Source organism: Phodopus roborovskii, unplaced genomic scaffold (genome assembly GCF_943737965.1).
Source record: "Phodopus roborovskii unplaced genomic scaffold, PHOROB, whole genome shotgun sequence".
Lineage (NCBI taxonomy): Eukaryota > Metazoa > Chordata > Mammalia > Rodentia > Cricetidae > Phodopus > Phodopus roborovskii.
The window spans coordinates 11,784,075-11,928,253 of record NW_026126546.1 but is presented as its reverse complement, the minus strand read 5'-3'; the positions used below and the strand labels follow the sequence as shown (position 1 = coordinate 11,928,253).

Genomic DNA, 144,179 nt, shown 5'->3' with positions numbered 1-144,179 from the left:
GGTCACAGAGGCTCAGAAGGACTTAAGGAAGCTAGGGGACTTAGCAGGCAGCTCCTGGGGGGAGGCAAGAAAACTAGCATATTGTACAGGCCTAGAAAGACACAGAGAGATCAGGTAGCAGGAGAAAAGGAAGATGTCCACATAGATATAGCAGACCAGAGGTATAGCAGGCTGCCTGAGCCAGAGGAACAGGTTGGTACCCATGTGGAGGGCATAGCATGCCAGAGCTCAGAGACAGGAGAGGCAACTGTTTAAAAAGCAAGTAGAAGGAAGCAGCAGCTGAAGAGTCTACTCTAGAATTTATAATCAAATTTCGTGAGTGGCAGAAGCCAGCAAAAACAAATGATCAGTGCCTACCTTAGAGGATGCTGCAGGGTGCAGAGAGACACACCATCCCTTGTGGGGTGTGTGCAAGCTGTCGCTGGTCTATCCCCCCTCCCACTTCCCACTTTGCAAAAAACTTAGAGATCCATCAGTGGTAATTTAAAGACCAGACATTTACACTGTATGTGGGGAGACTAGACAAAAACAAACAGGGGTTGGAGCGGAGAAAAGACAAATGGGGAGTGGGGAACCTCTTTCTGTTCATTCCATCACTCTAAGTATTTGTAAAGGTCCCAGATAATATTGGGATCTAGGGTGTCATTAGTCACATTTTGATTAAGGGATACTGAAGCCAAATTTGATTACAAAAGTGAATAAATTTGGAACACGTCAGGTTGGGTGCCTGGTGAAGAGGCTGGAGGTTTTCTAAGAGGCATCCCAAGTGGGGTCATAAGGTATAGACAGCACCATTCCCATGGGTGTGGAAGAGAAGACCGTCCAGAAACTGTATAGTCTAGGGTATCCCTAGGACTCAGGGAGGAACAGACAAGGAAGACACAAGGTGTTTAGTGGGTCATCACTACTCAACGAGGATTAGGACTAACAACCTGAGGAGACTCGGTGCCTGGTACCAGAGCTTTCAAGTGAAGCCAAAAGGTGAAAACCAAACTCAAAAATGAAAGGGAAAAGATCAGAAGTAAAGTGGCTACCTCCACCTCCAAGAGTACCAGAGACTTAGAGAAGTGTTTACACCAACCAAAGGGGAAACTTACCAATTGCCACTGGTGAATGGGACACCTGAGTGATCAGTGAGCCATAAAACGAGTCTGTTTTGGGTGGACTGAAGGTAAGGGATAAGGTCCCAGTATAGAAAAGACTCAAGACCCTAAAAGGGTCCGCAGACACCAGGAGATCCTATCAGACTTATAACATCCATGTAAGAGTTTTGTGGCCAAGGAATGCCACAAAAATCAGACCTCATAAAGGAGATGGGGGGGGGGCAGCAAAAGGCTACCTCTGAGAGAGATGAGAGAAGGCTATGATAGTGAGGGCTTTATGGGGGAGGGGAGTATGGAGCATACATATAGGGAAAATATGCGACAATGGTAACATGGAAACGTCATGTTAGCCTTTGGGAATAATGGTAATAACAATTGAAGGTGGGATAGGGGAGCGTAGGTTACTAATTAGTCAACTATTACAATTGAACTTGTAATCACATTACAAGGTCAAACAAGAGATATATTTTAAATAGGTCATCTTCAAACACTCCAGAGATCTACAGAATATGATGACATTTAAAATATTTTAATAACAGATTTTTTTTTTTTTTTATGACAATGAGACATGTTTGCTCCTGGCAGCACCAGTCTACTTGAGAGAAGTATGATGGACACTGAAGAAACTCCACATGGAGTTTACTTTCTTTGTGGCAAAAGTAAGCCACTGGGTAAGAAAGTGTCCTTGCCTCAACTGTTGACAGTGTGCTGTCCAAACTGAACAAGCAGGACACAAAAGAGAGAGACTGCAAACTTTGCCGAGACAAAGTAGGACAGTCCTTTAAAATCCTGCTTCCCAAGAAGTCTATCGGAGATGCTAGGCCTATTGGCCAAAGATGGATGTCCCAACACTTTAGAGGAACCTGGGGTGACTGTCCAGACAGCCAGCTGTTTTTGTCATTTCTCACTAATTTTTTTTTGGGGGGGTTGATTGCTTGAACTTCCTGCTTACCTATTTCCTTCTTGGATCTCTGGGGATGTTGAAGACTAATTAGTATAGTTATAGTTTTCATTGTTTACCAGACTAGAAAAGAAACTCACTAAAGATGTGTAAAGTATAAAAGATTGAGAGACATTAAAAGATAATTTGATAATCAAATTAGAATAGAAAGTAAATTAGGTACAAGAATGTGGACTCACCAAGATAAAATAGATAATGAATATTTTCTCTGAATTTGTACAATGCAACTGCACTAGACATTGTATGTATTGTATATACTTATTGTATATAGTTTTTTAATGTTAATTGTAACAATTTGTATTAGACAAAAACAGGGATTTGTGATGATATATTATTATTTATAAAACTTGCCTGAGGATTCAGAAAGCAAAGTCAGCTACAAACCATAGAAGCCAAGCAAACCTTTAATCCCAGCAGCCAGAAGCTAGGAGGTGGTGATACACACCTTTACTCCTAAGACTCAGGATTGAGAGGAAGATGGAACTCTGAGTTCAAGGCCACCCAGGGATAGGTGAAATTGAATCAATCTAAGAGAGTAACAGATCACATGCCTTTAATCCCAGCACTAGAGGGGTGTAAAAATAGATGCAGGGTCTTCAGAATTCAGTAGGAGGCATTCATTCTCCAGCCACACTGAAGATAAGAGTATTCAGTTTCCAGCCATGCTGAAGAGAGGCAGCATTTTGAGACTTGGTGATCAGCCCTTTCAGCCTGAGCTAGAGGTAAGAGCTAATGGTCAGCTGCTTTGCTTATTCTGATCATCAACATGAAGTTTGAACCTCAGTATCAATCTCTGGGTCCATTTATTCTTTTGTGCTACAGGGAGCACCTAGTTCTGGAATGTGAGCAGTTCTAACAGTTTGAATTAACCAGGGATTAGATACCATTGCCCCAGGTAGTTGACTTCTGAGGATATAATAAAGGAGGTCATCAGAAGCCCATCTTTCAGCTTCTGTTTACCCAGTAAGAATCCTGGCCAAAGTCCTTCTGTTTAGGACACTGTCATTCTGGGGGATCACTTTGAACCTAACATTTTCCTCCTGGGCTCTTACTTGTTTTTTAAGCATAGATTTTAATGTAGGCTTTTAAAAACAGAAGTCTATAGGTACTCATTTGCTATGTTGCTATTTGCAGTGATGAGGATGGACCCTAGAACTTCCCACATCAGACAGGTTCTCAAATGCTCAGCCATACCTCCTGCCCAGGATGTTTTTTAATTGGCCCTTTTAGTCCTCTTTTGTTTGTTGGATGTACATAATTTTGAAATTTCTGTATAGCTATTATTCTGTTGCTTCTAATCTCAATATATTCTATCTTTAAATCACTTAAAACTTGTCTTAATACATATGTAATATCAATGGGTATAAAATCTGCTTTAAGACATTTCCATCTTTCTACATACTCCAATCTTTAATAAAATAAAATAGCATATAGGGCCACTGAGATAGCTTAGCAGCCTAGGACTCTTGCCACCAAGAATGATGACCCAAGTTCAATCCCCAGGACCGATGTGGTAAAAGAGAACTGTCTCTGAAGTTGTCCTTTGACCTCAACATCAGCATCCCTGGCACATATGCACCCACCACATATATTCAATAAATAAATAATAAAAATAATAGCATGTTATAATATGTAATATCTATTAAAATTAATACCTTAGTTAGGGTCTCTATTGCTGTGAAGAGACACCATGACCATGGCAACTCTTACAAAGGAAAATATTTAATTGAGATGGCACCTTACAGTTTCAGAGGTTTAGTCCACTCCCTGGCTTCCATAAGCAGTATTATAATGCAAAATGCATTTAGTCCAACATCAAAAGTCCCCATAGTCTATATATCAGTCCCAAATTCATGTGAAAGTCCAAAGTCTATTTGAAGGCTCAATCCCCTATAACTGCAATCCCCTGTAAAATCAAAATTTAAAAAGCAGATCACATACTTCCAACATATAATGGCACAGGATATACATTACCATTCCAAGATACTGGAACAAAGCAAAACTGATAATCAGTTGGGCCAACTCCAAACTCTGCATCTCCATGTCTGATGCAAAAATGCTCCAACAGATCTCCAACTCTGTTCAGCTTTGTTGACTGCAATACTTTCTCTGGGGCTGGTTTCATTCCTTGTTAGCAGCTTTCCTCGCAGGTATCTATCTCACGACTCTGGCATCTCTAACATCTTGGGTTCTCCAAGGCAATCTAGGCATCAACTTCACAGCTCCATGGAATGGTCTCTCCACTAGACCTCCATTCAGGCCTCAGCCTAGCCTCAGTTTTGGGGGCAAATTATCCCCTTTATTCTATCCTTAACTCAAGACCACTAGGCCAAAGCTACCAAGTTCTGCTGCTTACTGAGGCTGGAACATGGTCCCCTTGTTCAAGTACATCTTCACCAGCTTTCTGTCCTTCAGTGCCTAAGTTTGTCTGTCCTGAAACTGGATCTTTAGACCAGGCTGGCCTCAAACCAGCCTGCGCCTTCCCATGGCTGGATTTAAAGGTATATACCAGCACACCTGGCTCTAAAATTTTCTTTAGTTCCTTTTCATAGATTGGAAACTTAGCTAGGTAGGATCTTATCCTGAGGTTACCACTCCCCTTATTCCATTTCTTAATCTGTTTATCTCCTTGAACACAGGATTTAGCTCTGTTCCACTTCCTGGTGCCATTTTTCTCAGTCTATACATTTTGTTTACTCCTTTTCATTATAAATTTTAATCAGAGTTAACACTAATAACCCCACAACAGAGTATATACTAGGCTGTTTTGAGATTTCCTTTGCCAGTGGAAATAATCTAAAACTCTACTTTAGCCTCAGGCAGACTCTTCAGACAAGACAAAAAGCAGCCACATTCTTCACCAAAATATACAAGAATGATCTCTAGACAACATGCTAAAATTCTTCTCCTCTGAAACCTCTTGTGAGCCCTCCACAATCCAAATAACTCTAAACACCACTGTCTTGCGTGTTCCTACTAGTGTGGCCCATTCAGCAGTGCTTAAAGTATTACACTGCTTTCCTAAACCAAAGTACCAAAGCCCAGATTTCTCCAAAAGAAACATGGTCAGGCCTATCATAGTAATACCCAGTCCCTGGTACCAACTTCTTACTTAGGGGTCTCTATTGCTGTGATCACAGCAACTCTTTTTTGGTTTTTCAAGACAGGGTTTCTCTTTGTACTGTACCTTTGCTTGTCTTGGAACTCTGTAGACCAGGCTGGCCTCTGCCTCCTGAGTGCTGGAATTAAAGGCATGTGCTCCACTACAGCAGCTCTTCTAAAGGAAAACATAATTGAGGTGGTAGCTTACAGAGGATTAGTCCATTATCATCATTGTGGAGAGCATGTGGCTGAGAATAGTGTTGACACACTCCCTCCAACAAGGCTATACCCCCTCCAACAAAGCCACACCTAATAGTGCCATTCCTATGAGCTTATGGGGGGGGGGGGTTAGGCAATTACATTCAGGCTACCACAATGTACACTCAAATAGAATATAGAGCTTAGGATCATATCATTCATTACTTCAGATATCAAATCTGAATATCTTTTGGGCACAGTGTCATGCTATTGTAATGTTTGTTCTTTTAAAGTATTCATTGGATGGGGTTTAGAAGGTTAGTTCAACTGTTAAGAGCATGTATTGCTCTTACCAAGGACAGGAATTCCTCATCTAGACTCTGTGGACCCCTGCATTCACACATGCACAAACCCATGCACAGGCTTATATATAAACAATAATTTAAAAGTTGGGAAACTTTTAGAAAATTGCCTCCCCCAAGAAAGCATTCGTTTCCAGAGCTAAGTGAACTATGCTTGTGTCACATGTGTGATATGCTTGTAAATACATTTAAAATAATAAAGTAGATGCTTGGTTTTTTTTTTTTTTTTTTTTTTTCTTGTTTGTTTGTTTTGTTTTTTTGTTTTTTTTTTTTTCCTAGAACAAGGGATCTTCATTAATCCCCATCTACCACCTAATGAATCACAGCACCAGAGTCAGTGTGGGCAGTTGCTTTCAGAATCTCTGCTCATTTCTATATTTAAAGGATTTGATTTGGGGTGGGGATGGGGGGCTTAAAATATAGGATGTCACATAGGCCAGGCTGGCTTCAAACTCATGTAATTTAATTGAGGCTGATCTTGGATTTCTCATCTTCCTGTCTCCGCCTCCCAAATGCTGGTTTTACTGGCTCACAATCACTATATCTACTTTTATACAGCAGGGAAAGAATTAAGGCCTTCTATATGTTGGGCCGGTACTCAGCCATCTAAGTTAGATCTCTGGCTACCTTCAAGTTTTATTCCACCCCAGCATGTAAAATATGTTTTTGTTTTGATTTTGGAAAAGCATATTGGGATTAAAACCAACCCCAAAACTTATTTCTGCTTACATTGCTCAATATTGTTTCATCACCAAAACTTTTCTACATGTTTCTGTTGGAAACATTTTAGATGGTTGTATGTTATGTAGAAATAAAAGACTTAAAGTCTTGAGCAGATTGTTCCTATATATGAGAAAATATGCAAAAGCTTATTTTTCAAACATTTACCATGGTTTTTAGTGTATCTACAAAATTGTTCAACCATTACTACAAATGGTTTTAGAATATTTTCTTGTTTTTTTTTTTTTGTTTGTTTGTTTTGTTTTTTAATAGCTTGGATGCAAGTTCTTTATCAGGTACACAAACAATTTCATTATTTCAAAAACAAATCTCTTACCTTTTATCCCAGCAGATTCTCCACTAGCACTAAACAACCACTGATTAATTTACTTTCTGTGTATTTACCTATTGTAGCCATACAATTGCATTATACAATATGTGATATTCTGTGTAGTTTCTTTCAGTTAGCAAAGTATTTCCACTTCATCCATGTACCAGTACTTTTTTTCCCCAATGTTAAAAAAATTTTTTTTTATGTGTTTGTATGTTTTGTATGTATACTTGTAAATGTACCCCTGATGTGCCTGGTACTCATGTAGGGCAAAATATGGTACAAGATCCCCAGGAACTGGAGTTATATGTGGATGGCTATATGCCATCATGTGGGTGATGGGAACCAAACCTGGGTCCTTTGTAAGTACATCAAGTGCTCTTAACCATTGAGCCATCCACCCAGCTCTCCCTCTTGTTATTCTTGAATAATATCCCATTGTTTGGGAATTATCAGTTGCTTCCATTTTTGTTACGACCATTGCTACTGTGAACATTTGTGTACAAGTTTTATATTTTTTAAAAAGCCCACAATTTTGTTTTTCATATCTTTTAGGAACTACCAAAGGCTCTGAGTTGTCTGTATCTTCATTGACTTATCTGGTTTTGATTATTGCCATCCTGCTGTGGGGTATTAATTTGCTTTTTCTTACTGGTTTGCTAGGTTGGGCATCTTTTCCTGTGCTTACTGGTAGTTTGCTTACCTTTTTCTCCCCCATGAGACAGAGTCTCACAGTATAACTTTGCCTGGCCTTGAACTCAAGAGATCTGCCTGCTTCTGCCTCTGGAGTACCAGGAATTAAAGGTGTGTGCCTCTGTTTTAGACTCATTAACAAATACTTCTTCCCACTCTATGGGTTGTTTTATCAAACATCACTTTCTTGATGAAGTCCTTCACAATGCAAAAAATTTTCATGTTGATACACCACTCTTTTGGTTGTGTTTTGGTGTTCTGCCTTAGCTGGAGCTCTTCTGAGATCTACTAGTTGTCCTTTCTGTGGTGTTTTATTATGGACATTTATGTGAGGGCCTTCTGGAATTTCTACTGAAGAGCTCCTTTCCTCTTTGCAAAAGCTTTTAAATTAGTAGAGAGCCAGCAAGCATTGACCTGTGTTTATCATTGGTTCCTGTCCTAAACTGCCATCTAGGATCCCTTGATTACATTTGGGCCATTGGACCACATACCCAGCACTGGGAGGATGGCAGGTTCCCAGATGTGCAATGGTCAAGCCCCTTCATGTTCCATATTAGTAGCAGAATGAATGCCTGGATTACAAATATGGTAAAATGAGAGAAACACTACCCAGGAGCTGCCTTTTTAAGCTAATGATAGTTCTGGAAGAAAGAGACTTCCTACTTCATAGAATCCCAAAAGTACTTATGAATATGGATGCCCCTATGGAGGCCAACCTCCAGACCTTATTTTTTATGGACTTAAAATTACATTTTGTCATGTCTAAGTAAGGGAAGACAAAACTGTCTACCTAAGTAAAGGTAATGGAGGTGCTGCTACAGAAAAGATGTAGGCTAGTGAAAGCTGTCCAACAAGCCTCCCACCACTCCTGTGCCTTTTAGTGTCTTTCAAAAGAGAATAGTTTAGAAAAACTTCATTTTAGTATGTTTAAGATCAGAATGTTTTCAAAGTAGGTTTTTCCTCAGAGGTTTGCTCATGAGCACCAGATTGGAAATAATTTCCCTAACTAATGACTAGGCCCTTATTCTCAGAAATGGTTGGGGGTAAGGGCTAGGTGTCTAAAAGGGTAAGTAGGATCATTAGCTGGGATTCTGGAGAGCCTAAGATAAGGACCAACAGACAATGCAGAGACCTTTTCATTGAGATCTACCTATCTTGATGAAATGGTTTATTGAGAACCAGCCTACACAGAATCCTGACTATAGGCTACCCAGCCTTGGAAAATGGGCTGCTAGGCAGGCACACATGGCAGAGACAGATGGGTATACATGGCTTCTCATCTACTAGACCTGTTTTTCCAAAGTTCTTTTAGAAAACTTAAGGAAAACACATGCCGCCACCTAAGTTTTATTTTAGTTTTCGGCCGATTTGGGGCCTTTTCTATCATCTGAAAATCATATAAAGCATATTTAGTCTTTATGGTTACAACACCCCATTCTCCCTGGTCCATGGTCTTCACTCTGTTGTTACAAGGCAGTTAGCTTTTACCAAATGGGTATAATAATGATGATGATGTTACAAGGCAGTTAGATTTTACCAAATGGGGATGATGATGATGATGATGATGATTACAGTTGACTGCCACACAGACTTCTACTTGGCATAGAAACTGACTCTCTCTTAAAAGTGAAAATAAAATCCATTGGATTTGCAAAAAAACTCACCTGTAAAATCCATTGATTATATATGTAGCCCTGGCAACAAGAGACACAGTTTACCCACCTCTTAAGAAGTGACTGAATTATGCAAAATGGCATCTCTTACCAGCCTGCCTTTCTTTCTGATTCCATGATAACTGTTATCTTTGCTTAGACTGGACTCTCTTACATGAGTTAGAAAAAAATAGGAAAATTGCCTGTTTTCTGCAATCCAGGTGTGTTTCAGAGATTTAGAGTTAAGAAGTCAAGTAAATATTTTGGCAGCCCAACAAAGGTTAAGAAAGGGAGAATGTACCTAACAGGCTTCTCAAATTGCAGGCCTGTCCAAACACTGCCTTCCTCAAGAGAAGTTTTCCCTGATCACCCAGCAGCCAGGCCAGTGGCTAAAATGGGCTTGTGCCTTTCTGTGGCGCCTGCCCTGGTGTGGCACTGAGCCACATTTGATTTTGATTCCCTCTAGTACAAGACGGAGAGATGTTCATCTATAAACAGGAATCTTTCCTTCTTAACACTCTAATCACATTGTTTCCTCATCTTGCTGAACCAAAAAGAAAAGCCAGCTTTTTTGTTTTTCTTTTTATCTCTTTTAAGTTAGAACACTGATGAAGTGAAGCTCAAAGTGTCACAAAGACTTTCAGATAACATGGAGACTTTTTCCTGTAACTTCATCCCAGGAGGAGGCATATGGCTGTGAAAGGGGACCCGGAAACACCATGCATGGGGCTGTTGGTCTTTAGGACCTCAGGGTCTGGACATCAGAACACACCCCAGATACCAGGCTAGGTGGCCTCCCCAGGCCTTTACTGTAAGAACAGCCATCTGTCCCAGAAGTAGAGAGCCCTGACCTGCTAGTCCTGTCATGCTGTGCTTTGTGTCTCTTCTAACAGACAGGCTGACATTAAAGCTGTCTCTTTCTCACCCTCCCCCCAGTGGTTTTCACCGGATCACCTTGGCGGGCCTCATCCCAAGGGAGTAGGGGGGTGGGGTGTGGCTGCAGTGACAGCTCCTTTGATCACCTCCTGCTGGTTCCAGGCCTGGCTGCTAGCAGCCCAGCTAAAGGTTCAACTATACTGACCTGATGAGTTCTGAATAGGACCCAAGGGGTGGTGACTAGTGAGAAGAAAGCCTTAAGAATGAAAAGGATCTCTCTCCCCTTTTCCCATCAATCTGCTCAGGCTTCATAGGCTGGATTTTCCTAATAGGGAGCCGCTCAGTTCTTGCCAGCCAGGCTGCCCACCCTTTGCCTTGTCCTCCTGCTTTTTAGATCTTGTGTGCCCTGTGTACATTTTGTGTTTGAATCCAGGCTGGCTCTCCCTGGTTCTCAGACTGGGAACCCACTGTGCCTGTTTCCATGGTCACTGGGAAGCTCTTAGCACCATGTGCTTCAAAGGGATCCTTTCTCCTCCCAGACTCAGCTGCTGCCTGCCCTAGGGAGTGTACAATGAGAGGCTCCTCTGCCAGGCCTCTGACCCGCCTGCCAGGAAGAAGACCTAGCCTTTGCCGAGCATGTGAAGTGTGCCCAGTCCTTAGCAGGCCCCCTTATAGATGTTTATAGTATGTAGATTGGTATTACCCTACATCTCTTTGTTTTTGGCAGTTGTAGAAATTGAAGGAGAGTAAAAGGTAGCCGTCTTCTGGATGGATGGGGGAGAAAAATAATGGGTTGGGAAGATGTGAAGCAGGAGACTAATGGGACATCCTCAGCTATTCTCCTGTCTTTTGGGGGCCAGCAGAAATGGACTTGAAAGATGGTTCTTACTGTGTCTGGAGACTGGCTGGGGAAGTGTTGTCTGCTCACTCTCCCAAGGCCAGGAATTCAGTCCTTGGGAGAGTTGCTTTTGCTCCTGTGTTTCAGAATTCAGAGAATAGGCTCTCCCACCTAAATGAAGATAGAAATTTTCAGCTTAGAGATACGGAAGGTGCTCCAGGATAAGGCTGGAGTAAAAGTGGAGCTCCTGGTTTTAGATGCCAAGCCTGGCCCCTAGCTTAGAGCTGGGGGTGTCTGCCTGGGCTTACTGTGTAGCAGAGGGCATGTGGGGCAACTGCTTTCCTGGGTTAGGGAGGTTGAGATCCTTTTTTTTGGGGGGGGGGGTCTTCCTGCTAGTGTTGCTTTCCTGATTCTTGTCATCTTTCAGACTGCCTCTTTCCTGCCCTGCAGGTTTCCCTGTAGTGATAAGAATTCCGTTAACAGGGTCACAGGTACCCTTAATATTACTAGAAGAGAATTCACCTTGATGGGGTTCACTGAAGTTTCTAATTTGTAACATCTTGGGGAAGTTTCCAGAAGTAGGATTGTGAGGGTAATTTAGATTTGCTTCACCAAAAATCTGTGATCACTGGCATATGGAACATTTAGAGGGTGGATTTTAAGAGCATCTCATTATGTTGGAACCCTAAAGTTGGTGACTTTGGCATGCCTGTGAAACGTAAAATGGAGAATATAACCCCTATTATAGGCAGCATGATTCATACTATAAGGCAAAGGTACTAGATTGTTCTGTGAATACATAGATGACAGGATTGAAAAAAAAAACAAAAAACCTCTTTAGTAGCTAACTGTGGTGGTACATGCCTTTAATCAACAGAATTTGGGAGACAGAGACTGGTGGGTTTCTGTGAGTTTGAGGCCAGTCTGGTCTCCATAGCGAGATCCAGGATAGCCAAGGATAGCCAGGATAGCCAAGGCTATGTGTAGAGAAACCCTGTCTCAACTCCCCACCAAAAGAAATAAAAATTAAAAAAACAAGTGCTTCATTAGTGCTTAAATATTTCAGACCCTAATAAGAGAATGAAAATTTTCAAATAAATCTTTCTTTTAAAATTCATAGTTTCTTTCATGTAGATTGTAATTTGCTAACAATCTATCCCTTTTTCTTTTCTTACCTGCCCATACCAAATCCAGTAAGGAAGGAGATAAGAGAACTGAGCGTTAAAAAAAAATGTCATCCTACCATATCTCATTTTGTGGGCAGAGTGTGCTCCAAACTGTGTTCTTGATCATGGGAATTGAAGATGCTGACAGTTCAAAGTCTATCTGACCACAACTTCAAACTTTGCAGCACTGCCCTAGTGATGATTTTGTACATTACATATTCTGAATCACTTCTCCCACGTTGTCTTTGTCTAACCTTAGGCTTTCTTAAGTATCAGGTCTATATCCTGAAGAGAATGGGGCATTCTGGAAATTCATATCTCTTTTTTCTTCTTCCCAGCCTAAGTGAGCCTTTCTGAGGTTTGGTTTTTGGTTTTGTTTTGTTTATTTGTTTGTCTTGATTTTTGTTTGGTTGGTTGGGTTTTTTGGTTTTGGTTTTTTTTTTTTGTTTGTTTGTTTGTTTGTTTGTTTGTTTTTTGAGACAGGGTTTCTCTGTGTAGCTCTAGCTGTCCTGGAACTCATTCTGTAGTCCAGACAGGCTTCTAACTCAGAGCCATTTGCTTCTTCCTCCCATGTTCTGAGATTAAAGGTATATACCACCATGCCCATCAAGCCCTTTTAACTTTAATGAGTGACTTTGTATTCTCTATGGTAAGAGGCATGGGCAGCTGCTGTCTTTAGTCTGTCCCTGCTAGAAGAGAGTGTACTTTGGATGGTTTTTACCTTAAATTTTGATGCTTCTTGTGGTAATCTATTGGGTTTGTTTCTTTCTTGTTTTTTTTTCTCTCCATTTCACTAATGACCATGCCTTAGTTGGTAGTTTAACTGGTTACAAAAGTAGGAAATCAGCTGTGCACTGGTGGCCCATGCCTTTAATGTGTCTGAGGCAGACCTCTCTGAGTCAAGGCCAGACTGCTCTACAGAGTGAGTTCCAGGATAGCCGGGGCTACACAGAGAAACCTTGTTTCAAAAAACCAAAAATAAAGTAGGACATCACCACTTGACATCAGTTTTGTTCTGATGTCTATCCAAACTGTGTGGCTGTGATTTAGGTAATAGGTAACTCCTGATCCTTTCTGTTACCCAGGACTGCCCTACAGCTTAGGGGCTGAGTTTGTGATTTAAGGTATGGATGTGTTCACATTCCCAGATTCACAGAATTGTCATGAGAGAGGGGCTCCATGAGTTCCTTCAGGTCTTAGCTTAAGTGGCATTTTTTCCTGGAAGTTTCTGGACCAGTGGTGTGTCAACAGGGATGGCTTCATAGAGGGAATTGATTTCAAGAAGGAATGGGTTTAGAGTAAGGAAAAGAGGGAATTAATTGCAACAGCATAAATAACATATGGTGTGTTCTAGAAGTACCCAACTGGGCCTGAGGATCTCAGAGGCTGGAGAACATCCTCTGGCTTTTTTAAAAAAAAAAAAAAAAAAAAAAAAAAAGCTTGCCTCATGAGTGCAGAAGAGGGAGGCAGCCCTGGGAATTCAAGACTATCCTGGTCTATAAAGCAGGTTCCAGGACAGCCAGGGCTACACAGAGAAACCCTGTCTCAGAAACACTTGTTGGATTAGCTTGCCTATTTCGAGACAATTCTAAAGTATTGCTTATAAATGTAGTTCTATGGCTGCTTAGGTAAAGAGGAATAAAACTAATGGGCTGGGGAGAAGTTAGCAGCAGCAGATAGTGCACACGCATGTGCGCGCGCACACACACACACACACACACACACACACACAGCTTAGCAACTGCCTGTAACTCCAGTTACAAGAAAACTGACTCTTCTTCTGACCTGTGTGGGCTCCTACACACAGGTGGTACACATACATATATGCTCATGCATACATACTAAATACATATTTTTTAAACTTTTATATTAAACTATATACATTAAAACTCAAAAGTTTTTTTTATTTTGCAGGAACCAAAGTAGTTCTTGGTAGGACTTGCCAGTCAACGTTAAAAAAAAAAAATAAGAACATGCCACCACAGTAATATTAATTCTTTTAGCCTACTTTTTGTCTTTCTTCCCCCTTCTCCTCCATCTCTGTTTGTTTGTTTGTTTGTTTGTTTGTAACAAGGTCTTTCTATATAATGCTAGATGTCCTGGTCTTTATGTTGGCCAAGCTGTCTTTCAAATTCATAGAGATCCACCTGACTACGGATTACAGGCATGCACCACTATACCATATTCCCTCCATCTCTTTAAAAAATTGGGATTAAGGAGTTGTGTTGTAATTTATTAAAAAGCATTTGTGTGATATATACAAGACAATGGTTTTGGTTCCCAGAATTATGACCCCTAACGAAAACAAAAATATGTGTGGATGGACATATGTACAGACAGGCAGACGGACAGACGTGTGTGTGTGTGTGTGTGTGTGTGTGTGTGTGTGTGTGTGTGTGTGTGTGTGTGTGTGTGTAGATGGTTAGGTAGATAAATAGATGATAATTAACTATAGTATGAGATTTACCATTTTGAGTGTATAGTCTTGAAGCATGATGTACATTCACGTTGTTTGGAACTCAGTGGCAGCAGAGTTCCAGAACTTCTTACCTACCTCAGTAAAACTCCATACTCATTAAACACCAACTCTCCATATCTGTCAGATTTGCCTTGATAATCACTAACCTAGTTTTTGTCTCTCTGGATTTGCCTGTGCTTGGAATTTCATATAAATAGACTAATACAGTATTTGTTCTCTCATAATGGGTTCTTTCACCAGCATCATGTATTCAAGGTCATCCATATTACAACATATATCAGAATGGTTTTTTCCTTTTTATGATTGACTTGTATGTGTTCTGTTGTTTGTCCATTCATCTGTTAATTAATTTTTGGGTTACTTTTTAACCTTAGGGTAATTGTAAATAATAAAACCATGAATAGGAGTGTGTAAACATCTCTTTGAGAGGCTCTGTTTCCATTTCTCCAGGCGTATACTATACTGTACCTTGAAGTGAAATTGCTAGACCACATGGTCACCCTATAAGGAATCGCCATACTGTTTTCTATAGTAGCTGAATGTACCAGAAATGTACGAAAGTTTTTTTTTTTTTAATCTACATCTTGTTACCATGTGCATACCATGTACATAGGTAAATAGTGGCCATCTTAATTGGTATTTCATAGTTGTTTTGATTTGCATTTTCCTATTGATCAATGATGCTGAGAAGCCTTTGCATACTTATTGTCCACTTGTCCGTTGTCCATTCTTTTTGGAGAAGAACAATTAAAATCTTTTATCTCTTTTGAAATCAGATTGGTTGGATCTTGTTATTGAGTTTTAGGGATTCTTTACATGTTCTTGATATTAATCGCTTGCCTAGTACACAATGTGCAAATATTGTCTCCTGTTCTTTGGGCTGAATTTTCACTCTGTTGATAGTATCCTTTGATGCACAAATGTCTGTAATCTTGAAGAAGTCCAGTTTGTTTTGTTTTCTTTTTGTTGCCTGTGCTTTGGTCTCTTCTTTCTCTCTTTCTCTTTCTCTCTCTCTCTCTCTCTCTCTCTCTCTCTCTCTCTCTCTCTCTCTTACATTTGTGCAGTTTTGTTTTAGTACATAGAAGGTTAAACAAATATATTTGTCTAGTTTATAATTTAATGTTATCCTGAGAATTACAGAAAGGGGCCAGGCTCCCAGCATCAATATGTGTTAGAAGATGTATACTTTTAAACATGAAGAAGTGTCCTAGGCTGGCCGCAGGGGTCCAGCAAGCTGGCTATACTGTTCTGTGGCCAGCCTCTTGCAAATGGGAATTACTGTCCTGTCTCCATGGCCAGCTGCCACCAGCCCCATGGTGTGAATGGCAAGGAAATGGGGACTGGTGGCTGGCAGAAGTCCAGGATGCAGCCTTTTCTGGCTGAGAACCAAGGTGGAAGGAAAAACACTCCATGTACAAGAGAAATAATGCCAGTTCCAAAACCTGTAATTCCCAAGTTTTAAAAAAAAAAAAAAATTAAAGAGATTTTTTTTTTCAACCAAACTGTGCTTTTATCTTTAGGTTCTGAATGGGAGATTGTTCACACAGCTACGGAAGCCAGGCCAGTTTAAACACTATGCAGGCAGCACTCCTCTAAGTAACCAGAAACTGTTGGCTCAGAGGAGCCTGAACCAAGGAACTAACCTGCTGGGAGACAGTTTTCCAAGTAACTCCAAGCAGTGGCCTGAATGTAAACCCTCCTGCTGGGGAATGGCACTTTGGCAAATGAAGACCCTAATTAGAAATGGAAGGGTTTCTATTTTGTTTTTCTTTAATCCTTACCCTGGGGCCTTTGCAGGGCCTGCCATGTCTCTGCTTGTGTGCAAAGAAATTTCCAGCTTCTCTTTGTAACAGGATCCTCTTTTGGGAAACATTGTAGGCCCACCACAGCCAGAGGACCCTGCAGCCAGCCTAATCCAAAACAAAGAGCTTGGGCTGGGTCACCTGGTTTGGCTGGTCATTGAAGTTATTGCCCAAGTTGGAGCTCATGCTGCCTCTGCCCTTGAGACACTCAAACCCATACTTAGGCTGCAAGTGAATTTCCCTCCATTCCAGAGAACAGGTATGAGCAGAATCCGGAGCAGAAAGGTAGAGTTGCGGCTCTGAGATGCCAGGGCCAAGAGAACTGAAAGCACTGGCAAGGTCCACTTTCTTTCCTGTAGTTCCTTAGCTGTAACATCTAGGTGGTGGATCGATTACCTTTTGATTTTTAAGATCAAATAAATACATGGAGACTGTGCCCAGACCCATCATTGCTACCTGTTCCGTTGTTGCTGCATCCTTGCCTTGTAAGGCCCCTGTGGGGGCTTACTCCATTTTGGGGGAGGGAGCCTCTGGAAAGACGGGCAGAGCCTCTCTCAACCTAAAGTGTGTATTAGTGGTAAGTCATAGCCCTGGTTTTAGATAATTTGAAGTAAATTCTAGTGATGTGCCTTTGTAGCCTCAAAGGACAGTTCTCTTTTCAGGCATCATTCTTCTTATCAATGAGTGTGGTGGCAAGGGAGCTGGGGGATTTCATGTGTCCTTCACATTTTAGTCACTAACTAATGGCTACTAGCTTTATTATTATTGTTATTGTCAAATCCATGTCTTAGGACAAATGCTTGTGCCTCGGGGTCTTTAAAAAACTTGCAGGGGGAAATTACACATTTTTGAGACAAATACAGGAAGGATGCATCTCCCAAGCAGCTGCTCCCTGCAAAGCTCCAGGCTGGACTCTTGTGTTGACAGAATCTTTAAAACTCAAAACCCTGGAAGCTGGTTCAGAGATTAATGATCCTAGACTTGGGAAGAGGAGGCTGGCTGCAGACACCAGCTAAGGCTTGTCCAGGCCCCAGGTTTGCATCAGCCTCCCAGGCTCATTCTAAACTACTGCAGCTCTTCTTGGCACATCTTGTTCTCATGTTTGTGGAGCCCATGGAGAACTCTCTCTAGTTCTGCATGTGTAACAGGATGGATTCCTGGACAGTCTACACCCTCTCATTGTCAACGCACCTATCCCTAGCTGTTCTATGCTAGAATAATACAAATCTGAAGCATTTATTTTCCCAAAGTTCACTCTACCTCCACCCCACACAGACTGATTGCTCACCCTGCTAAAGGTTGGCTTCAGGGAATCCCTGGGCAGTTCTTTTCTGCTTGGCTATGGTCCACTCCAGCTTGGAAGAACGTTGTCCCAGTCAGCTTCCTAGGAAAATGACAGTCATACAGAATATCCCTTCGTGCTGTTTCTAGTGAACCCCCATCCCAGCTTCTCTTTCTTGCTTTAATTTTCAGGGGCTTTGAAAAACAAGTAAGTCCAGAACTTTAAAAGAAAACTGAGCTTTTACAGGGTCCATTGCTTTTTCTCAAAAGATATGCAAAGCAGTGTTATAGTTACTTCCTTCCTTGGTTTACTCTCTAGCTCTTTGTGGTGTGCAGTATTTAATGGCAATGTAGTAGCAACTTTTATCCCTTGTTAACTGGAATCTTTGTCAAGCTATAGCTTTACACTCACAGCTAACTCAAAGCTGTACCAAACCAAAAGGGGAGGGGGAGCCTGATAATTTGCATCTCATCTTATACTTGAACCTAAGGAAAGGCTTGTTGAACATGAGTTGACATTGGTTTGTTTATTTGTTTAAATCTGTGCTAGAGAGGTGTTCAGCAGTAAGAAACACAGAGGGCTCTTCCAGAGAATCCACAGGCTGCTCACAGCCTTCTGTAACTCCAATTTCAAGGGGTCAGGTGCCCTCCTCTGGTCTTCATGGGCACTAGGCATGCATGTGGTATACAGGTATACATTCAAACAACCCCCACAAATATCCAATAATAACTTTTTAAACATTCTGGCGCTGATGGGATGACTCTGGGTAGAAGCCCTTGCAGCTTAGGCCATTGTGGGAAGAGAGCGCTGTCCTCTCGCCTCACCCACAGGCCCATGTGCACACACACTAAAAAGAAAAGAAAAGAAAACTTCTGCCACAGATAGTTGGATCACCTATGTAAGACATAAAAGCACCAGTATGTGGAGTAAAATGAATAATCCTGAATTTATGAAGGCTTTGTTGCAGTGTCAGGAGGAACTAGCTGGGGCCTGATATCACCTAACATGGGCACCATGGAATAATGGAAATAGCTTTTACTGCTAAGAATATCTTTACTTGGAAAAAACAGTGCAGGGGGCTTAATAGTCTTTTTATCATTCCCTACACATCTTTTTTCATACTTTTCCTTTTAGCCATTTCTGTGTTTTTGTGAAGTCTACCATCCTGAATGCTGTTGTAACATCAATAAGAATCCTCTTAAAAATCTTGCTGCCCAAAAGAGCTAAAAAATGGTGTTCTATACATCTTGGTTTTGAGTTAACTGTCCCCTCATCCTCTTGAGCAGTGGTATATTTGATGTCACTTAGTTATCTGAATATCGGTGGTCCTCTGGCCTGCTAGAACAGGCTTGGATTTGGTGTTCTTTGTGACTATGAGATGTGTGAACCAAGAGCATTTCAGCAGCTACTAACTACACAGTAATTAGACTCACAGCCCATCGTGCAATATCTTGTACAGGATGCAGAGATACACCAGCTCCCCTACTAAAGTAGCTCAGGCACTAATATGCCTAAATTATTCATTTTGTTCAGTATAGAACAGATCCTGTCTTTGGGATTTAGTTGTGAATTTATTAAGGCCTTTCTACAGCCCAGGCAGACACTCCTAACACAGTAGTAGCTAGAATAGACAAGTTTCCCTGCCGTTGTGAGACCCTTGGTCAGTAGAAGGGTTGCAGAGACAACCAACACATGAACATACACACACAACAGGGTCAGCTGCAGGTGATGATGTAGTTGCAAGATCACCAAGGTAAAGGACAAATTAGGGCATCTCTACCTGAGCTGCATTGAACCATTGGGAGGGAGAGAGGGAGATTGCACACACCTCTCCCTACACAGAGCTTGCCTGCCTCTGCTTTGTCATCTGTTCTTCACCATGTCTGCTGCCTGAGGTATGCACTATTGCTCCCTGTCTGTCATTTTCAAAACTCTTTGCTACCATATAAGTATTAGAAAGTGCTGCTAATGACAGTAAAGCACTTAGTCATACAGAAAGTTAGCTGCTCTATTTTAGGAACTTTGTTAAATATCGTTATCTACTTGTCTATTTTATGATAATACTTTTTAATTCTGAAAGTTACATAATATGCTGTGATACAAAGGGGTGTGTGTGTGTGTGTGTGTGTGTGTGTGTGTGTGTGTGTGTGTGTCCTAAAACTTAACCTTTGGTATTGTCTTAAGGATTAATGTAACCTACAAAGCCCATTGCAGTGTTTTTTTGGGGGTTCCTATTCTTCCTTGAAAATGTCTTCTCCTCTTCTGGTGACTGTAAATAGGGAGGGAGAAGAATCTATTGAAAATAAAAACTGACTGGCTGTGTCTTATACCCTCGAGTAAATATTGTGAGGACTTAAGTGATCATTAGCAAATGGTGTCTCTGGTGCTGGTGAAGATTATTGTCATAAAAAGCTGCCAGGTGCATCAGCTTTGTGTTCACATGAAAAACCAAAGACTAGCAAAGTGTCCTCTTGGCTGTCACTCAAGAAACTGGGAAGGTGATAGAAGCATTTGACCATCTTGAGAAAAGACGAAAACATGGGAATGGATTGGGATAGACTAGAGAACTTTCTCCTTTGAAAAAAGGGAATGAAGAAGCAAAGCTTTGCAGGGAGTTGGGGGATCTCTAGCTAATATAAGATTGTACTAGATCTCACCTCCTATGTTCTGTTAAAGTCCAATAATGCTGAATAATTATAGTAGAGAGTGCCTGACGTAGGCTTTCACTTGTTCGATGAAGATTGATTTTGGACCCAGAGAACTTAACAGCTTGAATTTAGGGGCTTTTCTAAATTGTTAGAGGCCATAGAAACTAGTGTATTTGTTCCCTAGTATGTGGATGGCCTCTTAGTATTGTATTTAAGAGTACTTACTAATTAAACAGGAAGCTTCAAATGAGACATCTCCATTATTTGGATTTAAAGAAGCTATCCCTATTTGGGCATGGTGACACATGCCTGTAGCTCAGTATTTGGAAGGCTGAAACAAAAGAATAATGAGATCTAGGCAATAAGAGCCTGCCCCCCCCCCAAAAAAAAAAAAGTTGTTCAGTGAGAGTTCAGATGAGCTGCAGGCAGAGAGGAGCAATGCTACCTTAGGGTACTATGACGTCCCTAGGAGGTGCCCTCTATTATCCTAATGGGCATGCCAAGTGGCATACAATATACTTTCATCCAAAAGGCCTGAAGTGGTAGGGGAAAGTAACATTTTCCTAGAAATAAAAGTCATGTGCTCCTGATAGTCTAGGTGAGGCTGGTGCAACAACCTGCCCACAGCCTGTAGCAGAGCTAATGAATGACAGAGACACTTGGGCCCTACTATGGAGACCATTCATGTAGGTCTGTTCCTCAAGGCAAATGCTGGTGGATTTTATGAAGGCCAAAGATGTAAGATATTATTAGGGCACAACTGCAGTATGCAAGTGTGGTTTAGTTGCCAATTCTTCAGTTAGAAGGTTTAATATAAACAAACATGTTTGTATCTTCTCTTGAAAACTCAGATTTCTCAGTTTTGGTGTCCCAGCTCTTCTGGCAAAGGAAGCTTGTGTTGACTAGAAGTTGCCCATCAGACAAGTACACACTGTCATCTCCACCACTGTCAACTACCCTCCTCATACTACAGCAGCCTGCCAATTGCTATCAGTCATATGCTTGTATCCCTGTTTGATTTTTAACTGCTAGAAGAATACTGTTAAAGTGATATATGGAAGATTGAATGAATCAGTTACAACACACACCAATATTTTCTGACTATCAAACAATAAAAATGAATTGGGGTCTAAGACAACTTGGCCTCTAGTTTTGTCCGTCACAAGTTGAGTATACCATTTGTTATCCAAGCTGAGACACTTTTGAGAATGGATGGGTTGCTCTTTTTAACTGATTGGAAGACAAATGTAAACTGTGCATGCAAGGACAGGACACTTAGCACTCTGGACCCTGGCACATGAGAACAGAAGGAGTTCATTTTGTCATCTGGGACAGTTGTAGTAAAAACTCTCATAAGAGGCATGCTCAAGGCTGCAAGTGGCATGAAGGTAGTTCTAGAAATTGGGCAAGGCATTGCAGAGGGGGGAAAAAAGAGTTATTGAACATGAGAAGGGCTTTGATAAGTAGGCCAGGGTCCTAGAAAGCAATTGAGGTGAAAAAGAATAATTTATACAAAGCTTCAAGGTGTTTGTGTTTCTTCAAAAGAAGAGTTCTATGACTGGGGTGTACAGTGCTTGAAGGTATATTTCAGGTAGGAGGGAGGCCAGGCAGACTGACTTCAAACTCAGAGGACTCTTGAACATTACATTTGGAGTCAGCACTTCTGTCTACAAGGGAGAGACTGGAAAGTGTGGGTGAACTGAAAAGCAATGGGAGAAGGGGATTCAGGGGGAATTCAGTGCATGGTAGCAATGGGATGGAGTGTGCTTGCAAGGACTCCTTATGTACATAGGAGTGGACAGACTGGATGTAGAAAAGAGGAGGGGCTATAAGAGAAGGAGGAGGATGTGTTTCTCATTTAACATGGTAGTTCTATAAATATGAATTTAGGAGAAATTTGATGGCTTTGATTTTGGTCATGTTAAATTGTCATGGAGCTGGTGTGCAAAAGGTTAGATATTCAAACCCAGAGTCCAAAATGAGTTTGTCCTAGAAGAGAATTTAGAGAAAAGGGACCTAGTCTAGGACTTAATGGGGAAGAAATGAGTGGAACTGTGAAGGCATCAGTGAAGGAACTTAAAGATATGAACGAGAAGTAGCTAGCACAGCACAGAATATATGTAAGCAGTTCCTTGTGCATTCATTTAGCACAGGAATGTCCATTTTGCTGCATAACAGCTGTCCCTAAAACATAGTACCAAAACCAAACAAACAACAAACTACTTCTACTCCTGTTTCTGTGGCTTGGCTAAGCACTTCTAGTCTGGACCACCCTAACTGATCTCTGGTCACCTAGTGGCTCAGAAAAGACTAGATAGTCTAGGAAGTTGCCAGTCCCCCCATTAGGCTTCTGCCTGAGGCAGGAGAAAAGCTACAAAATATTGTGGGCATTTTCTTCAATCCACTCAAGAGTTTTAAGTGTCTTGTAACATATGGTAGTGTGAGATACTTGATTATTTGGATCAGCCATGTAACTTCCAGTTGAGCTAGAAAGCATTAAAAATCACAAGAGAGAAAGTGAAAATTTGAAGACCTCATTGTGGAAGTTATTTCTGCTTGGCCTCAGATGAAGGCAGTGAGGTGAAGATAATGCAAAAAAAAAAAATCAATTCCAGAGCCAAGGTGGAAGGACTGCTGCAAGTTCAAGGCCAGCATAGGCTACATAATAAATCTGAGCCAGCCTAGGCTGTATTAGATCCTGTCTCCCCCCTAAAAGGTGCAGGGGAAGGGTGTAGAGATGGCTCAGTTTGCTGCCAGGCCTGATACCCTGAGTTCAATCCAAGGAATTCACATGGTACAAGGGGAGAATTTTTGGAAGTTGTCTTCTGAATTCTCAAAACACACACACACACACACACACACACACACACACACACACACACACACACACACACACAATAAATGAGATGAGTATAAGAAATACTCCTACTCAGGTCAGCTCTGTCTGATCTACAGGACTCGGAACCTTACTGCTAATACTTATGTAAAACTAGGCCAATGAATAGCGATGGGAGCTGCTATTAGTTTGCATTTACTGTGTCTCCAAACTGTGCCAAACACCTTACACCCATGAATTATTTGATATTCTCAACAACCCTATAACATATAACGATCCTATAGCTACCACCATCCCAGCTCTAAAGGTAGAAAAATTGAGTGACTTGACCAAGGGCATCTATTTAGTGAGTGGTAGAACCAGAAATGGAAATCTTGCAGGACCCTGGATTCCCCTGTGGACAGCAGCAACAAGTGTACATTCCACCTCATGCTCATTAGTCCTCCATTCCTCCCAAGATATGCTCTTAATATGTAGCCTAGGTTGGACTTGCATTCACGGTGTACCCAGGCTGACCCCAGACTCAATGCAGTCCTTTCTAAGTCCTGGGATTATAAATATGTACCACCATGCCTGGCTGTGGATCCACTTCTCCCTGCTTGGCTCCTCTTGCCCTCCCTTTCTCTTTTCATAATTTTATACATACATATATTATGTACTTAGATGATTCCTCTCCCCATTATCCTCTTCTTGTCCCTTTTCTCCTGTTGAACCCCCCTCCCAATTAAGTTCTTCCACTTCCCCATACGTGCCTGCGTGTGTGCATGAATGTGTGATTTCAAACTTTAAAATAAGAGCATGTGAGCATGCTGCTTTTTTCATTCTGAACCTGGGCCAGGACCAGTAAAGTTACCTATGAATTGTACATTAACCAACTAATGGCAATGATGAGTTAATCTATAACTCCATCTGTTAGCTGTTAATATGATCTCCAAACCTAACCTCCTCTTGGCTATCAAACCCTGGTCCTAGACATATCTTCTCTTGAAGTAGTAACTGAAGGCAGCCTGGAGGAGTGGGTAGTTCTGTATACCCGAATATGCATGGCTTTGTGACCTGCAGACTGGCATGGGTGGGTGTGCACCAAAAACTTCAGCTACTCTCTGACTGGTTCAAGTTATGCAAATGCCCCAGCCTTGCCTTGGGGCAGAATTGTTATATGGGGGAGGGGTGCTACAAAAGAATTCGCTTTATGATTTAATAATGGCCAGGTGTGGTGGCACATGCCTTTAATCCCAATGTAGGGAGATATTCGCTTTGTCCGCACCTGTGGCATAAACCACACCCATTGGGGGTGGAGACAGGGCCAGATATGACCTGGGGGAACTAAGGCTGAGGAGGGGGCTTGGAGAGCTCTCTTGCTTGCAGCACGGGGACAGGAGGACATCCAGAGTCTTCCTTGGGACCAGGAACCTGCTGGTGTTCTTATGTCTATGTTGTGAGTTATTTCTCCCAGAATAAACATCTATTCGGCCTGTTTCTCCTGATCCTTATTAAACATCAATATCCCAGCACTCAGGAGGTAAGACAGATGGATGGATATATTTGAGTTTGAGGACAGAGAGAGAGAGAGAATAGACAGACAGTTCCATTTCAGCCAGGGCTACATAGAGACCCTGTCTCAAACAAAACACACACACACACACACACACACACACACACACACACACACACACACACCTCCCCCCCCACACACACACCTCCCTGCCTGGCTGGGGTGGGCAGATTTAATAATGGGGGTTGGAACAATGGGTTGGTGGTTAAGAATACTGGCTACTGTTTCAGAGGATTGGGGTTAAATTACTAGCACCCACATCGTAGCTCACCCCATGAACTCCAGTTCCATAGAATCCAATCCTCTTTTGACTTCTATGGGCACCAAGCACACATGTGGTGTACAGCCATACATGCATGCAAAACACCTATACACATAAAATTGAAAAATTTTTTAGAGATTTAATAATGGTAAGGTCTGAGAGAAGAATGAGATGTATGTGAATGGAGTTCCAGCTCTTCAAAGACATCAGGATATTTCTGGTGCTTCTGCAGTTTAGCTAATCAAGAGTGTGTGGTATTTTCGTAATAAAGCTGCTCTTTAACCTTTAAAAAGACACTAACAGTGTCCCACACAGAGACTCCTGACTATAATTCCAGCACTTGGGAAGAGAAACGGGAGGCCCTGCACAAGGTCAAGGCTAGCCTGGTCTTATGTAGGTTCCAAAAACAGCAAAAGCTATGAGATGAGAACAAACTTCAAAAAGATTTATTGAGTGACCTGAGTTGGCACATTTGAAATTAATTTATTTTACATGTCAAAATTCTATTTCTCTCCAGGACAGCCAGGGCTACACAGAGAAACCCTTTCTGTGTGAGTGGGTGGGGGCTGTTTCCCTTCTGAGATAACATATAATACACCTGCCTGCTAGCAAAATCCTTAGGAGTCCAACTTTCTTTAACAAATTAACTTTAAAATGCTTTCTTAAATGCTGTCTAAGTTACTGTTCCATTGCTGTGAAGAGACACCATGAAAGCAGTTTATTGGGGACTTCCTCACAGTTTCTGAGGGTTATAGTCCATTGTCATGGTAGGAAGCAGATAGGAATGGTACTGGAACACTCTGGCCTCAGTAAAGCATGGCCTTCTTTGCAAATCAAAGTGGGACGCTGACTCCCAAATAGGAGAGTCGGGCTCCTGTCTCAGGTGTGCTATGCAAGTCTCAGGACAGAAGCAAGCTCAGTACCCTCAGGTGTGCTATATTGGCTCTGAGACCAAGACAAGTGAACTCAGTCTGTGCAGGAGCATCTACCCAAAACTCTTACTTCAAAGAAAGTGGTTTGTGGCCTTCTAGATTTGGTTCACTGATCTTTCCATCTGTTCCAGACACCCAAAGGTTGTGCATCTTGACCTCTTCAGCCTCAGGCTAGCAAGAGGGTATATAAGCTGGATGATCCAGCAACCTGAATTCAATCCCACATGAAGATGGAAAGAGAAAACAGACTCCACAAAGTTGTCCTCTTCCTCCACATATGCAATGTGGCATGTGCACCCATACATTGTCACAATGATGGATGGATGGATGGATGGATGGATGGATGGATGGATGGATATGTTTTCATTAAAAGGGGGGCTGTGCTGTAGTGGCACATACCTTTAATTCTAGTAATCAGAGGCAAAGGCAGGCTGTATCTCTGTGAGTTGGGGCCAGCTTTGTCTACATAGAGCAGTGATTTTCAATCTTCTTAATGCTGTAACCGTTTAATACAGTTTCTCATGTTGCAGCCCCAATCATAAAATTATTTTCATTGCTACTTCATAACTAATTTTGCTACTGTTATGAATCATACTATAAATATCCTTTTTCCAATGGTCTTAGGGTGACCCTTGTAAAAGGGTCATTTGATACTACCCCCAAAGGGGTTGTATCTCACAGGTTGAAAGCTGTTGAGATAGGGAGTTCCAGGCTAGCCAAGGTATATGGTAAGACCCTTTCTCAATAAACAGTTACAAAAGGTGCCAATAATATGGCTCAGTGGGTAAAAGCTTTTGGTACAAACCTGATGACCTGAGAAGAACAGACTCTACAAAAATGTTCTCTGGCTTTGCACGAAAGCGTACACGTGTTCACATACACACAGAAAGTAGCTTCCAGCAGCCACTTTTTCAGGCATGCCTGATAGCTGGCTACCTCTTGAGCCAGTGTTGGTATATCCTACAGTTACCAACTTGTGTTTGGGTTTCTACAGATTGCATGGTGCTAATTCTACTCATCCACAAACTCACTGTCAAACTCTTGTATCATAAAACAGAGTATACATATCATGATCCACTCTTTTCCTGTCCATTTGAAATTTCCCCAACAAGAAGGGTTCTGGGTAGCTAATACTGATTACCCTGATACCCTTAGTGTAGCCTTTTTACCCTTTTTTTGGAATTAAGCTGTCCCTGTTCAAGAAGTTCTTTTTTTATGGTAGTTATTCACCTGTTTTTAACCAGTTTCTCCGTAAGTTCACTGTAATGATTTTTAAAGGTCTGTCTTGTCTTTTATTCAATTTTCTTTGCTGTTGAAGGCTACCACATTGTACTTTAAGATGAATCTGCCTTCTCACAACAGTTGTCTGTTGATTTGTTGATAGGTATGAGTGTTGGGATCAAGCAGATGTATTTGTATAAGCTGAGCAAGGAAGGAGACTGCTAGGGTTACTACTTAAGTGAGTCAGCCTGCTGAGGTTTGGCACAAGTAGAAGCACAGGTGCTTCTTGAACTTTCTTTCCTCCCTTTCTTCTTTCTATTCTATGGAGTCCAGGTCCTTCAGAACACTTACTTCTGGTTGTGCTTACAGCATCCCTAGAAGAACTGCTGAAGCACATGAGAACAGGGACTGAAGCTTTCAGAACAAAGACTTAGAGGCATGCAGTTGTAGTCTCATGGTAAATGCTCAGTAAATATAGATTAAATTTGTGAATCTTGATTGTCTGGAAACACAGCTACAGAACTGAGCCACAAATAAGAGTTAGGGAACATCTTCCAGAAAACAAAATTTCCAGTAGTGATCAAAGCGTACAGACCAGAGCCTAGAGCACACCAGCTGCTACTGAGAGTAAGGCAAGATGGCAGTAGGTAGTAAGTTTTTGTATTGAGCTTGAGGAAACTATAATGTGAAACTACCATATACCCCAGGATATCTTTTGCAGAACCATTCCTCTACTTATTGATGTGAGCACTAGTGTTATTCTTGGGACTATGATGTCCTTGTTTTATCCTTCCCCATCCATCAGTACCACATCAGTACCTGGCTCTTTTTTGAGGGCCAGGACTAGAATGAACTCAGACAAACATAAAGAGTATGAATAAAAAGGCAGCCTTCACCAATTGGCCTACAGGCGTATGATTATAGTATTTGCTATTTAAATTAGATCCTGAATTACATCATATCCAGTTTAACTCACGCTCTGTTTTATAACCTATCCCATGACCCAGCTGCAAGAGCCAGCAGTTCTCTCTGTACCTACTATCCCTACCACTAGGACAGCCCTTAGTGACAGAGCTTAGGAGGTTGTCATGTAAGTGCTATGAGTTGGTAAGCACATCTCATGAGTGTGTTTGAGTACTTAATTCAAGAAAATGGAGCAGAGCAGAAAGCTTTCTTTACAGTCATGGAGTAATAAGATGGGTCAGGATTTCAGTTCCAATTCAACTTCCTTCCCTTCCTCCATGGCAAACCTAAAATAAAAGAGTATGTGTTGCCAGCTTGAACTCATGTCACCTGACCTTCAGCCTGTGCTAGTCCTGAAGGTCACCTTAGTGTGATGTTATCAAACCAGTTGTACACACAGGAGACTAGCAGGATAGGGTAGGGAGGTAGGAAGGAGGGTTGTGGCTGCTCTTCCCTGGAGAAAGAGATTTAATTCTGATGTTTCTGTAAATTATCTTGGTGAGAGGGACGTAAGATAATGGAACTATCATTTTAAAGCTCTATTAACAATAGTGTTCAGAGTTGGAATAATACTGAAACAACATAGGTGGGTACATCCTCAAGAAGTAGAAAGGGAGCCCGTCATGGTGACACAGGTCTTTAACTTTAGCAGAGAAAGTAGAAGTAGGTGGATCACTCTGGATTCTAGGTCAGCTTTATCTACATAGCAAGTTATAGGACAGCCAGGGCTATATGGAGAGACTCCATCTCAAAAATAAAACGTAAAAAATAAGTAGGAAAGGTGAGAACTGTCTTGTTTATGAACTTACATCGGACCAAGTGCCATTGGGTATTAACACCATTCAATGAAGTAGCTTGATCTGATCAAGCAGACCTTCCAAGCTGCTAGCCTGCTATGAAAGTAGGAAAAGTTTCTACCTTGACACCTCCTCAAGATGGCCACTTATGAAGGCAACTAGAGAGGATTAGACACCTCTTTATGTTGAATATTTGATTAGCATGACATTTTAAACAGGAAGTTGTTGTTTGTTTGTTTGTTGTTTTGGGGTTTTCAAGTCAGAATTTCTCATTGTAGCCCTGCCTGTCCTGGAACTCATTCTGTAGATGAGGCTGGCCTCGAACTCACAGATACCCACCTGCCTATGCCTACCAAGTGCTGGTATTAAAAGCATGCACCCATGCTTTTAAAGCATGTAACTGGAAACTTCAAAAAGGACCACTGCTTTTTTGTACATGTGGCAATTAGTTAATATAAACAAGTGTTAATTAGGTGGCAGAATCAGGCTTAACAACCTTGCCTGCAAAGTCTGAACACCTAAGCTGCCCTGTGGAGAATGAGGGCAGGCTATTGCAGCAAGGAGCTTGGTTCTTAAGGTTGGCCCAGTTTTAAAGAGGAAGAAGACCGAATAAGTTAGAATAAAAGCTAAGTGGGGCCTGGAAAGGACACTGGAGGGATGGCTCAGGGGTTAAGAGTACTAGCTTCTCTTATAGAGGACCCAGGTTTGGTTCTAGAACTTCCTTGTGGAGGAGTGTAAGACTCATCTGACTTCCCTAGAACAATGGACTGAATCTAGGGATCTCATACATGCTAGGCAAGAGTTGTAGTACTAAGCCCAGCCCTCTTGTTTTTATATTGAGGCAGGATCCATGCTAATTTTTAACTGCCAAGTAGGTGGGATTATAGGTCTACTCTTCTAAACCTGGCCAGTATAACACTTGTATAAGCTATCAATGAAGTATTTGAAGGTTGGCATGCATTAGTATTCATGCTTCCAAGTGGGACAAGATGAGAACTATTCTGGGATGGGATGAGAGAAAAGGTTTGGGTCAAGTGTCAGCCCTCTACTTCATGATCATCAGCAAGATATGTAACACATGAGCTCCCAGTGAGGGCCAGCTGCCCCTGCCTTGCAGTTGTGCAGATTCCCAATACCATTTGGAAGCACTGATGCTTTATTGAGTACTTTACTTTCCCTCCTGAAGTTTCATGCTTTAAGTCAGTATTGCTGAAGGCAAGGCATGGGGTGTTGGCAGCTTATCAAGCTGGTAACCCAGCTTATTATGACCCTAATCCAACCCCAAGATAGCCCTGTGCTAGACCCCAGTCCTTACAGTCCTTTCTAGAGTTATCCTCCTAGGGACAGAATACAGTGGTAACACATCTCTAAGCAAGGTGAAGGGAACTTGGCTGGGAAGGCTGAAGAGTCTACCTGCATGTATGTAATGCCCTTCCAAGTGGCAAGTGAACTGTGGACACACTCTAATGAGGAAGTGAAGAATAAGGTATATGTGTCAAGGATATTTATGCTTAGTGGTAAATTGTTTAATCTGAATGGTCCTGTTTTGGAACACCTGATCAAATATATTGTAATATCTTCTTTTACCTCATTCCAAGTATTGCTGGGGTTCTGCTTAATTAGATTCAGACTCCATTAGCCCAACAGCATCAGTATACAGATTCCTAGGATAAAACTCAGATCTCAGATTTGGGGGCAGGTCCCCTTATCCATTGAGCCACCTCACCAATATGCGATTTCTATTTTTTAGTTCCCCAATTTTCCCTTTGCTGGGCCAACCTTAAGAACCAAGCTCCTTGCTGCAATAGCCTGCCCTCATTCTCCACAGGGCAGCTTAGGTGTTCAGACTTTGCAGGCAAGGTTGTTAAGCCTGATTCTGCCACCTAATTAACACTTGTTTATATTAATTAATTGCCACATGTACAAAAAAGCAGTGGTCCTTTTTGAAGTTTCCAGTTACAGACCTAATAAGATCTGGCCTGAAATGGGACTTTCAGAATCTCCCAAGGCAAAGTAACAGCTTCCAAGTTCCTCTACAAGTTTCTCTTTCAGGTATAGACAGCTCCGCACCCATTTTTCCATAATATCCTTTATCCAGAAGGATGGATGGAACAGGAGGGTGTACACAGGCTCTCCTAAGGTTTTGGTACTCCTCGTCAGGTGTTAAAACAAAGAGGACCATTGTGTTTCTTGGAAGTGATCTAAAAGTCTGTGTTTGAGATTAAGATCTAAGGAAATGCATTTCCGTTTAACACCCAGTAGTTTCTGATTGTGAACAGGCTCCCAACCTGTGCACCGGCGCCGTGTATGACTACAGACTCAGCCTCTTCTGCTGGTTCCTTTAATTAGTAGGAATTAAGTGGAGGCTGCTGCATATTTTGAGAATAAATAACACTGTTTAAACTTAGGCAGTCTTAACCATTAACTTAACCACTGGATTCTCGCTGCTACATGTCTCCTGAATAGATCAGCATAATCTTAACTAGGACTTTAAAACGCTTCATCCTCTCTCGGGAACTTAGAACTTGAAGCCCATGGGAGCCTTTGGAGGCTTAATGACTTTAATTATGGCAAGAAATATCTTTTGGTGGGTAGAAGTGCAGCTGGTGGGAGAGCCCTTTCTCAGAGAAGCCGGATGAGAGCTGGCAGAAAGGGGGTGGGGGGTGTTGGCCGCAGGGCCTGTGAGTTCTGAACTGTGTTTGTGGCTTCAGAGCTTTGATCACTTGCCAGGGAAACCTGGAAGGTCAGGCCAGGCTGCAGCCAAGCCCTGGAATGAGGAGCCAAGTCAATGGAGTGGGTAGCACTGTGTCACCGCCCTCACCTCCCACCCTTGAGAAGGAACCCTGACTGGCCACCCAGTCCTCCAGCTTTTCTTTACCTTTGGTCCTCTCTCTGTGTTGGTCTCCTTTTGGATTAGGGGCTGCAAGGTCTGAAATAAGCTACCAAGATGCCCTCTAAATGTGACTTGGTAAAATCAGATATGCTGTATGTACTTTAGAAGAAATCTGGGCTGTTTTTGTTTGTTTTTGTTTTTAGCTCTGTGTGTCCAGTACAAATTATCCCCAGAGTACAGGTGACCTCTCCTGGTGGCTGATGTCAGGTTTCTCCATTTTTTTTCTAACATTACCACCAACCCTGCTTCTTGGCACCAGGTTTTTCTCACTGGTTCCCCGTGTGCCCTGGTGTGTGACCTCATTTCCTATGGAATAAAAAGATTCTGTCGGAAAACAGGGCCCTTGGTGAGTTGGCTTTGTGAGCCCCTTTGCCGAGTATGACTCATACTTCAGGGCACAGGGCCTGTCCAGAGTATGCAAGACCCTGGTGCCTGGGTGGTCACTGCCTAGAGAAGAGGGAAGAAGGAAAAAGTGAGGAGCAAAGGTTTAAAATCCGTTTAGTAATCTCCAGAGAGAGGGTGTGTACAAGGACCCAATGAGTGACTGTTTGGACTAGGAAGACCCACCAAGAGAAAGCTGTGAGTGGTAGCTACGGTCAGCACCTAAGTCCACTGGCTGATTTTCATTGGTGTGAACAGCGTGCCTCCACTACCACTTTCTCCTCCGTGGCCTCCCTGCAGCAGGAACAGGGTTCTATACAACACCAGACGCTGTTACTGTCTTCAAGTCTGTAGGCTACAGAATCCTCTCATGTTGGTGTTTAAGTGTCTGAATACTCTTAAGGCAGGCTGCCTTTAAGCAGCCTGTGAAGCTGTGGAATCTTCAGCCAGTACTCCTAGACAGCCATGTTCCATTCTCAGCAAGCCCAGTGCCCTGTTCTCTTTTACAAGTGTCAGGGTAGATTCGTTCAGTCCTCTAGGCCAGAGGAGGGCCACAAATCCAGAGGTAGTAAACGGTCTGACTTTTTCCTCATTGGAGTTCTGAGGAAAGTTTGCTTTCCTACAGAGAGAAAAGGGGTAGAACCTGCACTGTAAGTGTACAGGATGTTTTTTGAGAACTTTGAAATCCAGAGGTGAATGTGTACAAAGCCCAGGGCCTAAGAGCTACAGGAAAGCCACTTTTGACTTCACTGCTGGCCAGAGACAAGATGTTTGCCTTAGAAGTCAACTACCTCCTTGGCAATACAACAGCAATTGATATGGTGGACAGGCAGGCAGGCAGGCCCTCAAATTTGAAATGTGAAGACTGTAGACTGTAGACTTCCAAGAAGACATAGGTGACCAGGAGTGGGCTGCAGGCAGTGCTGGCAGCAGCAAGGCTCAGGAATGGTGCTCACCACTGAATGAAACTGATGCTGTATGAGCACAACACAGTTGGCCAGTTTCCTGGTGCTCAGAATCAACTGTGAAGAAGTCTGACACACAGGCTGCCCTCTAGTGAAGAAAGCTTTCAAAGATCGGAGCTGCAATGTTGAACTGGGAGCTAAGCTTAGGGAATCTATGGAAGGCGAGTTAAATGAGGTAAAGCTGATCCCTAGGAGTGCTGCATGCTGGCTGTATCCTGCAGGGGAAGAACACTCAGAGAACCAATAGGAGAACTGTCTGGTAAGGCTAGGAATAAAAGAGTGATGAGTCTGGAAGCTTGGGCAAGGGAGGTCAAACCTTATCCTAAGAGCAACACAGATCCCTTACTGAGAAAGATTTGTTCTGTGCTGTGAGTAAGGCTGGCTGAGTAGGGAGAACCCCAGGAAGAAAATAGTTGTGACTCACAAGATGATAGGGTGGCAGCAGTGGGGATGGAAAAATAGTGGGTAGATTTTGAAATTGGAATCAGTATAGCATGGTAATCAGTTAAATGTAGGGGTGACATACAATTTCCATGTACCACCTTGAGGAGGGAGCCCAAGTTGTAATAAAGTAAGAATTGAGTTTATTTGTTTGGATTTTTCAAGACAGTGTTTCACCATGTGTCCCAGGCTGGTCTTAAACTCTATATACCTCTGCCTGGCCTCAAATTTGCAGTTATCCACCTGCCTCAGCCTCCTGAATGCTGGAATGACTCGGGATATACAATATCACAAGCATCTTAAAAGACAGAATTAAATGACTCATAAGCCCATGGCACCCACATTGTCCTGCTCAAGAGATGTCCCACAGGTGTCTGAAATAATGTGCTCTGCCTTGATCCAGAAATAGCTGCAAAAGTTTGGAGGAATCCAGTCTCAAGGAAAGAGCTGTTGCCAAGTCGTGGAAAGCAATTCTTGGGCCTCCAGTACCATGAATTCTCCACTGTCCTAATTTCATCCCTCTTGGGTTAAGCTAATTGAAAACATATCTGAGAACCTCATGAGCATGTTCACATGGATGAAGGGTGGAGTCCTCAGCATCCTCACCTTGCTTAAAAAGGGGTGCTTCACTCAGAAATTATCAGGTGTATTATTATGGTACATGCCTCCAAAGGGTCCTTGTTTTTGTCTTCTTTGGAGTTCCAGTCACACAGATCGTTGGTTATCTTAAATTGTTTGTAGATGAAACTATATAATTGGATGTTTTTATACCAATAATCATTTATGTTAAGTTGTGGATGTGTGCATTATTTAGTAATTGGCTACCAGAGCAAAATGTCATCCTTCCACCTTTAAGAGGAAGGCATGAGAGAGGGGTTGATAAGCCTTTCACCCCAGTGCTGCCTACCCTGGAGCATTGATCTAAAGCCTGCTACACAGCAAGGAAGCATTGCTGAGGAAGGCTTTCTAATGATGGATAGTCAGGAGCAACCCAAACATAAATATGCTTTTCACATTTGTCACAGATAGCTTTAAAACATGCAGTGTTTCCAGAGGATACCAGCCAGAAAAATAGGTCATTTTCATACATGTACTTTGGGAAAAGCCACTCTAGAGACAGAATAAGCAACTTTGTGTTCTTCACCTCTTGCCCATATGCCCCTGAACTAAACACCAACCCTTCCTGGTGATGCTCCACCATCATCACATGCAGAAGATGTGCTCCATAAGGACAAAGTCCTCTCACTCACTATGTCTACTGTGTTCGCAAGGCCTAACACACATAGTAACTAGCTAATAACTACTGTTGAACATCTAAGCTAATAAATGGTAATGCAAATGGTATTACATCATTTCTCACAACTGTGTTAATTAGTTGAGAATATACTGTGCCCAGGGTCATCTGTTTTGTTAGGTATGGAGTTTACAAATGCTGCCTATAACATCCACCTTTTGACCCCTAGGAGTCTCTACTAGACATAGTAGAGTACCTAGTACCAGAGTGAGGTGTTTGCATATAGAACTACTCGGAGTTATTTTAAAGACAGGGACTGTGGAAAATGTAACTAGCCCCTGCCTGCCTGTGTTTTGTTCATTCATCCTACTTTGTCTTAATACAAACTTGAATCTAAGAAGCACATTTTGTAAAGAATCTTAATCTTCATGTTCTTTGGCACTATTTCTCTACCCTAAGGAAATTGGAAATGAAAGTCAAGATCCATTTAATGTAATAGTAAAAAAACAGAAATACTACAGATACCAAAAGTACATTAAGGATCCAGGCCTGATGGCAAAGGTCTATAATCTCAGATGCTTAGAGAATCAAGGCAGAGGACTACAAAGTCAAAACCTGCCTGGACAACTTAGTGATTCTCTGTGTCAAAATGAAAACATGAGAAAATGAAGTGGAAATAGATTGCTTGCCTAGCTTGTGTGAGGCCCTAATATTGACCTCTGAAAGGAGTAGAGATTATGTAGGGACATAACACCATGGGTGTTGTGACATACACCTTTAATCCCAACATGCAGAGGCAGGGGGATCCCTATGAGTTTGAGGCCAGTCTGGTCTATTTAGTGAGTTCCAGGCCAAACAAGACTCATGGTAAGACTTGTCTCAAAATGAGCAAACAAATTTTCAAGAATCCAGGCATTTGGTACATACCTGTAATCTTAGCACTTGGGTTGCTGAGGTGGCAGGGTCGTGAGTTCAAGACCAGCTTAGGTTACAGAATAAGGCTACATAACAAGACCCTCTTTAAATAATAACCATGTTAACGATGATGATGATAATGGGACTGAAGAGGTTTTTTTCCATGGGGACCTGGGTCAATTCTCAGCACAAACATGAAAATTCACAACTGTTTGTAACTCCAGTTCCAGAGGATCCAACACCCTCACAGACATGAATGCAGGTAAAACACTAATGTACATAAATGTTTAAATTAAATAATTTTTAAAGGTATATTTTAGAGGGTAGGGAAATAGCTCAGTGCTTGCCTAGCCATATACAGTGCCTTAGGTTTGATCCCAGGACTGCCAAAGGCAGAAAGGGTTTTTAAGAACTTGTTGGTAGTTTATGTGAAGAATTTAAAAAAGAAAGAGAATAAAATTATATTCAGTAGAGCCACTGGAATCTCTATATATCAGAACTTCCCATAAGAAACCATAGGCACATCTTCCAATTATCTGTTGACAGTCCAACTCCTTGGTTACTTCCTCATCAAGAATCCAGAGCAGTGCTGGAGAGATGGCTCAGAGCGGAACACTGTATACAAAAATAAATAAATAAATAAATAAATCTTTTTCAAATTTTTTTAAAGACCTAAATATTAAAAAAAAGAATCCAGAGCAAAGATTTTTCTGACATTTTTTGTTATTTCCTACTGAGATTATAATTTTTGTACAATAAAGCTTAGACACTAGGGTCTAAGTGCTTAACCAAGGAATAAGTAAACTAATAAAACCTAATATATCTTAGAGACTCCAAAGGGCAGCTATTGATTGGTAGGTCTAAGCCCCAAACCAATTCTGGATATAACCACACACATGAGAAACACACACACACACACACACACACACACACACACACACACACACACACACACACCTACCTCCCTATAAACCATTGTAACAAAACCATTCTCATCAGAATGCTGCTGTCTGCATTGGGAGTTTATAGACTTGGTCTTATGAATGAACCCCCTTGGTCAGGGAGCACTTTCTCTATTTGCCATAACCTGAGTATGGTTTGAGACAGGCTCCTTTCAATTTACTGAACATTGATTAATTGTCGTAAAAGTATAACTAATTAGTAGGGTCCTGCCTTCTTAGGTTGCAAATTTTGTGCTGTGTAAATTAGAAGTATACAGATTTTGCCCTTTTGTTACTTGCATCACCTACAAACATCTTGCTGACATGTTCTGTTTACCTCCCTTTGGTTCCACCTGTGCTGGCCTACATAAGGATAAAAGCAACAAGAAGATACCTCTGATAGGAAGGATTAGCAAGGCAAGGCCTTTGGCTGCTACTCAGTTTTGCCAGGATGTCACACATCTTCTGAGGAAGCCATAGCCTTTTCTTGGTCTTTCATTCCCATGAACCCAATTTGCCAGTGACCCTCACCTGCCAAGCTGTCTTTCCATCCTTTCAAGCATCTTTAAGGATATAAGGTCATAAAAATAAAGTTTACACTAGTCACAAAACTGGTAATGTTCTAGCTAGGATTTAGATTTGTTTGAAATACAATAGTCTGGCAGGCAGTTGACTAGATAAAATTGGAAAATTTGTTCAAAGAACATTGCTCCTCAAGTTTTTAAAATTACATTAGGGAAGGAAGAGAAGTGTAACCAAGCAATATTTTATGTTTTTAAAATATAATGAAAGGGCTAGAGAGATGGCTCAGTGGTCAAGAACACTGACTGTTGTTCCAGAGGACCTGAATTGAATTCCTAGCACCCATGTGGCAGTTAAACTGACTGTAACTCCAAGGTCAGACACCTTACACAGACATACATGCAGGCAAAACACCAATGCCAACAAAATAAAAATAAATTATGTATGTATAATTTATTTAGAAAAAATAAAATACTATGAAAGTTCTCATTTTGTAAATGAAGATTACTGGTGGCCTTTTCTTGAGGATTAAACAAACTCGGGATAAATGCATGCTATTACACTTTACCACTAAGTAATATACCCAGCCATCTTTTCTAAAGCACTCACCTTCCAGTGGGCATGATCTCAGTAGGATCTCCTTCCATCCAGTCCTGATATGTGCTGGAAATACAAAGTATTCAGTAAATGCTTATACATATAATCTAAAAAAATCCAGTCTCATGTGATCTAAATTGCTCTCAAACTCTGTGTTGCAGGAATGACCTTGAATTTTATGATTCTTCTGCCTCTACTTCTCAAATACTGGAATTACAGATCCCACACTAAGTTTTATACCATGCTAAGGATCCCTGTATAAAGTGCTAGGGCTTCATGTATGGTTGACCTACATTCTACCAATTATGCTACATCTTCAGCCTCAATAAATAAAAGTTTTAATGTAATTCACTGAAAATCAAGCAATCTCAGCCACAGCTTTAGATTCCATGCAATAGTGATTTGTCTGAGGTTGGCTTGTAGATGAGATCTAAGCACTTTATTCTCTACCTGCCTACCTCAACAAAGAAACAAGGTATTTTTGCTTGTTTGTTTTTGACTTGGTTTTGTTTTTTGAGTCAAGATTTCTCTGTGTAGCCCCAGCTGTCCTGGAACTCACACTGTAGATCAGACTGACCTAAAACTCAGATTGCCCTGCTTCTGCCTTCTGAGTGCTGGGGTTAAAGATGTGCGCCACCATGACTGACAAAACCATGTATGTTTTAAAGTAGCTTTTGTATGGCTGAGAGTGTAGCCCTATGGTAAAGTATATATATATATACCTGAGGCCCATGGATGAGGCCCAGGGTTCACCCCCAGCTCTGTGATGTCTGTCCTGGATGGGTCATGCCTCGGAAACAAATGAATGTTCATGTTCTTTTAAATCAAGAAATCCTGGGAAGCCAAGGAGGCCCTCTCTCTGGCTGTGTGGTTTCCCTGAGGCACATTCCAGGAAGGCATTCCCTACTCAGGCACTGCAGCCTCTGCCAGCCTGTCCAGGTGCACCAATGTCAAAGCTGGAGGGAGGGACAAGTACTCCAGTCAGGGCATACCTGAACTCACACTTCCTACAGGTACTGTTTGATATGCTGGATCCTTGAATGGAAGCAGAATAAAAGAATGAGAGACCCTCTTATTTCTTCCTCTGGGAATGGAATTTGTGAAGAAGCCTAGGGTACTACTGGGCCAGAAATAAAAGCACCTACTCAGGAGTCTAGGAGCTGTCCTCAGGTAGAGATCTGATGTCCTAAGGAGCTTAATGGAAGAGAACGTCATGCCACCTCACCTTGGCCTCGTATAGGGCCATCCATGGCTGTTCTGAGGCTGGGACTGAAAGATTCAGTGACTTAAGATGCAGTGGTAGAACACTTGCTTACCACGAATAAAGCCCAGGTTTGACCCCAACTCTACCTAGCAGAAAAAGAAAAAGGCTTGATAGGAACAACCCTCTGGTCACTTGTGATCATTGAGTGATAAAACAGTGACTCTCTAATTGTTCAGTCTCAATTTGTTTTTAAGGAAGCTACCTGTAGGGCAAGGACATATCCTACAGCATTGCTCTCAGGATTCCTGGATTTCTTAAGCTTCCAAGGAACATGCTTTATCCCCAGTATCACTAATTTTTGCTTCTCAAGTGCAGGAGATTGGCTTAAAAACAACAAGGTGACACTGCCCTCTAGTGGTCCAGTAAAGTCATGGGTCTTTCTTGTTGATGCCCTTTGGGTTTGTGCACCTCAGTACAGATTATTCTTGTGGAAGGAATTTGGATTTATTCTTTGTTTATTTATTGGATTTATTCACTGTGTGACATAACCTCTGAGCACTAGTTATATTTTCCCATCTTTGAGCATGCTAGTCTTGAAATTTTTTTTGTTTTGTTTTCCTCCATATATATGAGAAGCTGTCTCTGTTACAGTAGTTCAAATCCTAAAAGCAAGGGTCTGTCTCATTTATTCTTCTGCAGACTCAACTCTTGTTCAGTTTGCTGATGATAAAATTAAAAGGAAGGTTCACTGAGGTGGAGAGGAATCTTTTCTCCCATCTTTTCCTCTACCCCAACAACAATAAAAAATCTATCACTTCTCATTTGTTTCTAAGTGTTCTTGTCTTGTCCCTCTGACTTCTAGTTTTCCAACTGGTAGGATCACCTGAGTCCCGAGCACTTATAGAACTCAGCTTCCTGAACCTGTCTCCAGCCCCACTAAACCTGTCTCTGTGGTCAGAGCCAGGAAATCTGCTTTACAAACTTCCCAAGTGGTTTTTGATGTGCAGCTAGGCTTGGCAGCCAACTGTTCTAAATCCCTACTTGTAACCACCCTGTCCGCCCCCCCTCCCCAAAAGTGACCATTTTGAGATTCATTCAGAAATAGTCAACATGCTGTTCTAACTGGATGGGCATGGGAAGGAAGAAAGTGCCACAAGAAATAAAGTGGTTGCCAAGGGCAGTGTGTTCTAGCAGAAAGTACCAAGACTAGTACCTCTGTACCAGTTGGGCAAGCTGCCTGTCCATAGACTTGATTTTAATGTTCCAGCTAGATAGGGGAGACAGGCTTCTGCAGTATCAGGTACTCATCTTCACCCATTCTAAGTAACCAGGCTCTTGGGATGATAGGACAAAGTAGGTGTTGGTGTCTCTGTTTTTCAGATGAGAATGTCAAGATGTGGGAAAGCAGAACAACTTGTTCAGGGACAAAGATACTGCTTGGTATCTAATTCTACATGTAAAGCCATGCCTGATTTGTAAGGCTGGCCAGGGTTAGCAGGGTCAGAAGGCAGAGTTGCCAACCTGTTCTTTTTCATTCCACCAGGCCAAGAGAGCAGTTCAGCGGGGAGCCACTGCAGTAATCTTTGATGTATCTGAAAACCCAGAAGCCATTGACCAGGTAATTGCCCACTAAAACCAGTCCTACTGTCTGCCCGAGAGGCATTTGCTTTGGTTATCTTGAGTGGACATTGTTGTAACACCCTTGCCTCAGATTCTTTGTACCTGTCTGCTGAGGTAATATGCCCGTGTTTGAGTATCATACCCAGGGGGAGGCGTATAGAAAGTGGTTATGAGTTTGGGTTAGGGATGAGGGACATTTTCAATTAGTCTTCTGGGCATCAGCCAGCTCAACCCATCTTAAGACACGTATAGCATACTATCCTCACTTTTCTGGGAATCTCAAGGCTATAATGCTTGAAAACTTTAAGAATTTCCAAGTGGAGATTTAGTGATTTTTTTTTTGTATATGCATGCATGAGAGAGAGAGAGAGAGAGAGAGAGAGAGAGAGAGAGAGAGAGAGTGTGTGTGTGTGTGTGTGTATGCACGGGCACATGTCTGATAAAAGGTAGACCTTGCATGTGCCAGACAAATGCTCTACCACTGAGCCACATTCAACATTCAAAACCCTTTTTTGCTTCATAAAGTAAGCAAGTCTTTTAATTGGTACCCTCTCTTCTTTGTCAGCTAAACCAAGGCTCAGAAGACCCTCTTAAGAGGCCAGTGGTGTATGTGAAGGGTGCAGACGCCATCAAGCTGATGAACATTGTCAACAAGCAGAAAGTAGCACGAGCAAGGATCCAGCACCTCCCTCCTCGAGTGAGTGGCAACTTGTCTCTTTTCCTATCAGTGCCTTCATTTCCTTTGAGCTTCGGCTTTCAGCCCTCTTGTCCCTACATCTAAAATGCTGGCATAGTGTAGGTTCATATGGGTTGAGCTCAACTATGGGACAGGGGAACAGAGAACTTTTCACCTAAATTTCTTTATTTGTAAAAATGTGTAAAAAGCTTACAAAAATAGCTATGAAGTCTCACCTGGTGTTGCCCCTTTTCAGCCCATCCTTCTTAGAGATAAGCCGAGAAAGATGAAGAGATGACATATTTAGCACTTGGTTTCCTTTGTCTCATTCCTTCCATTTGACCTAGAGATGAAAAAAGACCTATTCTCTCTCTCTCTCTCTCTCTCTCTCTCTCTCTCTCTCTCTCTCTCTCTCTACCTCTCTGCCTCTCTGTCTCTCTGCCTCTCTGTCTCTGTGTTTGTTTTTGTTTTTTGAGACAGGGTTTCTCTGTGTAGCCCTGGCTATCCTGGCACTCACCCTGTAGACCAGGCTGACCTCAAACTCACAGAGATCCGCCTGCCTCTGCCTCTCAAGTGCTGGGACTAAAGACATGCACTGCCACCACCCAGTTATACTTCCTTCTTTGGAACTGACACTTGTTGGTGACCAGAAGCATTTAGGCATCTCTTCACTGTGCTGAAGCAATATTACTGCCTGCTGATATTTGACTGACATCTCCTTAACATTGGAATCTGGGGCAGGTGTCCATGTGTGTGTTTTCTTTTCTTCTCACAATTACTGAACTGTTCCCGTGTAGAATGATTCTTTAACCTGCACCAAGTATCTAGGTAGCACAGCATCTCACGAGGGTCCTATTCTTATTGGCTAAGTGAATGTCCTAGGTGCAGCAGCTTCAGATAGTAGAAGGCAGTGTTCTGTGCAGAAAAGATAAGTACCAAGTGCAGTTCAGTTGGGAGAGGACCTGCCTAGCATCCACAAAGCCCAGAGTTCATTCCCCAGCACTGCATAAAGCTGCTATAAAGGCACAACTGTGATCCCAGTACTTAGAAGGTAGTGGTAGGAGGATTAGAAATTCAGTGTCATCTTCGGGTACACAGCAAGGTCAAGAGCAGTTTAGGATAAATGCTGCCTCACACACCCTACCCCACCCCAAGGAAAGAAACAAGGGGCGTTTGCAGAACTGATTTACTGGCTTCATTTTTAAAGGAAAAAGGAACTCTTTGGTAAACGTGACTCATTGTAGTGGAAGGTGATATTTGTGGAAGCACCATACAATTTTCTAAGTTGTTGTAAACCTTTAATTACATGCTTAGTAATCACTGTTTCCTCAAAACATAACACTCATTCCTTTATCTATAACTGTGATTATTTGTGTTTATTCAGAGGGGCCTTTCTCACTGGGTATACCAAACTTTTCTCTGTTTTAATAGGAGACCAAACTTTAAAACTGGCTCTCTCAGCTACTGGGAGTCCTGAGGCCACTGCAGCTCCCCCACCCTTATTCTAGACACACTAAGGCACCATCACTGTTCATCTGAGCAAAACCCTGAGAGCATCCTACACACTGAGAGATCCTGTGCTCATTCACCCACCCCATTTCCTGACCAGGACTGACAGCCGACATGCTCATGTCACTTGTATTCTATTCTAGCAACCCACTGAGTACTTTGACATGGGGATTTTCCTGGCTTTCTTCGTCGTGGTATCCCTGGTCTGCCTCATTCTCCTTGTCAAAATCAAGCTGAAGCAGCGTCGTAGTCAGGTAACTCCTAAGAACAACCTGTGAACCCTGTTGCCTTGTTGCTGATGAAAGTTAGGGGTCTAGTCAGCCTGCTGTCTGTGGCACTCATCTTTTCTCAGTGGCATGGCAAATACCAGACTTGAGGTACTGAACCCTCGTGTTGAAAAGAAAGGCTTATATTGCGGTAAATAAGGATCAGGATAAACAAATAGGCCGAATAGATGTTTATTCAGGGAGAAATAACTTACAACCTAGACAGATGAACACCAGGAAATTCAACCCGATCCTCTCCTGTCTGAGTCACGCCAGAAAGAGAGAGTGCCTTCCTGGCCCCCTCCGACCTCCTTCCTCAGGTCACCTCCGCCCATCGCTCCACCCCCCAATGGGCGTGGTCAGTGCTACAGAAGGACTACCTCACTACAGGCTTACATTGGGGGGTATTCCGAGCTAAAATCTTGAGGGAGATGTTCAAATAAATGTTGTTTTGGAGCATGAGACCTTTGCTCCTCCAGTACATAGATCTAGGGTTGATAGAAATACAGACTATCAGGTTCCCAGGTCTTGTGATGAAATTTACCTCTGCTGGGCCCTTCCAATGACTACTGTTAAATAAATAGCTATAGTAGTACTCTAGCCAACCCATCACTGCAGTTTACAAGAAATAAAGACCTCCAGGCAGCGGGTGATGAGAGGAAGGTAAGCACAAATCTATGCTTTGAGATGTGTGGCAGTATGACACCTTGGGAAAGTGATAGTCAAAGGAAGGTGATTTCAGTTGTCAGGAAGGCTGGGACCATTACCAGTAAGAACAGGGATAATGGGCTTGTATTATATATCAAATGCTGAGCACTCATGTGAACTCTCATTTCCCTACCTTCCTTCAACAAGGAGGGCCTTCCTAAAACCAAGTTCCACAGAATCAGGAAGTACCAGAGAGGGAATTGTGTTTTACCTTGAAGGCAAGACTTTGGAGTAGGGTCACTTGGGAAGAACCTGAACCAGTGTCATGGGCACTTTGAAGGACCTAGAATATACAGTTGCAGGATGATGGGTTCTGAGCAGTTTCTCAAGATTCTGTTTGACCTGAGGTAGACTATGTTGCCTATCCCAGTGTCATGAGTGCCATGGCCTGGGATGTGACTGCCACTGTTAATATCTACTAACACTGACCATGTTCTACCATGCAGAATTCCATGAACAGGCTGGCTGTACAGGCTCTGGAGAAGATGGAAACCAGAAAGTTCAACTCCAAGAGCAAGGGGCGCCGGGAAGGAAGCTGCGGGGCACTGGACACACTTAGCAGCGGCTCCACATCTGACTGTGCCATCTGTCTGGAGAAGTATATTGATGGAGAGGTAGTAACAGAGACAAGGCTTGTCTTGGGTGGGAAGGGGATGTACAGGCTCCCAGAGTACTGGGGACCACTGTGGCCAGAGTTCCCCACAATCAGAATGTTCAGGCTTTTAAAGGTATTTCTCCTAGGGGCTGGGAAGACACAATATTCTGTAGATGATCTGGCTAAGTGGGTGACTTTAGAAGTTGATCAAAAGAACATGGGTGTCAGGCATGACTGCACATGGCTGTCATTCTAGCACTTGAGAGGCTAATCAGGAGAATTGTGAATTTAGAGTCCTAGCTCCAAAAACAAAACAAACAAACAAAGTACATGGTTAGACAGAAAATACATAGATTTAAGAACAAGTTGTTTGCTTTGCTTTGAAGAAGTGGTGTGTTTACTTGGAAAAAGTCAAACTATTTGATGCCTTTGTTTTCTCTCCATTAAAAGTTACAAGAGGGAGGGGGAACTGTGGCTGGTATGTAAAATAAATAAATAATTTAAAATTTGAAAAAAAGTTGCAAGAAAGGATCAGCTTAGACCATTCACCTAGAACCACCTGTCATTAGCATTTTGCTTTTTTTTTTTTTTTTTTTTTTTTTTTTGCCTGTCTCTAGTTGGATTGATACAAACAAAGCAGGAAGCAAACTGCTTGAGAGTCTAGACCTTGGACAGGCCTGAATGAGAGCACCCACTGATGTTTAGATTGCTGGTCCCATGTGTTTGCACACAAGCCTTGGAATGATACTCTTGCTTGGACTGTGGGTACAGGCTCCTGGATTCCAACCTAGCCTTGCAGGTTCTTGGTTTGTGTCTGTAGTTTTGATGCCAATCAGCATACTAAGTGCTCACAAAGGCTACTTAGGTGAGAAGATACAGGTATTCTAAAGCAGCATATTGGTTACTAGTGTGAATATCACTGTGTCAGATTGGTGAGAAAATAAAAGCAAAACAAAAACAGTCCAGAGGATGCTTGAAAAGCTCACATTCTATCATAGGCTACTTTCCTTAGACGCCAGGTGGGCCCCAGTAAGTGTTCCTTTCTACTTGACCTCTCCTTCGAGGGTACCTAGAAGCAACCATCTGCTATAACCCTTTAATAGAGTTCTTCATGTGTGGTGACCCACAACCATGAAATTATTTTCATTGCTACTTCATAACTATAATTTTGTTACTGTTATGTATCGTAAATATCTGTGTTTTCAGGTGGTTGGGGAATCGCAACCCATAGGCTAAGAACCACTGCTATAAACCAACATAGATTACCTAGCGTGTTTATAACTGTTCCTGCAAACCGTATGCTCCCTAGCCTGAAGCTTTGGACTTAGTTATGCCCTCCAGTTCCTGGAAAGGAATCTGTTTCCTTGTGTTGCTTGTCCTTCAGCCCTGAGGACTATAATTGGGCCAAGCAGATTGAACAGTTTCCTTTTCCCTATTGGCCCTATTTCAAGGAATGAAACTGGCCTTTAGTTGGAGTTTGGGGAGAGAGTAGGAAATATTTTAACTTTTCCTATAACAAATGTCTGCAGTAATAAACATATAGAAAGCAAAGTTGCTTCAGCACACAATTTTGGACATTTTAGCCCTTGATCATTTGCCTGCAATCCTTTAGGGAAGCAGTATAGCATGACAAGAACATGTAATGGATAGGACTGGGGAAATGCCTCAGCAGTTAGGCATCTCTTGGAGAGAATGAGTTCAGTTCCTAAAACCCATATTGGGTTGTTCACAACTACCTACAACTCCTGCTCCAGGGGACCAGCACCTTCTTCTACCCTCCTCAGGCAACTACACTCACATGCACACCTCAGTACAGACTGCACACATATAATTAAAAGTAAAAATAAAGGCAGTCTCTTGCAAAATGCAGCTGTGCTGTTTTGTAAGTCTGTCTGTGTTTCTGAATTATTCACAAAAATGTTTCTTCTCCTTTTCTCATCCTTTGCTCTTTGTTTCTCCATGTATCTGACCCTATGCCAGCTTAGCTTAAGTGGCATGGCTTCCTTCTCACCTCCATTCTCCTCTGAGCAACTACTGAGATACACTGTTTTCCTGCCCTGAAAATTTTCTCTTTATCTCTAATAACATGTATCATCAAGCTTAAAAATAAATAAATAGGGCTGGAGAGATGGCTCAGAGGTTAAGAGCACTAGCTGCTCTTCCAGAGGTCCAGAGTTCAATTCCCAGCAACCACATGGTGGCTCACATCCATCTGTAATGATATCTGGTGTTCTCTTCTGATCTGCAGGCAAACATGCAGATGGAACTCTGTATACATTATAAAATCTTTCAATAAATAAATAAATAAATAAATAAGCCAGGTGGTGGTGGTGCACACCTTTAATCCCAGTACTTGGGAGGCAGAGGCAAAAAAAAAAAAAAAACTAAAATAAATAAATGTTCAGAGTTGCTTAGCAGATCCCACTAGGACTTCCTTCCTGGTACTGCCAAGCTAGGAACACTTAAGATCCATATTACAACAGGAGAGCACCAAAACAGTGCACAGAGCTATTCAGACTCCCTCCCATAGGGTCCATCGGAGGAGGCACATGTGTAAGGGTGAAAGCAGAAGTGCTTTCCCTTCAGTCCATCCTTCACGCTGTTTCCCTCTCTCCCTTTGCAGGAGCTCCGGGTCATCCCCTGTACCCATCGGTTCCACAGGAAATGTGTAGACCCATGGCTGCTGCAGCACCACACCTGCCCCCACTGTCGGCACAACATCATAGGTAATTATTACAGACCTTGGAGGACATGGTCCCTACCAAGTATGATAAGTGCTTGATACATTCTATAGCGTTATGCGCAAACTGAACCAACACAGCATGGTCTTGTAGACCTGTAGATGTGTAGGCCTTGGGTTTTAAAACTTGGCTGTATAATTCTAAGCAGAGCCTGGCATTAAGGATCACTTTTAGGGGTAGATGATGTGACTCAGAAGCTAACTGTTGCCTAGATTGTGCAAGGTCCCAAGTTTGGCCCCCGGTACTCCCCCTTGGGGTCAAGTTTGGGTTTCCAATTAAGTAGACTCCAAGCTGGTGTAGTGGTATACCCAGCACTTGGGAAGTAGAGGCAGGAGTTCAGTGTCATCTTTAGTTATAGCAAGTTGGGAGGCCTGGGCAAGGTACATGTCTGAGGAAAGTAAAAACAACAAACCCCAGCATCCTGACCTGTCCTTTCTAGGCCGAAAGCCCCCTGTCTATTTTAACAGAGACAGTAATGTTGACTGCCCAGGTCTAGACTACAGGGTTGTTTCCAGGGACACAAGGGAGGATGAATATGCAATAGCAATGTTTATTGCTGCACCCGTGTCATCATTACAGGGCAGGGTGGGAGGCATTTTCATGTTTGTGTTTGATTTACTCTCTATAGACCCTGTGTGGGAAGATGAGGGAAAAGACAGGTCAGCCTCTGCCTGCTCAGAGCTGGACTTGGAGACAGTTTACAGTGTGACAGGGTCAAGCATAGACTCCCTAGTACATAGCTTCACTTGATGCTTCAGTCTCCGCCCATTACCTTATCTCCTCCATCTCTTCCAGAACAAAAGGGAAATCCAGGTGCTGTTTGTGTGGAGACCAGCAATCTTACACGTGGTCGGCAGCCAAGAGTGACCCTGCCAGTACATTACCCAGGCCGTGTGCATAGGACCAATGCCATCCCAGCCTACCCTACTAGGACAAGTATGGACTCCCATGGCAATCCTGTCACACTGCTGACCATGGACCGGCATGGGGAGCAGAACCTCTATTCTCCACAGACTCCCACCTACATCCGTGGCTACCCACCCTTGCACCTGGACCACACTCTGGCCCCTCACCGCTGCAGCCTGGAACACCGGGCCTACTCACCAGCCCATCCCTTCCGCAGGCCCAAGTTCAGTGGCCGAAGCTTCTCCAAGGCAGCTTGCTTCTCCCAGTATGAGACCATGTACCAACACTACTACTTCCAGGGTCTCAGCTACCCAGAGCAGGAGGGGCAGCCAATACCCAGCCTCACACCCAGGGGCCCATCCCGTGCCTTCCCACCAAGCAGTGGCAGCACCCTGCTCTTCCCTACTGTGGTGCACATGGCCCCTCCTACCCATGTGGAGAGTGGCAGCACTTCCAGCTTCAGCTGCTACCATGGGCACCGTTCTGTGTGCAGTGGCTACCTGGCAGACTGTCCCGGCAGTGACAGTAGCAGCAGCAGCTCTGGCCAGTGCCGCTGCTCTTCCAGTGACTCCGTGCTGGACTGCACAGAAGTCAGCAACCAAGGTGTGTATGGGAGCTGCTCCACCTTCCGCAGCTCCCTCAGCAGTGACTATGACCCCTTCATCTACCGCAGCAGGGGGCCTGCTCTACACCTTGAAGGCTCCCCACCACCAGAGGAGCTCCCAGCAGCACACAGTCAAGGTGCTGGGCGGGGTGAGCCGTGGCTAGGCCCTGCCTCTCCCTCAGGGGACCAGCTGTCCACCTGCAGCCTGGAGATGAACTACAGCAGCAACTCCTCACTGGAACCCAGAGGGCCCAACAGCTCTACCTCAGAAGTGGGGCTCGAGGTTTCTCCTGGGGCCGCCCTGGACCTCAGGAGGACCTGGAAAGGGGGCTCAGAGGGACCATCATGTAGTTGCTGCTTCGAGCCCCAGCCCTCTTCCCTGGGCCATGGGACCGGAGCAGCTGCTGGTGGCAGCACCTTATTCCTGGGTCCCCGGCTCCTTGAGGACTGCAATCCTACAAGTGGGGAGCCACAAGCAGGGAGCTCCCAGGGCCTATATGGCCTTCACTCAGACCATTTTCCCAGGACAGATGCGGTAAAATATGAGGGCCTGCCCTGCTGCTTCTATGAAGAGAAGCAGGTGGCCCACAGTGCTGGCAGGGGCAATGGCTGCTACACTGAAGACTATTCGGTGAGTGTTCAGTACACGCTCACTGAGGAACCCCCACCCAGCTGCTATGCAGGGGCCCGGGACCTGAGCCAGCGCATCCCCATTATTCCAGAGGATGCAGACTGTGACTTGGGCTTGCCTCAAGATTGCCAAGGGATGCACAGCCACAGTCCCTGGGGTGGGATGCTGGGCTTGGACGTCCCCCGACTCCACTGGAGTCTGGGGACAACCCGGGAAGAGGAACAGGCTCCATGCTACCAAGCTGAGGTGCCACTACAGCCTGGCTGCTCTCCAGAAGAGGCGGATGCTTCCAGGGCTAGCCTCTCCAGTGCCCCCCAGGACACTCAGGAGTCCCATGCCCTGGCTGCTGAGGCTTCAGGTGAGAGCAGATGATAGTAGGTATTTGTATAGGGGGTCTTCTCAGGCCTTTCTGTTTGGCTTATTCTGCGACTTGGCTTCTGTACCTGCTGGCTTTCAAACATTGCTTCTCAGCCCCACCCATCCTCAGACCCTCTATCTGTGATGTTGGCATCTCTTCCCTTCAGATGCTTCACATCCCAAAAGTAATCTCAATTCTATCAGCTCTTCTGCATCTCCTATCCCCTTAGTCCATCTATGCCTCTTAGCAAAGCCCTCCTGACAGACCTCGCTGCACTTACCTACTGTCCCACTTGAGAGACCTAAGTCACAGACCTTACACTAGAAGACAGGGTTTCTCTGTGTAACCCTGGGTGTCCTGGAACTCTCTCTGTTGTCCAGGCTGCCCTTGAACTCAGATCTCCCTGCCTCTGTCTTTTAAGTGCTACGATTAAAGGTGTGCACATAAGATGTTTTCTAAAGCGCCTGCTCTCTGATCCAGCCCTTGTCCCATCCCTGCAGCATGTCAGGTTCATTTCTCCAGACCTAAGTGGCCTTCCTTCCCGCATCAGTACCACTCTCGTTCCCTCTGCTAATGCCTGCCACCTCAGCCAGGCACCGCATGGGAAGGCCAGTGTGGCCTGTGAGGGGTCTCCCTGCTCTTTTAGTGCCGCTAGGAATTACTTTTCTTCATTATGCTTCCAAGGCATCTTAGGGCTTCCAGAAGACCCTGTATAGCCAAACAAGGGAGACCTGCCCCCCAGAGACTTGAGCCCCTCAGGAAATAAAAGCCATTGCTGCCCCTCCCCCTTATCACTTAGCATTGTGAACTGTCACTTCCAAGAGCCTCATACACAGAATAGGGATGCTCAAGGCCCTTACCTGGTACATACTGCCCAAAGCCTGCTGTGCCAGCTCTCTCCACAACCTTGATGACTGTTCTCCCTCTCTCTCCCAGGACCAGGATCTGGCCCAGGCATCGGTACGGGAGCTTGAGCTCAGAAGGAACTCTTTTGTAAAAATCGGGAACTGTATGGAGACTTCAAAGTCTGGCTTCCTTCAAAACTAATATATATTAGTTTTATATATTAGTTTTGACAAACACAAAAGTGGTAATAAAGACAGCCCTCCTCAACCCAAAATGTGAGCCACCTGTGGCATCCCCTCCCCATTAACAAACCAACAGACAAAATCTTGAGTCCTTTGCCTCTTTTAATAATGTGTTACTCTATTGTGTAATGTGTGCTTGGGGTTCTGAGGTGTGTGGGATTGAGTTCTCTGCTTTTTTTCCCCCCCTAAGATGTTATATGTAAATGTAAAAAGTTATTTAAATATATATTTTAAAGAACCCTAACCACCAACTTTTGTTGAAAAAGAAAAAAATCACTGCTGCATTGAATGAACCACATCGTGTCGATACTGTCCTCTCCTTGGAGGGACCTCAGGCCTTTGAAAAGCTCAGGGTTACACCTGCCTTATTGAAAATGAACCAGAAACTTGAAGTAAAAAGTTAATTGATAGGGGTAAAAAACTCCAAGGAACAATGCAAAGCTGCCTATCCTTTTTCCCTCTTTTGAGGCAAATCTGAACTTCAGGGCTTCTGGAAAGACACACCTCTCCTACCCACACCTGTAGGCAGCCATGGGAACTGCTAGGAACAGGAAGAGGGAAAGGGGAGGTGTCAAACCATTGTTGCCTAGGCCCCAGGTTGTTGGGGACAGTTGTGCCCTTTCTCTTCTGTTCCTTGTTCCTTTGGGTCATCGTCCTCCTTTGGGTCATCGTTCTTGTCCCAGCACAATCTGGGACCTTCACTAGGCTCTCCTGCACTCTGACCATTGTGGCAGGTAAGAGATGCCCTCACTCTTACTGTCCAGCCCTCCAGTGTTCTGTAAAATTGTTTTGGGCTTTGTGCTATTAATTGCAGTGATTTGAATGGGTGTGCAGGGCAGGCACCCAGGAGGAATGTTGCTTTGTGGCCTTGGTGTCCTGTGGAGGAATGAGCTCTCCTCTTCCCCCCCCCCCCCCCCAGCATTTGAACCAATTTCCCATCCCCAGAAAACGGCTGTGGGCCTCCTCAGGCCTCCGCCTAGTGGCTGCAATAGCTCACCCCACCAGCAGAGTTCTGCTAGCCCGTCTGCCTGATGCACTATATATACTGATTCTCCACAGGACAGACTATCAGATAGCTCAGACCCAAAGGGGAGGCTTGTGTATATTTTTTCCAGCCTCTTCTTTTTTAAGGGGAAGGGAGAGGTTTTTCGTTTTGTTTTGTTTTTAACCCAAACCATTTGTTTGTGTTCTTGTTGTTTTTAAGATGTTTGTTTTTAAAAGGGAGAGATAATCTATTTAAAACTACTTCAGGGATTGTAATCCTTTTTGTTCAATATAGTCCTTGTTCTTAAAATTGTTTTCTTTTCCTTAGAGGAAACTGTGTTGGCCCTGTGTTGATAACTCTTCTGGTCATTTTTATTCATTGATTTAGCAGACATTTTTGCCATCTGAAAGAGTTTGGCCTAGTAGGTCTGAAAGCTCGGTTACAGAATGGGAACCTTGGAACCTGGGGAAAAGGTGACCACCCTGGGTTGCCAGAGACAGAAATGACCCCTCTCCCAGTCAGGCTCCCAGGAAGTTGGCCCAGGAGACAGACTATACATTTTGAGACTATCAGAATGCTTTCTTCTTTAAAACCCCATCCTAAGATGAGGATGTTGATCATTTCTAACCAGGATCTGACAGAAGTCCCCACATCAGATGATCCAGCCATTTAGCATTTAGGAAGAGGCCATGGTGAAATTTGTCCTTCTGCCCAACTCTGGGTGTCTGTCCCTTGAGGGCTCCTGCAGGCTATACCCAGTGCACCTGTCTGGGAATGGTGTGAGAAGGGCCTAAGCTGTTGACATGTGATCGGGGTTGCCTTTATTTCTGGGAGCAGGAGTTGCAGCTGCTAAGAACAACAGCTTGCCTTACTGTGCACTGGGGAATGGGGGGCACAGTGTTTACCATGAACTGCAAAGCAAAGCTTTTCACTGTTAGGTTGTTTGTTTTTAGTGACTGCATGTGCATATCTCTCCCTTGGCTGAAACAAACCCCAGAAAGACTTGTCTTTGTCCTGGCTAGAACACCACTTCTCAGTCATCTTAAACAGTACATAAATGAGTGGAGAATCTGAATGCCACTGGAAGAAGTCAAATGAACAAGCCCAGCCTCCTCTGCAAGAGTGGTGATGGCGGGGGCTGGGGAAAGGGGACAAACACTTGTCATTGTTATAGTTTGGGAGTAGTAGGAACAAAAGAAAAATTTAGAAACAATCATCATCTTTGTTGCCTCATCAGACCAGAACAAAATCACCTGTCAACTATCTCGTGTCCCCTTTAAATAAAAAGAAACAGTGTCTTCGAAGTTCTAAGGCTCTAATATTGGTAACAAGTACCCTCTTTTGGGGAGTGGGAGGAAAAATAGAGCATCACTAGTGTATAATTGCCTAATCATGGACAAGGAGCACCACACTTTCCCCTGGGAACCTCTGTATTTTCTAAGTGTGTGATAGCAAGTTTGAGCTTGATATCAGCCCTGGGTGTAAAACAGCCATGAAAACTATAGAATTCTAACATCAGATGAAATTGGAAGTTTGGGCATTTAGCTCCTGGAGCTGACGGTCCCGTGCCCCGTCCCCTTTCAGGCCCAGGCCTTATTACTGGGTTCCACCTTCAGCCCTATGGTTCAGGCCCTCCCCTCTGTCTTCTGGTCTCAAAGTTCACACAGGACTAATGCTTTTAAAATGTGCTCTATAAAAGAATTAGTTGGAAGTATCATCTTTTAAACTGATCTACCTTTTTCTATTCCTTACATAAACTTTTGTATTGTTGGTCTAACAAGACTTTTTTCCTCCCATAGCACTTAAGATTTTTGTAAAGACTTTGCTGTAAAGGCTTTGTGATAAAATGGTCTAAGGGCTCTTTTCAACATTACCATTTGAAAAACTGTTTTTAAAGCTAGAAAACAACTTATGTATATTCTGTATATGTATAGCAACACATTTCATTTATGGAAATATGTTCTCAGAATATTTATTTACTAATATATTTATCTTAAGCCATGTCTTATGTTGAGAGTGTGACATTGTTGAAATAATCATTGAAAATGACTAACAAGGCCTTGTAAATACATGATAATTGCACACAGATTTTACACATTTGCAGACCAAAAATGATTTAAAGCAAGTTGTAGTCTTCTATGGTTTTGTAACAAATTGTACAAATGACTGTAAAAAAAAAAATACAGTTTTATCAAGTATGTGTTACATGTGGTCATTGTTGTGGTTGGCTAAGTCTAGACCCTGCTGCCTTTCGCAAGCCAGTGCTCTGAGCACCATCTTATTCAGAGACTTCCTGGGAACTTACGCTTCTGTTAACGAGTCCAAGTTGTGGGACATTTCCAGGCATCAGAGTATTCTAGGGCCTGGGTTTTTATCATTGCATAGCAGTGTGTGACAGGAGCATAAAGCAAGATGGCCACAACTTCCAGGCCAGCCTGGACTACAGAGTGCACACAAAGCCAGCCTGTGTGGTTTAATGAAACCCTGTGTCAAAAAAAACTAAAAACTGCTAGATATGCAGCTTGATGGCAGAGCACCTGCCAGCAATCAAGGCTCTAGGTTTAATCCCCCATAGCTGCCTTGCCCCATATCCCCACCCTCCCAGCATGGCGCTTACAAGTTTAATTCTTGTGCGGCAGAGACAGATGGATCTCTGAGTTTCAGGGCCAGCCTGGTCTACATAGTTCCAGGACAGCCAGGTCTATGTAGAGAGATCCTGTCTCCAAATAATAAAGCCTGGGGACCTTGTCTGTTTTCTCTGGGAGGGTAGTTACTAGTTCATAAAGCACTCTGAGACTAGATGAAGAGCAGTTTGTTTTTCAGACACACTGGCAGAGGACACTCCAATCCTATGAGTTCCCATTATTATTTTTTTTTTTTCCTTAGCTTGGGCCATTTCTCAGGGACAGCAGCTATACTCCCTGCCCAGCTCCAGGTTCCTCTGTGCACTCCTGGTGGCAGCTGACTCCAAAAAGCTTCCCAGAACCTTTGTTTAATGGCTCTGCCTAGCTCCAATCTCTACCTCTTGGGCGTTTCAGAAGACTCTCACAACATGGGTTACACCACAGCATGGTACAGAGCCTGGTAACCCTGGATAGGGATGCCATGGATGGTTGGCATGTCCTCCAGCTGCTGTCCCTCTTGGGTTCCAGGAAGCAATGCCCGGTGCTTCCAGGCTATCGTCCCACTGTCCCTGGACAACACTTGAGATAGCGGCTGCATGTTTGGCGTGTCTATCCTCATGATCTTGGCTGTTACTTTTTTCCTTTGAACTTTTTTTACTCAATGCCAGGAAGAAAGCAGAGGCGTCAGAGTTCAAACTTGGGAGCTTAGAATAATTATCAGGGGGGATTTGTGTCTCAGAGTGTTCACTACAGCAACAACCAACATGTGCCTAGCACAGTTTAGTTACTGAAAAACCTTTGCATATAGCACTATGTGTGTTCCCTAGAACCCTGTGAAGTCACAGAGGCAGATTTAAAGGCAGGGAAATTAGATCTGGTTTGCCCAAGGCCACAAAGCTTAAGAAGCTCCTGATGGAGTTGACATCTATTGGATACTAAGCAAGCTCCTAATTACTTATTCTTTACCAAACTGTTCAAAGGGCCTTTGCATGTATTAATTCATTTCATCTTTATGGAACCCTGTGAGAGAAAGGCCAGTATCAGTTTATATTACAAAATCAAGACACAGATTGGTCAGAGTTGGGATTTGAACATACTCTGAGCTCTGCCGGCCACCAAGAAGCAACAGAACTAGATTCTCTGAGTGCAGTGTCACAGGCTATAGGTGTTTCAGGTGTGTATACATAAATACATACTACCCACCTCTCATCTGTTGTCCCTTCCTTGTCAACTTCCGAGTATGACGTTTTCCTGCAGAGCTAAGTACAGGGTGAACCTCAAACCCCTAATTGTGGAACTGTAGATGGAGGGTGTTCCACCCCTATCCCGGGAAGCTTTCCACCGCAATTCTGACTTCAGCTTTAGGATTTTCATCACCTGGACACATGAATCCATACAGTAAAATCTGGCTTTAGTTTTTCCCTCCTGTCTCATCACTGCTGGCCATTGGTCACTTCTCTGTGCCTGTGCCGCCTGCAGGCCCTCTGCTCCAGGGTGCCTAGCAGCTGGCCTACCGGCCACTTGCTCTTGGCCTTTCTTGTTCTGTGTCTCTCTCTACCTGTAACAAGTCTCCCCCCACCCCTGCCAGCCAATTCCCAAATAATGACATGGAGACTTTTTAAAATTATGAAAGCTTGTTCCTAACTAGCTCTTATAACTTAATCCATTTATATTAACCTACGGTCTATCGTGTGGCATTTTCTCTCTTCCATCTTGCACCACCTGTTTCCTCTGTGTCTCATGTCTCTGACTTTCTCCTTCCCCTAGTCTTCTCTGTTCCAGGAAGTCCTGCCTAACCTCTTCCTGCCTAGCTATTCAGCTCTTTATTAAACCAATCAGAAGGTGCCTTGGCAAAGACACATCTCCACAATGTCGAATATTCTGCAACATGTTTCCTTTTGTCTGAATAAAAAGGAAAGGGTTTAACTCTAACCCAGTAAAACTATATGTAATAAAAACAATCATCAGGTAAGACTTATATTTGCAATGTCCAGCCTATCTGTATTTGGCAAATTTAGAGAAAATATTTTATTACCTATCCTATCTTGGTGAGTCAAAAGTTTTCTACCTAGTTTACTTTCTATTCTAGCTTGTATTACCAACTCAAAGCTATCTTTTTAGATAAATGACTTAAGCTTTTATGTCTCTCAACCTTATATACTTTGTATCTTTTTCATGAGTTTCTTTTTTGAATTTGCTAACAAGGAAAACTAACTATATCTAGTCTTTAACCCCATCAAAGACCCAAGAAGGATATAGTATTACCTGATTAAACAGGAAGTGCAGAGCAAGCAACTTCCAAGACTAGAAATGACAGAGTCAGTTGCCCAAGGTTCCTTTGCAATGCCAGGGGCATCCATCTTTGGCCTGCAGGCCTAGAATATCTGACAGAATTTTGTGAAGCAGGAATTTTCAAGGACTGTCCTACTTTGTCTTGACAAAGTTTGGCACTTTCTTTTGTGTCCTGATTGTCCAGTTTGAACAGCACACTGTCAGCAGTCGAGGCAAGGGGAGTTTTTTGCCCAGTGGCTAACCTTGCCAAAAGTGAAGGCAAAGGTTCTTCCATACCTATCATCCTTTTCTTTAGTCGATTGGTGCTGCCAGGAACAGACATGTCTCACTGTCATGAAAAGCCTTCTTTTATTAAAACATTTAAATGCCATATTCTGTAGGTCTTTGAAATGTTCGGAGGACTATCTTGTAAACATATCTAACATGACTATAAGATTGATTGTTATAGGTGACTACTAACCTGTATTTCTTAATTATCCTAAATAGTTTTTAATAATAGCTTTCAAGGACTAGAAATTTATATTATTAAATGAGCTGTATAGGTACAATACCACATATATACAATATAACAAAAATAACCTTAAATTTGTATCAATATATAAAAATCCATACCAATGTAAAATATTTGAGACTAATGTTTTTTTGTTTGAAATCAGATTTAATAATCTACCCTTTTATCCCACCATTTTTATATCACCCCTTTTTCCCTCCAGAAAGAAATTCTTGAATCTAATTTTTGTCTAGCTTTTTTCCTGACCTTTACCAATAACAATTTGTAACCATCAACCACCCTAAATGATGACAAACATCCGTAACCCACCAAATTACCAAAAACCCCACTGCTTGGGATTGTGGGTGTTGTGTTCTCTAGACTGCTTCCTGTTATAGGGAAACAGCATCTTTAGGGGACCCTGATAAAAATGGGATAGGAGAACTAGCTGTGTTATTTTTTGTTTAGTCTCTGTAATGGGAAAGTGTAGAGCTTATCCGAAGTCCTGGCTGGAGTAGTCTGTGAGGCTGGACCACCTCAGCTAGTGTCTTTGAAGTTGTTCTGGATGCAGACTTTTGAGGAAACTGCAACAGAAGCACTCTGGGAGGCCAGATCACTTGAGCTACTTCTCTTTATTGGTATCTGGTCCTTTTTTCTGAAAACACATAAACTTTTATAGGTAACATGTGCCTTTCAATATTATACTATGTCTAGGCTTCTGTCCCTCTGAGGATTTTGCTTCTCTGATCTTGGAAGGCACGCTGTGGCATTTACCTTTCAGTTGCCATCTGAACACAACTTTGACCAGAGAGAACAAATGGCACTATGTAGTACCTGGTGCTGGGGCCTTGCTGGTCTGCTTTGCACCCATTCTGACTGCATTGATATCAGAGACCATGTAGCAGTCCTGAAGATTGGTATTCAATGAGATGGACTGTCGAAGTCCATGGTTAAGGATGCTGGAATTTTGTCTCACATTGTGTGCTAGAAATATAAAGAGGAAGTGATTTTTGTTGTTATTGCTGTTGCTGTTGTTGTTAAAGAGCAGTTCCCACACAGAAACTAGAAAGTATGTTAGAAACTAACTGTAACATCATTTCACATGCTATTCCTTTACCCCAGGTCTTAGAAATCTTGCTGGAGTTTATGCCTCCTGCTCATCTAGAACTTTTTCATACCAAGTAAGGGAAGGATGTGAATTTTAAAAGGTCACAATGATATTTTGGTTCTTAAAGAAGCATGCTGGGGCAGGAAGCTGGAGTCAGGAAGAGCTCAGTAAGAACATTAGACAGTTTGCCTACTGGAAAGGTAATGAATCCATAGCAAAGGAATGGGAGAATCTTTTTGTTTGTTTGTTTTTGTTTTTTTGAATGGGAGAATCTTGCAAGATTTCTGTGTAAGCTCTGGTCACAATTCATGCACATTCAAACACAAATGACAGCAGGTAAGTCCTGCTGGACCATGAATACACCTAACCTGATAACAAGAGCTTGGTAAAGCCACACAGTAGGGAAGGAAATACATTCTGGGGTCCATAAAGACCAAGACATACTCCCTGGGACTAAGAACAGGGGAACAATTGGTATAGATTTAATCAAACAAAGAGACCTGGCTTTTTAAGAAATATCACCTATTCAGGGAGTAGAGAGCTCATCAGTCCAAAGCTGGCTGCTCTTGGAGAGGACCGTTTCCCAGCACCCACAAAGAGGATCACAGCCACCTGCATCTCTTGGTCCAGGGGCTCCGATGCCTGTTTCTGGCCTCCTGGGGCTCCTCCACATATGTGGTGTACATATTAGGCTCACACATAATAAATCTTTTTAAAATAAAATTACATTGTCATATTTTGATTGCCTTAAATTTCATTTTAGCTACCTTAGTAGGGGAAAGAGGTTTGCATTCTTCCTCTCCCCCCCCCATGTGTGTGTGTGGGGTGGTTGTTCTCTTTCATATTTTTATCTAGTCACCTGTCTTTTCTCTGGGGCAGGTAGGCAGTTTACAGCCATCACTCCAGTATTTGTGATGTCTGTCACTTTGGTTTGTGAGGTGGGTGTGGGCAAGTACTACATCATCAGATCTTATGATCAAATGATAGAAGAAGCTCCAAAACTTCTTGAGTCTTCATTCTCCCTAGAAGGCTTGCAAGAAAATCCTGATGTTTTTAGGAAGCATGGGTCACATAAAGTAGCACCAGGCATGCAGACCATATTATGTGTGTACAGATGTTGAGATCCATCCTTACGTGCGTAAAAGTGCACTTTTCCACTTTTCCATGCACATAAAAAATGATGCTTAAATTATCAAAATATCTGCCAAGGTTAGGACCAGAAATTAAAGAGCATGCACCTGCGGCCCTGAGCACCTCTGTGTCTCTGTCTCTCGCCCAAGGAGATGACGTGGTTTCTGGAATGGGGTTTTATTTTACATCCCATGGCAAATGTAGTAATTAGAGCTGTTAGCACTGTAAAGGCCTGGAAATGAGAACAAAGACCGCCTCTTCCTGGGAACTCTTGGGCAATGCCTCTCTCCTCCTCAGGTGCTGGTCCTGTTGGTGGTTTTGATTTTTTTTTCATACACAAAATGCCAAAGGAGGCTCCTTCCAGAGTGGGAGGAGAGTGAAATGATGGAAAAACAAAGTATGAATCTGGCAAGAACTCCTGGAATTGCCATGTGTTGCCTGTTTGAAATTTCAACTGTTGTCCCTGGAGAGAATCAAAGCTGGCAGGCCGACCGCAATACAGGCTGCCCTGTGGCAGAGCCACCCCCAGGCCCATGGCATCTGGACCCACAGACACTTGGGAAGACAATGAGGCCTATTCAGCAGCAAACTCTGGCTTCACCTCCCAAGAGGTGGGTCAGTCTTAGAGCAGGGCATTGGAAAAGGTTTGTCTTTGGGAAGGGTTTGTAAATATCTAAAACCAGACAACCAAACATTCTTCCAAACCAGTGAATCCTGGAGAGATTACACCATGCTTGCAGGTCTCCGGTTACCATCTGCATTCAGCTCTTCTCGGTAGAGACTAGGCAGGCACAGGAAGCTATTATGAGGATCCTCTGTCTTCCTTCCCTTCCCCAGCTCCCCTCCGGTGCGGTGCCCCAAGTCTCCTTATATAATGCCACCTACGCAGTGATCTGGAACTCATGATCCTCCTGCCTCAGCTTTCTGACAGCATCCTTCCCCATCACAAGTTTGGTTTTCTAACTTCCTCCTTTCTTCCAGACATTTGTCGACCATATTTTTTACTATATTAGTTTTGTCATTCAATGATGAACACAGCTTGGCTTCTGAGAAGCACTGTGAGGCTTCTGGCACACAGCCATTCACATGGATGTCTCTTGAAGCAAACTCCTCCCTTCCCCACCCCACCCCATTTGAACATTGGGCCTCAAACTTGCTAGAGAATCGCTCTTATCCCTGACCTGTATTCCCAGCCCCACTCTTCATTTTTTTAATAGTATTTTTTAAACTTTATTTTATGTGCATTGGTGTGAAGGTGTCAGATCCCCTGGAACTGGAGTTACAGACAGTTGTGAGCTGCCACCCAGGTCCTCTGGAAGAGCAGCCAGTGCTCTTTACTGCTGGGCCATCTCTTCATCCCCCTTTTAGTAGTATTTTAAAGATTTATTTTACTATTTGTGTGTATGTGTATGTGATGTGTGTGCAAGTTCCTTCTCTTTGTTCAGCATGGCTCATTTTCAGTTGACTGGACCCTAGGGTACAGCTCATTCTTAATCCAACCCTTAGTACCTTCACTCATGCAATTTCTCCTGCACCAATAAAATTAGTATTTATTGAATACTTAATGAAGACCAGCTGCTGTTCAAGCTCATATCATGAAATGCTACCCACAGTGACATGGGTGTGAATGTTTGCTACCACCCCTAGCTTACAAATGAGGAAACTGAGGCACAAGTTGCTCAAAACAATGCCCTATGCCCTATTGCTAGAAGACCTAGCCAAAGTTTACATAGTCCTTGCTCTGGGCCACTCACACATGTCACTGTGACTCTGCCTTTTCTCTGGCTGATCCATCTACCCACAGTCCCTGGGCTCATATCTAGTCCTGTCTTGTCACAAGATTTCTCTAGGCTCAGAAATTGTTCTAACCTAAGTTGGTATCCCAGATCCATCACTCAGCAGGCAAGTGAATGCACAGCTCTGAACTGTAATGTTCTCCTCCATGAGACGGGGATAGCAATAGCATCTCCAAAAGGGTTACCATAGGAAAAAGGAAAACAACGCAGAGGGAGACCCTTGCGTGGCTGGCCACAAAATGGGTGCAAAATATGTAATTAACTCGCGCTAGGGTTCTGAAGGAAGAAGTATGGCACTTTTTGTGTTCAGGTGATACATATTGAATTGAGGGATATACCTATAGAGAATAGCTAGCAAGAGGTCTCAACAATAGCTCAGTAGTTAAGAGTACTTCCTGCTCTTCCAGGTTCCCAGCAGCTCACAAGCACCATAACTCTCTGTGGAATGCAGTGCTTTCCTCTGGCCTCATGGTCACCACACACACAGCATATATTCACACAAACACATGTATGCACGAATACAAATATAAATAAACCCATCTATTTATTTATTTTATTTTATTGGAGACAAGGTCTTACCATGTAGTCCTGCTGTTCTGGAACTCACTATACAGACCAGGCTGGCCTCAAACTCACAGAAATCTCCCTGCCTCTGCCCCCCCACCCCCGAATGCTGGGATTAAAGTCATGCGACACTATACCCAGCGTCAGATAAATCCTTTTTAAAAGAAAGTTGGTAATGAGGGTCAGCCAGATGGTGCAGTGGATAAAGATGCTCGCTGTGTACCTGGCTGTGCAACCCTGCTGACCTGAGTCCAATTGCCAGAACCCACATAAAGGTAGAAGGGGAGAACGCTACACGTGTGCCATTACACAACACACTCAGACCCTATACTGTTCATACACACACACACACACACACACACACACGTCCATACACACACGACGACGATGACAACAACAACACAGTGAATTTTAAAGTAGATAGGGCTATTGAGATGGCTCAGCAGGTAAGAATGCTTGCCACACACCTAGGGACCTGAGCTTGACCCCCAGGTCAAACATAGTAGGAAGAGAAAACCGACATCTGCAAGTTGTCCTCTGACCTCCATACACATGCTGACACACATACATACACATTCACAATAAATGAATGGCTTTTAAACATTTAAAAAGAAAGTAGATAATGTTTTTATTAATATTACATTGTGACCTACTTGCTTATCAACCCCTCTCTAGGCCCTGATGCCCATAGTCTTAAATGGCATGATGCAACGTTTGGTATGATCTTCATCTCTGGTTTTCATATGGATCAGTTTGGCTTATAAAGGTAAACAATGGGCCTCTTTAAGAAAAAAAAACCCTGTCTGACACAACTTGGGTATCAAAGCATCCCTTCTCTCTCTCTCTCTCTCCCCCCCCTCTCCCTCTCCCCCAGCCCCTGGCCTACTACATGCTAGGTAAGTGTTTGACCACGGAGCTATGTCCCTGGTGCCATAGCATCTCCTTTCTTGATAGATAGATCTTGACTCACCTGATTGTGGAATTTTCTGGAATACTGTTTCTGGAAAATTCTTTACCAGATGACAGGGGAAAGGGCAACTATGGATACAGAAAGAAAAGCAGTTAGGTTTTCAGAGATTTTTTTTTTTTTTTTTTTTTTTTTTTGGTTTTTCGAGACAGGGTTTCTCAGTGGCTTTGGAGCCTGTCCTGGAATTAGCTCTTGTAGACCAGGCTGGCCTCAAACTCACAGAGATCCGCCTGCCTCTGCCTCCTGTGTGTTGGGACTAAAGGTGTGTGCCACCAATACCCAGCTTCTTCAGAGATTCTTGCCTCAAAGGTTGTTTAGAATAGTTAAGTCAGGCTCCAAATACTATTTGGCCCAGGTTCCTGAAACTGAAGTGGAGGTTTTGGCCTTTGGTATTATCATTTGGTCTGGGCAAGGAGATCAGTTTCATAGCAATATCACCCTGAATGTTCCTGGTTTGACCTAATGGAATGTAAGTAGAATTAGGCCTGGTTGGTGCTTGGGTAGGAGAGTTGGGGGTTGAGGGAGGAGGATGTCCACATTGCCCTGTTCCTGTGTGTCATGCTCTATGGGCCTTTTACATGGTATTCTGCTGAGTTCAGTCTAAATACCCCTTGCTTCCCACATGTTTGGAGCTGAGCTCCTTGACATATGCAAGCTCATGCTTCTATTTGGGAACACATCTGTCCTACTCTGATGCTCAGCCAAGCTTTCTTCCTAGTATTTTTAGCTCCTGTAATCTTTCTTCTCTTTAGTTTTTCTCAGCTCTTATTTTCTTTCTGGAAGACCAGCTAATCAAGAGGAGAGTGAGCCTGCTTATATGAATTCTGTTTTCTCCTTCATGGCTCTACTCTTCAAGCTACAGTGGCATTTCCCCATCTCCTCCGTTGTTTTTACCCTGGCACACAAGCAGCAAACTCCCACACCCGCATGGGGACACATCTGAGGTTCATGGGACAAAAGGACAGGAAAACTCAGGAGAGGGAATGTGGAGAGTCCTGACCTGTGACGCTATGGCTTAGAGCATGTGTGCTGAATAGTCACCAGTCACAGGCCATGGACCTGAGATGGTAACTGACATTCTGGTTACCCTGGGGCCACATTCAGGATGCCTCCATTTCGTTATTTCCACCCAAATGTACCCACAGGTCAGGCTTTGTACCAGGCTCAGAGTCTTTCTCTCCCTTACTCCATCAGAAGAGTTAATTCCCGATTCTCTTGAGTTTCCTATCACTAGATTCCCGAGCTAGGAACCTGGGGAAGCAGGATCAGTAAACAACACAGTGCTGGACCCAGCCTAAGTCCAGAGAACAATTGAGAGAATGATCTGATGTTTGTTTGAAATGTTGAAAATGGGTTCGTGTAGTTCAGTGGTGGAAAGGTCATGTGCTTGATCCAGACAGATAGGCAGGCAGGCACTGAATTATTTTATTCATCATGGTGACACAAGACTTTGTATCCCAGACTGGCCTTACACTGCCTAGCTTGCTCTCCTTGCTTGCTGGGATTACAGGTGTGTGTGCACCACACCCAGTTTAGTCGGTGCTGGGTATGGAACCCATAACTTTGTGCATGCAACACAAGCACCCCACTAATTGACCTATATCTTCCTCCCCCCCCCCACGTGTGTTTAAAATTACATTATTTATTTTGTGTGTCTATGTTTGTGTGCCCATGTGTTTGAAGGCTTGAGTGTGGAGGTCAGAGGACAATTACTTTTGGGGAGTCACTTCTCTATTTCTGCCACTGTGATCAAATTCAGGTCGCTAGGTTTGGTGGCATGTGCCTTTCTCCGCTGAGGCATCTCATTGGTCCTCAGGGTTGTCCTTCACAACACTTGGGGGAAGGATTCTGTGGAATATGATCACTTGATCTTAAGTACTGCAAAGCACTTGGGAATCTCTTTTAAAGGCGACATCTCACTATGTAGGCCTTGATGGCATGGAACTTCCTATGTTTGGCCAGGCTGCCTTTGCCTCAAGAGTCCTGAGCTGTAAGGTGCACCACTATGCCTGGCAAGTAAAACCTCTAGATGTTTGGGACCACACCCCCTCGTGTTGTGCCTATCTGCAACATGACAGTCTGAGCAAAATCATTCCAACTGGGATTTTAAACACCAGACTGACCCAAACTCAACCAACTTAGTAGGCCTCCCAGGAGGAGGTAAAGGGCCTGATGAAAAGTATAAACAGGCAAACAGACTCAGACATCAGCATCTTCCGGAAGGCAAGGGGTACTGTGAATGTCCTCATTCTTTCCATGAAATAAGGCTCCGAAACGCCCCAGGCACGCAAAGCATGGAAGTGAGCATCTGGGGCAGCTAGCTCCCTGCTGGAGGCCAGCACCACATAACTGAGCAAAAGACCTTGAGCCCTTGAGCGCCGTGACCTAGACAGGCTGAGCTGTATTTTTAGCCTCCCCTACGATGTTTCGATGTTTCCGTCACCTGTGCTGGGCTTTTAGCTTCAGAGAGGAGGTGGGGGTGGAGAAGGCCAGAGGGACTGAGGTGGGGGCGGAGAAGGCCAGAGGGACTGGTCTTTCTCACAGCAGCCCTGTGGCAGGAGTGCACAGGCTGAATTACACACATGTCACTTTCATGAGTGTTCCCCTATGTAGTGACAAAAATCCAGAGTGCTTAGAAAAGCCACAACCTTTTTTGGAGGGTGGGGATTTCGAAACAGGGTTTCTCTATGTAGCTCTGGCTGTCCTGGAACTTGTTCTGTAGTCCATGCTGGCCTTGAACTCAGAGATCCACCTGCCTCTGCCTCCTGAGTGCTGGCGTGCACCACCACCACCATGGGGCTTTGAAACCATTTTTTTAATGTTCTGCTATGATCATCTTAAAATTCTTCTGTTTTGTTTGAGACAGGCTCTCAGTCTTTGCCACTGAACACCCAACAATCCCTCTACCTCAGTAAGTCTGAACATAGACCCTCATATTTAGGGTTTCTCTTTGTAGCCCTGGCTGTCCTGGAACTCAATCTGTAGACCAGGCTGGCCTCTGAGTGCTGGGATTAAAGGCGGGCAAGCGCCACCATGCCTAGCTAGGACCCTGTATTTTCATTTCCTACTCAGCCATACAAACTGTAGAGCTCATTCTAATTGTACCAAAACCTAATGAAAAGTCCCGAAAGGGCAACTTTCTATACAGGGGAGGGGCACAATAGTCCAAAGCCATTGTCACACAGCCCGAACACCCTGAGTTGGTCAAAATAACCTTGTTTAGAATCTCCTGTGTGCTGGCCCCCTTCCTATTTTCTCCTCTTGAACCCAAGGAGATAGAGAGTTTAGTAAACTGCAGGAAACATGAATTGCAGAGAACTCCATCCTGCTTGATGTCTCTCCAGCATCCCAGCTGATGAATGCAGTGTTTTTTGTGGAACCCAAGGACTCACTCATCTTAGGCAAGAGCTCTTTCTCCCAGTGTACCACTTCCCAGCCCCAAGTGTGACAGATGAGAGCCTGCCTTCTTTCAACAGATATTTAGGGTTGGGGTTGGAGATGTGACTCAGTCAATAGAATGCTGGCCTACCAAGCACAGAGCATCTTTTTGTTAGTTTCACTATAGTACTCTGGGTGTCTGAAATACCCACAGACCCACACACACCCTAAACTTGAGCTGTCCTATTATTGGCTATGTCCTCAGCACTTCCCATATTCCTAACTGTGCATCTTTGTTTTGAGACAGAGTGTCATGTAGCCCAGGCTGGCCTTATGCTTATATAGCTGAGGATGACTTTGAACTCTGTGATTCTCCTGCCTCTACCTCCCCAAAGCTGAGATGACAGTCATGCGTGTGCCACCCACCTTGTTTATTTGGTGCTGGAGGTTGAACTCAGGTCTTTTTGTGCATGCTAGATGAGCTCTCCACTGAGCTATATGAGCTATATTCTCACCCCTTTACTGATTATTTGTTGAAGGGGGGACATGCTCACGTCTACCTAGAGTCTTCACCAGTGTTACCTGTTCACTTTTTTTGTCCTTTGTGATAATTCTGCTCTTGAGGCAAAAGTCAAGAGTGCAGAGGCCTCAGGGTTTTTTTGTTTGTTTGTTTGTTTGTTTTCCAAGACAGGGTTTCTCCATGTAGCTTTGTAGACCATGTAGCTTTGAGTCTGGCCTCAAACTCACAGAGATTCCCCTGCCTCTGCCTCCAAGTGCTGGGATTAAAGGCGTGAGCCACCATCACTGGGCAGGTCTTGCAGGAGGATTGTTGCTTTCCTGAGGAGGCACAAACAGACACTGTGCCCTAAACTTAGCACCAACAGTAGACAACAGAGACTCCCCCCAAGCCCAGTTTTGTGAACCAATGAATTAATTTACTGGGCTTTACTACATGAGCTTGGGGAACAGGCATCTCACCAAAAAAAAAAAAAAAAAAAAAAAAAAAGTCCTTTCCTACCTTGAGTGACAACTTCTGAGAAGTAGCCCTGGGGAAAGTTGTCTTCAGCTGACCTTCCACCCACTGTATGCTCCAGCTACATCTCTCGAGATCATAAGCACCTGGGGCTGGAGAGTGGTTGGAATCCCAGGTTAGGATCCCTCTAGGTGACACTCCCTCTAGAGCGGGTGTTAGCAGCAGGTCATGGTTCCCATAGACTAAGCAATAATCTTATTGTTCTTTCCTTGTTGCAACTACAGGCAAAAACCCTCTCTGCTCGGTAATGACCAGTACTCATGGTTCATGTTAAGCCCTGCCTAAAAAAGCTTACACAACAGACCCATGTGTGGAACATGGAGGCTGTGTTCTCACTAGCAGGTGGAGGGTGTGTCTACTGGGTGGGGGTAGGGGCGTCCACTCAGGAGCGCCGAGGGTTCTTGAATTCAGGAACGACAGGGAAAGCAAACAATTGAACAAGATTCTTCTTGCCACAGCTCTGGGTCGTGTGGGTGGAGAGGGACAGAAAGACAGGCGCCTCGTGGGAGGGAGGTAGCTACACCCTTGGGGCACCAGCTATGGGAGCTACCTCGTGTGAGTGTGGAAGGCAGGGGGAGCGCAGGCCCTGCAAGAGGGCGAGGGGCACAGGGATGGTTGTATCTCATGCAGGTCAGGGAATCCCGCGGGGCCAGGACCGCCCAGCCCTGCTTCAGGGCACAGCGAGTCGGCACACGAGGGCAGATGTTCCCGCCGCCTAGCAGGGCGCAGGCCCGCACTTGCCAGTCCCGGACCAAGGACTTGAAAGCTCCCAGCGCACAGCCCGGACCTGTCCCGCCAGGCGTCACCGTGGCGTTTCAGGAGAGAGCAATAGGAAAATCCCCACTGCCTCGGGGTGTGAAGAGGAGGGAGATTCGAGATACTGGGGCAGGCCGAGAGTTTAAGCCACCAGCTCTCTGGAGCCCCAGTATCCCTTCTGCAAGAGACACAGCAGCGCCTGCCCCGTCGAGTTGAGCTCTTCAGTTGCTCCTATGTCTTTGAACCTTGAGGTCTTTTATTGTTACTATTTTGCTGATGGTTGAGCAAAATACAATAAATATATAGTGCCACCCATTTTATGCTAATTAAAAATAATTTAACTGGAATTGGGGCGCACAACTTTAATCCAGCACTTTGGAGGCATAGGCAGAAAGATCTCTGAGTTCGAGGCCAGCCTGATCTACATAGTTCCAAGCCAACCAGGAGTGAGTGCATAGTGAGACCCCGACTCAATCAAAATAATGATAAAATAAGAACAACAACAATAATAATATGAAATTGGCACAATGGCTCAGCAGGTAAAGGCAATTTGCTACCAAGCTTATGACCTGAGTTGGATTCCCAGAACCAACATGATACAAAGAGAACCGACTCCCCCGTGTGGTCCTCTGACCTCATGCGTGCACCCCCACACATACACATACATAAACACAATAACACATGTGTGTATGTATATTTTACCCCTCTGTGTAGCCCTGGGTGTCCTGGAACTTGCTTTGTAGACCAGGCTGGCCTCTAACTCCCAGAGATACACCTGCCTCTGCCTCCTGAGAGCTGAAATTAAAGTCAGGTTCCACCACCAACCAGCTATAATGAAAACATTTTAAAAGAACATTAAGTTGCCCTACTTGACACAGCATGTGAAGGGGCTGTACGCAGTCCCTTTGCTAGATGCAGCACTTCACAAGGAGAAAAAACTCCCAAATTTACTGAGCTCCTGCTGTGCGTGAGTGGTTTCCATGAATCATCTCATTTTGTACAGCCGCTTTGTGGAGCAGATGGTGTCGACATTCCACTTAGCAGAAGGGGGCCCCGTTTCCTTCAACTTGAACAAAATCTTACGAGTGACCAAGCGGGATACGGATCTGGTCAGGAAGACTCCAAAACAAACAAGCCTTGACTAACCACGACCGTGCTCTGGTTACTACCGCAGTGGCGGAGCCCACGCGTGGGTCACGACGCAGGTGAGGGTGGAGCTGGGGTCACTGGGCGCCCCGCTCGTGTCAACCCCGCTAACCCCCAGCGTGGGGACTCGGAGGCAGGGCCGGTCCCGCCCTCACCTGTAGACGCCACACCTCCAGTAGCCACGCCTGGCGGCGGTGGGGGCGGGGCCATGAGGGGCGGGGGCGGGCCGGGGGTGAGAATGGCAGGCGGCGGCGCGGGGTGCGCACGCGCAGTCTGACCCGTTCCGGAGCCTTGCAGGAGGCTGGCGGCCGGGGCGGTGCTGAGGAGGGCGGGCCGGGGCGGGGCGCCCGGCCGGGGCGGGGCGACGCTGAGCTCCGTCCCGCTCCCATGGCCGCCCCCGGCTCCCGGTGCTGCCCCCTCTGCCCCGGGCCGCGCCCGGGGGTCCCGCACTGACGGCCCATGGCGCCGCCCGCTGCCCGCCTCGCGCTGCTCTCCGCCGCTGCGCTCACTCTGGCGGCCCGGCCCGCGCCCGGCCCCCGCCCCGGCCCCGGTGAGTGAGACCCCGGCTCCCCCCCCCCCACACGCCCCGCTCTCCTCCCTCGTGCGTGGACCCCGGAGAACGCGATGCCTGGGCTTCTGACCCGGCACGCGGCGTGGACGCTCCTGCCCCGTTACCAGGACTCTGTCCCACAAGCCGGTTTCGAACTTCCCGGGGACTCTGCTGCTTATGGGAGCGAAGGGGTGCGTGACGGCTGAGGTCGCCCCTACCGAGTGCAGACTACGCCCGAGTCCGGTGTCCTGCTTCCCAGGCCGAGTGCGCCGCGCGGTCCCTCCACCCGAGGCGGTGCCCTCAGCCGGGACAGAAGCTGGGACTCTGCTTAGTTTCCACACGCCCTTCCTTGCCGCAGAATCCCTTCCCAAATGGAAGAACAGGCATGAGGATGTTGTCTGGCCCAGTTCAGTTTCTGTGCGGGTTGTTGGGTGCTGAGCATACACTAGTGAACCTGCCGCTGGGGTCTCCACTCTGAGTTGCAGATTGTGGTGTTGCAGAGACAAGCTTTTGCTGGTGAAAGAAAACTCCGAGTTGCTTTGTTATCTTGCCAGCTTGGATTAGAGAAAAGGCTGAGACTTCTTTTCTGTGTGATTTTTAAAACTAACTTTGAGTCTTTGAGTTCTGCGAACCTCTGTTACTAGATCTGTAAAAGGAGTATGATGGTAACTCACTCCGGGACAGAGAGTTGGTGAACATTGAATGATACAGTGTAGGCAACAGGCATAGAGTGTATCCGCATATATAGAAGGCTATCAGTAAGCATTTAAAGGATCATTTTTATAGTGTTTCCCAGTTCGCTAAATACTAGACACCTGGTTTACCCTGGGAATAATTTGAGTTTCTTATATGATGAATCATGACAAAAGGGCTGAATGAAGGGTTCCCAACACTCCAAACCTGAGGCTCAGTAGAAGTGGTTTCTAGGTGATTGTTGCCTTCTGTGGGACTTCTATACTTTGACCACTTCTCCTGTTTGTAGTGTGTGAACAAGGAAGGAGGGACGTTCCTAGAGCCAGGATGTGTCAACATAACTGTAACCTAGTAACCCCTTAGCTCCACTTTGTCATCTCTGTGTTCAGAATTTAATGTACTCTATGGAGAGAGAGGTGCGGGTGGAAATAAGCTAGTTTTCCTTCTGGAAAAGTCACAGTAATATAGCTCGGAAAAGATTGTGAACCAGTTCTGCCTGTGCTTGCTGGGAAGTGGCATCTGCTAGGCATCTTTGCCTTGCTAAGGCTGATGCAGCTGCTCTTGAGTAAAATCGGTATACTTTTATTTAGGAGTCTTGGGTATGGATTGTTGTGAAACAGTCTGTGCTAAGTAATTCAAACTCTCATCAGCCCGGTTTCTTAGCATTCTGCTACATCAGTGTTTTTGTGACATTTCCCCTCTGTTTCCAGAAGCAGTTTCAGAGACATACCACATGGTTTTTCAGCATCACATCCTGTCAAGAGCCTAGCCACTAGTTTGTTAAATCCTTTCCAATTAAAAAAAAAAAAATGCTGTACACTGAGAATATGACAAACTTACCATTTCATATTTTGTGATATTGTAATTTTCTCTAAAATTTTGTGGATGGAAAAAATTATTCCAATACTTATATTCTGTACCACTTTGTAATATTTAAATTACTGGTGGTTCGCATTTTTGAATGCTGACCTTATGAAAACAGTTAGCTCATTCCCCTTCAGTGTTATTCTAATTATAGTGTGTAGTCAACCCCAAATGATCTCCTGTCTCTCCATTCTTCTTTTGACATGCTTTCTCTTCTTTCACTACTGATAAGAAGGGAGACAGAGAGGTCTTTTCTAGCCTCTCACCATCCTCCCCTACCTTCTCATCTGGAATGTGTCCTATCAGCAAATAGTATGTGATGCTATAAAATCTGAGTTTGGTTACCTGTGGGGTCTTCATGCTCTATGTATTCTCTTGGCTCATAGATGAATAACTTAAATGTTTAAGATAACAGTGAGTCCTTTTGTAAATCTTTTTTCTTTTCTTTCTTTTTTGTTTGTTTGTTTGTTTTGTTTGTTTGAGACAGGGTTTCTCTGTGTAGCCTTGGCTGTCCTGGAACTCACTCTGTAGACCAGGTTGGCCTCAAACTCTGAGATCCCCCTGCCTCTGCCTCCTGCATGCTGCGATTAAAGGTGTGCACCTAATGCCCAGCCCTTTTATAAATCTTAAAGCAAGAAAGTATTGCCTTTAGGTTCACTGCTAACCAATACAAGTTGGTGCGTTCAATATGGTTATTAATATGCTCAGAATTTAGCATAGGTGGACCAAAAGCAAAATTATTAAGACAAACTTATAGCATCATAATATACAAATTGGGAATTTTGATAGTAGGCAATATACCATCTTTAGTTTAGAATCTAAAAATTTTAAGTGTTAAATTTTTTTGGACAGTTATGGACATGGGGCATATGTTTTGAATGTGAAGGTCAGAGCACTTTTGAGAGCCATTCTCTCTGTCTACCCTGTGGGTTCCAGAGATTGAATTCAGATTGCCAGGTTTAATTCAAACACCTTTACCTTCTGACCTTCTGAGCCTTCCCCCCCCCCCTTTGGTTTTTTTCAAGACAGGATTTCTCTGTTGCTTCTGAGGCTGTTCTGGAACTAGCTCTTGTAGACCAGGCTGGTCTCGAACTCACAGAGATCTGCCTGCCTCTGCCCCCTGGAGTGCTGGGATCAAAGGCTTATACCACCAAGGCCCAGCCTGAGCCATCTTGATAGTCCCTAGTCTAGAATTTTTGAGCCTGGAACTCTACCTGAGGCTCTAGACAGGCATTGCTAATTTTTGTTTTGTTTTGTTTTGTTTTGTTTTTTTTCCCCAAGACAGGGTCTCGCTATGCAATTCTGGCTGTTGGTATTCACTATGTAGACCAGGCTGGCCCTCAACTCACAAATATCTGCCTGCCTCTGCCTCCCAAAGGCTGAGAGCAAAGATGTGCACCATCACACCTGAATGCATTGTTGTGTTTTAATAAAACTCTTTGAACATTGAAATTTAATCTTTACATATCAGTTTTGCATGTCATAATATATTCTAATTAAAAACTTACATAACTAATGTCAGTTTATAGGTCATGATTTGGCTCACAGGCTATATTTGTATTAAAGTCTTGCTCTAAGTTTATGTGAACTGACTTTAGGTGTTTACTGATTTGGAAAAAGCAACAAAGAGGTTGGTTTTGGTAAATGGATGGACCTCTTCCCATTTACTGTGAATTAACTTTTACAAATGTATGAGTTGGGCATAGTATTTGGGAAGCTGAGGTAAGAGTATTTTGAGGCTAGCAGCCTGCCTGTGCATTGTAATAAGCAATGGAGGGAATGCTAGCTAAAATGGTAAATTTTATATTTTACCATGATTTTTAAAAAAGATACAACTGGGAAAAAGCTTACATACATACATTTCAATCATCAATAAATGGATATTTAGTGTGATTCAGTTCGCTGCTTAAAGAAATAATTCCTACCTCAGAGCTGACCCCTAGTTTGTTCACCAGCCCTGTGGGCAGATGTTGCTTGAGACAAACTGTTGAGAGATTTTCTGTTTTGCAGAGGAAAGCCAGGCAGCAGGTGGCACCAGCCGGGAGACCTAGAGAAACAACCAAGGAGTGGGGGAGAGGGCGGAGACCAAATTCCTGTCACTTCCTAAGCTATTGGTTTTTATTTCCACTCTTCTGTTGTCGCCTAAAACAGCAGTGTACTTTAAAGGCTGCTTCTTTTTTAATTAAAGAATTTTGAAAAAAGCAAAGTGAAACATTGAAACATAGCAAACTGGTTGTGTTTGTACTGATGGGCAGTTAATAGGAAGTGCTTGAGAGAGACCAGAAGCTGGTGCCTATAGCTTTTGTCTGAGGTTTTACCTCCTGAATTAGGACAAATGCCAGGAATTGAGCATCTCACAGCACCTCCTGCACAGGTTTAGAGGTGAGAGCCCTTCCTCCAGCCTCCATCTCCCTTTGGCAGATGCATATCTGACTGGCTCAGGGTGTAGCCTCTGCCTGGGTCAGAGGGATGACTGACACACCTTCCATGTTCAGTTTGACCTTGACACTTGCCCTAGAACCCAGAAGTATTCTTTTAGGTAGACTGGGCACTGAGGTCCAACAGTTTTCCCCCCTTTCTTGTTGTCTTCCTCCCAACATTCTCTGTCTTTTCCCTAGACCTCAGCCTCTTAAGATAGCCAGAACAGGGACAGGCGAGGGGCCATGGTAGAGATGTCATTCTACAGAAATTTGCCTTATCCTCCAAGGAAACCTCTTGCTCCTGTTCTGGCCTCCTTCTAAGTAAGTACCTCCTTAGGTTGTCCTTGTACCAGCTTGAAGAGGAAAGAAGTTGAGAGCACTTTGTAAGATGGCCATCTTATAGGCAGAGTTGACCATGTCCCTTTTACTTCTGCAGTAGGGCCCTCTGGGGGCTTCTCCCCTGCTAGGGCCAGCTTCCAGTTTCTCCTGCCATGGTTTAATCCCTGGCATATAGCCAAAGCATTAAACTTTTATTGTTCAATTTACCACAAGGGCGAGGCCCTATTCCTAGTGGGCTGAGGAGGCTGTGGCTGCTTCCAAAACCCGAGTGTCACACCACATTAGCGACTGCAGACTTTGAGGGCTGGATTTCTTTTAGTTGGTTAGATTCTTGGTCAGAACCAGAACAGTATACTCACACTCAGAGTTTTAAAGCCAGGAAAGAGTAAAGACAGCACAGGCCACTTTTAAAGATGATTCATAATGGTGGTTGCCATCAGCCTGCATGAGGACTCAGTGTGGTTTCTTTTTATCCTGAGTAGATACATTATGGTGTTTGTAGCTTTCTTAGTATCCCAAAATCAAATAACAACATGGCAGCCAAGCAGCTCTCTTCTAGAATAGTAGGGATTGCTAGCCAATCCCATCATAGTATGTAAATTACTTGCTGCTGTTCAATCTATAAAAATGCATCTTCAAAGAAAATTACTGGGCTGGTAAAAATATTTTTAATAATGACCACAGAAGTCATATTTATTTTTCTTTGATGTTCTTCCGAAGAATCTTCTGGTTCTAATCAGTTTGTTCCCACATAAAATACAGTGGAAATCTACAATAATAAAATCCCCATTTCTCTGTCTATGGGGAAATAAACAGGGCGAGGACTGTCTTTTTCGGGGGCTTTCCCCTCGCTTTGCCCCAGACTCAAAGCCTCTATTACTAGTGGGTGTTTTGGCATCAGTTAAGGGCCTTCAATCCTTCCCTCCCTCCATGTTTTGCTCTTTCATTAAAGTGTTTCTGTTGTCTAATTATATCCTTTCAATCAAATTAGAGAGTGCAGCATCTGCTGAGGGCCCTAACTGCTGCCATCTGCACCTCGAGTATACAGGCCTTTTCAGCTGAGAATCACTCAACTTCCAAATGGCAGGAAGAGATTTGGAAAAAGTTCAGTTGGAGGGGAGGTTAACATAAAAAAGAGGCTCTTCAAAGGCTGGGTGCACTGTCCTGCCTGCTGGGATGTGTGCTTGGTTATACAGGGCATCATTGGCTTGGCTCACCCAAGACTCTTCCTAAGCGCTTCTGGCAGCTGAAGGGCTCTTAATTGTCCTAGCTGTTATGGTTTTGGAGGCCCCAGTAGAGCTGAGAATGTCTCCCTTGAGAACAGTCTTTTGTTATAAGACCACTGGTTAATGGATATGACACTTTCTCTTCATTTGGCCATTTCTTCTAACTCAGTGACTTCAGCAGAAGGAGATTTTGCTTCCTAGGAATAGTTTGTCATACTTAGAGACATTGTTTTTAATTGTTCTGTGGGGGATGCTGTTACTATCCAGCAGTTTGAAGCCTGGGTGCTGCTAGACATTGTAACAGTGCCCCACACCAGAGAATTACCTGTCTGTAAAGATAGTGCTGAGAGGAAAACCCCTGTCCTAGCAGTGTCATTATGTTGTCTCACTGTGACCTAAGTAAGAGCAGGCCACTCATGTCAATATCATTTCTACCTGTCCTGAAACTGGCTATGTAGACCAGGATGGCCTTCAACAGGAATTCTAAGAAATTATTCAGTAGTTGTATTAGGGGTAGGGAGAAAAATTGCATTGATTTGTTTGTTTGTTTGTTTTCAGTTCTAGAGGTAGAATTCAGGACCTTGCATAGGATAGACATGCACTCTATCACTGAGTGACACCCCCAGTTTTTTTGAAATTCGGGTGTAGCTGAGCACCTTGTGCTTCCATTTGCTGAGCCTTGGACCCAACTCTAAGATCCATGAAACCCTGCAAGAGACTTTCAGCCTTGGACAGTCAGGGCTGGCCACACTCTGTCCTTGGCCATGCTGCTCCGATGTCCAGGGATGACAACATTGCCAATCCTCCAATCCTCCTTCCTGGCATAGATCACAACTGTGCTGAGTCCTTCCTTTAGCTCTAACCCTTCTCCCTGTCCAGCGCTTTTGAAGTATGACTCTTGAGTTGCATTTTTATGTTGGGATGGATTACTATGTGCTTATCAAATGTCTACTGTGTGCTGGTATGTCCCCCTAGGACTTGTTTGTCCCCACGCCAGATCACAGAAGCCAGTGACTGTGGCTGTAGGGATTGCTTTGGCGATGCACTCCAGAGATAGCTGTCCACCTGGCAATTAGCCCTCTCCTCAGGAACTCAGCTAAAGGGAGCTGAAAAGCCCAGAGCCAGGCTTCTTCAGAACAAGGACCACACCCTCCAGGACTCCATTATTGGAGTACTTTCTGATCATCTGACATTAAAAAAAATAGGTCACAGTCGAGGGCTGATAAAACTTGTCTTGGGGCTGGGTTTTGTTAGTATATTTAATCTATTTTTAGTTCAATTGAGAGCTTTAGACAGTGCAGAATAGGATTGCTAGGGGCTTGGAATGTAACTCAATGACCCAGATCACTTGCCTAAAATGAGCGAAGTCCTTTTTCTTTTTCTTTTTCTTTTTTTTCTCGAGACAGGGCTTCTCTGTAGCTTTGGAGCCTGCCCTGGAACTTGTTTTGTAGACCAGGCTGGCCTCAAACTCAACAAATACCCACCTGCCTCTGCCTCCCAAGTGCTGGGATTAAAGGCTTGTGCCACCACCACCCAGCTTGAATGAAGTCCCAATTAAAGCCTGCAGAGAAAAGAGAAATAGGAATTGCTCGTGATCATGAGGCAAGGTATAGATGTGAACCAGGTGTTTCCTGCTTAAAATAAACTCAGAATATAAAAATGGCTCAGTTGGCAAAATGCTGGCCTAGCCCACAAAAAGTTTTGAGTTTATTCCCAGCACTAAGTAAAACATACTTCATTGGCACTTGCCTGGAATCCCATCACTTCTGAGGTAGAAGCAGGGAGATCAGATGTTCAAGGCCATCCTCAGTGACTTAAGTTCAAGATCAGCCCAGGCTGCATGAGACTGTCTTAAAGGGCACAGGAGTGACTCTATCATCACTATTGTTTGTTCATAGACAGGATCTCGGGTAATCTAAGCTGGTCTTGAATGGTAATTTCTGAATGCTGTGATAATAGGTATTTGTCACCATGCCTGTTTTATTAATTGATGGAGAGAGACCCCAGAGCTTCATTTATGCTGGACAAGTGCCTTACCAACTGTGCTACATTCTCAGCTTTGTTTTTTTTAATATAATGTGTCCCTGGCAGAGGCTAGCTTTATGTTTACAATCCTCCTGCCTTGGTCTCCTGAGTGCTGGGATGACAATCCTGGGACACCAAGGTCTGCCAGCATTTTTGTTTGTTTGTTTTGTTTTTGTTTTTGTTTTAATTAGCAAGTTGACTTGATTTACACAGAACTTCCTGGAACTTCTCAGAGGTGATTGCTAGACAGTCAGAAGGCTAATAATCCCCAGACAAAGAAATCGCCAGGCAGTGGTGGTGCACGCCTTTAGGGAGGCAAAGGCAGGTGGATCTCTGTGAGTTCAAAGCCAGCCTGGTCTACAAAACAAGTTCCAGGACAGCCTGTTACAGAGAAACTCTGCCTCTAAAAGCCAAAAAGGGAGTGAGGGAGGGAGGGAGGGAGGGAGAGAAGGAACAAAAGAAGCAGGCAAGCTGGGCACTTGATTATATAACAGATAACCCGCAACTATGCATTTATTGCCTTCCCTCATTTCACAAACATAAACAAAAATAACTCTTTCTATAAGGATTTTTTTTTCTTCTTCTTTTACCCAATACAGGGTTTCTCTGTGTAGTTCTGGCCATCCTGGAACTCACTCTGTAGACCAGGCTGCCCTTGAACTCACAGAGATTTCACCTGCCTCTGTCTCCCGGGTGCTGGGACTAAAGGCGTTCCCACAACCACCTGGTCGGTTGTGGAAGATTCAGAGTTAGGCTGTTTGGGACTGTTTAGTGGTAGAATGTGTGCTGTGTGCTTTGCAGTTCAGGGCTTGGGTTCAGTTTCTAGCAGAAAATATAAAGCATGGAAGTATCGAGAGCTGGGGGGGGGGGTGATGCTCGGTGATGACGTGGGGCTTTGAAGATGGTTGTTTGATTTTAGTTTTGATGGGGATGATGATGAGATAGGGGTTCATGTATGGGAAATTTCCAGCTCACTACGTAGCTGAGGGTGATCTTGAGCTCCTGATCCTCCTGCTTCTGTCTCAGTGACAGATGTACACTACTTCACCAGGTTACTTTTGAATCACTTTGTAGCATACTATAGCCTTAAATTCCTGCCTCATCTTCCCAAGTGCTGGAATCTCACCTGTGAGCCGCAGTGGTAGACTGCTTGCCTAGCATTGGAGTGTTGCTTTAGTTTCCCTTGGGAAACATGAACAAGTGTCTATTTTTCCCAGTAGGGTACTAGAACAGTTTCTTCAAGCCCAGCTTGGAGATCCAGTGAACTGTACTGTAGAACAGTCCCATTGCAGCCAAGGTTTGCCACCGCTCATAGGTGCATGGATGAAGCCCCCTCTTCATGCACTCCCACTTTCCCCCAAACCAAGTGCAGCTGGGCTACAATTGCACGCAGCTATTCTGTGAAGGAATGTCAGCAGGTCCAGTCTTGTGAGGGTCTCCTGCAGGTGATCACAGCTGCTCCGATTAAGATCATAGCAGTCGTGTCACACTTGGAGGACAGTGTATCACAACAGTGGGTACCCTGAGCTGCTCCCCCAAACAGAACAAAAAGGTAAAACGCTTAAGAAGCTCACCGGCAGGACTGGGCATTTTGAAGTACCTCCTGTGGGTCAGTGTGATCTGTCAGGAACCCTGTGATCTGTTTAGTGCCCCTCCTAGAGGGGTGTAGCACCCCCTCTTCTGGCCACAGACCTGCATCCACTCACCTTCTGTCTTTTTGAGGGTTTGGTTTTGTTTTTTTAAGAGTAAACTGAGACGCTGTCTATCAGAAAATTGAATATATCATGTTTTCTGTTCCCTTATGTGAAAAACATTCAAGATTAGACAGGGTAACTATAGATAAATACCCCCAGTAGTAGTACATCCTGGTACTCACATGTTACATGGATAAATAAATGGTTGATGGCATCAGTCAAGTAGGCCCATGTTGTACATTGTGGTACTTAGATGTTGCATGGGTAAACAAATGGATCCTGTCATCAGCACATGGTAGAATATGTCCTTTTGGCCCTGACATAAAGCCCCTCAAGGAATTTTGTGGTTAGTGAAACGTTTTAGGACTGATGAGTGGGTAACTTCTTACTACCCTTCCTAAACTAAGGCTTGTATAGTCTGTGTGTATGTTTGGAACTTCTATGTTGCTAAGTTAGTGCAGAAACTATCTGGGCTAAGGTTGTAATGGACAGCGAGTATGCTTAGTTTGTATTAGACTCAAGGCTTCCATCCTCAGAAAAGAAAAGCATTATACAAGACCCCAACTATCTTTTGTGCATCAAAGAGATGGTATTCACAATGCCCTAAAACAATGGTTCTCACCCTAGGAGTCATGATCCCCTTTGGGGGGTCGCATATCAGCTCTGTGCATTATGATTCATAATATTAGCAATATTACAATTATGAAGTAGCAATGAAATAATTTTTTGACTGGGAGGGGGGGTCACCATAACATGAAGAACAGTATTAAAGGGTCACAGCATGAAGAAGGTTGAGAACCATGGCTCTACATGCTAAGTAGAAATTCCTCAAGCACTACTGCATATTCATGGTGGCTGTTCCCAGCAAAAACATATGTTCACAGCAACACTCAGAGCGTGTTTCCCAGTGGGCGTGGGTGTGGGTGTGGGCGCTGCCTGGGTCGGAGGGACGCATACTCCAGATGAGGGCCAGATGGAACAGAATGTCACCCAAACCACCTTCTCTCTACTTTGAGAATTAGTTCTTTAAAAATATTTTTTGTTTGTCCATTCGTTTATTTTTGGCTATGTAGCCCTGACTATCCTAGAATTTATGTGGTCCCTCCTGCCTCTGCCTCCTTAGTGCTTGGGATTATAGGTGTGTATTGTCATTCCAACTTCGTTTTAGAAAAAAATTTAAATCGTATTTGTGTGTGTGTGTAAGAGAGTGACAGACAGGGATAGAGAGATGAAACAGAGAGAGACTGAGCCTCTCCAGTGCTTGAGTAGGAGGTAAAATAACAACTTGTTAGAATTAAGTCTGTCTTCAACCATGTGGGATCTGAGTGTCAAACTCATGTTGTTAGTCTTAGATTCAATCACCTTTACCAACTGGGCTAGTTCACCAGCCCTCAGCTTCATTTTTAAATTTTTGCTTAACAAGTAATAAGACCCTCTCTATGACATCTGAATTTAACCCTCTGGACCTGTGTTACTATAGGCTGTTTTTCTTGGGAGGGCATTTTACATAATTCAGTATTTCATCTCTTATAGAGAAGACTAAATTAGAGACTCAAATAAAAGAATTCAAGTTTCCTTCCAGAAGTCTACATTCTTAGGCTAGTATTGGCAGGAGTTTGATATCCTAGGCTACATAGTGAGTTTCAGGTGAGCCATGACTGACTACATAATGGAACATTATGTAGGGACGTGTGTGTGTGTGTGTGTGTGTGTGTGTGTGTGTGTGTGTGTGTGTGTGTTAGCTAAAATTACATTGGGAAGCATGGTCTTTTCTTTATGCTACCTTGATGATATATGTGTAAGCATGTGTGCTGGAGATTGAACCAGGGCTTCATACATGCCCAGAAGGTGCTCTACCACTGAGCCACACCCCCAGTATCTGTTACTGTTATGAACATTGTCTCCTTAAATGAAAAGGAAGCCCTGAAAGATTTTAATAGACAACTACTGATGCCTGAAAAATTATAGTGATTATTTATGTGCTTAATCTACTTTGGGCAGAAGTACAGCTTGTGCTATGTTCACTTTGCAAAGTTAATGTGTAATCCAAGAAATAATATGTGAATGGTCGTCTGGAGTTTAGCTGGCTGCAAACTTGGCTGGTTGGGTTTATGGTTCTTGACAAGCAGCTAAGGCATATTTATTACAAAACAGTATGGTATTAATGATTTTTAGGGTGGCTTCCATTTTTTTATTATGGGAAAGTGACTGATGCACAAAAATTATCTAGGAGGGTCACAAATACCTGGGTATTGTCTAGGGCCATAATTCCCAACTATGGCTATTATTTCATTCTCCACCTTCCCTTCAGCACTTACAGTATATTGCAACAAATCTCAGATATCCTGTCTCATCTGTAAATGTTTCAGTCCTTATCTCTAAATGATAAAGATTCTTTAAAAAAAAAAAATAAAAATAAATAAATATATATATTTATATATATATTACAGTGTACAGTGCCATTATGGAAACTAAAATGTGGCAATTCCCTGATGTCATCAAATATCCAGTGTCAATGCACTGATGTCTCCCCAGAATTTTTTTTTTCATTTATTTTTTGAAGAAAAGTTGTTTACAAAAAAAAAAAGTTAGAGGTGTTAGCTAGGTCAGAGGCTCATGCCCACCCCAGTATTCAGGAGACTGGGGCAGGAGGATTGACACAAGTTCAAAACCAGCCTAGGCTGTAGAGCAAGACCCTGTCTCAAAAACAAATTTTAGATATAGATTGAGTACAGGTATTAGAAGGAAAACATTTAAAAAGGTAACAATGTATTCCAAGGTAGACAGGCTTCTCCCAAGTGACCTCTATGAATGACCTAGTTCTGGTCCAAATCTAAACAGATACATTGAGCCTTAAGCCTCTGTAAACCTTTCCCTTCCCTTTCTCTTCCTTTCCTTTGTTTTTGTTTGAGACAGAATCTTGCTATATGGCCATGCTGGTCCTGGAACTCAGTATATAGCCTAGACTTGCTCCAAATTCACAGCAATCTTCCTGTCTCTGTTTCAGAGTGCTGGAATTTCAAGCATGTCTAACTTCTTATTTTTGTTTTGTTTTGTTTGTTTGTTTTACCCCTTTGGATAATTTATATGTTAAAGATGTCATTTCCTTTAAGTAAAAGGAGAACCTAAGAGCCACATGGAAAGGCCCCATAGGAGGCCAGTGCTAAGCTTGTCTGTGTGACCAAAGAATTCTTACCGTCATTAGAGGCATAAAGAATTGCAGAATTTTAAGCCTGGGGGAGAATTTAAGCCATGAGTCTTTCCCATTCAAATCACCCCAGAATTTTTAATCTTAGTTCTTTTTGGTTTTTCGAGACAGGGTTCCTCTATATTGCTTTGGAGCCTGTCCTGCAACTCACTCTGTAGACCAGACTGGCCTTGAACTTGCGCCACCACTGCCCAGCTTGAATCTTAGTTCTTAAATCTTGGGAATTTTAGCTGTTTAGAGTTAGAAGTAAGGGGGTATCAGAACCCTCTGAGTCAAAACCCCTCATTTCACAGGAGGAAAACACACACACACACACACACACACACACACACACACACACACACACACACACACACAAAGAAGTAAAGGCCAGTCTCTGGGGTGGCTTGAACCATGCAGTGCCAGCCATTTATCCTGGTGTCATTTTCTTTTCATTCTAGTGGCTCTCAATGTGCTGCATGTGTCGAGGGCTTTCTGTCCCCTTAAAGTCCTCTCTCCTGTAAATCTGATACCCTCCTTCCACAAGAGTGCAGATAGATGTCTGTGCCCTGGGGAGCAGCTGGTGGACTCTGAGAGGTGTCCTGCTGTAGCCTCAGTGGCATTTTACGGAAAAAAGTTGGGACCCACTGATTCACAAGTTCACATGCTCCTTTCCCGCAGTTACTCTTAACTGCCCATGGTGCTGTGGTGTATCTGAAGGCAAAGGGCAGTTTGCCTGGCAGCACGGGCTTGGAAGATGTTCCCTCAAGTACCACTTTAGCCTGAGATGGAGTATTGTAGGTGCATTTCGTTATACTGACATGCTTTCCTCTCAATCGTAAGAGTTTTGTAGTTGTGTAAATTATCCATCCTCCAAATTTCATGGGTATTTTTAGAATAGAAAGGCTGGTAACATGGTTCTGTGGGTACTTGCCGCTAAACCTGATGACCTGGTTTTAATCCCTGGACCAACATGGAGAAAATAGAGAACCAAGTGTGACAGGTTATCTTTCAACCATCACACGTACACCACACATGCATGTACACAACACAGACTGCAGTGCAGTGTTTGTATTAATTTGTATTTTCTTCCTAAGTATAATTACTAAATTATGTAAGCTAAGTGGCATATATAAATGAAGGTGTGTTTTATATTGACAGCTAGATTTTGATCAGAGAGCAATTTGCTTTATTTCTCCCTTTCCTCCTCCTCTCTTTTGCTTTCTCTCTCTTTCTCTGTGTGTGTGCCCTCAAGCATGGGCCTGTCTTGTGTAACCCTCGAGCCCCTGCCGTCCCGTGCACTCATCCCACCCACCAGGGAGGAGCAGCAGCTTTCTGGGCACTGTATTGCTGGCCACGGTCTGCCCACCGTGTTCTCCCCACTCTCCCCCGGTTCCTCATATTTCTGCTCACATACCGACTCTTCTCTGACTATTGTCTGATACTGACGTGGGTTTATGAACCTATGGTCCCTGTTAACATGGGAATGCCAAGAATCCGTGGTCTGTCTATTCACCACCACACTGGGCAATCGTAAGGACTGAGAGATTGTTGAATGCGTTCATGAATGGTGGTGTAGACATTAGGTCTCTTGCCTTCATTCATCCCCTTTTACTGAAAATGTGAATATACAAGGCACCAAGTGATTTTCTTTGTTGTTTTAGCCTCTCCTTGCTTATCTAGACAAAGCCATGTCAGTTTCATAGCAGTAGAGAAGGCTGACAGGGTCCTCATCTTGTCCACACCCTGATGAAGTCAAGGTGCACAGATAACTTTCAGTCCGTAACAAATAGTGTACTAGCAAATCTGTTTTGTTTTTTTTTTTTTAATTAAAATCTAGTATGCTTAGAGTGGGCTGCCACACCTGTGACCTTATTGCTGTCAGTCTCAGCTACATAGTTAGTGCTTAGTTAGTGCTAGGCTAGCCTGAACTACAAGAGGCTGTCTCCAAAAACCTTTAAAACGTGTAGATCTGAGGAAAACAAACTTCCAGAACCAGAAAAGGTGTCGCTGTCACATTCCTGCCGTTAATGACATCTCAACACCATTCGTGGCACGTTCTTTTGTGGTACAAATAAAACCATCTGAGTCCTTGGGAACATGCCACACAGGTTGCTGTGGCTGTTGCTGTTAAGGTCTGTTTTGATGGCTTGTGAATCATTGGCCTTTTTTGGTTCCTTGCTTGCTTGTTTGAGACAGGGTCTCATGTAGCCCAGGCCAGACTTTAACTGGCTTTGTAGCCAAGGATGACTTAGAACTCCTGAACCTCCTGCCTCCATCTCCCAAGTGCTGGTATTACAGTGTATTCCACTATGCCCAGCATCCTCATCACTCTTTTATTTTTTGATTTGGTTTTCTTTTTATTTGTGTATATGTATTTGTGTATAAGTATATGTAATGTGTGGCCGAGGCCAGAAAGGGCATTGGATCTTCTGGAGCTGGAATTACAGGCAGGATGTGAACCACCTAGTTAGGGAACTGTAAGCAGACCTCAGGTCTTCTAGAAGAATGAAGCAAGTGTTCTTAACAGCTGAGCTATTTCACTAGCCTCCCACTTTTTAAAAACGTATTTTTGTTGTCTATATTTAAGGTAGGCAACATAATATGTTTTGTTTTGGTTTTGAGACAGAATCTCACTACATAGCTCCAGCTGGCCCAGAATGCTCTATGCAGACCAGGCTAGCCTCAAACTCTCAGAAACCCCTCTGCCTCTAGATACTGGACACTCTGGATACTACACCCAGCCCTGCTCATTATGCTCTGATGTATAAGATTATACAGGGCAGAAAGCAGTTCACAGAGGTTGGCCTGATATTCATAGAATTATCTAGTACTTAAAAAAGAAAGCCAGTTGTGGTGGCTCACATCTTTAATCCTAGCACTTGGGAGACAGAGTTTGAGGCCAGCCTGGTCTACAAAGCTAGTTCTAGGACATCCATGGCTATACAGAGGAACCCTGTTTCAAAAAACAAAAACAACAAAAAAGCAAAATAAAAATAAATAAATAAATACCAGTCTGATTAAAGAAAAATAAATAAATACCAGTCTGATTAAAATTAATTAATTGAAAGAATCATCTAGTCTTGTGACTCCAGAACTGATTAGTCAGCAGAATTACCTAGGTTGGAATAGAGCTCTGATGTGAAACACACCACACACATTATTCTCTCTTCCCATCCCTTCAAATATAGTTGCTCCTGGTATCTGTGCACTGTTGTTCCAGGTCTCTGAGAACTCCAAAATGCAGATACTCACATTCTTGTTTTGCACGTTGTCTGTACACCCCTTCATGTGCTTTAAGTCACCTTTAGATTATTTATAATGCCAATATGATTAAAATTCAGTTTGAGTAGTTGTGAGACCATATTGCTCAGGGAGTATTGAAGGGAAGATATGGGTGCATGTGGGACCTGGGTTTAGGACTGATGTATGTGTGTCCCTAGTGGTAGTGAGTACTGTGGGACAAAGGAAGGAGGCAAAGAGAGGCAGAGATGAGAAGGGGCTTCTGAGGAGGCAATGTTTATCTTGCAACTGGAAATATTAGAGGAAGAACATTTGGGCAGGAAATGGGAAAGTGTGTTCCCAGGATTAAAAGCAGGCTAGTGTGGTTTGACCACAGTGAGTGACTAAGGGATGAGCTGGGCTTACAGCAGGGAGGCCTTGCAAATACCCGCAAGATAAACCTTCATTCTCCTGGGACCTTTGAGTTCCGTGTGGAAAGTGGGTTGTAGAGCTGAGGAGGCAGCATTGAGATCTAAACTGTTCCCTTATGACCAGTGGAGCCAAAGCAGAGGTGCTGAAGACAGGGGGAAAGGGAGCCACAGGAAGTCAGCAGGGAAGTGGGGTGAAGGAGAAGCCAGGAGGAAGGACACACTGTAGCACTTCCACTGGAGTCCCGGCAGACCTATCCAGCTCTAGCCGCCTCCTGTGTGAAGAGCAGTGTGATCAAACAGCGTGGTACACACTTAAACACAACATGAGTACTAGAACTGGTGTGGATGGTGGCCATTTATCCACATCAGCAACAAGCCAAGACAGTGAGTCAAAGCCGAGCCTTTGGTTCTGTGTATGTCACTCTGTGCCAAGCTGCCATCCTCTAGTGCCTTTGAGCTTTGTGTTGATGCCCTCGTGGTACTTGGGGGCTCACACTTACCATATTAATGTTGCACCAGGCATGATAAGTTGCTATGGTTTTATGGGTCTCCGAGAATACCCCATTATTTGAGCTGCCCATAAATAGTGCCATTCCAGATAAAATACTGAGCCTAGCTGGTGGTAGGAAGGTGTGACTGGAAGAAAGACGTTTGGTCTCTAAGTAGTCAGAGAAATGTCTTTCAGAACGGAGCAGTATCCTGTTGTCCACATGCCTACTAGTCTAAAGCAGGCATGCTCACTGCCCAGTGGGAGACAGCATCACATCCTTATTACCAGAAGCGACAGGTCACTATGTGCCAGGAAAAAGGACGGAGGAAAGCTAAGAATGCCGGGGTAACTCCCCCAGACTGTCAGGGTTCTAGTGATACATCTTCAAGAAGTGTTTGAAGTGCTTCTATCTGTCAGTTTCAACTACGCTAATTTTAAAAATTGCTCTTTGTACTCTGCCTTTCTCATGAACCTCTGTGAGTGTAATGCATACAATATGTGGGAGGAAGCCTGTCAGCCTCAGTTCCCATCCCCCAGCGTCTGAGAAGTAGATTTTAGAAGTGCATGATTACACCTGCAAGGATCTGTCATTTCATGAAATGGGACCTGAGACCATTCAACACATTTTCTAGGAAAGCATTTCAGGAGGAGGTGAGAGAAAGTGCCTTCCCTGCCCTCCATTCCCCCAGTTTTGTTTCACCTCAGACAAGGCAGGGAGGACTGGTCCTCATTACCAGAGAATGTGAGTCATTCCCAGATTTGTGTGATTGGGATTCCAAAGCATTGCTGTATCCGATGGCCTTATTAAATCCAAGTGTCAGAGCAGCCTTTCAGACTGTAGGGGAGCTCTCAGTTACAGCTGGTGACCTGGTTCTAGTTACCACACAGAGATGCTGGCTAGAGTAGTGGCCCCCTTCGAGTGCCCAGAATTCCATGTGCATGGCTGTTAGCAACTATTCTAGATTTGGGGTTTTCTTGGCTCACTTCATGAGCTCCAGTGTATTTCAGTGTCAAGTTTATATCTTCACTGGGACCTGTAGACTTCAAGGGGAAGTCCCCCAGTGGCCCAACTGGCTGGTGCCAGCATTGCCCAGCATGGTAGGGAATCTCTTTGCAGATTCACTCAGCCCAGTGGGCCGCCCAGGATCTTGCAAAATACAATCCATTTCTAGTTTGGTCCAAACAAAACAAATAAAATATTCACCAGAGAGGGAGGAAACTGTAAATGTTGCCAGAAAATTAGCATGCTGTTTTTTCCTTCTTGTAGAGTGTTTCACAGCCAATGGTGCAGATTATAGGGGAACACAGAGCTGGACAGCACTGCAGGGCGGGAAGCCATGTCTGTTCTGGAACGAGACTTTCCAGCATCCATACAACACGCTGAAATACCCAAATGGGGAAGGTGGTCTGGGCGAACACAACCATTGCAGGTAAGATGGAGCCACCTCCAGCCCTTCTCATAACTAGCAATACTTCCTTATCTCCCGTTAGTCAACTCAGAGAACCATATCATTCTTTTAAAAATGAATTAACAGAGCTTGGGAAATGGGTCAGTAGTTAAGAACACACGCTTCTCTTCTAGAGGACCCAGGTTCGATTCCCAGGACCCATAATACAGTGCAGAATAGTCTGTAACTCCAGTTCTGGGGGATCTGACCTCTGCAGGCACTGCAGATGGTACACAGACAAACATGTAGGGAAATACGCCCAAGAAATAAAAATCACATAAAAGTGAATCAGCCTCCTCCTTTGTCTTCTTCTCTCTCTCTTTTTTCTCCAGCTGAGTTTGCTTCCATACTGACTTTCAGAGCAGTGTCCTATCTGGCCCCTCTCTTGTCTCTTTGGGAGGATTTTCTCAGGCGGTTCTCCCACCAGTGAGCATTTTATGGGTATCAAAGAAGCTGAAGATGCTCAGCTATCTGGAACCCAAACCTCTGTCTACCATGTTGTCTAGGCTGTACTTGAACTCCTGGATTAAAGTAACTCTACTCTTCAGCATCCCAAGCAGTTGAGCAGCAGGTGTATACTACTATGGGCTCCAGCAAGGAGTTCTGATCTCACCCCATGGTCTTTGGGTGTGTATTTATGTTTCTCTGGGAGGTGAGCTCTAGCTTTGATCAGGTTCTCAGTCTAAGATTGAAGACAAGTTGAGAACTACTAGGTGGCCCAATGGTTAAGTTGCCTCCTGTGCAAAAGTGAGGTTCAGAGTTGGGATCCTGAGAACCCAAGTAAATGCTAGGTTATTGTGAACGCCCACCTGCCATTCTAGTGCTCAGAAGGCAGAAATGAAATTCCAGGACTGTGGTAGCTACCTAGACTAGCCATAGTGACTAGATTGAGGTCAGTGAGAGACACTGTCTCAATGAATAATGTGAAGGTCAATGGAAATAGCCTTCAAAGCCAACCTCACACCACCACATACACACACATTCAAACACACATACATGTATGTATACAACACACACAGAGAGAGAGAGAAAGAGAGAGAGAGATTAAAACAGAATCACAAGTTTTTAGAAACCAGAGAAGACATTCCAAACGCCTTGTTTATTATAACTTTCAGATCCTTATACCAAGGTTGTGATAATGACTCATGGTTCAGCAATGTACTGAATTTAACCATTCTTGAGACAGGTGCACAGGCGGCCTCTTACACCATTAGGACAAGAAAGAATGATTGCAGAGTCCTACTCTGACCTCCACACTGTGACTCTGGTTTGTTGGTACATGAACATCTTAACCATAGGGCACTGTTGACCCAGCTGAACCAACACATATATTTCTGCATTGTGTGGGCCACTCTGTTTGCTTTCCATCCTCCACATGCCCAAACTAACACTCCAGGCCTTTGTAGCTGTCTTGATGTTACGGGCTTGTATTCCATGTCTTTTTTGCCTTTCCCTTCAGCTCTTTACATCACCTCAAACATAACTTGCATCAATCAACTTGTTTGCTGTTGCTATAGCTTTTCATTTGTCACTATAAAAGCATTAAAAGTTTGTTACAAGCTAGGCATGGTTGTGTGCATACCTATAATCTCAGCACTTGAGAGGTTATAGAAAGAGTCCAAGGTCATCCTTGACTACATCATGAGTTTGAGGACAGCTTGGGCTATGTAAGATCATGTCACAAAAACCTAAACCAATATAAAGTAAAAGCTTTATTTAGTGTTTAGATAGTCCTACTGATGTTCTTCTCTCCCTGAACCCTGCCTGGCAAAGCCTCAAAGTATTATGTGTGCCATCTTTCCACTTGGCTGTTGTTTGTATTGTTTAAAGATATATTTTATTATTTTAAATTGTGTGTATATGTGTTTGTGTAGGTCTATACATGAGTGCAGGTGCCATAGAAGGCAAGAATTGTCAAAACCCCTGTAGTTGTAGTTATAGAGGACTGTGAGCTACCCAAGATAGATTCTGGGAACTAGACTCCAGACCCACCAGAAAAGTAGTGTGTGCTTTTAACCATGAAGCCATCTATTTATTTCCTGTCCTTTGTATTTTGTTAGGGTTACTTATGCTCATTAATCAATTCTTCACTTATTTCCAAAGATTGTATATAAATTAAATTTTATAAATTAAAAACTTGTAGTCTGCTAAGATGAGTTTGTGGGGAAAGGTGCTTGCTGCCATGCCTGATGACCTACATTCAATACTCTGAACCCAGTAGCAAAAAGAGAGAACCAACTCCCACAAGCGCTGTATGTGTACCATGCAGAAGCTCCTTATACAAGTGTGCAAACACTTACATTCAGATAAGTAAATGAATGTCTAAAAACAACACTTGGGAGATAGTTTGGAAAAGTGCTCATCCAGAGAGCTGGGTTTGAGTCCCCAGAACCCACATTTTAAGAAGCTCTGCTCCTGGAGGTGGTGGCACACACCTTTGATCCCAACACTCTGTGAGTTCAAGGCCAGCCTGGTCTACAAAGAGAGTTCCAGGACAGCCAGGACAGGGAAACTCTGTCTTAAAAAACAAACAAACAAACAAACAAATACCCACCCCCCAAAAACCAAAAGAGGTCTGCATGGTTATTCTCTTATAATCCCAACAGTAGGAAGCAAAGGCAGGCAGATCCCTGGGGCTTCTGGCTTGCCACCAGGCAAGTTTCAGGCCAGTGAGAAAAACCCTGTCTTAAAATTTAAAAAAGATGATCTGTACCTAAAGAACAGCACTCAAGGTTGACCTCTGGTCTCCACATGTACACTCATGTACAAACATACACATGAACACACACACACACACACACACTCACTCGTGAACATGGACCCAAACTTGTGTGTGCACACATATGAATATGCACACATGCATGAGCACACATATTCATGAGTATGCACAGACAGATGAACATGCGTGTACATACTTATCCCCACTCCTTTACTCCATTTCTGTTATGTTCCCTTCCGCTAATTTTTCTGTTCACACGAATAGTTGGGTTAGGAAGGGTACTCAGGTGGAGAAATGAGTAGGGTTTTTTTGTTGTTGTCTGCTTGTTTTTGTCTGTTTTCTTATATGGCCACCTGTCTCCTAAGGAGTTTTCCTTTGCTTTGCTTTCTTTGCAATGCTGGGGAAATGTTCTGCCACTGTGCTGTCCCTGAAGTGTCTCCTGATAGTTTACCCTGTTACTCTCTAAACATTCTCAAATCTCAGACAAACTATTTTAAATTTGACCCTAAGGTAAATTTTAAATTTCCAATGAGAGAAAAAAATTTCTACTAGATGAGTGCCCATGTCTACTCACAGGCTTTTGGGAGTGCATATGAGAGGGCTGTCCCTAGGGCTTCGAGCACCTTCCCCCAGTATCTTACCCCCTTACCTCCTTGGGCTACAGCCCTCTGGTTTGATGGAATGTACCAGACCTGAATTACCGGTTTATACTTCAAAAGGAGAGAGGCTGAACCTCTCCTGTTGATGATATCACACCATGCCTGGCCTTTTGCTTTAGTGCTGCAGAGAAGTAAGGATGGGTCTGCCTGCTCTTTATTAAGCTATCCCAGTGCTTTTCAGAATGGCTTTGACATTGATAATAAACACTTGTTGTCTAGAGGTTTTATCCAATACTACATCAAAGCTGACTCGGAACAGAGGGAGGAAGATGCCAGGGAAGTACTGTTTAAAGAAGGGCTTTGTACAAGCTCTTTCTCAGTTGACATCTGACACCATGTTTGTCTTGTGCGACTTTTCAGATCCACCTCATCTGATATGTCTACACACTATTGAGTGATGGGAACAGGCTTCTCCTGGCTGGGCCTGAAGTATCTAGATTAGAGGCAGAACCAGGGAAGAGCACTCACACCTGCCTTTGGGCACAAAAAGAAAAGAATCCTTTGTGCCTGGGAAGCTTATCTTCTAGGCCACACAATGGGCTTGTCCGCTCAGGCCCCTAAGTCTGCTGCAGAGCTCCACCAGGGTGGGGTGTGGGGGCCGTCCTTATGCCCATTTCCTGCCTAACTGGAGTGTCGGGTTTCCAGTGTTCTGAGTCTAAATAAAAGGGGCCTGAGAAGGGGTGAAGAGAGGCGGGCTTGTCTCTCTGGAGCTTCCCCTGTCATTTGTGAAACTGCTTCACTAACCAACCTGCTTTATTGTCATGATGTCCCTGCACCAAAATGACCTTGAAGGCCGTTTACTTCAAGCTGCTCTCACTTGGGAATGTGGAAATAAATCTTTAAAAAAACATGATTGTCACATTAGAAGTCACTGTCCTGACTGAGAAGCCAGTAGACTTCTGTCACGTTAGCCAGCCTCGACTGAGTAGGCTTGCCAACTGACTTTGTGTTATGTGAATTTATTTGGCTGTTTAGAAACTATACACTTGGTTTTATCGTTACTGAAGAAATTAAAGTCAGAAGAAAAAAAGAACTAAAATTGCCAATAATCTTATCACCAAGGAATAAATATTTTTAAGATCTGAGATTAAACCCTTCCTTAAATATACCTTTTCCAGGCTTGGAGGATTGTGTTACCTGTGGTTTTATTGTTTTGTTTGTTTGCTTGAGACAGGGTCCTGCTGTATAGTCCAGGCTGAGTAAGAACTTGTAGTAATCCTCCTGCCTCAGCTTCTTGGGTGTTGGAGTTACAGGCCTGAGCCACTGTGGCCAGTTTGTTTTCCTTCTTGATGAGAGATGGCTTTAAAATGCACAGCAGTTGTTAGAAATGACAGGGAACTCAACACTGTAAAACTGAATGGGCCAGGTGACTTGAAACATAAGCGGTGTCATCCATCAGTGTGTTCTTATTCTCTCAACAGAAACCCAGATGGAGACGTGAGCCCCTGGTGCTATGTGGCAGAGCACGAGGACGGCGTCTACTGGAAGTACTGTGACATTCCTGCCTGCCAGAGTAAGGCTAACACACCCTCTGATGGCTTGGGTCTAAGTACTAAGCTCAGAGCAGAAGGCACTGCCTAAGGTTAACTCCTGTTTCTGCTTTTTGTAGTGAGTGTAAGAGGCATCATGGGCTGTGGGCTTCCACTTCTCTTGTTGAGTTCTTAAGTGCTAGGAACAATTCATGGCATACAATTTCCGGGGTATTTCCCAGGTGGATAAGCTCAATGAAAACTCATGTATTCGGTATTACTTGGACTTAATTTCTCTGAAAAATGATAGTGACTGGTTATATAGCACAGTATCTATTGTGTTTTTAATGATGATTCATGACTAAGTCTCTTCAGTCTTTTGCGTTTATGTATATGTGTATTCATATGTATGTGAGTGTGTGTATGTGTACATATGTGTGTGGGTATGTATATATGTTAATATATGTGTGGGTATATGTATATGCATGTATTCATATGTTTGCAGGTATGTGCATGTGTTCATATATGTGTGAGTATGTATATACATGTATTCATATGTGTGCAGGGATATGTATGTGTTCATATGCACATAAATGCTTTATGTGTAGAGGCCGATAGTCAACCTTGGGTGTTGTTCCTCAGGAGCCATCCACCTTGTTTGCTGAGCCTGGATCTCACTGGGACTGATGGGCTAGGCAAGGCTGTCTGGGCAGAGCCCTAGAGATCCTCTTGTCTTCACCTCTCTAGTAGTTGGAGAGCACTGGCTGCTCCTGGAGAGGACCCAAGTTCTGTTCCCAGCACCCCATCAAGTGGATCACAGCTGCCAGTGACTCCTGCTTCAGGGGATCCATGCTGGGACTTCGTGGCGCCTGCACTCAGAAGTGTACATGCCCACGGGCACACACACACACACACACACATAATTTAAGAGTAAAATACTCCTTGGGAGGTTGAATGTTTTGTTTTGTTTTGCAACAGGGTCTCACTATATAGTCCCGACTGTCTTGGAGCTCACTATATAGAGCAAGCTGGCCTCAAAACTCACAGAGATCCACCTGTACCTGCTTCTACCCAGCCACTAGCTGACTTTTTCCCCTTTTTATAAGTCTGCTCCTCACCCTGCTTCCTTGTCCTGGGGTCAGGAAGCTTGTGTTTGTACAGTGATGTGGAGTCTTTCTGGGACCTGGGATCCCCCTGCTTCTTGCCCAGGACAGTCTGAATACTGATGGTTCCAGGGGAAGGAAAAGGCAGAGCCAGTCCCACAGTCCCACTGTCCCCATGGTCCCTACCTGAGGGTGCTTTAATGCAGGTCTCACGTAGGAAAACTGTAAACTCTAGATGAATGGGCTCTTTGCTCAGCCTGCTTAGCCAGATTTTTAGAATGATAAAACATGTCATTTGACAGTGACTGTGTAAAGAAGGGCAGAGAGGAAAGCAGATTTCCTTCGGTCCATTTGTTCTACACAAAGATGGCCTTTTCCTCAAGAGCTGTGCCATTCTCCCAGGAAGGACACAGGGTATTTCAGTCTTGGCACTTTCATTTGGAAAGATAATGTTCAGCCCATATTTCTAAAGTACAATTCAGGCCAGTAGGAGCTGATTCATGTCATTGAAACTAGATTCAAGAAGAGAAAATTGTGGCAAACCCTTTTTGTTTGTTTGTTTGGGTTTTTGTTGTTGTTTTTTGAGACAGGGTTTCTCTGTATAGCCTTAGCTATCCAGGAACTCACTCTGTAGACCAGATTGGCCTTGAACTCACAGAGATCCTCCTGCCTCTGCCTCCCAAGTGCTAGGATTCAAGGCATGTGCCACCAGTGTCCTAGTATATCCCCACAGTTCTTAAAAAAGAAAAGTGAATACCATTTCAATCCTTCTGACCCTTGAAGCCTTCTCAAATGGTCAGAGATAGAGGCTTGCAAATGGTAGAAAGGAGGTGTCAGTGGTCCTGAGGTGGGAGGTGGAGGGTGGGCAGTACTGGATTTGGTTCTTTGGAAATCCTCCAGTTGTTCTGTTGTAGCAAACCTTGTCAAGTCAAAGCGCTGGCGTCAATCAAGTCTCTAATATGATTGATTGACATGGCTGAAGAAAAGGTCATGTGCTGTTTGTAGCAGGAGACCTGGGGTTTGACAGATATATGGTATGCCTCTTTTAGGCCACATCTGTCCTATTTCTGGATGTGGAGTCACTATTTTTTTATAAATTATACCAGCCTCTGTAAAACTTGCTTATTCATGACTAGCATTGGACTTGTCATACAAGAAAAGGCCTGTAACATGATTAAGTTCCTGGAAAGTTAATATCTGACTATAATAGGCCCCACAGGAGGCAGGGGACTGAAGTTTGGGGAAAAATTTGAATGTGTGAGGACCAGAATCTCTGCTCTTGGTATGCTACAAGCAGGGCTGTAGCACAGGAGGTGGAGATGGAGTGGGATTCAGAGGAGAAATCAGACTGCTCTCAACTCTGTAGCACTTGGATGGGAACTTACTACTAAAGGACAGTACCTCAGAGGTCACTGCATTCACCTGCACACCCTGCCCCCACCAACTGCATTTGCCAATGTGTTTCTCAGAACCCCAAGTTCTCATAGCTTCCAAGAGAAGGAAGACCTCACAAACAAACAGATCCCAGGGCTGTCAGATTTTTGAGGGGATCTCTGGGCCAGGTATCCTTTGCATCTTTCCCTTGTGTTAAATAATCATTCCTTTTGTGTCATTGCTTTTGAGGGACATGATTGTGTAGTCTCTGATATGGCTTTTAACTTACTCTCTTTTATCTGTGGATTTTTCTTTTTTTTTTCTTTTGAGATAGGGTTTCACCATCTAGCCCCAGGCTGGACTAGAACTCACAATCCTTGTGCCTTAGCCTTCTGAATTCTAGGAGTACAGGCATATGCCACACTCTAAATTTAGGATTTTAAAAGTAAATAATGTAATTTTGAGTGGGGAAATAGTCTGAAAATGGCATTTAAAGGCAGATACAGGGCTCAGGAGATGCTCAGCAGGTAAAGGCACCTGTGGACTGGTGGCCTGAGTTTGAGCCTCAGGACCCCACTGGCCCTGAGGAGAGAACTGACTCCCACATGTTGTCCTCTCGTCTGGCACATGTATTCCCATCCAAAAATAATAAAAAGTCACCAAGACAAACTTTTGAAGATGCTGTTTTATTTTGATTTATCTGTGTGAGGATATGTGCACATGTGTGCAGGTACCCTCTCCCTCTGAGCCACCTGACATGCATGCCAGGACCTGAGTTCAGGTCCTCTGGAAGCTCAGGATGTGACTACACCACCTCTCCAACCCTCCCCCACTTTTTAAAAATACTTTATGTTTATTGTATGTGCACATTTGTCTGTGTGAGGATGTCGGATCCCCTGGAACTGGAGTTATAAACAGTTGTGAGCTGCCATGTGGGTGCTAGGACTTGAACCCAGGTCTTCTGAAAGAGCAGTCAGTGCTCTTAACCACCAAGCCACCTTTCCAGCCCTTTTTTTAAAAAACAAAAGTCAAATAGAGTTTTCTGTACACAGATGATTTGGGTCTGAGGCCCCAGGCATAAAAAATTCACCTTCTCGTTTCTGAGAGCGTTTTGTTTTTTTTTTTTGTTTTTTTTTAAATCTACCCAAAACATTCACCTATAAATCTAGCTATGAAAATTCATCTTTGAATTAGAGAAACTTGAAAGGGTGAATCAATGATATTGGTAAATTTCTGTTAACTTTAGTAACTAAAACAATGGGATGGTGGTTTATGTCTCCTAGGCTGGTCTGTGGGATCGTGTTCCCACGTCAGCCTCCTGCATAGAGGGGCTGTGTGTCAGAGGACAGTCCCACGGTTATTTCCCTCTAGCCACATGATAGAAGGGGTCCTGGGGACCAGGCTCTAGCTGCCACTGGGCTGCCGCTGCCTGACTCACTGAACCAGCTCCTGAAAGCACTTTAAAAAAAAAAAAAAAAAAAAAAAAAAGACAAGTTCTTACTCTGGAGCTCTTGCTGGCCTAGAGCTCCCTATGTACACCAGGCTGGCCTTGTACTCACAGAGATCTACCTGCCTCTGACTCCCAAACCAAATGCTGGTACTATGTGCCACTGTGCCCAGCTACATTTTTTCTTAAGTTTCACACCTTGTCAGATCTTAAGTATTTAATAGCATATATGTATGTTACCATTCGGAATATCTGGAATGAAGTGTGTAGCGTGAGATCTGCACAGGGCCTCTCTCACATGCTAGCCAGCAGCCTACTACCAGGCAGCGTCCCCGACTCCTGGAGCACTTGACATTAGCTTGTCAGTGCCTGAGTTTGTTGTTAAAGTTTGTTATTAAGGCTTTAATTAAGCTTATTACAACTCTTAATTATTACTTAAAGTTGTGAAAACTATTCATTATTGAAGTAGTTATTAAAATTAATTATTAAAGTTTAAAATCATAAGAACTTTAGGAGCCAGCAGAGATGGCTCAGTGCATAAGAGTGCTTGCAACAAAGCCCGATGACCCCAGTTTGATCCTTAGTATTCACATAGTTCAGGACAAAACCAACTCCTGCCATCTGTCCTCTGACCTCTATGCTTGCTGTGGCTGGCTGGCCCACATGCATGCACACACAGATAAATAAATGTAATAAATTTATAAGAACTTTAAAAGTTGTTAGCTGTGACAAGTGGTATTTATTTCTTCCCTTTTTATGAGTGTGATGCTGGAGGTAGAACCCAGGGCCCTGACACATGCTAGGAGAGTGCTCTACAACGGAGTTTGGCCCTCAGCCCCTATTTCTTAGGCTCTGACTATACACAAGACCTTGTACCCAAGTGTGGGCTGTAGTCTGTGGAAACCTGTAATTTAAGGTAGAAGACTGGCACATGAACAGGTGAGCATATACACAATACTCTGTAGAAGTAGGGTTGACAAAAGTCACAAACATGACAGAGATACACGCCAGATGTTGGAGGAGGTTGGATCACTGGTTATCAGCAGAACTGTAAGTAAGGCTCTAGATCAGCAGTTTCTCAACCTGTGGGTTGAGACCCCTTTGGGAGTAAAACAACCCTTTCACAGAGGTCACCTAAGACCATCAGAAACATTACAATTCATAACAGTAGCAAAATTGCAGTTATATAGTAGTGACAAAATAATGTTATGGTCTGGGATTCCCACAACATGAGGAACTGTAAAGGGTTGCAGTGTTAGGAAAGTTGAGAACCACTAGGCCCAGTGATTAAGAGCATTGGCTATTCTTGCAGAGTACCCAACTTTAATTCCCAGCATTCACATGGTGGTTCACAACCATCTGTAACTCTAATCCCAAGAGATGACACCCTCTTCTAGCCTCTGTAGACACCAGCCATGCATATGATGTACAGACACCATGTAGACAAAACACCCACATACATTAAGTAAATGAGTAAAAACTGAGCTGAGTAAGAAACCTGCTCTGAAACCATAAAACTGGACTGTCAGAACAAATTTGACGGTGGCACACATCATTAATCTAATCCCAGCTCTTGGGAGGGAGTTAGTTGGATCTCTGTGAGTTCAAAGCCATCCTGATCTACATATCAAGTTAGTTCTAGGCCAACCACAGCCAACCATAGAAAGAACTTGTCTTAAAAAAAAAAAAAAAAAAAAAAAAAAAAGGAGAAAATAGAGTGGGGTGGGCAAGGTAAAGAAGGCAGAAAGGTCAAAGTGTAGTCTCACTCTAATGAACCCCAAGCAGGTCAGTACTCTAATACAAGGAGCAGAGATAAGATCTGAGATGATGCTGATGAAGCCTGCATGGAGAGTTGTATGTCTGCTAGTAACCTGCACTAGGATGGTGATGACCGCCTCCAGGGAGATGTTTCTCCATAGTTCCTTTTTTATTAATTTTTAATCTGTGCATGTATGTTCCTACTTGTGGAGATCAGAGAATTATTTGTGGGAATTGGTTCTCTCCTCCTACTACGTAGATTCTGAGGATTTGAGTTAGGTTGTCAGGCTTGGTAGCAAGTCCCTTTCCTGCTGAGTCATATCTGTGCCGAGCCATCTCTGCTGCCATTCTCATGACTTCTTAAGCCTATCCAAGGGATTTGTGTGAGTCTCTGTGACCTTTGATAAGTTCCCTATTGACTGTCACTCACATAAAGCAGCTTGGAACGAGTGCCAGCAAGGACACTTCAGCCACATGGATCCCAGGTCTGTCTCAGCCAATGACCTCACCAGCTAAATTAGGGTTCTCTAAAGGAACAGAATTGATAGAAATATGCATATATATTTGGGATATACATACATGGGATTTATAGCATGGCTTACAGGCTATGGACTGAGTGGCCCAATAATGGCCTAGAAAAGCCAAGGATCTGGTGGTTGTTCGGTCTATGAGCCTGGACATCTCAGAATTTGAAATCTGGTGCTGAAGTCCTAGGGAAGTCCTAGGGAGCTGCTGTGTTAGAAATCCAGAGAAGTGGGGTTCTAATAGCAGTGAAGGCGTGTCTTAGGTACAGGGTAGGTGAATTTGCCAGTGAGAGTGAAGGCAAGTAGGCAAAAAGCACAAGCTTCCTTCTTCTATGTCCTTTTATGTGGGCTGCCACCAGAAGTTGTGGCCGAGACTTAGGGTGGGTCTTCCACCTCAAACCCAATCAAGAAAAATCCCTCACAGGTGTGCCCAGCTGCTTGGATTAATTCCAGATGTCATCACTGACAACCAGGATTACTCATCACACCAGCTCAAGTTCCTTTTAACTATGTGGCACTCTGGCTTGTTTTGGTCTTCCTTAGTTGTTGTTCGTCTTTTTTTTTTTTTTTTTTTTTTTTTTTTTTTTTTGCACAGAGTTTGAAAGCTTTCAAGTGAGATCTTATAAGAGTCTTGAGCTGCACAGAGGGCGTGCTGGCAGAAGCAGCCAAGGCTGTCTGCACTGTAGGATATGTGTCGCTGCTGGCACTGTGTGTCTTTGATGTCAGCAGTGACCTCCATGTTGCTCAGCTACAGTTCAGTGCCCAGCTTGTACCACACACATCCACGTTCCCTTGCTGACTTTGGTAGCAGCTACAGGGTGTGTCTTCTCTCCCCTGCCCCCTTCAGTAAGAAAACCAAGGCTAGTTGGATATGCCATCTTCTCTAACAAACTGAGTTCAATACAGGGCAAGACTAGTTCCTTTTCCTTCTGGTCCTTGTAAGCAGCCTTGTTCCCTAGAAAACTGGGGTCCCAGGACGAGTTTGGGCTGTTGAGGTAATTGTTGATGTGTGTGTGTGTGTGTGTGTGTGTGTGTGTGTGTGTTCTTTGGGAGTTAAGGTTGAAGTTCATTTAGTATAGAGAAGTATTAAGGTTCCGCTTTCGACATCGTGGGAATGAAAAGATTGGCTCAATGATGACAGGTGGTCAGCAGCAACTCATGCCGCCCGCTCTTAGTTGTTTTCTTTCCATTGGGTCTGGACAATCCCAAGCCTGGGAGTGGAGCAGGCTGCCACAGTATCCAGGAAATCTTTGCTGCCCAGCACCGCTGCCCTGAATGGCGGGCTGGCACGTGGGTGTTCTCTGCCCAGCTGTTATCATCTGGGAACTGGCTGTGGGCTTGGACCCTCTGCTCAGAACTCTGCCAGCCCTGTCAGGCCTGGGGGTCTTTCCCACTTCAGGCTTCACTGCTTTGTGCTGAAGTCATCTCTCGTGTTTTGTTTTGTAAATGTTTCTCTACAAACAATTGATTCATTTGATTCATACTGTCTCCTCTTAGAATTCTTTTTTTTTTTTTAACTTTATATTTATTTGTGTTTTGCCTGCATCTATGTCTAGGTGAGGGTGTTGGATCACCTGGAACTGGAGTTACAGATGGTTGTGAGCTGTCATGTAGGTGCTGGGAATTAAACCCTGGTCCTCTGGAAGAATATTTAGTGTTCTTAATGGCTAAGCCATGTCTCCAGCCCCACGTTTGTCTCTTAAAGTCAAACCTCATTGCATCATTTACATTTTACAGCCAAAAGAAAACTCAGTAGTCAAGGCAGTGGCGGAGGCAACATAAAAACTACAGCTCTGCAGCACCTCTGTCTTGACCACAAGCATTTTGGTCGCATGCACCTGTTTGGACTGCACATGTTGGCACTGTCAAGAATCCTACTGTGACATCAGTTGATCTTGCTTTCTGTGACAAGTTTTGTCTTTCCAGCAAGATGAAGCTGTTTGATGATGGGCTGGGGAGGCTCTGGAGTTTCGGGCAGTTGTGAGCCTAAGTTAGAGGATTTCCCAGGAAGCTGTGCTTGTGTAGTGGGCACCCTCCACTGGGATCTCTGTGTCTGTGGAAGAGCACAGGCAGACGTTAGGGGTGATTGAAAAAAAAAAAAAAAAAAACAGAATGCTTCCAGTCTCCCTACATCTGGTGCAGGAGGCTAGAGCAGACACTAAACATTTTTCCTCGTTCCAATCCAGTGAGGTCATATCTCTTTCTAGGTGACACAATTTGAGCAAAGGGAAAGCATTTGGGCCTTAGCATGGCTGGCCAGGGCACACGTCATCATCCCTTCAATAGCTTTAGGCAGAGTACCTCTTCTTCGAGCCTTCTCTACTCATCTGTGCCTTCTAGGCTATTTTGAATATTTGGCTAATAAATGTACCCAACCTCAAGTTTAGGACCTAGCTTGAAAAGGCACCCCCTATTGTGTTGGTGTGTTCTCCCCAGGGAATGGACTACCCCCGGCATGCTCCTGCCATCTGATTTCTAAGATGTTCGTTTATGATCTATCTGCCTTTTGCTTCTGTCTGCCCTTATCCAGCTTACCATGGGGACTGGTGTGGTGCTGCACCAGCCACTCAGTGGGTGTGGCACTGGACTCAAGGGTCACAAAAGCACCCACTGTTGGGTTCTGTGGGGTTTGTTTTGGTTTGGTTTTTGGACAGGGTCTCATTGTAGCCTGGCTGGTCTATCTAGAACTCATTATGTTCTAATAAATAAATAACTCAAGCTGCTTTGAACTCACAAACATACATCTGCTTCTGCCAAATTTTGTTTGTTTGTTTGTTTTTGTTTGTTTGTTTGGTTGGTTGGTTTTTGTTTTTTGAATCAGGGTTTCTCTGTGTAGTCTTAGTTGTCCTAGAACTCACTCTGTAGACCAGGCTGGCCTCAAACTCACAGAGATCCTCCTGCCTCTGCTTCCCATGTGCTGGGATTAAAGGTGTGCATCACCACCTGGAGAGGCTGTTTTAAACCCTGATACTGTCAAAAGAAAAAAATAAAAAAACTAAATAAAGAAATGAAAAAGAAAAGAAATAATGACTGGAGACTTTGTGGCCCAAGTGGACATTTTCTTCAGTGGCACACATGGTGTTTGAGCACAGTTGTACAAAGTGTACTAGTGCAAATGGAAAATTGGGGTGGGTAAGATGCTTGGTGAGTAAAGGGATTGCATCCTACTCTGACTACCTGAGTTCATTCCACACACACATTGTGGCACAAGTGGTGCCCCAACATATGCACAAAATAAGTAAACAAATAGGCAGTTTATAGTTCTGAGTGGCATGGTGAAATCTAGTTCTCCCTACTTCCTGTCCAGCCTTCCATGCTGTCTGTGCTGCTCACCCTTAGTCCTAACAGAGGTGGCACCTCTTATGTTATTTATTTATTCATTCATTCTTTACCAAGAAGGAGCCCTAAGGGCTTCCTTTAATGAAATAGGGGAAATTCCCATAATCAAAGTCTTTAGGGCAAAAGCCTGGGCTCCAACTGCCCCAACAAACTAGGCTTGGCCACCCATCCTCAGTCTGCTGGTTAAAGAGACAAGTGATAGTGAAAGCTGAGGAAGGTTGTTTGATGAGGCCTGGTTAGAAAGAGAACAAATAAAGGGGTCAAGTGGTCCCAAAGACTTCTTTGAGATACTAACAGGAGCTTCAAGCCTAAATAGCCTTCATTCTGCAGAGTGGTCCAAAGAAGTCCTTGTCTTTTGAGGGGACAAAGTAGGACTAACATGATCACTTCTGCTCCAAGATGCAGCCTCCCACAACCCACTCTTCCTGGGGAGTCATACAGATTTAGGGACTTATCTTTTGTGGCTTCAGCAGAGTGAAGGAGACATCGTGCTGTCATGGTCTTGGCTGCTCCCGAGTGCTTACTGCAAAGAGCTTACTGCTCTTACTGCAAAGAGAGTAAGATAGTTAACCAAATACAAGTGCTCATGTCCTGGGAATACATATTCAGATTGCCCCAAACACCAAGTTCCAGTGTGCTAAGTTTCATGAAGTTTATATGGTGACAGAACAAGGAACATCATAAATTAGGGCAACTTTCAAGTACATTGATAGAAATACCAGGTAGATGTATTACAGCCAAGCAGGGAATTAGCACAGGTCATCTGATAACATTCTTAGTCTTTGGGTTAGTGGAAGCTGAGGATCTATTAAGTGAATACATCCCAAAAGGTTTCACTTGATAGACACAAGTTAGGTGAGACACAGGGGTGGGCATTGGGGGAGCTAAAGGTAGCTGAAGATGATTTGATTCTTGATCCACATTTCACCTCTCCACAGTCACAGAGTTCTAATCAACCAGTCAGCCTTGCAGATCATAGGCATGGCTGTTTTCTTGAAACTTGAGTTCACAATCTTCAGCTTAATAAAGAAAGGGGGGAGGCAATATATGCTGAGGTTTCCACCATCATTGGTAAGAATGAATCTTCTATCTGTGAACAATTGTGTGGAAGAGAAATCAGTGCTAGTTTTATGGTCACATCTAGAACTGCACAGGTTTGAGCCAAGGGCTCAGTCTGGATGGAGAAGGCACTGATTCTGTACTCTCCTATAGAAAGGAAAATCAGCTTGTTGTGTGGTTGGGTACTGTTTGTGGTTTCTGGCATCCACTGGAAGACTTTGGAATCTAGCCCTTGCAGATAAGGGGGAGGGGAGATGCTACTGTAATTAACTATCATGAGTTTCAAAGCCTCAACTGTGATAAACAAGAGATCCATTTGTATATTACAATTAAAAAAAAAAAAGCGATGAAGCCTCCTCGTCAGACGAAAATGTATGACCAAGCCACAGGTTTTTCAAGTGGCCATGAAAGTAAAAGAACTTGAGAACAAGTATCCCTTTTCAAAGGACTTTCCCTCCCAGCTTCTGGGAAGACCTAAGGGTGGAACACAGTCAGGAAATCTTGCATGACGTGTCTTCTCTGGTGAGACTTGGAGCCACACTTTCCAGTTCAAGTTGAAGAGCTGTGGCAATCTTACTGGCTGACACTGTCCCAGAGGCTTTCCTGTGGGTGAACAGAACCCCGAGGGACCAACTCCATCTTTTCAGGGGGTGGTGGAACATGCCCATAATCATTCCATCAGGAACCTGAGGCAGAAGGAGCAAGAGTTGGAGGCCAGCCTGGGTTCCATAGCAAGGCCCTATCAAAGTAGGAGTCCTATCTTGGACTGGGGTATAGAGTCAGTGTTAGAGTGAGGTTTCCCTCTATGACAGGACCCTGAGTTGGATGCCTAGCACTAAGGTGGTAAGAGGAGCTGTCTTGAATCTTTCTGATGGTGTTGTATTGTCTAGGCAACGTGAGAAAACATCTATGTGTTCATCCCATGAAGGGCATCAATAGACCGAACCTTGAGTGCATTTGGGGATTGGGCTTAGTTACAGGAACATGGGCTACTCAAAAGCAGCTGCATCACTAGATACTCCCCGCCCCCAAGTCAACCCTCCTCTTCCACCCTGTGAAGCTGGGAGGCTGTGTAGATGTAGCTTTGGGTGACAGTCTGGTGAACTCCTTCCTCCTACGAGGGGATACAAGCAGCTGAGTTACCTTAGCTTGGTTTGAGCATGTCACTTTGCTTCCTTCATCACAAGGACTGCAGGCTAAGCTGTCTTGTAAAAGACTACAGCAGTTTCTCTCCCATGATGGTAATGACCACATTTATACAGTACAGGCAGTGGGCTTCTGCACCCTGATTTTATCCTGCCTCCAAAGCCTACTTGTGTGTCCTGTGAAAGGCCCTTCACCTACAGGGTTCTTTGTCCAACAGGAATAATGTCCTCCTTCCTGCCTTCCCCAGAGGGTGAGATGACCTGGCGAAACACACATTGCGGCCGCTTTTGATGTTGTCTCTTAAATCAGTGCTATTGTAATTTTCTATTACCCAGCAAGTTATTCTTGTTTGTGTGGTGAATGATGAAAGCCTTACTATACATACTTGTAATAACTGTTTTTATTCAGCATATACCATTCTGTCCAGCTTACAGCATTTATTTACTTTACTCACTTCTCACAAGAACCTTTTGAGCTGGGCAGTGGAGGCAAAAGCAGGTGGATCTCTGTGAGTTCCAGACCAGCCTGGCCTACAAGAGCTAGTTCCAGAGCAGCCTCCGAAGCCACAGAGAAACCCGAAAAACAAACAAAAGGACCCTTTGAAGCCCATATTATTCCTCATTCTACCACTGAAGATCTGAGCATGGAAAGGCCTCAGTGGGTGGGATGATGGCTCAGTGCTAGAGCACTTGCCTATGATGCACAAGCCTCTGGACTCCATCCCCAGAACTGAGAAGGGAAACAGAAAGGAAGATATGCAGGCCATGATGGAGAGGCCTGAGGGCATTAGTGCTGCTGCTGGGCATGGGGTGGGCAGATCAGAGTCTTCAGTCTACTGGGAGTGAGAAAGCAGGAACGAGGAGGATTGAGCCAGCAGCTCACGCTGCAGCCCAAGCTGCCCTTGAGAATTCTCCTGCTTCCACTTCAGGTATTGTAACAGGTGTGCAGGATTTATTCTGGTTCATATAAGCTGTATAGTTTTTTTTCTGGGCCATGAAGCCCAGAGCACAGGTACCAACAGCAGTAAGTAGACACTCCCTTAGATCCCTCCGAGGATCATTTCCAAGGTTCCAGATACCTCCACGGCATCTGTTTTAGATTAAACATGTCCTCCCGAATTTCCTTTGCTCTCTTATTTTTATTTCTTATATTTTAGTTTTTTTGAGACAAGGTCTCACTGTGTAGCCCTGGCTGTCCTGGTGCTCACTCTGTAGCCCAGGCTAGCCTGGGACTCAGAGGTCCCCCTGCCTCTGCCTCCCAAGGGCTGGGGTTAAAGGTGTGTGCCGCCACCACCACACCCAGTCTCCAATGCTAAGTCTTAACCTCCAAGTGATATTTGGAAATAAGACTTTCAGGCAGTAATTAGGCTAGAGGTGGTGAGTGGGGCCCTCAGAATGAGGAGAGTCGAGGGCTCATTCCACGCCACACAGGAGCATGGCTTCCACAGGAAAGTCAGGCACATGAGCAGGAGAAGACTCCTGGCAGGGCCATTTTGCTGAAGTACAGTTGGTGAACTGAAGTCACCAAGAAAAATTGAAAGATGTTAAAAAAAAAAAAAACCTTAAATGTGCTTATACCAAGTACATGTTGCAGGTTTTTATGCAGTGATTTAGTGTTTTTAAGTTGTAAAATTGGCCTGTATGAAACTGGTGTGCTGTTTCTAGATAACATGAGCCATGGCCAGCTGTAAGCAGGTGCTGTGTGTTGGTTCCCCAGAGCCTGCAAAGGGGCCTCAGGTACTCACACCAGTTTCAGCCATTTATCCTTGAGAGTCACAGAGCATCTGTAGGGAATATGGTGACGTGAGGAAGATGTTGTGCTGCCTTTAAGTTGTCCAATGTTGTTCGGGGAGAGACAAGGAAGCTGCATGTGGGATCTGACTCACCACACTGCTGTAGCACTCCATAGCTTGGCCATACAGCTCACTTTTGATTGGGGAAAGGTGGGGAGAGAAGGCAAATCTGAGTGATCCCTCAAGAAAATGATGCTTAGACTGCAATCTTAGGAATGGTAAAGCTTTCTAAGTAGAGGGAATATGAGCATAAAAGTCCAAAGGCCAGGGAACAAGATGAAGTTGAACACTACAAACAGTTCAGTTTGGCTGAAGAGCAGAGGTGAGATTGTGCTGTTGGAGAGAAGGGAGGGAGAGAAGGAAAATACATGCAGTACTGGGCCACCTAGGACACTCCAGGCTTTATCCAGGGATAACAGGAGCTTTGTAGCGTGGACATAGGGCCATGGAGCTCTGTGCCATCCCTGCCCCCATCACCAGCCATTCTTAAAATTTATTTGTATTTTATGTGCATTGGGGTTTTGCCTGCATGTGTGTCTGTCTGAGGATTCCAGATCCTATGGAACCGGAGTTACAGACAGTTGTGAGCTGCCCTGTGGGTGCTGGGATTGAGCCCAGGTCCTGTGGAAGAGCGGCCAGTGCTCTTAACTGCAGAGCCATCTCCTCAGCCACCTGTCACTGTTATTTTACCTCTTACTGTTCCTGTCTCTGACCCCTGCACCTACTCTTCTGCCTGGCAGCTACAGATAATTGTGGTGTCAGCATGCTACCCTCAAGTAGGGGGAGCCTAGAGACAAAGATGGAGCAGGAGCCTGATGCAGTGGTCTAAGTCACAGACATGTGCATGTATGTGTGTGCATGTATTCATCCTATAGCACACATGTGGAGGTCAGTTCTCATCTCCATCATGTGGGTTTTGGAGATTGACTCGGGTACTCAGGCCTGGAAGCCAGCACTTTGCCCACTAACTGTCCACCACCTCTAAGTCATAGCTTTTTAAATCATGATCACAACCCCATACGGGGTCGTATCACTGAATGTAGGGGCTGTGGAATTGGCACAGTGAAAGGTGCCTGAATGTGCAGTGGCAACAGCTAATTCGGAATGAGACCTGTAATGAGTCTGCAGTGCCTCCGGCAGCTCCTGCCTGTGTGGCTTCATAAGGCTTCTCTGCTGCCTCTCTCTGAACACACTGTGTACACTTTACTCTGCACACACCTCAGAACTCCACAACTAGTGCTGCCTGAAACAACTTGGCAGAGATTGGAGTCAACTGTGTGTTAGGATCTGCAGTGCTGTTACTGCCCATGCAAACTTCTGCAGTAGCGGTTCCCAGCCTCCCCAGTGCTCTGACCCTTTAACACAGTGCTCCATGTGCGGTGACCCCCCCAACCATAAATCTATTTTGTTGCTACTTCATAACTCTAATTTTGCTGCTGTTATGAGTCGCAATGTAAATATCTGTTTCCCAACCATCTTGGGCAATGCCTTTGAAAGGATTGGTCAACTCTCAAAGGGGTCACAACCCACAGTTTGAAAACCACTATTTAAGAAACATAATGGTTTAATTATGGAAAATAAAAGCTTTTAATATTTCTATTATATTATATATGTATTATCAAATTAATATACCTTTGAAATTATTATATTAAAATTTTACGTTTAAAAATTGCTGCTTGAGGGGCTGGAGAGATGGCTCAGTGGTTAAGAGCACTAGCTTCTTTTCTGGAGGATCTAGGTTCAATTCCCAGCACCCACATGGCAGCTCACACGCCTGTAACTACAGTTCCAGGGGATCCAACACCCTCACATAGACATACATGCAGCCAAACACCAACTGATGCACATCAACTAAGAATACATAAATCATTCTTTAAAAATTGCTGCTTTAGCTGCTGATGTAAGCTTCATTTAAAAAAAATCAATTATGAGCTAGAGAGATAGCTCAGTCCATATAATATTTATCATGCAAACATGGGAATCTGAGCCTGATCCCCAGAACCCATATAAATGGCAAGTGTGGTGGCATGTGATTTTGATCCCAGCAAAGGCAGATCCCAGGGCTCCACACTGGCCAGCCAGACTAGCCTAATTGACAGCCCCAGGCCAGTGTCTGGAGGATAGTGCTTCAAGAGGAATATTCAAGAGGAATATTAATGCTTGCCTTCTGGCTTCTAAATAAAAGGACACACACACACACACACACACACACACACATTCAGTGAATTTTTTTTCCTTTTCCCTGCCTTTCAGTGAATTTTGGTTTGGAATTAGAACAGAATTTCCAGCATTTCTCTTTTTTCCTTTTCTTTTCTTCCTTTCTTTTCTTCCTTTCTTTTCTTTGAGACAGGGTTTCTCTATGTAACAATCCTAGCTGCCCTGGAAGTCGCTCTGTACTCACAGGGTTCCTCCTGCCTCTGCTTCCCGAGTGCTGGGATTAAAGGCGTGCGTCACCACTGCCTGGCTCCAGTAATTTTTAAAATAGCCCTCACCACACTTTTGTATTATGATATGAAGCAATGTTCTCAGCATTGATTATAAAATCAAAGTATAATCAATTCTGACAAACTGAAGATGCTCATGTCCTGCGGCATCAAGTATTCAGTCAAGATTCTATTAGTCATGGAAAGATAGTAAGGACATCTGTTTCATTTACATGAAAATTTGCTTTGGTCTTTAATAGATGGTAAACGTGTGTGTGCACCAAAGAATAGTTTTAAAGTAAATTTTTGAATAATTGCTAGTAAACCTTTTATCTTTACCTATTTTGCAAGTATATGCAGGTGCCCCTATGTGTAAACACCTTTGAACCCAGCACACGTGTGTGCAAACATGTGTGTGCAAGCCAGAAGACAACCTCAGGTGTCATTCTTGGGAGCCATCAAGTTTGTTTTTTGAAACAGGTTTTCTCAGTGGCCTGCAGCTTGATAATTAGGCTAAGGGAATTTGTCCCTACCTCCCCGGCCTTGGGTGTGCATGGATATTTTATGTGCATTCTGGGGATCAAACTCAGGTCCCTGTAGTTAGACTTTACTGACTGGACCATCTCCCTGGTTCCCTGTTTTATAAACCTTTAGACCTGGGTCATATAAAAGTTTCTCTTGGGGGTGTGAAAAGGGTTATGAGAAGAAAAGGTTTAAGAGGTTGTGATCTAAGGAAGAGGCAGAACTGGGCAGTGGCAGCACAGAGTGTCATGGTGGATATAAAGTTGGAAGTTTGGGAAGTGGTAGGCTTGGGGCTGGGACAAGGAGCTTACCTTAAACCGCCAAGGTTCACGTAGATTAGAACAGTGCAGAGGCAGCCCGGCCCCTGATGATGCCCTTTGCGGTGCACCACAGGACCTCACTACCACATTGAGACACAGCTGCCTGGCTCTGATCGCCAAACTTTTGTGAATAAAGCTTCATAGGTTGCAGCTGTGTTCATGGAGCCTGTAGCCTTGCATTTATGATTGTGCCTTGGGCTGTGTGTAGACTAATATATAATAGCATGCTTACTTGAGCATAATGAAGTAAACAAGACAAAAATCAGAGTAAATAATCAAGACGATCATGACCAAGTAGTTGTTAGTAAGAATCATTAAGTGCATGCTCAGGTCTACATATGGAAGTCCTCTTTAACAAGCTCAGCTTGGATCAACACCCTACAGCTACAGCTGCTTGGCTCTGCAGTTGTTTAAGCCCTAAACCTCAGACGTTCTCAGGCCTGGCCTCGCTGGAGATTGGAGTGCTCCTGCCCCAGCTCCTGTTTACACTTGCTACTGTAGAGATTTGGTTTGTTTCTAAAGGATTCATTTTAAAGTTTGTACAGGGAGCCACAGTGGTTACATTTGAACCATGTGGGATGCAAGGGAACAAAAGGGTGACTGCCTGACTTAAAGGGGGAAGTGTGAGGGTTGGTATAGCCAAGGTACTTCCTGCAGACTTAAAATAAGCTGGTCAGATGGTTTAGGAGGAAAGTTTCCTGTGTGTGTACATCACATACATGCATTTTTTAAAATTAATTTATTTTTAGGTGTGTTAGTGTTTTGCTTACATGTGAATCTGTGCGAACATATAGGATCTTCTGGAACTGTAGTTATAGACAGTTGAGAGCTGCCATGTGGGTGCTGGGAATTGAACCTAGGTCCTCTGGAAGAACAGCCAGTGCTCTGAACCACTGAGGCATCTGTCTCTCCAGTCCCTATGCATATGTTTTATATGTTCAAAAGGCTGACATTCAGACACAGCTCAATAACCTGGGCCATGCTGTTTCCAGTCTTAAAGCAGGAAAATGTAGTCCCAAACTCACCAGCCTGGTTTGGGGTTTTAGAATTGGATCTAGAAGAAACTGTAGGGTGTTCAGAAAGGGGCTTCAACTAATAACTCTGAGTTAATGACATGGATTGAAAACTAAGTTCCTAAGAGACTGATGTGTCCCTAGCTTGTTAGGAAGTAACTGCAAGGAACTTATTTGGTATATATCATATATTAATGATCTATTACGTTGGAACAGACTACCCCCAAATTTAGTGGCTTCACATGCATGTTGTCACGGATTCTGTGAGTTAGAAATCTAGTCTGACTTAGTCTTGTGCATTGAAGTCTTTTATAAAGCTTCAGCCAAGCTATTGCCTGGGCTAGAGTGTCTCATCTGAGGACAGGAAGGGCAAAGAGCCACTGTCCGGCTCACATGGCCCTTAATAAGATGTTGTCTTATGTGTTTGCTGCCTGGAGCCCAGCCCACCCTCAGCACTTTGCTACAGGCCTCTGCTACAGCCTATTCCTCTTCTTGTAATCCTGCCAAGACTACATATTGAGACCTTGTCTCAGAAAGTGTAAACACTAGGGTGGCTTACACAGGGCATGAATTTTTATTTTGTGCACACTGGGGATTGGGAGAGATGGGGTCTCACTCTGTAGCCCTAGCTGGCCTGGAATTCATTATGTAGGCCAGGGTAGCCTTGAACTCACAGAGATGTACCTGCTTCTGTCTCCTGAATGCTGGGAGTTCTAAAATGCCCTGCAGTAGTATAAGTTTTTAAACAACATTGCCAGGCCCAAGTGGCTTCATAAACATAGCAGGCTAGGAGCCCAGAGTCCACATACATGCTGGTGTCTTCAGTGTGCTGTGTTGTGCAGCCCCTCTCCCTGGCCTGTTGATGGCTGTGTTTTTGATAAGTACTCACGTGGCAGAGAAAGAATGGGCTCTTGTATCCTCCTCTTATTCCATTGTGGGACTCACTCTTCCTGACATCATCTCATTACCCCCAAGTCCATTCACAATTTATTCAGACCAGCATATGAACTGGGGATAAAAGGAAGGAAACCAATCTTTTTCCTATATATCCACAAACTTGACTCTGACACCAGATGGGTGGGTTTTCCCCAGCAGCCAGTCCTGCAACTCTCCCCACACCAACAGGATGGCTTACAATTCTGTAATGCCTGTGAACACCCAGCGTCAGTGCCATGGGTTAAAGGATTTGCCCTGCAGGACCACACCCTGCTTCAGATGCCATCACAAGCTGTGAGTCCCTGAGCTTGTGTACAAAGCAAGGGTTTCTAAGACTTCCTCCACAGGTTTGTAATCTGCTGTAATAGCTCTGGTGTGTCAGAAAGGATGTGATAGGTTGAAGATGTTCCTTGGTTTAAGGTCCAAAAGGTTCTGAGCCCCTGTCCCAGTGGTGGGTGCCATTTCCCAGCATGGATATGCTAATCACCAAAAAAACTCCCTCGACTCCATCTCTAGTGGGTTTTCAGGTCTCATCAGGTAGGCGAAACCCAGTATTGACTCCATCTCTAACCCTTTCTCTTCTCTGGAGGATGGGGACTGGGACTGAAAGTTCCAAGCTACTAATTGTGGCTTGGTCTATCTGGTGTTCAGCCCCCACCACGAGGCTAACCAGGGCCCACCACGAGGTGCCTCATTAGAAAAGAGTCATCCAGCATCTCGAGGGTTAGAGAAGTGGCAGGAAGTGGGTAGAAACCAAGTGTATTTATTATTACATCACAGTGGTGTACAAGTATTCAGTCCGTAGCAGATCCCTGAGGCTATGTGAAAGCCAGCTCCCATGGTTGGTACCCATATTTATGTCCCTCTTGCCTCACTAGGCCAAACAATCTAGCTTGTGGCTGTAAAACACTAATGTGCTCCCTGTGGTAGGCTGAATAATGACCCCCAAAGACAGGACTTTATAATCCTGAGTGTATGAGAATGTGACCTTAAATGGCATGAGACTTTGCAAGTGTGGCTGAAGACTTGGGAAGGAGAGATTACCCTGGATTATCCATGTGGGCCCAGTTCATTTACAGGAAGATATGAGTCAGAGGGCCTATGACAGTACAGCGGCCGCCAGGGAAGGAGGTGATGAGGGAACCAGGCCGTGTGGCCATAACTGGAGTGTGGGTTGCTTCTTAGAATTCTTCAAGTATGGCTCAGCTTTGCTGACACCTTCATTTTGGCTCTTAAAATCTGCTTGGTTCTTCTGGCCCTCAGAAAAATGAAAGGTAATAAAGAGTACTGTTGAGAAGGCAGGTTTGTGGTCTTTTGTTCCTGCGGCGATGCGAAAGCACACTGTTCACCCGAAGACATGGGGAGCCCATTCGCTCTTTTGAAGAGCAGAGGTTTAGGTGCCAGGTGAAGGTAGGGTTCCTGAGGGTTTGTTTTGCCCTCTAGTGACTGAAACATTTTGTTTGTTCTGTTTTATTTTTTGTACAGTGTCGTGGGCTTCATAAAGACATTACATTCAAGTACTTTCGTATACTAGACTCAAGCATATCTGTGCTTTGTCCATTTTCACCCCCGTGATGCAGTCCTTTCTCTCCTGTGTCTAAAGCACACTAATCTGCTTCCTTCTCCCCAGTCCTCCCACTTGACATCACCCATGTGTATATAAATAGCTCTGGAGATTGCTTAGTCATAGAACCTGAGTTTGATCTCCCAGAACCTAAGTTAAAAAAAAAAAAATTTAAAAACCAGATGTGGGGGCTGGAGATATGGCAGTTAAGATCACTTACTACTCTTGCAGAGGACCCCGATTCGATTCCCAGCACCCATATCGGGGGCTCACAATCACTTGTAACTTCCATTCTAAGGGATTGAAAACCCCTTGGCCTCTGTGGTGTGTGTGATGCACATAAGCCCACACACACACACACACACACACACACACATACATACACACACACACACACACACTCTCTCTCTCTCTCAAAAATAAGAACAAATATTTTTTAAAAAGCTATTCATAATGAGCCATACATGCATGTGTCCCCAGTGCTGGCAAGGCAGACAGGTGACCCCTGGCACTCACCGGCCAGCCAGCCTGGCCTGCTTGGTGAGTTCCAGACTGCTGAGAGGGCACTTAAGAACAACACCCAAGGTAATCCTCTGACCTACACACACCCACACACTGTAATTTCCTTTTTTTAAAATTATTATTATTAGTTCTTTGAGAATTACATACATTTTTAAACCATATTTACCTTTCTTCCTATATTCACCCCCTTTCCTCCCCACCCAATTTTGGGATCTATCTTGTTTCTCTTCCTATCAAGTCCAAATCATGCTGCCCATATATTCATGGTCTTCCACTGGAATGTGTTCAAACTCCAGGGGCAACACTGTTAAAGAAAACTGACTCTTCCCCAGTAGCTGTCAGTTGCCAGTAACTGGTATTTGGTCTGTCTTGAGTTTGCACAGGGCTTGTGCATGCCATAACAACTAGTGTGAATGCAGATATGCAGCTGAATGTTTTTGCTTGTTTCGAGTGGGGGTTTCACTTTTCACTGTATAGTTCTGGCTGTCCTGGAACTCACTATGCAGACCAGGGTGGCCTTGAATTCACAAAGATCCACCTGCCTCTCTGCCTTCTGAATGCTGGAATTAAAGGTGTGTGCCACCATGCCTAGCTATAATTTTTTTCCTTTATGGTTGAGTAAAACTCCATTGTCTGTGTATCACATTTTTTAAAATTCATTCGTTTGTTGGTGGACATGCAGGTTGATTCCACACTAAACATGGATATACATCTCTGTACTATGCTAACTTAGGTTCCTTTGGGAAGTTTGGAGTTGTTTGGTTTTAAAGATGTGTTTATGTGTCTCTGTGTGCCTGCATGTATATATGTACATCACATGCATGGCTGATGCCTGCAGAGGCCAGAAGAGGGAGTCTGGAGTTCCAGATTGTCTTGAGCCACCATTGTGGCTGGGAATCCAACCTGGGTGCTCTTAATTATAGAGCCATCTCTCTAGCCCCTTTGGTTTTTAATTATTTGTTTGCTTTAAAAGCAAAGTCTAAATACATTGTGTAGCCCAGATTGCTCTCAAATTTACCATCCCTACTTTAACTTCAAACATTGAGGGTGGTGTGCCTGTGCTTACCACCCGTACTCTTCCAGTAACTTTGGAACAGTTTAGATCTGATTGCTTTGCTACTCTTTTTTTTGGGGGGGGGAATCAGGGAGGAGGAGGCACTTGCCACAGCACACATGTGAAGGCCAAAACACAACTTTTGGAAGTTGGTTCTCTCTGCCATGTGGGTTCCAGAGAACAAACTAAGGTCATCAAGAAAGTGCCTTTACCCATGAGACATCTTGCCAGGCAAAGTCTCTGTTTTGTTATGTTTTTACGGAGTTTAGGTCTTTTAGATCTCTTGTACATTAAGCTGTGAAGTCATAGGAAACAGCTCTGGCGGCCCAGGCTCTTTCCATCTAGAGAGCAGGTGAATGCTTCAGCTGAACCAGGTGCCCCCTCCCGGCTTCATTTCTCCTGATCATTTTCCTTCACCAATTTCAGGAAGCTGGCTCAGCTCTTGGTGCTTAACATGTTCAGCTCTTGGTGCTTAACGTGTTCAATGTGCACATTGCTTCTCTCGGCAAGACATATGCCCTACAAAGCCTAAACACAGAACCCTTCTCTGCTCATTCCTTCTATGTCTGTCACTTTGGTGCATTACTGGGAGTTGGCTGCCATGTGCCAAAAGCAAAGCAACCTTCTCTATCTTAAGAGATCCTCCCTAGCTCTCTTCAGTACCAAATTCTGCCAACACTGATAGAGTAAAATGAACATCTTCGGGTTGCTAAATGGGGACCTGCATGTCATAATTCCTCACAGATGGCATAGCATTTAGCAGAGAACAACACCAGAGGGTCCATTTTAGAGCTTGTTGTCATTTGCTTGTGTTGTACCTCAGGGCTGTAAACACTGTGGGACAAGCACACCTGGCGTAGGCAGAATTTCCTTCCTAGCGGTTCCCAGCCAGATGTTGTGAAATTCTTTTGTTTTGTTTGTCTCTAGTGCCTGGAAACCTTGGCTGCTACAAGGATCATGGAAACCCACCTCCTCTCACCGGCACCAGTAAAACGTCCAACAAGCTCACCATACAAACCTGTATCAGCTTTTGTCGGAGTCAGAGGTTCAAGGTACCAACTCTGCAGTGATAACTACAGAAACGACAAAGATAAATTAGAACAACCCACCTGTCAAGTCACGTGGGACGAGTGGGCTCGGGAGTCAGGCAGCACTCGGTTCAAAGATGGGAGCAGGCAGTAGCCCCTGCTTGGCCTCTGTCCGAGCTGTGATCTGTTAGAGCAAGGATGTTAATGACTCCACAGAGAGTCAAGGCAGCCATTCCCTTCCTTGGCGAACTGCCAGACCCACCTCTTCTCCAAATGTTCTCTTTTCTTCCTCTTCCTTATCTGAAATTTACTCCCCAATCACTAAAGTTCAGCAGTGCTGGTTTTTGTTAAATTAGACAGAAAAAAGAGCCCTCCCTCTCTCTTTTTATTTTCTCTCCCTTTTGCCTTAACCAGTTCAGTCTAAAAGCCACTAACTAGGCCCAAGAAAGAAGGGTACCCTGCCTGGGTTTCAAGCTCATGTGGGGTAAGTGAATGAGCAAGGCAGTTGAACCCCCATGACCATGTGGTTGGTTGCTTGTGTAGAACTGGAACATATAATGAATGTATCAAAACTAATGTATTCCAACTGCTGAAGAAGGGCTGTATACACGTGGAAGCTGGAGAAAACCGAAATGAATCCTAGAAGTAGTGTTCAGGGGATTGGATAGCGTAAGCTCGTGCCTTTCACTATGGAGAGGTAGATAATGATATAATTGTGCAATGACTGTGTGTGTATACACGCATACACCTCATCACTGTCCAGCACACTGATGATAAGTATAGCCAGCACTCAGCTTCTCCACCAGAAAGAAGCTCTGTGGGGAAATTACCCATGGTGTGCTGGTTCTGTGAAAGCATAAGATGTGCTCAGAACACCTCATGTGGGACAGAGACATTAATATAGACTTATCAAAAGGACAAAGCCACCTCAAAGGGGGTTCTACAACCTAACCCTGACATGCTCTAAGCTTCAGTTAATGATAGTAATAGATGCATCTTATTGACTAAAATAAGAGCACACACCACTTCATAGTGATGAATGAATGAACAGATAAACATTCCTGATCAGTGAATGCAAAATAGTAAGTATAAAAGGATGATGTAATTATTACTATATGACAACTGTCATAGTAATGATTGATAGGAAATGACCATCAAGGTCTACAAATATCCCAAGTCCTCACTTACTATTTGAGTAAAAATATATATGCTCTTAAGACTCTCCCACAGTGGCTGGGTGTGATGACACATACCTTTAATCCCAGCACCTGGGAGACAGTCAGGCTAATCTCTGTGAGGGCCAGGCCAGGCCAGCCTGATCTACATAGCAAGTTATAGGCCTGTCTCAAAATACAGCAAGCAAATGTGGGGGGAGGGGAAAGAGGGAGGGAGGAGAGGGAAGCAGAGAGAGAGAGGGAGGGAGAGGGTAGAGCATCATGTATTCCAGGCTGACCTTGAATTCCTAGTCCTCCTTGCCTCCCTCTGCCAAGTGTTGGGATTACAGGAATGCACCATAGTGCCTGACTGTAATTTAAATTATTTAAAAAAATATCTACAGCTAATATGTTACACAATTGTGAATGGTTCTGTGCTTCCTAAATAATATCATGAGCAACCAGTAATACCCACTCTTACCTCATTGGCCTAGAGGGCCTTGCAAAAAATATCTTTTTAAAGCCGTGGCACACACCTTTAATCCCAGCATTCGGGAGGCAAGTCAGGAGGATCTCTGTGAGTTTGAGGCCAGCCTGGTCTACAGAGTGAGTTCCAGGACGGCCAGAACTGTTACACAGAGAAACCCTGTCTCAAAAAAAAAAAAAAAAAAAAAAAAAAAATCATTTTTTTAAAAAAGAAATAAGCACTGGTTAAAAGCACTGGCTGCTCTTCTAGAGGATCCAGATTTAATTCCAGTAAATATTTTAAAATTTAAAAATTAGAAAGGAATAAGGTAAATAGATTGGAAAGTAAGAATTTTTATCTAATAGAATATTCTAAGGAACCTACAAAAAGGGACTAGAATCAATGAGTAAATTTAACAAGGTTGCAGGTTATAAGGTCACATACAAAAAGCTGTGTTCCCATATAATAGCAGTGAATAATTAATCATTTAAGTTTCTAAACAAATAATGATTATATATATTAATGATAATAGTACTATATATCTCTCCTTTGGGAGTTCACCTGATGCTCTTTTGTAGTATAGTTCAATAAACCCCTTGTTCAAAAAAGAAAATCTTACCATCTTACAAGAGTGTAGATAACTTGAGAATAAGTTGATTCCAGGGTGTCACCTGGTTGCAGGGAACTTGACTGGCATGTGTAAAGCCCTAGATCCCATCAACACTGGGAGCGAAAATGAGGAGAGGTTAATAAGATTCAAGAGCTCATTCGGAAACTAAGACCGTAGAGAACTAAAGAAGACCGCATAGATGATGGTACAGACCTCCCTGTTTACAGCTGAGACAACTAGAGTATTATTAAAGTGGTAATTCCCCCAGGCTACTCTATAAATTAATAATAAAAATAAAAAATATAATAAAAAATAGAGCTTAAAAAAAATGGCACGCTACTCTGAAGACAACACTTAGGAGTAAAGCTTGCCCAGGACAAGCAAGGCCAGGGCAGGGTCAGTGCCCCAACAATGCAATGCTAAAGGAAAATGGCCAACCCTGACATGCATATGCAAAGACAGAGGGTTTAGGATCACTAGATCCATCTTGGTAAAAGGCAGTTTGGTGAGGCCTACTCACCTGACCTGTAGACTTCCATAAAGCTACTGTCACCAAGACAGTAAATTATGAGCCAATCAGAAATTGCCTACATAAAAATCCAACCACCCATCTTTTTTTTTGGTTTGGGTAAATAAAGTTTTATTAAACAGAGCCATGCCTATTCATTTACATAGCTGTTTTTATTGTGTGGCCACAAAACTGGGTAGAGAAAGAACTATGTAGCACACAGAATAAAGAATATTTACTTCTGGCCCTTGCAGAAAAGGTTTTATAAAATCTGCTGTAGATCAGTGGAACCATCTAGAAACAGACCTCCACAGATGCAAACAATTGATTTTTATGGAAGTCCAACAGTGAAGCATTGTCATCAAATATTTCTGAAGAAACACTGCAACTCTTTCTGAAGGAAAATAAATCTTTAGTTTTGCATCAGAGTGTAGACAATGATTGACTTTAAATTAAACTACAGAAAAAAGTTATTGTGAGGCTGTCATAAAAATAGACATACAAAACAATAGACTTCACAGTACAAAAGTGAGCCTATAAATCCATGGCCAGTTGATTTTCAACAAAATTGCCAAGATCGTTAGATTAGAAAAGATAATCTTCAGCTAATGGTCCTAAAATTAAAGCCACCATGAGATGCACAAACATCAGAGTGGCTGAAGTCAAACATATCTACAGTAGCGGGTGACAAGGGTCCAGAGCAGTGAGAGCTCACACACAGTATCGGTAATGTAGCTTGGCTCAGTCATCCTGGGAAAGGTTGGTAGTTTCTTTAAAAGTTCTGTTCATAGTAATGAAAGCCTGGGACGGATGAAGAAGGAATGGTACTGTGCCCACATTATACAGACCTGTAGCAGGTAAAATAATGGTGTGGACTGTTAGCATTGGCTCCAATGTGTATGAACGTCACAGGCATGCTGAGTTGTTTGTTTTTTATGCCATTTTATGTTCTCAAAATGATAATAGTAGAAAAACTTGGTTAATAGTTGCAGGGTCTATGGGAGGCCCTATAAAACAAGAGCAGGAAGGCTACCAGTGTGGCACAGCTTGTTCTGAGTCAGAAGATCAGCTCCTGCAGGACTATGTGCTCAATTAGTGTATTAACATAAAGAGTGAAATGAAAATGTAAATGAGGGTTAAATGAGTTTGCTGTGAGAGTTAGCTATGAAGCACGTCTAGGAGCCTGAGCACGTGCAGTTCTTGCAGAATTTGGTTTCCAGCACCTATGTTCAGCTCCTCACAGCTGCCTCTAACTCAGATATTAGGGAATGTGACACCATCTTCTGGCCACTGTGGGCACCTGTACTTGTGTACATAAACAGACGTACACATGAAAAAATAAATCTTGAGAACTGGAGAGATAACTAAAGCTCCAAAGGACCTGGATTGATTCCCAGCATCTACGTGGCAATTTCAGAACAGTCTATAACTGCAGTCTTAGGGACCCAGTGTCCTCTTCTGACCTCTTAGTCCCTGCACATATGCAGTGCACAGACATACAGACAAATAGAAATAAAGGTTAAACTTTTTCTAATAAAATCTTACCTGGTTTACCTGGTACATAATAAATAGTCAATAAAATGTTTAGCTGTTTTTATCAGTATTTTATGTTTAAGGAATATTGTCCTTAAAGATTTAGTTAAATATAGTGGGGATGAGAACATTAAAAAGGAATTCTCATGGACAGGGAACACATTAGTAGTATGGAGCTACTGGCCAATTTAGAATAGACAGTAAAACTAAGGAATGGTCACGGGGAAAGGGTGGGCTGGGAAACTAAGGCTGATTGCTCAGGGTTTGGGGAGAAGGGGGCTGCCAGGCCCCTTTGGACCTGACACCCCTCATAACATTCCCAACATCAAGTGATAACGTTTACCCCAGGTCCCCCAAGTTCGTAGCTATCTCATAGTACAAAATATGTTTGGTCCACCTTAGAAGTGCTCACAGTGTTTTCTGTTGTGGCAGTTTGCTGGGATGGAGTCAGGCTATGCATGCTTCTGTGGGAACAACCCTGACTACTGGAAGCACGGAGAGGCAGCCAGCACCGAGTGCAATAGTGTCTGCTTCGGGGACCACACACAGCCCTGTGGTGGGGACGGCAGGATTATCCTCTTTGACAGTGAGTATGCTGGTGTCACAGGCATGACTAGGGACAGCACGCCCACCGACTTACCTTTCTGTCTTTATTCATTCACTTCTCAGTACTTACGAAGTACCTGTCATGTGATGCCAACCATAGCTCAGCCCCTGGGACTGAAGCACAGTGATCATCTGTAGTTATGATGAGTGCTCTGAGTAGCTTGGCTATTGCAGGCAACTTTGCTGGTCCTAAACCATCATGGCCTGCAGAGTAATGATCCATGGGAAGCAAGAAGTTAGTTTAGTTCTGCACTACTCAGTAGCTGGTGTTGGTTCAGACTTCAGGAGTCTGACCCCAAGTACTTTATTTTAGGCATATTTCAACACAGCACAATTTGGTGACAATTTTCCTGGTGATAATTAACTCAGTCCCATGTGTACAATAAAGCTTAAAATGTGACCACATCAAAACTCTTTGTAAAGTATGTGTGACATCTTCGTAAAGGTAGGTTCTATAGATTGACACGATAAGGGTGTGGAGGAGGATCCACTGTGGCCTTGGCCGCACAACGCATAGGGCACCAGTCTATTAACCACATCCCCTCCAGCCTTCTGGTAACAGATTAGGCATCCCTCCCTTTGAAGGAACAACCCAGTGCATTTAACATTCCTGGTTCCCTTGGTGCTAATCTGTGAGTGCAGACCGTCTGTATCTCCCATAGGCTATCTTGGGGCTACTTGAGCAGTATAAAGATTCGGCTTTCAACTTAGCAAATACACTGGTGTTCCTGTAGAGCATCTTCTCTTGCATGTTCTTGTTTTAAAACTACACCAATTGTGTTTGTAAGCATTGGGGCTTTGTGCCTCACCACAGTGCGTCTGAGAAGATAGCCTTGCAAACCCTTCAAGTCATTTTTCCAGCCCTGTCAGTGTGCTTGCCTGCACCACCACCTCTCTGTCCCACCACATTTGTGAGGCACCAGCAAGAGGCAAGGCTGTGCTGAGTCAAGTGTGGGTCTTGACCTCTCCAACACTGCTGTCTCATCCCTTGTCATAATCCACATACACTCAGTGGCAGCAAGACCTCATGAGAGTTATGGCACCTGATTTTAACACTCCACTAAGGGAAGTCACAGGTGAAAGGTGGAAGAGAGACCTTGAACTTACTGAGAGTAATTTAACCCATCTGCAGGATCTTTGATGGCCTGGGGACCAGGCATGCATTCCTAACATCTCAACTAGGCAGGGAGCTCCACTTTGAACAAAACCTTCACAAGACATAGAGCTGCCCTAATAAAGCATCATAAATTGAAGGGCTTAAATCAATAGAAACTTGTTCTCTCACAGAAGGTAGAAGCCCCCAGTCAAGATGTCGGCAGGCCATGCTCCTTCCCAAGGCTCCAGGAATTCTGACTAAAGCACAAAAGAGAAGCAACTTATAGCAGGAAAGGGTTTCTCCTGGCCCCTGGCATCAGAGGGGTTTCAGGGCATTATAACAGGAGGGAGTGATGGAGTGGCTTTGGTTCATGGTAGAACTACATGGTGGAAACTGTTCGTGTGTCAGCTGAGCAGGAAGAGCCAGAACCAGCACTGAATTATAACCTGCAAAGGTCACCCCTTGGAAGAACTTACGTCTCCCATCTGTGTCCATTCCATTGCTTCCCAACAGAGGAATGAGCACACAGTTCAGACTCAAGTAGTAACATTTACCTCAGACTCCGAAAGTTCATAGCCATCTCACAGTGCAGTCCTCACAGTTTTTGTTTTTTTATTTTGCTTATGGGTGCTTTGGCTTCGTGTTTGCCTGTGTTCCACATGCATGCCTGATGTCCTGAGAGGCCAGATCCCCTGAAATGAAACTGGAATTGCAGATAGTCATGAGTAGCCATGCATGTGCAAGAAGTTGAACTCAAGTCCACTAGCAGAACAGCCAGTGCTCTTAACCACTGAGCCATCCCCCACCCCCAGTCTTAACAGCCCCAACTCTGTTCAGATGTCTAAAGCCTCTTCTGAAACACAGACAAACTTTGAACTGTGACCCTCTATAACACCAAAAGGAGTTACACACTCCCAAGGTACAGTGACAGGAGTCAGCATCCTCATTTCCAAACAACCGGAGCAGGAGAGCCATAAGATAGACTCTGGCAAGTCCAAAGCCAGGCAGGGTGCTTACTAAACCCTAATGCTGCTGCCTTTGAGATACGTGTCATGGTGTTGACTCTGACAGGCTTGGCAGCCCTGCCCACATGACCCTGCTGCTTGTGACACACATTCTCCCTCCTGGTCTGGGTTCATTCTTTGCTTGCAGATTTTCTCAACAGACATCCTATGCTCCTGGAATGTCCCCAGGCCTCCGTTGACATTTATGCTTTACTCTCAAAGCTTCACACATAATCTGTCAGGGGCTTTCCTCAGGGAACCTGACACTGCTGCTTACTGACAGCCTCCCTGGCACTTCCTTAAAAATGGTGGGGAGATGGCTCAGTTGGGCATGGTGACAGCTTGTCCCTGGGACTCACTGACTAGCCAGCCTAGCCTACATGGCAAGCTCCTGTCTTAAGAAACAAGGTAGGGAACTCTTGAAGAACAACACCTGAGGTTTATTCAGGGAGAAATAACTTACAACAGAGACAGATGAAAGCCAGCAGGCTCCAGTCCCAAGGATGCCTCTAGATGCACCCTGTCTCCATCCAGGAATTGAGAGAGTCTTCCAGGGTCCCCTACCCCACACCAAGTTCCCCCAGGGACATTTTGGATTCAGAGTGTCACCAGTTAATCTCTGGCATCGATTGGCTTACAACTGTTCCACCCACTCCCTCCATTTTCCTAAACATTACCATCTTCCCACTTTGTGTATCTGTTTCTATGGGTCTCACGAAGACTCCAGCCACTGAACTTAAAACCCTCTCTAACCTTCCTAATGTGATTGCATGAATAAAGACCCCAGTAGTAGGAATTGAATCCATCCTTTGGGGGATTCAGTTCAGTCACTACATAGCATAACTGTCCAGCCCAGCCCAACTGATAACTAATGTCTTGCAGGCTCTAATTTGGACATTGTCTGTACTGTGTGTTTACCTTAAACCTTACTTCAGCTGCATAGGAGGATCCTGTCTCAAAAAAACAGCCAAACAAACAAAACAAACCCCAAGATAAAGTCCGTTACCTCAGTCAGTAAATACCAGAGCCAAGATTCTAGCCAAGTTTGCCAGTTTTAATTCTTTCTAGCACTAGGTCCCTTTCATTGACAATAATAAAATAAATAGATCATAATAACTGATCTGTTTTAGCTTTGAAGCCTGGTCAGTGGTGCCCAGTGTGCCTGGTTACTACCCTTTCATGAGCTACAGAGGCTGGGCTCTCTGCCTGTGCACTCACACTCAGAGCAGGTTGGCGTGCTTACCACTGCCAGCCCCATCTCCAGATGTTCATCTTCTGCTTGTTTGCTTCCTCTCTGTTTTGTAAATGGAGACAGAGCTTTTCTTCCATCCTGACTATCCAGTCCCAAATAATCCCACAAAAGCTTGTATTAATTATTTGGCCTATTGCCCAGGCTTATTACTAACCAGCTCTTACAACTTAAGTTAACCCATTTCTATTAGTCTACATTTTGCCACGTGACTTTGTGGCTTTACTGGTCCTCTGGGACATCTTGTTCCTGTGGTGACTGGCTCACCATCTCTCTTCACCCCACCCTTCTCTCTCCCTGTATCTCCGTTTGGCTTTCCCGCCTGGCCTTATTCTGCCTTGCTATAGGCCAAAGCAGCTTCTTTATTAACCAATGAGAGGAATACATATTCTCTGCATACAGAAGGGTTATCCCACAGCACTGTTTCATTTGGATAATGTGTTTCATTGATGTATCTTTATTATTCTTCCTCAGCTGCACTTAGTGTGCAGGTAAATCAAAGGAATACTTCATCACTGGTGCTAGTTTTTTGTTTGTTTAATTTTGCCTTTATTTTTAGGTAGGAGTGTGTGTGTGTGTGTGTGTGTGTGTGTGTGTGTGTGTGTGTGTGTGCATGCGCGTGTGTGTGCAGGTACATGAGTACAGTGCCAGTGGAGGCCAGAAGAGACTTCAGGTCCACTGGAACTATATTTACAGGCACTTGTGAACCATCTGACATGGGTACTAAGAACTAAACTTGGGTCCTTTGATGAGCAGTCTGCACTCATAACTGCTGAGCCAGTCCCAACATTTGGTTCCTTTGTATTTTTTGTTTGTTTTTGTTTTTGTTTTTGTTTTTTGAGATAGGGTTTCTCTATAGCTTTGGAGCCTGTCCTGGAACTGGCTCTGTAGACAGGCTGGCCTCCAGCTCACAGAGATCCACCTGCCTCTGCCTCCCGAGTGCTGGGATTAAAGACATGTACCACCAGCGCCCGGCCTGGATTTTTTTAGGCAAGGCTGACCTCAATATTCATGTAGCCAAGGCTGGCCTTAACTTTCTAATCCTTCTGCCTCTGTCATCTATGTGCTAGAATTACAGTCTTGTAGTGCCACACCTAGTTCATTTCCACATCTCCCCTGAGGTTTCTAGTCTGTTCCAGTGTGCTGTCCTTTTTTTCACTATGAACTGTACTGTATTCATTATGTAATCTCATGTCTGATAGTTCCACTTGTGAATCTTATTCTGTGAATTTGCTTTATATCTCGGCAGTGAATCTTTCCCCATTTTGTCTTGCTTTTATGTGTATGCTGTGGTATTGTTTAATGCCACACACTGTGAGTAGAGTGGTAGATGCCAAAGTAAACAGCATTTACACTTGGCATTTACACTGCTTAGTTTGGGATCTAGGCTGGGGTCTGTCAGTAACTGAGCTGGGTCTGGGCTGTTTTCCTGTCATTCCTTTTGGTGCCCTTCAGGTTCCCTCAGATCCCTGTGTAGAGTAGTGGAGTTTTTAGTGTCCTGTTCCATGCTCAGCCCTGAGCAGGACCTTTTGTGTCCTGTCCTTATGGGAGATAGCCATTGTCTGTTACTTGGTGCTGTTTGTGGGAAGGCATAGGGGTTGCTGGTTCCCCTGCCTGTCTTCAGGTTAGGACATGCTACTAGCCACAGGAACAAGGCGATATCAGTGGTTCACCCCACCCCCTTCCCCTGGCAGCCACACACCACTTTTGGTCTTTGGTGGAACTTGGTTCCAAGGAGGCCTTAAGCCTACCAGGGGCTGAGGTTTTTTGCTTTGGCTCTTCTTCCAGAAGCAGTGGGCCTTTACCTTGTTTCTGAGAAAGTAATCTACTCCCTCCCCAGACACAAACATGCTTCACATCTGCCTCTCTCCAATGACCCTGGGATCAATGGGTTAACTGCCCTCTCCCAGCAACTGGAGGCTTTTTCTTCCATTGAGAGCCCAGGAAATAGGAGGTGCTCCAGGCTTGTCCCTTAGCAGCAGCCAATTGCCTCCTGTACACCTGTGCCACCAAGGGGAACTCTGGCTGGCTGCTTGACACTGGTCCCTCCTGCCAACACTAGGAAGCCTCTGCAGAAGAGTGTGCAAGTGAATGCAAACACCACTGTATCTCAGGCTCTGAGTGTCCCTCAGTGGAGAGTTGGGCTGACGCAGTCCCTGGGAATCTGTTACAGTTTTAGCTGCCGCCGTCTCGAATGCTCTGTGGTGGTCACCTCTCCCCTGTGCTCTGCACAGATGAGCCCATTTCTGTGGCTTCTTTCATACTTGTTAATGTTAAATTTCCATGTTTTTTTGAGATATCAGCTTCTGGTTTTTAGCTTTCTCATTACTAGGATGAGGAAGCAGCTTGCTCTGTGTGTTTTCTCCAGTGCTAGAGATCAACTCCAGGGACTCACATGCTAGGTAAGGGCACTGCCACCGAGCTGTCATCAGTGTTGAGACAGGGTCTTGAACTGACCATCCTCTGACCTCAGCCTCCTCAGTGTTTGGACTACAGGCCTCTACCACCAGGGCCAGCGAAGCAGCGTGTTTTTATTGCTTTTCTGTGTGCTAAATCGAGAAGAACTCCCCTAAAGCCTGCTGGAGATGTAGCTCAGTGGGAGAGTACTTGCTGAGAATGCTCAAGGCCCCAGATTCCATCCCAGCACTGAAAAATAAACTTCCTTTTAAATCCCATCCCTACACTCCCTCCTGAAGTCTTTCCCTTCCAAGGTCGTGATTATGTAAGACAGAAAGGGGTTGCATCATCTTTCTAAAGGCCTGTCAATCAAACCCAGTCCAGAGAAAGCATGGCTGACACAAAATGTGGCTAATTCAGTGTGTCATGAATCTGGAATTACCCTTCTCCTTCCCCTTGGGTGATTTTGGGGATCCAACCCAAGGCTACACATGCTAGGCAAGTGTTTCCCTACAGAACTATTCTTCCAATCCAGAACTCCTTGCGGACCTCTCGTGCACCTCTGAGGTACTGGAGACCCTGAGGAGATGACTTCAGTCTTCAAAAGATGTTTTCATGCACTTTATCTCGCGTCCTCTCGCTGTCATAGGATACGGGAGCAGATGGTGGCCCTAAACTGGAAACACAAAGAGAGGCCTGGGAATGAGGTGCAGCCCCTAGGATCACATGGCTCTGCTGGTCCTGAATCCAGACTGTCTGACTCCAGCCAGACCCCAGCCTAAGCTGCTCTCCTGAGCACTGACTGTAAGGTCTCCTGGGGGAAACCAAATATCTGTAGTCATTCGTTCAGGGTGTAAGTGATTCCTTCTGTGATTTGATCCTAAAGCCCAAGGTGGTCTGGTTTCGTAGCTGGAAACAATGTCCCTAATAGGATCACATTTCTTAGGAGTTTGTTTGTGCCCGAATTAGAGAGGAGCCCAAGGTTGAGACTCAGCCACATTGTCTTCTCTTCTGCAGCTCTGGTGGGCGCCTGCGGTGGGAACTACTCAGCCATGGCAGCCGTGGTCTACTCCCCTGACTTCCCTGACACCTACGCCACTGGGCGGGTCTGCTACTGGACTATCCGGGTTCCTGGAGCCTCACACATCCATTTCAACTTCACCTTATTTGATATCAGGGATTCTGCAGACATGGTGGAGCTGCTGGATGGCTACACCCACCGTGTCCTAGTCCGTTTCGATGGAAGGAACCGCCCACCTTTGTCCTTTAATGTCTCCCTGGATTTTGTCATTTTGTATTTCTTCTCTGATCGCATCAATCAGGCCCAGGGATTTGCTGTCTTATACCAAGGTAAGACATCCTTACCTCTGGGGGCATAGGTGCCTCGGCTTTCTCTTCCTCGCCAGGGTTTACATGGCTAAAGTGGTTCTTTAGGGGCAGACTTGGACCTACTGACTCAGCTGCAGATGATCTCAGCATTGATTCACCCCCCCACTTACCTCATACAACTCCCCACCTGCCGGTGCACGCCATCCCACCTTCCGGTGCACACCATCCCACCTTCCGGTGCACGCCATCCCACCTGCCAATGCACCCATCCCACCTTCCGGTGCACACCATCCCACCTTCCGGTGCACCCATCCCACCTTCCGGTGCACGCCATCCCACCTGCCAATGCACCCATCCCACCTTCCGGTGCACGCCATCCCACCTTCCGGTGCACACCATCCCACCTTCCGGTGCACACCATCCCACCTTCCGGTGCACGCCATCCCACCTGCCAATGCACCCATCCCACCTCCCCCCCCTCCCACCTTCCGGTGCACACCATCCCACCTTCCGGTGCACCCATCCCACCTTCCGGTGCACGCCATCCCACCTGCCAATGCACCCATCCCACCTTCCGGTGCACGCCATCCCACCTTCCGGTGCACACCATCCCACCTTCCGGTGCACACCATCCCACCTTCCGGTGCACGCCATCCCACCTGCCAATGCACCCATCCCACCTTCCGGTGCACACCATCCCACCTTCCGGTGCACGCCATCCCACCTTCCGGTGCACGCCATCCCTCCTGCCAGGGCACAATTGGTTTATATTTCAGTTATACTATTTTAATAGTTTTGTTTATTTTAGATTTTATTTGCGTCTATGTGAGTGTATTCCACATATATATGGGAACTTAAGGAACCAGAAGAGGTCATCAGATCTTCAGGAGCTAGAGGGTGTAGGCAGGCAGCTGTGAACTGCCTTACATGGGTGCTGGGAACAAAACTCAGATCCTCTGAAAGAGCAAGCCATTGAGCCATCTCTTCAGCCCAATTTTAGTCGTTTTAGCAATTTTAGCGCAGTTTCATAGAGAATGGACAGATAAGAGGTGACTGACTGGTGGAATTGGAAGGCTTCCAAGTGGGCACTTCACCCATCCACTTCTCAACATCTCGGGCAGTCCCACAGACTAATTTACCATCTTTCCTGGAGGGACTACAGAACACAAAGCAGAGAAACAAAAAAGCAGCTTCAGTGTCTGAGGAGACCGGTCTCGTGGCTACAATCAGCAGTCTCTGTCTTCTGCCCCTGCAGAGCCAGGCCAGAGCCTGACAGGTTCTGCTTTGCCACCAGGGAGACCAGCAGAGGAATCCCTGTGTAGACTTGAATCAGAACAGACCTCATGACCAGTTGTGGCTCCCACCTGTAACAACAGCTCTTGCTCTTGGGTGGTAGAGGCTGGAAGATAGGAGTTCAGGGCCATCCTCAACTCCATAGCTGGAGGCCATCCTGGGCTATATGTCTCAAAAAGAGGGAAGTGTGGAGGCAGTGGTTCAGTGGTCGGTGCGGGACGAGCATGAGGAGTAGAGTTCGGACCCTGGAGTGCACGTAAAGCTGAGTGGGTGTGGTGGCCCACCTCTAATGCCAGCCTTGGGAGGTGGAGATGGGGTCCCCAGAACGGGGCACTCTGCATGTGTTTGAGACTGCCTTGTTGAGTAGCATGGAAGGGTGTCTGAGCATCAGCCTTGTGCCTCCTCACATATTACACATCCCACATGCATGTACATCCACACACATGCAAAGCAATCTCTCACAGAGAGAGAAATAGAAAGGGCCTCAGGCCAGCCAGAGCAGTGCCCTCCTTCCTGCTGTCTTCTCGGCTTTCTCTAGTTAACCCTTTTGATCTCCTAGCCACCAAGGAAGAACCACCACAGGAGAGGCCTGCTGTCAACCAGACGCTGGCAGAGGTGATCACCGAACAAGCCAACCTCAGCATCAGCGCTGCCCACTCTTCCAAAGTCCTCTATGTCATCACCACCAGCCCCAACCACCCACCGCAGACCGTCCCGGGGAGCCATGCCTGGGCACCGTCAGTTGGGGCCAGCAGCCACAGAGTGGAAGGTAATTCTCCCAACACTTACAGAAACAAAGGCACTTGTGGGTGCTGCTCCTTCAAATGCAGGTTGGGATATTGGCTCTGCAACCTCTAGGCTGCATGGCCTCTGAAAGAAATACTCTTATCAGCCTAGTTCCCTTCCAAAGATGGATTCTGTGTGCCTTTGGTAACTGTGATTAGCAACTAAGCTGGTCTCTTCATCATCATAAAAAACAAACATCATGCTAAGAGCATTTTTCTAAAGCCCCAGTGTAGAGTTCCTCAAATATGTTGAGTCAAAGGTGCATGCAGGCAAGACGTTGGCTCAGCTACAGAACATGCACCAGAAGGGAAAGGAAAAGATAAAACAAAAGATACAGAATTCCTTCAGTGATGCCATGCAGTGTTCTAAACACTGAACCATGTATTGAACCAGATAAACTCCTGCCCTTCTTTTGTCTGGAGACGTGAGTCCAGTTTCCAAGTTGAGGCAGCATAAGGCCAGATATTCCTCCTCTTCTGCAGAGTGAAATGCACACAGAATGCTAGGACAATACTGTGCATGTTTTCTATGGGTTACCAGTGGGAGGAAGGAAGCCAGAAACACTGTCAAAGGTCAGAAGTGCTAAGAGCTATGAAGAGAAGCCATGCAGGAGAGACCATGGGCCATTAACTTCCATGGTTAAGCTAGTAGAGCTGGCAACAGATGTCCTTCCCTGCTTTTCTGTTGAGGATACAGTCCTTGAATGAGCTGGGGCACTGAAGACTACTGCCATCTATAATTTGGTCTTGAGGTCTTTACACTGTTCCTTGGCCTCTGTAGATCTCACCATAAAAGGTCAGGGAAGGAGCCCTCTCTAGCCCCACCTTATTTGACTGTGAATTCCAGTAGGATTTCATAGGTCACACTTCTCATTGCTCAGATGAGAAAACTGGGACCCAAAGACTTCTAGATAACTGACTGTTGAGTTCTAGTGGCAGACAGATTTATCACACCCTTTTGACTTTGAGTCTGATGTTTGGAACTTACCAGAGGGAGTTTCAGAACAAGGCAAAGTCATAAGAAAGTTCCATGCTTAGCCAAGCTCTGGTTACTACCACTGCCAGGTTTGGTGGCTGCTCCCACCTGCAGGGTCCACAGAGCCAGATCAGCATCCCTGAGCTGCCGATCTCCTTTGGAAAATGAAAACAAACTAATCTGGTGAGCTCTCTTTGCACTTGTAGGATGGACCGTATACGGCCTAGCAACCCTCCTCATCCTCACAGTCACAGCCGTCGTTGCAAAGATCCTTCTGCATGTCACATTTAAGTGAGTACAAGAGGAGGGGGGAGGGGCTCAGCAGTTCTTTCCTCTGTCACTTAGTTTGTCTGGGTACAGTTGTAAACAGAGTGTGCCTCCAGAGGCTGGGTCCCAGGCAGCTGCCTCTTCCTCTCAAAAGAAAAGACAACAGGACAAATCACTCTGAGGTGCAGGCATTCTGTGTCCACTAGATTCAGCTTCAGGAAGGGTTGAGACCATTCTGGCATAGGAGACAGCAAGTGTCTGCTGGGGGCTTGTGCTGTTCCCTTGAAGAGGTTTGTATTGAAGTCAAGCTTCCTAGGACAGTCCTGTGCATTTTTCTCAATGCCTCTAGAAACTAAGAAAGTCTTACGAAGAGAATTTCAACATTTCTTTGACAGTTCCTTACATGCACATGACATACTCTGCTGACAGTCACCCCATGCCTCTCTTCTCCCCTCCTTCTCTCATCACCCCCACCGAGCCACCCTCCAGCTCTCAGGTCTTTCTGTTTTGTTTCTGTTTTTACTTTGTGGCCCACTGGGCTCAGGTAGGGCTGCACACATAGGTATGTGTGTAGCACTATGCACTGAAGCATGAGCAGCTCTCCAGTGGCCACGCCCCCAAGACAGTGACTTCCCATCTCCAACAGCCTTTGACTGCCTTAGCTCTCCCAGGCGAGGCTGTGGCCCACGAGCCCCTCCCTTGCCTGTGACTAAGTGTTTAGGATTCAGTCTTATACAGCTGCCATGAATTCCTGAGTGCCAAAGCCTTGTCACAGCCATGAGACAACATGCCGCGTCACCTGACTCTTGCGCTGTTCCCTCCTCCTTTTACATGGTGACCTTGGAGAGGTCTGTGTGTCCTGTTGGTGTCCCAAACTCTCTCTTATTCCAAACTCTGGGTGACCAGTAAGTACACCTATTACCCTAAAAATTATTTCTAAACATTTATTTAAGCCAGGCACCTGAATCCTAGCTACTTAGAAAGCTAGAACAGGAGCATTGTGACCAAGGCCAATATGAACAGCTCATCAGAACCCTCTTTCTGCTAGGTACAGCCCCTCATGTCTGTGAGCTCAGCACTCAGTAGGCAGAGACAGGAGCATTGTTGCAAGCTTGAGGCGAGCCTGGACTACAAAGTGACACTGTCTCAAATAAAACAAAAAGCAAAACCTGCCTTCACTTAAAAAAAAAAAAAAAACTTTACCATTGTCAAGTGTTGGTGGGACACACCTTTAATCCCAGCACTCGGGAGGCAGAGTCAGGCAGATGTCTGTGAGTTCGAGGCCAACCTGGTCTACAGAGAGAGTTCCAGGGCAGGCTCCAAAGCTACAGAGAAACCCTGTCTTGAAAAACAAAACACAAAGACCTATCATTTAGTTCTAACAGAACTGAAGAACGTTGTTCCCTGTGTGCTCTGCCTTCCAGGCTGTTTGTGTGTTGGAGAGCTCTTGCTTTCTCTAACTCCATTTATCTTTTCTGTGGTTCCCACTTAACAGCCTTCCTGAACTCTGAGTTCTGGTACGAGCCTCCCTTCTGGTCTCATGTGCCCTTGTTGCAAATGTTTACACATGGAAGCCAGCTGTGGCCACACTAGTGACCTTACCCATCTCCTCTCTGAACTTCTTCAGTAGAAATAATGGCCTTACTGTTGTCAGCTGAGCTCATCTTTCAGACAGACAGACACACACACACACACACACACACACACACACACACACAAAGAGTGAGATGTGGAAGGGTTCTTATATGGATATCTGTTGAGAATTAGTTTCAGAACACCATGTGAATGCCAAATCTTGAGTTTTCTCAAGCCTCTAATGTAAAATGATGTAGGACTGAACATGACTCATGTCCTCCCATACAGTGTCCACTCCAGTGCATCTCCACACGGCCCCTCCCATACAGTGTCCACTCCAGTGCATCTCCACACGGCCCCTCCCATACAGTGTCCACTCCAGTGCATCTCCACACGGCCCCTCCCATACAGTGTCCACTCCAGTGCATCTCCACACGGCCCCTCCCATACAGTGTCCACTCCAGTGCATCTCCACACGGCCCCTCCCATACAGTGTCCACTCCAGTGCATCTCCACACTGCTCACAGTATCTAACAGTGGCATTGCAAAGTAGTTGTTAGTGAATAATGAAAAGAAGTCTGGATGTGTCAGCCCAAACTAAACTTTTTTTCAAGAATTTTCACCTGTTGTCAGCTGCCCTCTCTGATATAGAACCTGCACCTTCAGGGACTTACTAAGTGTGTTAAATGTCATAATTGGCATTCTAGGAAGCCTCTCAGGGCTAAGTCGTGTGTGTGTGTGTGTGTGTGTGTGTGTGTGTGTGTGTGTGTGTGTGTGTGTGTGTGTGTGTCTGCAATAGCCACAGGGTGCAGTGTCTCATAGCAAAGCTGAAGCCCTAAAGCACATACATCACTCCTCTAACACTGGAACCCTCCATAGCCTCCCTGCCTGTCAGGAGGTAAAGAGAAGGGTAGGCTAGGAACATGGCTGTAAGTCCGGGACCCCTGCTTCACACTGAAAACGTCCCCTTAGACAGGCTTCCAGGTAAATGGCATTTGTAGGTAGCATCCTTTTATTGGGGTGGGAGTAAAAGAAGAGGAAAAGAGAAAAGGAGTATTTGAAAATTCATAATCTCTTCAAACACCCTTTTCCAGCTTTGAGTTATTTTGACAGAAAGTCCTTTGTTACCTTGAGGAGACTCTGCCCTGCCTTAATGCCTATGCCCGTGGGCCATATTTCATCCTTAACTCTTGTCTTGTTTTTTGAGACAGGGTTTCTCTGTGTAGCCCTGGCTGTCCTGAAACTCACACTGTAGACCAGGCTGGCCTCAAACTCACAGAGATCCACCTGTCCCTTCTGGGACTAAAGGCGTGTGCTACCAAGCCCAGCTTCATCCTTAACTCTTTAAGGTAGCCAGCACCCTCCCCAAGGCCATGCCTCACAGGTACAGGTGCCTTGGGAGGTGGTGATCTGAATTCTTTGTTCAGATCTACTTGAACAATTATTTTCGTTTGACAGGTTTCATCGTGTTCCTGCTTCAGGAGACCTTAGAGACTGTCGTCAACCAGGGGCTTCTGGGGAGATCTGGACCATTTTCTATGAACCTTCCACTACAATCTCCATCTTTAAGAAGAAGCTCAAGGGCCAGAGCCAACAAGATGACAGGAACCCCCTCGTGAGTGACTAAAGCCTCACCGCACCCAGACAGGAGGCTCCTCTCTGAGCTCAAGGCTGCTGGGGTCCCTTCCCCATAGCCTCTCCATTCACCTAAAGCCTCATGGGGCCACCCTTCTGCAGACTTGGGAAGGGCACCCTCTTGCAGGGGTAATGTAGCCTGGAGTCCTCCATCACTTGCACTTAAGCTATGCCCGGCCTGCAACTCTGTCTCCACTGGGGACGCTAAAACCGGGCTGAGCTGACAGAACAGCTGGGCCTGATTCTAGATGACTGTTGGGTGGTGGGTAGTTTAGTGTGTGATGAGTTTTTCTTGCTTCTCTATTTTGTCCACGTATGGATCAGTTTCCCCTGGTCTTTACGGGTTGGAACAGAGCCAGACTGAAGAAATTCTTGGGTTTTCTTGAAGGCTGGCCTGGTTCCCTACCAGTGTGGTCTCCTGGATGTTAGCACCTCAGAGTGGACAAGGGTCCAGTGCTCTGTACTGGCCCTGTAGCTTTCTCTCTGATGCCGACTAGGATGTGCCTCATCTAGTCGGAGGGGACTGAGAGCAGGTCACTCTGGATGTCTTCTTTCTAGAGGATTCGCTGACCTGCAGGGCAAGCCTGAGGATTGAGCATAAAAAGTCCCTATGTTTGTCCATGGAGCAGACACTGCAAACTTCCTGTATACTAGACTTACCTAGCCTGCCCCAAGCAGTTCCCCGGCCTGTGGAATCTGCACTCAGCCAAGTCCTAGTTCAGAGCCAGGCGTTTAAAGGCTGTAGCATAGCGCTGCGGCTGTAGCTCAGTGGTAGAGGGCTGCCTTGCACACGTGAGGCCCCAGGGTCAGTGCTAGCACTGCGAAAAGAGGGAGAGAAAAACTGGAGGCAGCATCCCCTGGTAAGAGCAGACCCGTGCTTCCTGCATGAGGTGTCTGTCATTTTAAAAGAAGGCTATGTCCTTTGTCCCTTATCATGGGGACAGAGCAGTTAGGAATGAGGGTTCTTGTTTTGCCCCGTCACTTTGTCCCTTAGACGGGCAGGCGGACTACAGAAGTTGGCAAAAGGAAAAGGCAGGGCTTGGGAACTGGAGATCTTCCCAGGAGAGGCTGGAAGATTGAGAGTCCCAGCTGCAGTGGCTGCCAGTTGTGAGAGGAAGGGCCATCCCTGATGGAGAAGTCCAGCAGTCTGGAAGTGGCCTTTGTCAGCCACAGCTGAGAGGAACAGCCTGTGCCCTGAAGGTGGACCTTGGTCAGCGTATGGCTTTCCTGACAGCACTTGAGCCTCGGTGGGTGCGTGTGGGCCTCTGATCTCCTGGGGACCCTCATGGAGCACTACGCTTACCTCCCCTGCATCTCTAAGCCACTGCCATTGAGGTCTTTTGTAGGGTTCGGGTAACCCATCTGTAGCTGGCTGCTCCCGGGACAGAGGACTATGTGGGACCGTCAGGGAGCATCCTCAGGGAGAGGCAGTGACGAGAGCTGATGGGAGAAGGAAAACCATGTCTCTAGAGTGGGCCAGGGTGCTGGCCAGCTACAGAGATGCTGGGGCTCATCCTCTCACTTTGATCTGGAAAAGCTGCAGCTCCTGGGTCTGAAGACCGTCTCACCACACACGAAGACCACTGGAAATAGACTGACAGGAGCAGGTTCCACTCCAGGCTGTTCCTAATGCTTGTGGGATCCCCTGTGAAAACAGTCACAGAGTACCATGTGCATAGCGCAAAGAGGGTGTAGGCTCTCTCCCGGGGAGGGTTCAGCTGGCCAGGACACTTGTTTAGCTCTGATCACTGGCTCCAGGCTTCCTCCAGGCCACCACCCATGGGCCTCTTCACATCTCAGCTACAACTCAGCTGCCCTTTATTGGCATCCCCAGGAAGGTCAGGGGACATACCCATACGCCTCTTGCTGCTGGCCTTGGCACAGCCCAGCATTCCAGCATCCGCTTCCCCTCTGGGGAGCAGTCCCAGGAAACATCAACCCACCTTACAACAGCATGAGGCAGTGGGAAGGGGTGTAAATCACCCAGGCCAGACCTCCAGAAATGACAGCCACAGCCTGTTAGAACCTGCCAGCAGCATGTTTACCAGTCGGCTGGTAAACACTGAGTGCCGAGTGTTCTGGGAGAGGGGGCTTTTGAGTTGAGGAGGGTGGAGGTTGCCTGAGGAGAGCAGCAACACGAAAGACTGCTGGCCCTTCAGGGACATAGGAGCAGGCACAGACCGGCACCTGTGTCCCCTCCTACTGCTTTCACTGCTTAGAAAGTGGAGCCGGTAGGAAAGAAGCCTGTGTCTCCCCCACACCAGCAAACATGGCGCTGAGGCCGCCCGGAGAGAGCAAGGTGACCACACCTCTCAGACTTCTCGAAATGTGGGCTCCGGCTTCAGACCTCAGCCAAAAGCTCCCGAAGATCAAAGCTCTGGCAGGTACAGCTGTCCTGGCCTGAGCCAGCCCATGGGATGTGCCTGGGCCAGATGCCACCCCATGTCCCAGTGTCAGCCCAGGCCGGACCCCACCTGACCCTCCTCATCAGACACTGGTCTGTCGCCAGCAGGACTTGCACAGCTGTTACCACCCCCGCCCCCCTAGGACTGTCCATACTTAACCTTCAAGAGCACTTAGAGTGGATGGGCTCCCAGACTCTGCTGATTATCTGCAGGACCCACACTAGGTCTCCCAGGCCAGCTCCTCACTCCACCCACAGTCCTCCATGGTTACCTCTGGGGCTCCTCTGGGGTTTGGAATCTCTTTAAAAGTCTGCTTTGGGTATGGTCTGGGGAACTGTTAACCCTTCCCTTCCTGTGCCTTTGTTTACTGTCCTCACCCTACCTCCAGGCCACTCTCAACCTAGCTGCTCCTATATGGGGGGGGGGGCTTGTCAGACCTGCCAGCCACACCCCCACCCTGTCTGCCAACAGAGCCTGGGGGCTTCGCACAGGCTCTTGCCATGTTGGAGCTGAGCACACTGGCTGAGGCTGAGTGGGTAGGGGGACAGTGGGAGGTGACTCTCTCATATCAGAGGGACACATGCAAGGGATCCTTTCCTGCCTGCACAGGGAGCTGCCATCCCTGCCACCCTCGTGGCACCAAGACCTTGCCATTTCCAAACTCACCCTCCAGCAGGGATCTGACTTTGGACAATAAGGCTTTATTTGTAAATATGCTCTTAATATGCAACTTTGAGAATGAAATAGAAACATCGTGTATTTTAAAGTATAAAATGAAGTGTGACACACTGTATACAATTTAATATATATTTTTAGGGTTTTGTTATTTAAGAAAATGGAATGTGATGGTACTTAACTTTTACAAAAGAGAGAAAAATGTTATTTTTACTGTTTGAAGAAAATAAATATTCTCATTGTTGTAGAAACTGGTGGGCCCTAGGCTGTCATTTTTACAGGGAGTCCCAGGAGTCGGGCCCACAGCAAAGTATGCAGTGCTGGGCCTCTTCGCCCTCCCAGGCACTGGGCCAGGCATTGGCTGGCTCTCTCTGGGTTTCACGGTCTTGGGTTTCACCGTCCTGTCATTGCTTGCCCACAGCTAAGCAGAGTGGACCAGCTAAAGACCAAGACTCCACATGCGGCCTGATTGCTTCGGCCTCCTCACACTGGAAACAGCCATCACCCAGGCAATGGTGGAGAGACTGTGCCGCCATCCCCAGGAGAGCTGGGCTGGCCTCCCAGAGGAACCCTGCTCCTCTGCCCTCCTCTGCCCCAGTCTCTCTGTTGCTGGTTTGGTTTTTTAGATAGGGTCTATCTCTGCTGTGCTGCCCAGGTTAGCCTCAAACTCCTAGGTTGGCACATTCCTCCCATCTCAGCCTCCCCAGTAACTGGAAGTCAGTCTCGGTGAGGCAGCGTGAGTTGGTAGTCGGAGCACAGAACCGTAGTCAGCCGGCCAGGGTTCGGATTCTTCTGTCCTTCAGCCTGGAACCAGGAAGAGTGAGGCAGAAGGAAAGGGCTTCAAAGAGCTCCGGCCAGTGGCGTCACATTCCCAGCTTAGAAAGAACTCCTCTTTGCATCCAGAAAAGTCAGATGAGAGTGAAGAGACCAAGTGCAAGCTGACCAAAAGAAGGTGAAGATACAGATCTGGATTAGAGATGTCAGGGCCTGAGGAGGCCCCACCCCAGTACCGAGGCAGGAAAGGCTGACCACACCCATAGGTCAGGGCACATGCTTAGACCCAAGAGCCCAGGTTACATCCAAACCCCTCTTACCTCGGGGCCTCTGTGCCTAGTGCATTGGGTTGTGTGCACCATTACCAGCTCACATCATTAGCTAAATGGTAGCTGTTGCTTTTATTCTAGAATATACCTAGGGGTTAAGAAAACAGGTATCTGAGCCAGGCGGTGGTGGTGCACGCCTTTAATCCCAGCAATGGGGAGGCAAAAGCAGGCAGATCTCTGTGAGTTCAAGACCAGCCTTATCTACAAGAGCTAGTTCCAGGACAGCCTCCAAAGCCACAGAGAAACCCTGTCTCAACACCCCCCCCCAAAAAAAAAAAAAAGAAAGAAAGAAAACAGGTATCTGAGCTTGGTGTCTGGGCAGGGAGAAAAGCCACTCTGTGATTAGGATAAGTAAGTCACAGGTATCATAAAACCCTGATAAGTTTTATGTGGGCTGAATCCAGGGATGTCAGTGTGGGCAGGCCATTAAGGCAGATGGCCTGAGACCGCAAGAGGCTCTGATCTTAAGAGCGTCTTCCATGCTAATACCCTAATATCCTTGGGTATGTATAGACGGTGACCCCAGAAAGCTGCCGAAACAGTGTTAAGACACTGAGGCAGGTAAGAGGACTAAAGGGAACTGAGACAGGGCAGGGCTTTCCCATAAGCCAAGGGACCTACCAACAAAGCCCGCCTACCTGTTGTGGGAGACCCTGCCTGATGGCTTGCTGCTCCTCAGAGTCTCAGAGTCAGGAGTGATTTGGCTGGATTGAGTCTCCTCAGCCAGCCAGATCAGTCCAGCCAAAGAATCCCACCTCCACTACCTGAGATGTAGACTGTTTGTCAGAGTGATTCAGGGACCCCTAGCCCAGTCCCAGACCTGACATATATCAGCTTCCCTGAGAAGTGCCCACCATGTCTGACCACGGCTTCATCCATTTGGGAACTTTTACCAAAGTCAGTTCTGGAAGGAATTATCCATACAGCCAGCTGTGCAAATTGTAATCACTGCTGTGTCTACCCACGCGATGGGTAGACAGCTGCAAAGACTTCCAGCCCCAGATGCACCACAGGACAGAGGACTGGGTGCAGAAGATGTGAGCAACACAGCAGGTGTTCCCAGAGGCTGCCCCAGTGGGGACACTTCTGCCACCCTGTGGTGACCACACTGTGAAAGGCCAGCTCAACTGGAGTGTTTATCTTTTCTGAACTTTCCTGTTTTCCGAGAACCGCTGTCTTTCCATGATGGAGGATATGTGTAATGGCAGGAAATGGCTAGTGAGGACATGTGGGGCGGCCTTGCTGATAGATTTCAGACAGACTGTGCAGCAACACAATACTACATTAATGAGACCAGAATGTGCAACCGTCCTGCCCAAAGAACCCCCTTTGGATTATGCGACAACAGGAAGAGACCCCCAAGACCATTTGAATAGAGTTGGGAGCCACCTGACCTTGACCTGACATGTCACCCGTCCCCACAGCCTCTGATCCATCACCAGGGTGGCTCTAGCCTCATCCTTTGTCCTGCAGTCAAAGGCTTTTCACGTACAGGGAAAGGCTGGACAAAGGTGACCTTGTCTCCAAGCTTGTGAGTCACATGGCCATATCGTCTCCGGAGTGGGCCATGTGTGTTGAAGCTGTAGGCAGACTCTGGGGCTCAGAGAACTGAGGAGCCTTTGTTCCTCTGTGGCAGTGTTGGGTCCCCACAGGGGTATGTTTTTGCTCAGCTAAAGGAGACACTTTGGGGATAGAATATGCCAGCGTTAGAATACAGCACCTTCAAGTACAGCAGCTCTTGCCTGCAGCCAGAGTCTTCATTTCTGGTCTCCAGCTGCTCTCAGAGCTACCGGGGCCCCGCCCCCGGAACGGGCCAACACCTGCTACTGGGGGGTGGTCAGTGGGATTGACACGGAAGCCCATATCCAGGGCAAGGACACCCTGGGAAATGAACCTGTCAGCTCTGTGGGGGCTGGGCTGGGGAATGGCATTCAGCAGGAAGGAAGGACTTTAGCAGAAAAGGAGGCTGGAGGGCCTCAGGAGGACACAGAGAGGTCTAAATTACACAGGCGTTTTCAGGAGCAAAGCTACAGAATCCTCGTCGTTCAGTGGTAGAGCTACCCTGTTAATCCCAGCCACGAAACAAAGCATGGTCAGGGCTCCGTGTGCTGATCATGTGATCATATCTTAAGTGGCAGAGGCTGCAAGGAGTAGTCAGACCTCCGGTTTAGCCAAATACAGTTAAGGGCTTGCGGGCTGAGGGACTTGCCAGGACTAATCACAATGGCACTGGTGACTCCCATTCTCTACAGTGCTAACTGTGGCTCTGACATCGTGCCGCACTTCACAGACATCGCTAGATCCTTCTTTTGTTTGTTTGGCAGTTTTATCACTGGTCAAGAGGACCTACAAGCCTGGGGTCTTTCAAAGGTCCCCAGATTCTTACGCTGAACCAGGCAAAACAAAGAGTTCCCTTCAAGCCCGAGTCCACCCGCCATTAGAACAGCCATTTTCTGTTGACAAGTGTCCCCTGAGGGCTGAAGTTGAAGGCCAAGGGTCATCCGTCCTACCTTGGAACTGTAGAAGACCACTATCGTTTTCCTTCAATCCGTGTAGGAACTTTTTTTTTTTTTTTTAAGGGAAGTATGCCTTTGTCTCCGTGCTTCCCATATAAAGCTTTGGGGAAGAGACTAAAACCCACATCTTTCTCTCCCTTCCTTGACTGACGGAGGCCACAGCAGCAGCAGGAACAGCAGTGGTGGCAGCAGCCACAGGGGCAGATGTGTCAACCAAGTCAGCAAGTGGGAAGGTGTCCTCCGTGTCAGAAAAGTCGGGACCCATGTGTATCCACGGATGGTAGAATGTGATTGTCAGGCAGTGAGTGGGTACCCCATCTGCAAACACTGGCAACACTGTGAACATAGGAAGGGAGGGAGATCTTCGCTGAATTCAGCAACGTGTCTTCACTGGCTCCCACCTCCTTCGCCTCTGGTCTTTGCCAGCTGCACATCACTCTGAATATCAGTGGTACCCCGGGGATTTTAATGGTGATGCCTAAAGCCTAGAAGAAAGAGGCCTTCTCAGGCCACAGACCAGTGTGCTGGGTGGTACACTGACCTTATATGGGGTGATGACCCCAGCATGGGCTGCAGATGGCACCTTATTGGCCAGCAGCCGCTCTCTGACCTCAGTGAGGTCCTCCTTGTGCACACAAAGCCCGTGTCCTTCCACAGCTGAGTTGGTTTCCAGATGTCCCTGGTGGCCTTGCACATCATGGTGTTCTTGCCTCCCCTCAAAGGGACATGCAGGTCTGCAGGTCTCGCTGGAGCCCAAACTGCCTGCTCCCATAGGGAAGCATTTTGAGTGTCATTCAAAAGTTGGAAGTAGTTGGACTTCCAGGTTGGCCTGCCTTCCTTGGGCATCATGGAGGTGCATCAGGGATCTCCACCAAGGGTTTAAAGACCGTGTTACTGTAATGAGGATGCCTGGCAAGAACGCTGTATATAGGTTCTTAGTTGGAACAAGCCCCTGGTTGCACAAGCAGATTGACAAGAGGAAAACATGTTGGTCTCAAATCCTTTGCAACAGCCCAGCAATCTCAGAAAGGGGGTCAGTCAGGGGAAGTCATGGCCAGAATGCGGGATTCAGCCAGGGTCCACCAGCCCCAAAACTGGAACCCTTTCCACCAGCCCCCACCCCTCACTGAGCAGAGGAGTCCCAAATACGTCATCATAGATGTCTCCAGACAGCCCAGGAAGAGTGTATGCACATGTGCCTGGAACAAAGAAATGATCTAACTACACCTGTTCCTCTATCTGAGGACACACACTCCTTTAAGAATCAGGTGAGAGATGAAGAAATGCTTCAGCAGTTAAGAGCACTGTTTGGTCTTACCGAGGACCTGGGTTCAGTTCCCGGTACCCACATCTGTAACTCAGCTCTAGCACATGTGGTACGTAGACACGCATGCTGGCAAAAACCCATTTAAAGAATCAGATGAATGTGCACACCCCCTTTCCCCAATGATGCCACCCACTGGACTTGGCATGATGACACTGGAGGTACAAACATCAGGAAGCCCTCCATAGTCCCCAGGCTTGTGATCGATGTCCTCAGGAAGCCATGACAAATGGAATAACAGCTGCAATGGTAGTGATCATGGACCCATCCTTTAAACCATTTACACAAGGGGCTTGGCAAGCTATTTACTAAATACCAAACACTAATTTTTAATTATTTAAACTATTTCAGATTTTGGGAAGCATTTATTAGGGGGGCTGGGGATGGCACACATGCCACGGGGCATACATGGAAGTCAGCAAACAACTTTGTATTCGGTTCTCTCACTTCTCCAAGGATTCCGGGAATTGAATCTAGGTCACCAGGCTTTCAGGACAGCGGCTTTGACTTGTCTTGTCCTGCACAGCTTAGGTCCCAGGACTGTGACTAGGGGTGTTGAGGGAATGAAGACACAGAGACATATGATGGACTGGGCTCTCTGCTGGAAAAGCAAGCATGTTTATTCTATACATTTGAAAAGGAGGCAGCGTGATCATATAGAGCTGAACAAGGAGGCGGGGTTATACACAGATAAATGAGGAGGCAGGATTATTACACACAGGTAAACAAGGAGGCGGGGTTATTACACACAGATAAACAAGGAGGCGGAGTTATTATACACAGATAAACAAGGAGGCGGGGTTATTACACAGAGATAAACAAGGAGGCGGGGTTATTACACACAGATAAACAAGGAGGCGGGGTTATTACACAGAGATAAACAAGGAGGCGGGGTTATTACACACAGATAAACAAGGAGGCGGGGTTATTATACACAGATAAACAAGGAGGCGGGGTTATTACACACAGATAAACAAGGAGGCGGGGTTATTACACAGAGATAAACAAGGAGGCGGGGTTATTACACACAGATAAACAAGGAGGCGGGATTATTACACAGAGCTGAACAAGGAGATGCACATGCGCACAGACAATAAAAAAAGTCTTTTAAAGTTTTTCTAGACAGGGTTTCTCTCTATGGCCCTGACTATCTTGAAACTAGCACTGTAGACCAGGCTGGCCTCGATTTCACAAAGATCTGTCTCTGCCTCCCAAGTGCTGGGATTAAAGGCCTGTGCCACCACCCCCCGGGGGAAACACTTTTTTAAAGAGAAACCAACCTTACAAAACTTGGACGATGTCATAAGATACTATCTTGATCCCCACCCCCAGCAATGAACATCATGAGAAAGCCCTTTGCTCAGGGACCATGCAGTAGCAGGGTGTGCCCAGGCCTTAGCTAGCTCACTACCCCCACTCTCTCCCAATGCCTTCTTAATCCTCGCAGCAACTGTGTGAACTAGGTCTCCTTTCTGTCCTCACTCCGTTTAAATAACTCATCCATGAAGCACTGGAATCAGGTCTTGAGTCTCTCTCTGTCTCTCTCTCTGTCTCTCTCTCTCTCACACACACACACACACACACACACACACACACACACACGCACACGTGCGTGCGCACGCACACGCAGGAGCAATAGTGAGGGAGCAGAAGGGGCTGTGCCAGGGACACGGGCACACTCACTCACACATGTACACACACAGACACACACTCACTCACACACAGAGCATCCTGTCCTGAGAGAGCACAGCCTCCTCCCTCAGTCTGGTCTGCCCAGCAGGGGAGGGCAGCTGTCTTCTGGGGTTGTCTGTTCCTGCCCCACCCCCAGCTCCAAGGAAGGAGCGGGGGGATCCAGGACAGCTGGCCGCCCTCACATTGTTTTCCAGACCCCAGGTTCTTTTAATTATAACCAGTTTGCCACCCTCAGCAAGTCTTTGTTTCCCTCTACTAATACCCATGAGTTGGACCCCGCCCCCAAAGCCTCCCAGCCAAGCCGTGGGTTAAAATCATTTCCTTCCCACTAGAGACCCCACCAGTCTGTTAGGAGCTTGCCTTTCTTCTGTAAGAGTGAGGCAAGAGGGTTGCCTTGGTTGGTCAGGATTTGCCACAGGACTCTCCCCCCTTATTTGCTAAGGCCTTGCATTCTCCCTCCCAGAAACACTTCCAGTTTGAGCCATGTAGGATTTAGGGACACAGGGTGGGGGGTGCTGCAACAGTGTGCAGGACATGGTCTTGATGTCACACCCTGTGCGCTTAACTTTGGCCAAATAACCTTTCTTTCCAAAGAAACCAGAGATTTCCTACCAGAGAAACATGACCAGACCAAGGCTCAAAGCTGGCTCTGCTGCCACTAGTTCCCAGACTCCAAACCCCACTCACCCATCTGAGATAGCTTCCGGTGCTACACCAGAAGTCCCTACAGCTGGGATGCTAAGAAAGGAGGATTATGAGTTCAAACCCAGCCTATGC

The 144,179-nt window shown here is 44.9% G+C and overlaps 3 protein-coding genes and 1 pseudogene across 3 annotated transcripts in view; 2 read left to right on the top strand and 2 right to left on the bottom strand.

Annotated features, from left to right (window-relative positions):
* Nucleotides 1–50,818, top strand: part of Znrf3 (zinc and ring finger 3) — a 149,736-nt gene extending 98,918 nt beyond the window's left edge. The window contains exons 3-9 of the mRNA XM_051200186.1: nt 40,416–40,490; nt 41,058–41,189; nt 42,821–42,931; nt 44,098–44,265; nt 46,870–46,972; nt 47,783–49,486; nt 50,423–50,818. Coding sequence (XP_051056143.1) covers nt 40,416–40,490; nt 41,058–41,189; nt 42,821–42,931; nt 44,098–44,265; nt 46,870–46,972; nt 47,783–49,486; nt 50,423–50,460 — 2,331 coding nt within the window. The 3' untranslated portion in view covers nt 50,461–50,818. The remainder of the gene's footprint in view (nt 1–40,415; nt 40,491–41,057; nt 41,190–42,820; nt 42,932–44,097; nt 44,266–46,869; nt 46,973–47,782; nt 49,487–50,422) is intronic.
* A 3,606-nt stretch (nt 50,819–54,424) lies between these two features.
* CUNH22orf31 (chromosome unknown C22orf31 homolog) lies at nt 54,425–63,460 on the bottom strand. The gene is given in 6 exon segments (XM_051200222.1): nt 54,425–54,769; nt 54,771–54,887; nt 56,612–56,780; nt 57,790–57,949; nt 62,535–62,602; nt 63,426–63,460. Coding segments are annotated over 6 exon segments (894 nt in total).
* Nucleotides 63,461–69,194: 5,734 nt separating this feature from the next.
* On the top strand, nt 69,195–137,019 carry Kremen1 (kringle containing transmembrane protein 1). The gene is made up of 9 exons (XM_051200474.1): nt 69,195–69,394; nt 87,253–87,415; nt 92,233–92,324; nt 115,104–115,228; nt 119,908–120,061; nt 126,845–127,177; nt 129,009–129,218; nt 130,417–130,501; nt 133,511–137,019. The coding sequence occupies exons 1-9, from the start codon at nt 69,304–69,306 to the stop codon at nt 133,677–133,679; spliced, it is 1,422 nt and encodes a 473-aa protein (XP_051056431.1). The 5' UTR covers nt 69,195–69,303; the 3' UTR covers nt 133,680–137,019.
* Nucleotides 137,020–137,484: 465 nt separating this feature from the next.
* On the bottom strand, nt 137,485–141,232 carry LOC127233677 (60S acidic ribosomal protein P0-like; annotated as a pseudogene).
* Between the last annotated feature and the right edge of the window lie 2,947 nt (nt 141,233–144,179).

Bases quoted from the DNA above. Each gene is read 5' to 3' on its own strand.
- Kremen1 (XM_051200474.1), top strand. From the start codon at position 69,304: ATGGCGCCGCCCGCTGCCCGCCTCGCGCTGCTCTCCGCCGCTGCGCTC. The intron at 92,325-115,103 runs GTAAGGCTAACA...GTTTGTCTCTAG, and splicing joins TGACATTCCTGCCTGCCAGA to TGCCTGGAAACCTTGGCTGC. The intron at 130,502-133,510 runs GTGAGTACAAGA...TTCGTTTGACAG, and splicing joins CTTCTGCATGTCACATTTAA to GTTTCATCGTGTTCCTGCTT.